Below are 105,303 nucleotides of genomic sequence, written 5' to 3' on the forward strand. Positions count from 1 at the left end.
ACTTTACAAGGGCTTTGCTCTCAAACTGAGTCATGTACCAGATTTCCTCCAGCCTTACAGGCCCAGACCCTGAATTTCCTCTTTAACACAGTACTGTCCATTTGATTCCCATGTTCAAAAATAGAGTTTCATCGGTTTAATTCTTTCCCTCTGAATTTTCTCCAGTCTTTTGCTCTTTGACTCTATGTTTTGATGTTAGATACACAGCGTGCTGCATAGATGGTGATTCAAGAGATCAAAAAGAAGAAATTCAATGCTCGAGCTTATTAGAAAGTCTAATTCATTTTTATTTCCCCCCCCGTTCCCAGATGAGACACAAAGTTCAGTAAAACAAAACAAAAAACAGCTTGACAAGTACATTCCATCTTCAAAAACTGGAACGTGTTTGAGGCAGTGGTTCCAGAAGTGCATTTACGTTACAGGATGAATTCCTTTCGACGCTGAGAAATTGGTTGAACTCATTATATACACACTGCCAGGTAGGACTTGTGTTAACATCAGCGTGAACTCTGCAACTAGGAGAGTATTTGGCATGGTGAGGGAAAGTAAATTGGGGGATATATCAAATCAAATGTTATTCATCACATGCTTCGTAAACAACATGTGTAGAGTAACAGTGAAATGCTTACTTGCTTATTATATAGTGAAGTAAAATAAACCTATGATGACCCTTTCAAAGTCATTGTGGACCTGTGTGTGAATGTGAGTGTGTGTGTGTGTATGTGTAAATAACAATTTATTGATCATCTCTGTCCCAAGATGTTCATACACATACATTTTAATTATAAAAACTTATTCTCATGAGTTTATTATTTTATGAAAACATATGGTGTAACTGTTGCAGAATTTTACATTACAAACACTGGACGTACTCTGCAATTCCATCAGAGAAAACAAAAAAAACCTATGTAGCACCAGTAGGAAATATCATGCAGCAAAAATTGTGTTGCTTTCATTTTGTGAAAAAGACTACTTCAAGATTGTTTTTGATCAAATCCTGTTCATGGAATCCAGTGCAGCCACCTTTCCTTTGGTATAGCTTTTCTTTGGCCATTTTAGTTTGATTTTCTTCCGAATCTCAGAAGAGGAATGCGTTGACAATGAATCAAAGTCCTCCTATGTTCGTATTGCGGCAATGACTCCTTGGTTGACAGGTGCTGTCGGTGAAAAGCAGGGAAGAAGACAAAACATGATTTCAAAAAATAAACCAATTCTCCCTGCATTTTGGAGTTTCCCTTATTTGATCTTGTTCTGAGGGCAGGTCTACCTCGACTGCAGAAATAAATGTGATTGGTTAACGTTAGTCATGAAATGTGACTGGTTAAGTTTAGACACGTAATCCCAATTGGCTAAGGTTAGGGTTAGGTGTTGGGTTAAGTTTATAAAATACATGTTATTGGTAAAGGTTAGGGGTTGTGGTAAGATTCGAAAGAGCAACTTTGCATATAGAACACTTTGTTACGCCCCCATTCTACCACCAACCTACCACCGAGCGAGGCTTTTCTTCTCTTTCCTTTCATTCTCACTCGTCGCTGTGAGTGCCGCTCGGGGTTTGCACGGCTTTCATCCAACCAATCCCATGCCTTTTGCCCTCGAGGCAGAGCTGCCCTCAGGACAAGATTGAAGGAAAACTCCACTGAGCATTTATTTACACATACAGAATATTTGCAATAGCATGTCTGTCCTTGAGAAATTAGTTTTAGGTGGATTGACAGATGGAACATCTCTCAGCAACGGGTATGGCTGAAATAGCCGAATCCACTCATTTGAAGTGGTGTCCACATACTTTTTTATATATAGTGTAGATCTAACTACAAGGAGGTGAGTAGACAGTCAACGGTTAGATTACTAGATAAATACACAGAGTATACGAAACATTACGAACACTTTCCTAAAATGGAGTTGCATTTTGGGTGGTGGACCAGTCTTGATAGACACGTGAAACTGTTGAGTGTGAAAAACCCAGCAGCGTTGCAGTTCTTGACACAAACTGTTGCACCTGGCACCTACTACCACACCCGGTTCAACGGCACTTAAATCTTTTGTCTTTCCCATTCACCCTCTGAATGGCACACATACACAATCCTTATCTCACTTGTTTCAAGGCTTAAAAATCCTTCTTTAACCTATCTCCTCCCCTTCATCTATACTGATTGAAGTGGATTTAACAAGTTCTTAATGTTTGGTATACTCAGTGTTTACAGACCGACGACTAAATAGATGGACATAGACAGTTCGACAGACACCAGCAACTAAATATAATTATTGTACAAATAGACAGACTAGATGAAAGAATGGAAAAATAGATGGACAGGCAATAGCAGAGACAGACAAAGACACACACAGATATGATGACTAGCTAGACCCACCTGCTTTTCCACAGGCCTTCTCACACTCCTCTTGAGTTTCGAAGCGATTCTGGTTGCCGCCACAGCCTCCGTACCAGAAGCGTGAGCAGCTCTTGCTGAGTGCATCGTAGTGCCACTTGAGAACAAACTTTGCGCATGCGCCTTCCTCTTTGGGGAGCTGACAGATTTTCACTCCTGTCAAGGCCGCTGTGAGGGAGACGAGAATAGGCAGGCCAATGAATATGTGTCCGACAGGGTTCGAAAACCAGGGTTAAGCCGTTTAGCCAAAGCCTATGCATTGTGCACATAGCAAAGCAAGGACACCGCAGAACACGTGCTCTGAAAAGGTACACTGTTAGGATATAATACAATGGTGTAGCTAAGGACATGTTTTTGCAGGTGTAGTGTGTACAGAACATGTTTCATGCAGTGGGAATGAAAATCGAATGACATCCAACGTCAATAAACATGTTGTCAGTTTTTGTTTGTGGAGACATGTTGGAATTCATTTCAGGATAACACAAAACAGTGACATCTGTTATCCATTGACGTGACATCTGTTTATGTTGAATATTTGTCCACGTGTTTTTGGGGATGCCTGTATGATCCAATAGTTGTTCCAATAGGGTATTAATTGTAACATAATAGAGGTGAATATGATATACAACTTGAGAGAAAGCACTCCCCACCACAAGCCATTCCTTCTACAAACTCAAGATCTCGAATATAGTTTACAGTACTACAGATCATAACAAGAACTCTCTGCCGCCCATTTAGACCAAGACCTAGGAAAACTAAGTCTGACAGTGAACCACATAATCAGGCTCATTGATGCAAAGTTCACTAGTCCAAAACACAATGAACCCTGCAAAGAATAGCCCTCTTCATTAATTTGCTCCACGCTTATGACTTGGCCCAGTTTCAGGGAAGACTAAAGTTTAACTTTTCCTTTCTCCATGCTTGGCTTTTCACTCATTCCATACTTCATTCAGAGGCAATGGAGGGTTTTTTGCCAGACACAAAGGGGATCTTTGTTTGCAAAGTGAACACAGACCGAGGAAATTGTGTTACGCAATGTATATGACCTGCTACAGTAGAGTTTATATATCAGGGTTTTCCACGGATCTGGGCAAGAGGACCGAATTTAAATCATGTTTCAGTTGAGAGTCAGGGTTGCCTGCCTGAAACCTAGACATGTTGGTTTAGGAGGAAATGCTTTCATGTTTGTCAGCTGAACCGCAAAGCATTTGGATGACGCACTAAACAGCGATCAAAGACGGTCATATGTTCTACAGAGGTAGTTGGAATGGATCAGGCTGTAATGTATTAAGATGAGAGACCACAACTAAATGTGAGGCATGTTTTTTCCACCATAGTCTGAGAATAGTGGTCCTTTGTAGCTCAGTTGCTAGAGCATGGTGCTTGTAATGCCAGGGTAGTGGGTTTGATTCCTGGGACCACCCATGTGTAAATTGTATGCACTCATGACTAAGTTGCATTTGATAAAAGCATCTACTAAATGGCATATACACTGAATGTACAACACATTAGGAATATTGAGTTGCACCCCCTTTTGGCCTCAGAAAAGCCTCAATTCGTCGGGGCATGGACTCTACAAGGTGTCAAAAGCATTCCAAAGAGATGCTGGCCCATGTTGACTCCAATGCTTCCCACAGTTGTGTCAAGTTGGCTGGTTGGATCTCTACTCCGAATAGCTCGTTCCATCTCATTCCACAGATGCTCAATTGGATTGAGATCTGGTGACTGGGAAGGCCACTGCAGTAATCTGAAGTCACTGTCATTTTCGTGGAACCATTCCTGCACAATCCTAGCGTTGTGGCATGGGGCATTATCCTGCTGAAAAAAATCTATTTGTAGATGGATACACTGCTGCCATGAAGGGATGCACCTGGCAATGATGTTCAGATATCCTGTGACATTCAAACGTTGCTCCACTTTTATCAAGGGGCCCAATGTGTGCCATGGAAACATATCCCACACCATCACACCACCAACTTGCAATGTTGACACGCGGAACGATGGATGCATGTACTCGTGTGGTTTTCTCCATACCCTAGTCCTCCCATCAGCATGAAACAGCAGGAACCGGGATTCATCAGACCAGGCAATGTTTTTACAAAACTCCAGTGTCCAGTGTTTTCGTTCCTTAGCCCACTGCAACTGCAATTCCTTGTTTTTTGCTGAAAAAAGTGGAACTATGTAAGGTCGTGGGCTGCCATACTGCTTTTGTGTCAAGGTAATCTTCTAAGGGTCTTTGGGCACCAATGTTGTACTGGACTGTCAGTTGACTAACTGTCTGTTGCTTTGTCAGCCTCTTTTGTCCTCTTTCATCAATGACCCTCTTCGACTACTGGCCTGCCGTTAGCTGGGTGTCCTTTGGGTGGAGGACCATTCTTGATAGCAGATGGGAAACTGTTGAGTGTGAAAAACCCAGCAGAGTTGCAGTTCTTGACACAATCAAACCTGTGCGCCTGGCACCTACTACCATACCCTGTTCAAAGGCACTTAAATCTTGTGTCTTGCCCATTCACCCTCTAAATAGCACACACACAATTCCATGTCTGAATTGTTTCAAGGCTTACAAATCCTTCTTTAACCTGTCTCCTCCCCTTCATCTACACTGATTGAAGTGGATTTAAGAGATGACATCACCATCAAGGGATCATAGCTTTCACCTGGATTTACCTGGTCAGTCTATGTCATGGAAAGAGCTGATGTTACTAATGCTTTGTACACTCAGTGAATATTATATACTGAACAAAAATATAAAAGCAACATGTAAAGTGTTGGTCCCATGAGCTGAAATAAAAGATCCCAGAAATGTTCCCTACTGTACGCACAAAAAGCTTATTGCTCTCCAATTGTGTGCACAAATGTGTTTTGTTTACATCCCTGTTGGTGTTATCTTTGCCAGGATAATGTATCCACCTGACAGGTGTGGCATATCTTAAAGCTGATTAAAAAGCATGATCATAACACAGGTGCAGGGGACAATAAAAGGCCACTCTAAAATGTGCAGTTTTGTCACACAAAACAATGCCACAGATGTCTCAATTCTTCACAGAGCATGCAATTGGCATGACAACTCAAGAATGTCCACCACAGCTGTTGCCAGTTAATGTAATTTTAATTCCCCTACTATAAGCCGCCTCCAACATCGTTTTAGAGAATTTGGCAGTACGTCCAACTGGCCACACAACCACAGACCATGTGTAACCACGCCAGTTCAGGACCACATCCAGCTTTTTCACCTGCAGAATGTTTGAGACCAGGCACCCGGACAGCTGATGAAACTGTGGCTTTGCACAACCAAAGAATTTCTGCACAAACTGTCAGAAACCATCATCTGCATGCTCGTAGTCCTCACTAGGGTCTTGACCTGACTGCAGTTCGGCGTTGTAACCATCTTCAGTGGGCATATGCTCACCTTCGATGGCCACTGGCATGCTGGAGAAGTGTGCTCTTCACAGATGAATCCCGGTTTCAACTGTACCGAGCAGATGGCAGACAGCGTGTATGGTGTCATGTGGGCGAGTGATTTGTGCCCCATGGTGGCGGTGGAGTTATGGTATGGGCAGTCATAAGCTACGGACAATGAACACAATTGCATTTTTTCGATCGCAATTTGAATGCACAGAGATACCGTGACGAGATCCTGAGACCCATTGTCGTACCATTCATCCACCGCCATCACCTTATGTTTCATCATGGTAATGCACAGCCCCATGTCGCTAGGATCTGTACACAATTCCTGGAAGCTGAAAATCTCCCAGTTCTTCCATGGCCTGCATACTCACCAGACATGTCACCCACTGAGCATGTGTGGGATGCTCTGGATCGACGTGTATGACAGTGTGTTCCAGTTCCCGCCAATATCCAGTTCGCACAGCCATTTAATAGGAGTGGGACAACATTCCACAGACCACACTCAACAGCTTGATCAACTCTATGCGAAGAAGATGTGGTGTGCTGCATGGTGGTCACACCACATACTGACTGGTTTTCTGATCCACGCCCCTACCTGTTTTTTTTAAGGTATCTGTGACCAACATAAGCATATCTGTATTCCCAGTCATGTGAAATCCATAGATTAGGGCCTAATTGATTAATTTAAATTGACTGATTTCCATATAAAACCAGTCAGTATGTGGTGTGACCACCATGCAGCACAACACATCTTCTAACTCAGTAAAATCTATGAAATTGTTGCATTTATATTTTTTTCAGTGTATATTAATAGCTTTACTTACCGGGAGCTGGAAGGATCTCAGTCTGAAGCTGTTCCACTTGTTGCTGAGGTTCTGGTGATGTAGAATAGGAAAAAAAACAAGAGTTTCTGAAGTCAACCTTTTACCAACTGATCTAAAACAACCAATAACACTTTAATTGAATGATATAGAGCTGTTTTTACACTGATAGCATGATATAATAGATGTTGTGTACACTCATGATAGGTGACTTTGGTGTATGTCACATGAAATAACACTCAAGTAACAATATACAAAAGTACCACGGTTAGCTTATCAGCTAGCTAACCAGGTAGCATAGCTTATCAGCTAGCTAACCAGGTAACATAATATGCATTTACTTTCAAAAGCATGTCATTAGCTATCAGGACTGCTTAAAACAGCTGTTATCAAGCAAAAGACAGTCTACAATTGGCTACTTAGTTAGTTTGTCAAATTAGACCAGTCAGGTGCAAAGAGCCTCTACAAGCTTTCAGAAAACCTGGCAACAAGGACCACTCACCTGACCTCATGCAGCGTTTCAAGCACTGGGATTCAGTCTCGAACCTATTGCCATTGCCTTCACAACCACCGTACCAGAACTGGGTACAGATCCCATTCTTTCTGTCAAAGAACCACTTAGCCTGATGGTTTTTGCACGCCAATCCAGGGTCAAAGTCAAGAGAGCATGGGTCTGTGAGCTCGTTAGCTAGAACATGCAAAAACAAGATCAGTCACAAGAGGGGTAAGAGAGAAGAGAGAGGTATTAGTATGGTTAAGATGAACATCACCCATCTAAAAGCATATTTGAGTTACTGTGAGCCAGTTGTCAGCCATCACTAAACAGTAAGTAATTAATATGTAATGAAATTGTTAATGGCTAGAAGTGTTTGAAAAGTGAAAGCAGAACATTTGTTAGGAAATGAAATGTATCTCATTGCTGGTAAATGAAACTCGTGAAAATCAATTAGTAGGACGATTGCACATTACAGTGGTTGAACATCTGCAATTAATATTGTGAGTAGTTTTGAACAGTAAATTGTTCATTGTGAGTCGAGTGGAAAAGGTAGGAGTTGTACAGGAGCTTAGGTTTCTATTGGTGAATTGTTGAGATGAAAGAATAATAGCCATATTCAATAAACTGCTCTTCCATTAACGATGTTGCTATCAGAGTTAATATATGTTAATGTTAGTACATTTTAGTAATTTATTAGGTCTGTGGCTGTGCGATCTCCGTGATATGTAGCGAAACCACCATCTGTTCTTAATCCTGTTGAGCCAACTCCACAAGTACCTCTCGGGTAATGCTGAGAAAGTACATGAATTGATCCACACTCTTGGACTCAAGCGTACCTGTCAAAACCACCCTACGATAAAGTCCTTTCTGCTTTGCACGTTACATAGTGCTAGTATAGCATGTTCCTATTGACAATCAGCACAACAGTTTTCAGCTTTGCTAACATAACTGCAAAAGGGTTTTCTAATGATCAATTAGCCTTTTAAAATGATCAACTTGGATTAGCTAACACAATGTGCCATTGTAACACAGGAGTGATGGTTGCTGATAATGGGCCTCTGTACGCCAATGTAGATATTACATAAAAAATCTGCCGTTTCCAACTACAATAGTCATTTACTACATTAACAATGTCTACACTGTATATCTCATCAGGTTGATGTTATTTTAATGGACGAAAAAAAAGGCTTTTCTTTCAAAAACAAGGACATTTCTAAGTGACCCCCAAACTTTTGAATAGTAGTGTATTTATATAATATATACAGTATATATCATATGACATGTACATAGATCATGAATATATACAGTATGTCTATAATCAAAATATCAGCAGTCACTATGACAACTATTGTAGATGACCTCACCTCTTAGCTATTACTACCTTATGTGTCTACCATATGGGAACACTTGCAGTGGCCTCACGCCAAGGCTCAACATGTGAGCAATAAATCTTCATCAATGGAGTTCTTTTCCACAAGACATTTTAGACTTTGTAGGTTTTGCACTGAAAAATAGCCTGCAGATATTGCAGGTTTACAGCTCTGATGGCCCTGCAACCTATTTATTTTAAGACAGTTTTCAGGTCTCTCACTGTAAAAGCTACAGGCACTAAAATAACACTGACGATATTGTCTTGTCAGTGAACAGTTCTGTTGTTTATCAAGTAACATTCTCCTCTGGACTTCTTGGCTCCACACTGAGTTTACACAATTTGATTTCCATGATATAGACTGACCAGGTGAAATCTATGATCCCTTATCGATGTCACCTGTCAAGAACTACAACGCTGCTGGGTTTTTCATGCTCAACAGTTTTCCATGTGTATCAAGAATGGTCCACCACCCAAAGGACATCCAACCAACTTGACATAACTGTGGAAAGCATTGGAATCAACATGGGCCAGCATCCCTGTGGAACGCTTTCGACACCTTGTAGAGTCCATGCCCCGACGAATGGAGGCTGTTCTGAGGGCAAAAGGGGGTGGAACTCAATATTAGGAATGTGTTCCTCATGTTTTGTACATTCCGTGTATATTAAAAGCACATTTGTTATTTTCTTTAAGGCCCACTCTGATATTTACAGACAATACGTCTGTACACACCATATTTTTCATATTTTAAACTAATTATATATGAGTGGGCTTTTAACTTGAAAATGATGGAGCATCATGTGTGATAAAGCTTAATGTGCTTTGAAGAGTGATGCTGCTCAATACTGTTGGATTAATTGTGGTAACAACAATGCGGTCAATGAAAATCCAAACACAATGAATTCTCATTAGAGACCATTAGATAGAAACAAAGGGGAACGCTTCTCAAAAGTAGAGGCGGGCCCTTTTTGAGTTTGAATTGCAAGTTCCCACGGGACAAATCAATTGTCCTCAATGCCTAATAAATCAGCTAACTGTTTAAAGAAAACCTGGTTTAAAACACGCCGACCATCTTTCTCGCTCACACACACACGAATACACACGTGCACACACACACACGACAGGTGTCACTTACCAATCTCTGGTTTGTCCAGTGGTGCAGTGGCTATGATACCAGTCACCTCCATGGGAGCAGCGACCTTATGCTCTGCTGCTGCTTCTGTCCAATCAGACATTACATAACAATGGTCAGTGGATTCAGTTAAAACAATATTTATGGATGTTGTGTGGCTTGTCTGCCAACAGGTGACTTGTTTTGTTTTGTCTTACATTACAAAAAGGAACAAATTCCAATGAAATATATGAACGCCAAGAAGATATTGACGAAACAGGAAAAGCCCCTATAATCATTGCTTGGATGTTCCACAACAATAAACAAAAAGTAATTTCATTATCATAATAACAATGAATCTGAAATTGTATTTTTCCAAATAATAAAGGCCTACTGTACAGTATACACATAACTATCAATCACTCTGGCGAAACTGTGATCATTGACTATGGATTTCAGGTTGACATCACCATTGCAGAGTAAAACAGGTAACCTAAGCACACCAGACAATCACTGTGGTGTGTTCATGGACTTACTGGTGGTAATAATGCCTTTGTGTACGGCCGCAACGTGGCCCTGGGCGGTGTGTGTGGTCACCACGGCGTGGTAGGTCTGGGCGCTCTCCAGGCCGCCTACAGTGAGCACCGTGCCTGTCACATTCCTCCTCAGCACCAGTGTGTGGTCGCGCAGGCGCGTCACCACCACCTCGAAGTAGGCTATGAGCTTGGGGTCCGGGCTGGCCCAGCGCAGGGTCAGGCCACTGGAAGTGGCATTTGCTACGTGCAACTCCTCTTGGTCTAGTGGTCAAACCGGGTGGTATTAACACACAAGCAGACAATAAAATCACAGTCAAAAAACAAAACACACACATTGACAATTGATTAGTCTTTGAACCACCACGGGAAATGGGGATTGATTTATTGAACTGGATGTAAACCCTGCTATTTCATTTTATATTTCATGTCTTACCGTTGTGCTTTCTTGGATGGACTGCCTGGTGATTTTCATGGTGTTTTTGATGTTTCCTACACATAGAGTGGATTATTGACACAGAATATATAAGATTCTACCAGTGGAGGCTCATCAGAGGAGGAAGGGGAGGACCATCCTACTCAGTGAATTTCAGAAAAATTTAATATAAAGAAACCTTAAAAAAGTTATCCTTTTTAGATAAAACTATACGAAATATATGTTGCCAAATACCTGATTAAAACACACTGTTTTGCAATGAATGTCTACAGTAGTCTCAACAGCACCCTCTAGGGTAGCACCATGTTGTAACCGGAGGACAGCTATTTTCCATCCTCCTCTGGCTACATTGACTTCAATACAAAACATATATTGCTCATGCTGCTCACCCCCTTCCACAGACCTATGGTAATTAGACGACTTCCAGATGACATCCTCCAACCAATCAAAGCCTTTGCAGTATGAACTGGCATGTTGTCCATCCAATCAAAGGATCAGAGAGTGAACTTAATACTATGCATGTGTGGTTAAGAAGCTTGGTGAGTTGGTGACATTGTTGGACAGATTGAGAATGAGAGTTGATTTTTGGTGGGATATTATTCAATTCAAATTAGGAGATGGAGGAGGTAGATTATATATTGTTTTCTTGGTTTTAGAACTTTATTTTTGTAACTTTAGTAGCAAGTAGTTAGCTAGCTAGCTACCAGAGTGCAGTTTTCTCTGCCAGAATGGCTAGCTAACGCTAATGACAATGACGTGGATTTCTTATTGAAGAACCCCTTTCGTGCCCAGATCAGTTTTAAGCTTCTGGATAAAACCTGCATCGATCATGTAATGGATGAAGGTCTGCATATTCCAACAGCGCAACACAACAAGAAGGCAAGAAGAAACAGGGATACAGCATTTTGGGGCATGTAAGAGTTGGCCATTGTAAACAATGGCTCGTTGCGGGATGAAGCAAGGGGGCACAATGAGAGGGAAAGTTCCGCTAACAAGGGCAACGATAAGGAGCTTGCAAAGATAATTGCACATTACGATGCTTTACTTGGTGAACATATGGACGTTTCTACTGTCTTCTCTGGATTGTCAAAATCAATTCAGAATGATTTGAAAGCTTCCATTGCATCAACTATTGAAAGTGGCAAATGGATGAGACCACAGACATCAGCTGTCACTCACAGTTAGTTATCATCAAGTATGTGGATGATCAGGGCTTCATTCAGGAACGTTTGTTGGGCTACTTTCAAGTGTCAAGTGGGTGAAATATGCAGTCTGTTTGACTTTGTTAATTCTTAGATGTCTGCGTTTAACTTCATGGAGAACCTTGCTGCCCAAACCTATGATGGCACTACTGTAATGGAATTAACTAATCTTCTATTTGTATTTACTTCTAAGTTCCTCCTGTTCCCTGATTAAGAGGGCATGACCACTCCACCTCCAGTGTCAACTCTTTGATATGAACAGAAGCCATGTCTCATATGCCCTCTCATCCACTGGCACATTCAATGTTTCCATTCCAAGCCCTGTGAGTAGCCCTGTCATTTTTCTCTCATTACTGTACGTAGAGTCAATCACATAGACAAACACATTCACATTATTACACATCAATACGAGACACTTCGGAGGATCGTGTCTGTCTCCTGGTGCACCTGTCTGTCTGTCTCCTGGTGCACCTGTCTGTCTGTCTCCTGGTGCACCTGTCTGTCTGTCTGTCTGTCTGTCTGTCTGTCTGTCTGTCTGTCTGTCTGTCTGTCTGTCTGTCTGTCTGTCTGTCTGTCTGTCTGTCTGTCTGTCTGTCTGTCTGTCTGTCTGTCTGTCTGTCTGTCTGTCTGTCTGTCTGTCTGTCTGTCTGTCTGTCTGTCTGTCTGTACTGACAGACAGACAGACAGACAGACAGACAGACAGACAGACAGACAGACAGACAGACAGACAGACAGACAGACAGACAGACAGACAGACAGACAGACAGACAGACAGACAGACAGACAGACAGACAGACAGACAGACAGACAGACAGACAGACAGACAGACAGACAGACAGACAGACAGACAGACAGACAGACAGACAGACAGACAGACAGACAGACAGACAGACAGACAGACAGACAGACAGACAGACAGACAGACAGACAGACAGACAGACAGACAGACAGACAGACAGACAGACAGACAGACAGACAGACAGACAGACAGACAGACAGACAGACAGACAGACAGACAGACAGACAGACAGACAGACAGACAGACAGACAGACAGACAGACAGACAGACAGACAGACAGACAGACAGACAGTCTGTCTGTTAAACATTTTAAAATATAGAATTTGTTCACCTAATCCCTGTATCCAGCATTTCCACACCTTGGGCAAATTCATGATTCCTGACATCATTCACATCAATGATTTTACTCCTTGCTTGGACAAACTCATTCTTAGCTCTTTTTTCTAACTGTGTTGTGTTATTGTTGTTTGTCTTCTCAGTCAAATCCTGTCCTGCCCTCAGTGGAAGAGTTGAGCTCTTCTCCAACACCACCCATCCGTGACGAGCCTGTCCTGCACTGAAGCCTCTGAACACCTCAACCCCTGTCCTACACTGAAGTCATGCCTCTGAACACCTCAACTCATGCCTCACACCCTCATTCAATCACCTCTGTGATCCCTTCCCAACACTGTAAGGAACCTTCTCATTCCCTTTCCCCATTATATTTTACTACAAATGTCTTTATTAATTGTTTTAGGTTAAAATAATTGGTCTTTGACGATGCCATGGGTCTCCAGCCTCTGACTTCTACCAATACATAAACTATAGTGATTTACATGACAATCATGATGAACAATGTCATAATAGGATACAAATGTATCATGTAACATGATCTGAATACTCACTCTTGGCTGTGGTGTGATTTGGGGAAGGGGAACTTGGGGAATGGCTGGTCACTCTGGTACCAATGACAGTTTTTGGAGACTTCAGGGGACATGTAGAAAGCGTTCTCAACTGCAGACACAAGAGGAAAAGGACAATCTTCACCTATGGTGTCGACCTGACTAAAAGGCCATTACAACGTTTGTAAGTGGTTTCCACAATGTCAACCTGAACGACTGTCAATGTGTCAACCAGTATGTGGATTCAAACTAATTATTGAATTAGCTTTTTCTATGAAAAGCCTGTTATCAGTGAATAAAAGGTGGACATAAGTCTAACAGGTACTCAAAAGACGGCAACAGTGTGAAATAAAGCACTTACTGCTGAGATACTTGGGCAGCAGTCGGCCAAAGTTCTGAATGTGTTTGTCGTAGAAGTGCGAGGTGCTGGTCAGCCTCTTGAAGAAGACGTCGGAGGGCTCACTGGCCATGCGCATCATCACGCGGGCGTCCCCAGCACTCAGCTTCTCGCCAACGCCCAGGATGACCAAGAAATAGCCCTTGCACTTGGCTTCGGTGGCCACGGCAACCAGCCGCTCCTCATCCTCCTCCACTGGGCCTGTCACGAACAATGTCAGCACCTTGAGGTCACGCTGGTGGGGCGCCCTTTCAAACACCTGCTCCACCGTGTGCTCGATGGCTGCCGCCAGTGCCCGCCCACCCTCCAGTTGGGGCGTTTTGTCCAGGAGGAAGTTGCGGATGTCTTGGGCCGAGCGGTGGTCGGTCAGGCCCACGTCCACGCGGATTGGCGAGCCGCTACTGTTGCGCAGGAACTCGTAGGGTGCCTGCTGGATCACAGCCACACGGGCGTGGTGGATGGATGCCATAGGGTCTGACGAGACTTCAAGCTGCTCTACAATGTGCGCAACGTAGCGTTTAATCTCGGTGAAGACAGTGGGGTAGGTGGTCTCGGAGCTGTCCATGATGAAGGCCATGTCAATGTCCACGTCGGTGGTGGAGGACCTCCTGTCTCTCGACTGCTGAGGGGGGACGTAGTCACAAATTTGGTCTGGAGCGCAGGAGTCTGGAGAATAAATGAACACAGAAATTATCTCAGGCGTTTTGGCTTTCATTATGTCTTACTGGGTTTGTTTGGAAAGCTACTTTTGTTTGGTATGCAACTGTCAATGGCACCAAGAGGCAATGTGCATCCAATAAGCTTACAATAGAAGAACTATGATCAGAAAGAAAGTGTGGACAAATCAGTTACACAATCATAAATAAATTCAAAATGTAGAACACAAGAACACAAGAACACACGTCTTGGGTGTTGAATATAAATGTAAATAACAATTCAATGCAGCATTTGTGTGAAGTCAATCTCTGAGGATATGAGATAAGCTCTTACCCAGGCAGATGTGGCAGCTCATGACCTTTTGGATAGCCGAGTTGTACTGTGCACTTCCGGGATTAGGCAGTACGATCACCTGACCCAGTGCTGACCCAGTGTTGTTCATCTGACACACAGGGAGGAGGCAATGGCAATTCAAAAACATGGCCAGGTCAGCTGACAATAAGACATCTCTGTAAATTCATGTTTAAGTGTTGTACACTGCTTTTAGGTACCAGAGCAATAGCTACATTCCAATATCTATACTTTCACATTGCATGCCAATATATTTTTTTCTTCTAAATACTATGGTAGTGTAGATAATGGAGCACAGCCAAAATTATTCCCTACTTTGTATTATGGTATCAGAGCAAAACTTTTACCCTGTGTAAGAGGGGTCTATTTCTGCATCCTTTATATTACCTTCAGGGCTCTGGTGAGCTGGCCATCCTCTTTGTTGACCAGGAACACCGAGGCGATGCCGGAGTCGTAGAGACGGAGGGCCGCGGCGCTGACCGCCCGCTGATCCTTCACTGGCCCGTTGACAAAGAATATGGCCACCTTCCTCATGAGGAAGCCGCTGCGCACCCTCTTGAAGGTGTTCTGCGCCAGGAAGTTCATGGCCGTCTCCAGGCTGCGCTGTTTGCGCGTCTGTAATGCCTGCAAGCCTTCCACGCGCTGCACCAGGGAGCGGCGCTTCAGCGCATCGGCAAAGCGGATCTCGGTGGTCACCTCGTTGTTGTAGAGGGTGAGGGCCACGCGGGCACCGCGTGGGCAATTGCTCTCGGAGATGGTGATGTTGCCGACCAGACGGAGCACGGCGTCACGCATGTTGTTGAATGCCGGCCGACCCACGCCGTCTGAGGCGTCCAGGGCGAAGGCTAGCTCAGTGGGGTAGAGAGGGCACTCCTGTTGACCATAGCAGCAAGCTGAGAATAAAATGAAAAAGAAAACAAGTTTTAGGGCCTTTCGTACTCAAATGTCATTTTTTTTTGAGGGATGTCGTTTATGCAGTGTGTATCTGAGGTGGTTTTACATGACATACGGTTGTGAGTGCCCCGACCGCCCCTTCTAGTGCCAATTAATACATTAAATATGGTATATTACATGGTGATCAGTGTAAGAATTTTATACTTACGACAGTTGTCTCTGATTTTCTTCACAAGGTCACATTGCTAAGGAGAAAACGGACAATTTAAAACCGATGTTAAGACATTGTACAGTACATATTCCACACATGTAAACTTTGGTCAATTTTCCTATACAAAATGTCTTCTGTCTGATAAATGGATTCCTACCACAACGCCAGGTCCTCTCGGTCCTTTCTGGCCCTGTGGGAAGACAAACATTAGAGTTGAACAGATGGACACAGCTGGAAGGAGACAAAACACTAGGCTACTTTCTCAGGCCTGGCACCGCTCCAGATAACAACACCATTATTTGTGTCCATTATATAAACAATGAATGGTTTGTAATGACGTTATATACAATACATATGCTACTTGGCAAACCTCCAAAGACTGTGAATGTTACAAAATTATGTATGGTGATTTTATAATGTGACATTATGTGGGAGGTCATGATATTTAATTTTATGGGTAAATATAGATAGCCTCTTCCTAGAGCTGAATTAAACTGCTAACAATGTCTTAGACTATAAAGTCATGACTATGAATATCTATACAGTTATGGATTATTATGCAGAGCCAAGGAGAGAATATATGGTTTATAAAGTGTTGTGAACACATGCGGCTGGTTTCCTGGATCCAGATTAAGCCTGGATTTAAATGCATTATAAGTGGAGAATCTCAATTGAAAGTGCTTTTTAGTCCAGGACCATGATTAAATATGGGTCTGAGAAAGGGACCCACTGTAAAAGTCAGTGCTTACATAAGGCCCGGGGTATCCAACCTCTCCCTTTTGACCCGGAGTACCGATTTCCCCTGAAACACCCTAGAACAGCAATAAAATAGCATTAAAAGTCAGATTAAAATGTTTATTTTGTATGATTTCATTCCAAATGTATGCATCAATTTACCCATACTGTATGGTACACTCTACCTTGATATTTTTACATTTCTATTTGGTAATTTAGCAGACACTCTTAGCCAGAGTGACTTACAGTCAGTGCATTCAACAAAGGTAGGTAAAACAAACACATATCACAGTGGTTGTTTTAGTTATATTATCAGTTAAGAAACACCCATAGCACACAGCACCCCTCATCCCAGTCTCCCACCCCAGCTAAAGCACTCACCCTCTGGCCACGGTTTCCTATGGGTCCTGGTCCGCCATTGTTTCCTCCATCACCTGCCGCTCCCTGTATGGTGACAGAAACATCAGTGTAGGAACTGTCACATGGAACACTAAGACAGACACCTATCTGAATTTTTTGAAATGCTAATTTTCATTTTTGTTGCAAAACAAATTGGAGAGACTACTCTCTACAGACAGATCATATTTCCACCTGAGATCATTTGAGTGAAACAGTGCGCTTTTCTTCATTTCAGCAATCCTTGAATTGAACTGAGTAAGCTGTGACAGTGATGATGTACTTGACATTACCTTTGGTCCTGGGAATCCTGGGAAGCCCTCATCACCCTGTAAGGAAGACACTTGTCAGTTCATTTGAGCATGGGTTGATGATGGCAATTTAAGATAACATCATGCAAGCTCATTAAAACATAGAACATTGATGTATTGATTGATTGGTTGAATTTGTTGGATATTAGTGATTGCATTAATTATGTAGGTGCAGATGGAACTAGTACAGATGAATATGAGGGACAAACAGACATATTGTATTTTGTCAAATGTACGATTATTTACCTTTCTTCCTTTGGGCCCTGCGATACCAAATCCATCCCGACCATCTTCGCCCTGTAAGAAGAGAACACTGAGCTTACCGCAAAGCGAATGACCCAATCTTAGTTAACAGTACCATGTGTGCTAAACAATGAACAATGTCACTATGTACAAGCTGACCGGGGTTCAAATAGTATTAAAAATCGTTCAAATACTTTAGCTGTGCTTGATTGAGCTTGCCTGGCACAAATGAATGGCCCAATGGTATGGTTCCAAAAGTGCAAACCCCACCCATCTGGCACTCCAGGCAGACACAAGCAAACACTCAATGAAAGCTGTGAAATACTATTTGAACCCAGGTCTAATGTACAGACTGAGATAATAGTTGAGAAGTAGAGCTGTATGCACTGATCTACACTGATCAATACAGTACCAGGACACTATGCACCAGTACCGTGACCTAAGTCACTGCATTGGGACAGATCACGTAAGAACCTAATGAAACGAGACAGAACGTACGAGCCCTTCAGTAAAATGATACCAGTTAAGAGATTAGAGACACATGCTCCAGGTTCTAAGAAGCGAGAGGAGTTCAGAGACGGACATAAATCTTGCTGCTCTTTGAACTGGCCGTGACTATGAGGTCCAGATTGCCATTAGAAGACCCAAGAGACTGGAGCATGTCTAAAGTTGACTACTTGCACATTCCCTCTCATGGATTAGGTTAACAAAACTTAAGCATGGATTTCTGTCTTACCTAGTCCATATACTGATTACAGGGTAAATAAACCAATGTATACATTTGTAATTTGGGTGAACTATCCCTTTAACATTGATGGACACTCCCTACAACCAATGTTTATTCCTTACTTACACGATGCTCAAATCTGTGGTGGGGAGTGTGCAAGCGCACACTTCAGGAGAAGAGTAGAGAATCTGTGTCTCACACTGTCACAAGCCTGGGCTCATATTAACGAAATGTCATAGGGCTACAAGAGAAACAATTCATCTCAGAAATGTATCCACTAAATAGGATAAGAAGGAGAAAAGAAGATTCGAACTCCAATAACATACTGTAAGTTATGATATATTGCACTTGTGTATTTTTATTGTATCATCTCAATGTATGTAGACCTCATGTAGTCTACGATCTGATTAATAGTCAGTCTGTTTGTTAATCTTCCCGAGGTGTCAATTGTGTTGAGCTGACTGAATGTGATGTAATGACTTACAGGCTCACCACGAGGTCCCAGAGGTCCCACGGTGCCTTTTGGTCCGGGCTCTCCTGGCTCACCCTATAACGATACAGATATACAAAGAATGAGAAGCAGAGAGAGGGAAAGAGAGAGAGGAGAGAGAGAGTTAGAGAAAGAGAGAGAAAGAGAGAGAGAAAGCACACTTCGAAAAAACATTCCTTCTGAGTCGCGCAGAGATTTCCTCCAGATTTAATTGCATTCACCCCTGTTACTTGAAGTAAATTTGACACAGGGCCTGGAAGTTTTGTTAGGGATCTATCTCTGTTGACTCTAATAGGCCGTGTATGTGTGTCCAGTAACGGGAGAGTGGGAAGCTTAGGCCATTGTGAATATACTGTAACCTAAACAAGGCTGGGATGACTGTGAGGCATAGGCTAGACTAGAGCGATGCCAATGATGATCAGTTCTGTACCTTGCGACCCAGAGCTCCTCTCCTGCCCTTGTCTCCGGGGGTTCCCTGGGCTCCTCCTGGACCCTGGAATACAAACATAAACAAATCAGAGAAAATCTTCTCACCATTGACACCCATGGCACTGTCAGGTTACATCGATGCTGAAGCAACGCGTGTTGTCGTATGTCATGATTACAAAGCAGATTCACTCCTACAGACACTACATGTGAAATGTGCTCTAAGTGTCAGCATTTTTTTCCTGTATGTCAGCTGGGAGGCACATGCATCCATTTTGCCTGCGTTTCCTATAGAACATGTGCTACTTCTATCCAACCGCACATTGCTTGTGTTTACTGTGATTCCCAATTAGATGCCTTTTCATCAAGTTATATGGCGCTGTGCAGTACATCTCAAAGTCCAAACTTAAATGTCAACAGACATAAAAAACGTCTAATATCAAAGAGGACACAAAACCCTATGGTAATTCATCACTCTGTGGCACAAACAATTAGGTTAAAGATGACTGGTTAGATAGTTTAACTATAACTCGGACCAAAGTTTTAGGGGGTAACATTGGTAATGTTCCTTTGAGAACCCTACATATGTCCAATCTTTTGTTGTTGAGAATTTTTAAGTTCGTCATTTCCACTTTAACACGTCAGACTTAATTTGCCCTAACGACAAATGTATCAACCCCTACAAAAAATTTCCATTAATTATAATCCACATAATACTTCACATTTCCTGTTGCTAAAGGATTATTTTTCTGCTGTAGCAAACTGAGTCAAATTAAGATCCCACATCTATCTGTATGACTTGATACAAAGAAGAGACTGAGGTCTTAACATTGCTGCAGAACCTGCCATCACGGCAATATCAGAAGTGTGCCACATTTAAAATGGTGCTGGTAGTTCACGTACCCTTGGTCCAGGGTTCCCGTCCTCACCTCTGGTTCCAGGTGCACCGATTGGTCCAGCTTGGCCCTGAGTAGGACAAAGCATCACAAACACACGTCTACATCAGAGACTGGTCTCCTGTAGAATCAAAGTGACCAATAGATTTGGTGGATAAAAAATGGTGTTTCGTTTACAAAGTGAGTGTGATTTGAATCTGAAGTTCAACTGCCTGTTGGACTTAGTTCAGCCCCTTAGCTTCAGTATAAACATGGCTACTATGAAAGCCCATGTAATGACTGATACCAAAAAAAGTGTAATGACAGTAATAGATTTTTTGGCAAGGGACGATAAACATGCACAACACAAACTACACAATGTCCTGTCAACAAGTCTAGAAACACAGTGTATGGAGGCACTTACTCTGGATCCTCCGATACCAGGCTCTCCCTGCACACCATCACCTCCGGGTTTGCCAGGGTTTCCCTATGACATAGGAGAAACCCATGTCTCGGTTAAATACGGTATATGATTAGACCTCAGTAAACATGATCAGTTTATTGAGATTAGATGAAGTGAGTTTACTGTAGATAATTGAGTAGCGTATGTAAAGGACAGTCGCTAGCTAGATATGCTAAGTTTGATCATAGAAAGTAATGGAGAGGGGGATGCTAAGTCTGCTAATTATGATGGCCCCACACTACAGTACATGTATGTGTATTATGGGGGTGTCGGGTTCACCTAGGGGTCATGATAAGGGTTGTACCAAAATGTTTGATGTATTAGAATAATTGATTATACTTATGTTGTATTAATAGAAGGGGAGTGGTTATAAAACCCCTCCCCGTTACATTTATAAGGTCTTAGACTACAGATGAACAATATATATACATTATGAGGTTTTAATATTTTTCCAAAGTTGTTTTCTAATTCTCTCTTTCTGCCTCATTATAAAGAGGTCCCTCTGAGAAATTTGTGACTGTGAAGAAGGAGCTCTGCAGGGGAGTGAAGGAGATAAGACTAGTCAAACATTCCACAATAAATCAACTTTGGGGAGTGGACGTTTACTGCTAAGTTTTTAGATGACACTAAAAGCCATTGTTTATATGCCTTGGTAGGCAGGGTTTTGGTCTCAGGAGTAAAAAGGTAATGACGTAGGTATTGACATCACCAGGCTAGACTAACAGTGGCCATGATTTAAGTCTGATGACTGCATGGGAAGTGCTGTCAATATGCAGATAGCAATGGGTAATTTGGTGTGGAAGGGCTGGTTACCCTGATATCAGGCACAGTAATGCAGCCTGGTTATGCAACAATTAGGCCTGCTAATGCAAGGCATCAAGACTGGATATGTTCAGAGGTAAGGTTCAGGGTTCACTTACAGCTTGTCCAGGTGGGCCTCTTCTACCATCAGAACCCTAATACAATCCAAACAGGGAATAAATACATCATACAGACACAGTTATTACTGAGTTACCTCATAATGTGGTGGTGCATAGATAAGTGAACTATTCGGTATAAAGAAATATTAAGCCAAATATCAGATAACACCTTTTTTAGCAATAGAGAAGAAGAGAGATAGTAGTCATACCGTCCTGCCTGGTTCACCGGGGCCTCCCTTCTTACCATCCTCCCCTGACTCTCCCTAGGATTCAAGACAAAGTACATCATCAATGACAATAACAGGAAGTGACACCGGTGAAAGAAACATAGTGACGGCTTAAACAGGAAATGAGGTGTGAAGATGCTCACTCCTACTCACTGTGCAATTGCAAATCAGCACACAAAACATTAAGAATACAAGGAAACTTTATAGTTGATTTCCTATACAAACACTGTAATCCCCACAGGCAGTTAACACACTAGCTTGGTGAGAGGAAGATATTACCACTGGGCCGACATCGCCTGGGTCTCCTTTAGGTCCAGCCACATTGTTATCTTGACCTGTGGTTCCCTAGCAAACACAAAGCAAATGGAATCAGATTCAGAATCAGTTTGGCTGTTAAAGATGTAGTACAAAATACTTTGTTGACTAGTTTGGTTGGTTTCTCTGTTATATCTACCATATGAATCCCAATGATTGGGATTCCTGCTATCATTATAAGGTAACACCAACTGAAGACTGAACCAGTATCAGTTTTTCCATCCCTGAACTAAATAATTCTGTAATGAAAACAAGCACTGATCTGTTGAGCAAGGCACTTAAACCTAATTGCTCATGTAAATCGCTAAATTACTGAAATGTAAAATGTAATCTGGAATAAGGCTGTACTGTATTTCAGATGTTAACAGATTCTTACAGGATCTCCTCTGATTCCTGTATCCCCGATGTCTCCTGCATGTCCTTTAGTTCCTTTGGGTCCCTGAACACAGAAACAAACATTTGTGAGTGGTAAGCACATCCGAATAATTAAAATGAATGAATGCATGGAAAAGTAGCCAAAAAATGATGTTTATGAGGTTGCAATGACCACATGAGGACTCACCATTCTCCCAGGGTTCCCTCTGTCTCCTGGGGGTCCAGCGACTCCACTCTTGCCCTGGTGGAAAGCAGTAAATCAGTCAGCCACACATTCAAGCGTGGTCTAAAAGTTAATCATAAGTCATTATATTCGCCTTTACTACTGTGGGTCTGTCTTGTAAGCGTAAGCATTCAAAGCTAGATTTACTGTACATTTTGTTATGTAAAGTTGTGGATTTAAGGGAGGATTTCAAAAGCACTTCTGACATGAGGCCAATATGTCAAAAGCTGTAACTGTTCACGTAAAGTTCTGTATGACCTTCCAACTTTAGGATACATTTTCAGCACATGCCATAGAAAAACAAATCTTATTGTAAAATAAACTACGCTTTTCTTACCTCTTCTCCGTTTATGCCATCCAGGCCGATCTCTCCATATTCCCCCTGACAGAAGACAAGGGTTATTGAGGGTAAATCTCATCACTAACATTTAAACAAGCTATTATGTGATCAACATATTATCAATTATCATTTGAAGTAAAGTATTGATTTTTCTATTGAAAAAAAACCTCACCTTTTCTCCAGAGTATCCACGACCACCCTGATCAATTGAGAAAAAGGAGATACATTCTTACATATTTTATGCAAAAAATATATTACATTCTGTTTTGATTTCACATCAGTTAACCTATTGATTGATACAGTGGTGCTAAGTGGGTACTGACCTTGATGCCCCTCTGTCCAGGACAGCCCTGGAAACCTTGCGTTCCATTGACACCAGGAGGACCTCTGTCTCCCTGTCACACGAGGAGAAGAGAGAGAGATGTCCTGTTACACAACATTTACACTATATTGAATAGCATTGAGGTTGATGATGGTTGCCGTTCATCACCCTAGGGTGCTACCCATTGGTGGTGCAATGTGTATCAATGTGTTACAGCACTTTGAGTACTGGAAAGGCTCTATATTCTGTAAATCCAACTATTATTCTGTTTAAACTTCAGAGCAGGCGCATAGTGTGGCCTGAGGGTACAGTCTTACTAAAAAAGACAGGAAGAAAGCTGAACAGATATTTGTGAGGTTAAAGTTGTTTCAGATATGAACAGAATTCTGACTTACGGGTCCTCCCTCATCTCCGGGATGTCCTGCTCCGCCTGCTCCACCTGGACCGCCCTGCAAGATAAGAAGCATATTACACATAAATCTGCACTGTATAACTAACTCATCACAATAGTCTTTCACAAGGCATTTATATTTTCCTAGGCATTTTTACACACTTAAGTACAGTCTTCGAAAAAAGGTATATTTAAAACCAATAAGGGTTCTTCTGCTGTTCTTCCATAGGAGAACCCTTTGAAGAACTATTTTTGGTTCCAGGTTGAACCCTTTTGGGTTGAATGTAGAACCCTTTCCACAGAGGGTTCTACATGGAACTCAAAAGAGTTCAACCTGGAACCAAAAATGGTTATCCTATGTGGTCAGCTGAAGAACCCTTTTGGAACCCTTTTTCCTAAGATTGTGCATTAGTATACAGTACTTAAGTTCAAGTAATAATAACAAAGCACGTTAGTAACCTTGGGTCCTCCAAGACCGACTGCTCCTCGGTCTCCCCTTGTGCCGGTGCATTTACATGGCACTGCACAGCACTCCCTCTCAGCAATGTTGTCCTGCAAATTGGAATATGTATAAAGTTGGAATTTAACAAAACATTTTCTGTGTACAGCCAAAATTGGTTGATTATCCACTCAATCCAAAACTGCATATCTGTGACTTGACTACGACTTCAAGTATCTTCCTAATGTTCAATGTGGTCATACTGTACAGTAGATTAGTCCTTAGACTTTCTCCAGGTTCTTTCCTAAAAGCATTTGTGTGGCAAAGTTGGGTTACATGGCTGAGTTGGACTGTATGTTTCAGGTACAAGTACGAGAACATGTAACGATTCTGTAGTGAGTGACAGTGACAGCACTCACAAGTTCCTCCAGAAGCTCGTAGTCCAGGTCCATGACATTGACTCGGAGGGGTCTGGTGTACCTGAAGCCTCGGCCAAACTCCAGCAGCACCGCCTCCTCAAACTTGGGTACCCCTTCCAGACCCACCAGGATGAAGCTGTTCACACCTAGCATGGCACAAAACACATATTTAGTTCTCTTTGTCCAGGATCTTTCTCAGTAGTTTCAACAGCCATAGCAATCCAATAATCCAGCCATAAGACTTATCCTCACCTGAAATCTTAAGTTCTTCAACCCGTCTCTTCATTTCGTTATACTGGCCATCCAGACCGTCAGTCAGATGGATCACAACCTGTGCGTGGTTGGGGGGGAGGCAATCATATAATTTCATTTGACTAATAATGAATGGCATTTATTTCAATAGGTCTGCTTCAATTTTTTGGTTAAGTCAAACTTAACCAAAAAAGATAAATGACGGACTTCAATCTACTCTACTCACACCGTTCCCTGTGGGTGAAGATATTAATTACATTTATAAAAAGAGACAGGCAGACACACCTTGACTGCGTCCGCGGCTCGGCTTTTGAACCTCGAACCGTATGCGGCGATGGTCTTGGCATTGAGGACATAGGGGCCGCGATTGCGCAGGGCCCGGAATGCCTCAAACAGCGTGTCGGCGTTGTCCGTGAACTCCAGGTGGACAGGTTCCGAGGCGGTATCCATGGCCAGGATGCCCACCTGGATCGAGGGGATCTGTCCCGACGAGCAACTGATGCCCGTCATCTTGGTAATCCTCTGGAGGATGGCACCCATCTTGGACTCCAGGATCCTCTGGGCCTGGAAGATGTTCTGCGAGGACACGTCGAATCCCACCAACACCTCCAGGCTGCAGGCTGAGAGAGAGAGAGAGAGAGAGAGAGAGAGAGAGAGAGAGAGAGAGAGAGAGAGAGAGAGAGAGAGAGAGAGAGAGAGAGAGAGAGAGAGAGAGAGAGAGAGAGAGAGAGAGAGAGAGAGAGAGAGAGAGAGAGAGAGAGAGAGAGAGAGAGAGAGAGAGAGAGAGAGAGAGAGAGAGAGAGAGAGAGAGAGAGAGAGAGAGAGAGAGAGAGAGAGAGAGAGAGAGAGAGAGAGAGAGAGAGAGAGAGAGAGAGAGAGAGAGGATATGGGGAGGTTGATTGGTGGTTGGTGTTTGGTGCTTCTCTGTACTATGACTTGTAATGTAGATGTTTACCAGATGTTTACAATCCATATGCGGTCTGCTATTACCTGAGTCATTCTAAAGCATAGCAATTTTTTATCAATGTTCTATATGAAAGTAAAGGATGTAAGCAAAACAAGCATGAGGAAGTGACGTAGATCTGCCAAGATATGTCCTCCTAACACCAACACTAGGGGAAAGATAGGGTAAAATATCTGTGATCCTCACCTTTTGAGGGTTCCTGGCTCACGCCAGTGCACAGCTTGATTCCCTTCACCTCGTCGTCCAATGTTTCCAGGATCTGCTCGTTGAGCTCAGAGAGCTCCATGAACGTGCTCGCCCTGGCCACCGTGGAGGCCTCGCTCGCCAGGTTGTTCAACTCATCCTCAATGTCGCCCACGCCAACGGCGTAGATGCGCACACCGGTGGCCTTCAACCCCAGAGCGGCAGTCTTGCCATCGTCGGATGATTTTCCGCCAGTGACGATCATCAGGATCTGGGGGATGCCCTCATCCTTCCTGCTGCCTTTATCTTTGATGAAGTGGTTCTCCTGCACGTGGCGAATGGCAGCACCTGTGTTGATCCTGCGGCCACCCTTGTACTCTGTGCGACTGAGGGCGCTGATGATGTCGTCCTTGGTCTTGTAGGTGTTGAGGTAGAAGACGTCGGTGACGTCGGTGGCATAGTGGGCCAGGCCAATCTGCAGGTTGTCACGCTCGGTGAAGAAGAGGTCTATAAGGTTCAGGATAAACTCCATCACTTCCTTGAAGTTGTCCTTGCCAAGGTTGATGGAGCCATCCACCAAGAACACGATGTCAGCAGCCTTGGCTTTAGGGAGTCCTGAATCTGAGAGAAAGATAGAAAACAGAGAGAGAGAGAGAGCGACGGAGAGGTATAGAGAGAAAGAGAGGTGCCATGTTGAATCCTATTCACAGTATTTATTTGGCTATTATTCAATATTTATCAGTACATTTCTTACACAGAATAAGGCGAGAATGCATTGCTTTGTGGTTTCACTTACTTGGGTCATCAATTTCTGTAGGGGCCTCCTCGGGGATTGTCCCATTGAGCCTGGCAATGAACCTCTCCTTAATGCTAGGCAAGCCGGGGAAAGTAGGTACCTGAAGAACATCGGCAGAGCTGGTGGCAATCTGGTTGAGCTGCCTGGAGTCTGCTCCGCCAGCCCCAATGCCAATGCAGTTGACCCGAGAGCCTTTGAGCAGAGGGCCATACACAGATACGTCAGTGGGGGACCTTCCACCTGTGAGGACCACCAGATGCTGGGAGGCCTCCGCAAGCCGGACACCTGCCGAGGATTTCAGCTCGTTCCTGATCACATACTCGATGGCTTTGGCCAGATCGGCCGATCTGCCACCCTGCTGGCGTAGTCTTTTGATGGCAGAGAGCACAGCTGGCTTGTTGTTGTGGGAATTGAGAGAGAAATCCGTCTTGACCTTGTCAGAGTATTGGACGACAGCGACCCGAACCTTGTCAGGTTGCACATCCAGCTGCTGAACGATGTTGAGGATGAAGTCACGGATGTGGGCTATGCCACTGGACCCTGTGGTGTCCGATCCGTCTATGAGGAAGATGATGTCCTTCCTCCCCATGTTGAGGTTAGCTGAGAAGTAGAACAGAAAAACAAGTCAAGCAAGTGGGGTTTTACTTTTTATGTTGGCAAAAAAAAATATTTAAAAATGTGAACAAAAGGGAATTGTAACAGTTGAGGCGATATCATACAAAACATAAAAAACAGGTTTCCATTCAACCTTTTTATTCAGGGAAAAGTACATGTTGGATAAAACATGTCACAACAGGCCTGATGGAAACAGCTATTTTGTTGGTAGACTTTCCAAATATTGACAAAACAAAATACGCTAATCAAGGTGGGATCTTTTTGTGTCTGTAAAATTAATTATGTGAGAAAAGGAGGTGGAAGTTGACCTTTACGCGCAAGTATTGATATAATAACCATCATACCAAAAGTAAACTTGGAGTCACGCGATGGTATGTTGTGTAGTCCTTCCACTACGACTCGGGAAATGTAGCATGTAGTTTATTAGGCTACAGATTTTAAAAATGATGATGAACTTCACATGGTAGTGAAAGTACACCGTGATGAGCTTGATGCCCCTTTCCAATAAATATTGAGAGTCTTATTCTGGTGACATGATGATCGAGGATTGGCTGCCATTTGAAAAATAAATCATCTCATCATGTAGGCTATACCCGCACTGTATCTGGGAGCTGTTGGCTAGAGCGCACGTGCCAAGAACAAAGTGGGCACATTCACTATATAATGCATTTTGTTTTGTTACATAACAATACAGCCTAGGATCAAGCCAGGGTCTGTAGTGACGCCTCTAGCACTGAGATGCAGTGCCTTAGACCGCTGCGCCACACTCGGGTGTGAAAATGTTCATATTGTCTTAAGCAGATTTTAGAGAATTCAAATTCAAATCTGTCACCAATTGGATGGAAACTTAGCTACATAAAAAAATATATTTGATGGGTCATAACTATTTAGGAACTGCATTGGGTTAAATAATGTAGAATCTCTTACCAATATCCAAAACAGGAGGAACAAAACTACTGGAGATGTCAGTGGTGGTCATGGTGTTGACTGAAGCAATAAGCTGCTGCTCCACTGTTGGAAGCTGCCCAAAGTTGTTAATGGAGTAGGCGAACTCTGGTTTCAGGGAGATCTGCCTCAGTTCGTCGGGGTTGGCATTCTTTGCCCCGATGGCAAGAGGGGCAACCAGGTTGGTCTTCAGCTGGTTGGCTGGTCCAGAGACGTCGTCGTTGGACTTTCCACCCGTGACTAGAATGAGGAACTGAGGCACACCCTCCTCGATGCGGCTACCGGCTGATCTCTGATAGATGTTCTTGGAGACCCAATCGAGGGCACGGCCAGTGTTTAGACGGTTTCCACCCCTGCTCTGAATCTTCCTCGTGGCCTGGCGGACCTCGTCTTTGGTGGAGTGCTCGTTCAAGAGGAACTCCATATTGGCATCGTCACTGTACTGCACCACTGACACCCTGACCCGATCCAGACCCACGTCCAGCTTTTCCACGACCCTCCCGATCATGTCACGGATGGCGGGGAACTCGCTGCGCACAGCTGTTGTGCCGTCAATGAGGAAAACCACATCCCTCTTTTCTCCGCCAGTGGATACTATGGTTGTGGTGACTGTGGGAGAAGACAGGCACATCAAATGTGTTTGTTAGCAACACAAATTGAGCTGCATTAGGGCATAGATATTAACCAAATTCGTTATGGGGATATTTTATGTTCTAATTGTACTTCATTATAACTATGTTTTCACCTTGCATCGACCCTTTTGACTACTGATCTGTTTGTATGAGTCAAACGATATAATCTAGTTTTAATCTATCATTATTATTAATAATACATTATTAATGATGAACATTTGAGAAACAGTTTTTATTTATATTCAACTAGACTACAGTATCACAGGTGGTGATGCCGATGACTGAAACCCAGTTAACAGTGAATCCGAAGGCAAAACAGCTTGCTCTGTAGTGCTGCTTTGACAAACTCCCCAGTAAAATAACCTGTTGTTTTTCTTTTTACCCCACTGGTAGCTTACATCAATCAAAGCTGTAAACACTACCACATGAGCACATTTAGCAGAATTGTTGTTTTTGGTCTCTGGAGACTGTATTGCCTTCAAGAAATATTATTGTACCAGCACGTTGTTTGGTTGTACTTGTGTGTTAGCTAAGAGATAATTATTTTTGTGCCCCTGCAGTAATTAGTGGATTAGGGTTTCCCATGCAAAAATGTAAAACCTCCTCAGCTGACCACCTTGAAGCAATTATTCGCCTATATTTGCTATACCGGGATAGAAGTCAATAGTATGTGTTATGAAGTTATGAGTGGTGGTAAAAAAAAAAAGAATCACCAAATGGCACAATTTCTGTACTACTCCATGCATGAATTTCACTGTGGCGTTGGCCCCCTCTGTCAGACATGGAAAAACAATACAGCAAAAGACATAAGTAATGCTAAAGTCAGTGTAGGTCCATTTAAACCAGTTAAAATGTAGCATGGGCGGTGGGGTGTAGTACCACTACTATCCACTGGAGGGCAACTAAATTGTATTCATTCGAAGCACAAGACCCAGGCATTTCCAATAATACCTTATACACTCAGATGTAAAGTGTTTGTTTTAATTGGTAAAAAATCTAATATACAATATATATATACAGTGGGGAGAACAAGTATTTGATACACTGACAATTTTGCAGGTTTTCCTACTTACAAAGCATGTAGAGGTCTGTAATTTTTATCATAGGTACACTTCAACTGTGAGAGAAGGAATCTAAAACAAAAATCCAGAAAATCACATTGTATGATTTTTAATTAATTAATTTGCATTTTATTGCATGACATAAGTATTTGATACATCAGAAAAGAAGAACTGAATATTTGGTACAGAAACCTTAGTTTGCAATTACAGAGATCATACGTTTCCTGTAGTTCTTGACCAGGTTTGCACACACTGCAGCAGGGATTTTGGCCCACTCCTCCATACAGACCTTCTCCAGATCCTTCAGGTTTCGGGGCTGTCGCTGGGCAATACGGACTTTCGGCTCCCTCCAAAGATTTTCTATTGGGTTCAGGTCTGGAGACTGGCTAGGCCACTCCAGGACCTTGAGATGCTTCTTACGGAGCCACTCCTTAGTTGCCCTGGCTGTGTGTTTCGGGTCGTTGTCATGCTGGAAGACCCAGCCACGACCCATCTTCAATGCTCTTACTGAGGGAAGGAGGTTGTTGGTCAAGATCTCGCGATACATGGCCCCATCCATCCTCCCTTCAATACGGTGCAGTCGTCCTGTCCCCTTTGCAGAAAAGCATCCCCAAAGAATGATGTTTCCACCTCCATGCTTCACGGTTGGGATGGTGTTCTTGGGGTTGTACTCATCCTTCTATTCCTCCAAACACGGCGAGTGGAGTTTAGAGCAAAAAGCTCTATTTTTGTCTCATCAGACCACATGACCTTCTCCCATTCCTCCTCTGGATCATCCAGATGGTCATTGGCAAACTTCAGACGGGCCTGGACATGCGCTGGCTTGAGCAGGGGGACCTTGCGTGCGCTGCAGGATTTTAATCCATGACGGCGTAGTGTGTTACTAATGGTTTTCTTTGAGACTGTGGTCCCAGCTCTCTTCAGGTCATTGACCAGGTCCTGCCGTGTAGTTCTGGGCTGATCCCTCACATTCCTCATGATCATTGATGCCCCACGAGGTGAGATCTTGCATGGAGCCCCAGACCGAGCGTGATTGACCGTCATCTTGAACTTCTTCCATTTTCTAATAATTGTGCCAACAGTTGTTGCCTTCTCACCAAGCTGCTTGGCTATTGTCCTGTAGCCCATCCCAGCCTTGTACAGGTCTACAATTTATCCCTGATGTCCTTACACAGCTCTCTGGTCTTGGCCATTGTGGAGAGGTTGGAGTCTGTTTGATTGAGTGTGTGGACAGGTGTCTTTTATACAGGTAACGAGTTCAAACAGGTGCAGTTAATACAGGTAATGAGTGGAGAACAGGAGGGCTTCTTAAAGAAAAACTAACAGGTCTGTGAGAGCCGGAATTCTTACTGGTTGGTAGGTGATCAAATACTTATGTCATGCAATAAAATGCAAATTAATTACTTAAAAATCATACAATGTGATTTTCTGGATTTTTGTTTTAGATTCCGTCTCTCACAGTTGAAGTGTACCTATGATAAAAATGACAGACCTCTACATGCTTTGTAAGTAGGAAAACCTGCAAAATCGGCAGTGTATCAAATACTTGTTCTCCCCACTGTATATATATATATTTTTTTTATATACAGCTTAGTCCCCGAAATTGGGCACTAATTCAGTCAAATCAAATCAAATTGTATTGGTCACACGCACTGAATACAACCCGAATAGAACACCTGTGGACTTTACAGTGATATGTTTACTCATGAGGTTTTAAATAGGCCTCTTCTCAAGAAAGTTTGAAAACTTGGCATATAAGTTGGTCTAGGGCACTGCATCGCAGTGCTAGCTGCGCCACCAGAGTCTCTGGGTTCGCGCCCAGGCTGGGCTGGGTTCGCGCCCAGGCTCTGTCGCAGCCGGCCGCAACCGGGAGATCCGTGGGGCGACGCACAATTGGCATAGCGTCGTCCGGGTTAGGAAGGGTTTGGCCGGTAGGGAGGGTTTGGACGGTAGGGATATCCTTGTCTCAGTATGTAAAAATGTAATAAAATGTATGCACTCTACTGTAAGTCGCTCTGGATAAGAGCGTCTGCTAAATGACTAAAATGTAAATATGTAAATGTAAATGATTATGTACAATCCCATCTAGCCTATTCATAGAAGCTAACATCCTTTAGCGACTATTCATGAAGACATCTTCTGACCGCATTGCTTGCAGTACAGTTTCGGAAGCATAAGGAACATATCTTTCATATCATCGAGAAATAGTCTTCAAAAAACAAAATACTAAATCACACTTTTATAGGTTTAGTGTTCCCACACTGCCATGTTACAGCGTTTGTTTACGGAAGACAGATGGAAGACAGAGGCCACCACCTGTGCTAATTAGTTATCTAGCATGCTCAAACACCTGTGTGTAAGTCTAAATGGGGAGGAAGTGTAGCGGAAGTGTAGTTCGTCGGATGGAGAGACACAGCCGTATGGATCTGTGCAAACCTGCTAAAGTAAGTGTATGTTTTTTATTTTAAAGATTATTTCTCACTGATATGAAAGATAAGTTACATATGTTTTAAAAACTATCGCAAGTGATGATTATTGACGTTTCTAAATGAGTGTCGGGATTGTAGCTCACATGGTCCCACCGGTAAGAGGTGCTTATAGCTGAGAACCCTTGGGATAAGGCAGATTGCCTTGGGTCCTTGAGAGCAACAATCAATCATGATGTTTTTTTTTACAATTTGACACATACGCGACCAGGTAATTAGCCAACCACTGGCCACTACTGTGAAATGTTGTCCAAATATTCCATAAAATGTGCTAAAATATTGTGAATGAAATTCATACAGACATTAATCCTATAAAACACATTAATGATAGCAAGAGAGGGCATTACCATCCACAGTTGGGAAAACAGGGCGTAGCCTGGCAATGTCGTCATCGGACAACTCTGTGAGCGTGGAGATCAGCGTGTCCTGGACTGTGTACAGGCCAGGGAGGTCATCCACAGTGTACGCAAAGTTGGGAACATAGGAAACAACCTGAAGCTCCTGAGCGTTTACATCTCTGGTCCCGATGCTGAAGGGCAAAACGCCTGACTTCTTCAGTGATGTCGCAGGTCGACTAATATCATCTGTGGACCTACCGTCGGAGACGACAATCAGGAACTGTGGGACACCCTCCCCCTTCCTGCCGCCACGTCGAACATTCAGCACTTCACTACTGACAAACTCCACTGCCTGACCCAGGTTACGTTCCCGGCCGCCTCGCTGCCTCAGTCCATTGACAGCGTTCATAACCCCTTCCTTGGTTGTGTGGGAGTTCAGGTAGATATCTGCATTGGGGGAGTCGCCATACTGCACCACACCAATCCTGATCTTGTTCTCGCCCACGTTGAGGTTCTTCACGATTGAGCGGATGAACTCCTGGATGATGGGGAACTCCCTCCCGACGCCATCTGAGCCATCAACAAGGAAGACGATATCCTTCTTGGGACCCCGAGACTCAGCTAAAAGGAAGGGAGAACATACATTTTTAATTAACCACTGCTCCTTCTGTAGTAGGTAGGCTAATATATTTCAAAAGCATGTTTCACAACGATGTTCAATATCCTTTTGCAAACAATGATTGAACACTTCAGCTGAAGGACTTTGCTTCTAAGTGTCTTACCTCCCGAGCTAATGAATATGGTAGGATCGGGATACCTGGCTTTGACAAGTCTTGACAAAACAGAGAAGAGCTCTGTCTGGATGTTTTGGAGGTTCCGCATGTTACGGACAGAAAATGTTTCGTTAGGGGAATTTGGGATTGACTGCATCTCCCTGTAGTCAGCATTTCTAAGGCCAATACTGACAGGGACCACACCAATACGCTTTAGCGCGATCGCTGAGAGTTCAACACTATCACTAGACTTCCCACCACTAATCAAAATGAGTATTTGTGGAACACCCTCCATGTGCCTGCTGCCAGAGGAAGCGGTAAAGACATTGTTCCTGACATACTGAAGAGCTGCTCCAGTGTTGAGGGGTCTCCCTCCTTTAAGTGTGATGCCTCTGATTGCATGTATAACCTTGTTTTTGGATGCATAAGTGTTGAAATAGAAATTGACCATTGCATCCTTACTGTACTGTACCACAGAAATTCGGTCTTTGTTCTCATTCACATTGAGCTTCTCAACAGCTCTCAGTATAAAGTCTTGTATAACTGGGAACTCATTTATAATGTCATCAGATCCATCAAACAAGAAGACAACATCCTTCTTGGTTTCTTCAGGTTGAGCTAGAAATTACAATACATATATGCTGTGTTTTGTATAACGACTCATAAAAGCATTTAGACATTTAGTCATGTTTTATTTTCAAATTAACTCATTGACTAACTTTCGATTATTCCATAGTTCTTTGGATGTCACCAAATTGTCTTTCCACTATGAAAAGAATAGACAAGTGACACTTAGAAAAATAAGGTTACTTACCAATACGAGTGGTACGCTTTAAAGTGAACAGTACATCTAATAAGATGTCTGGAAGCTCTCCAAAGTCAGTGATTGGAAAAACAAAATTATGAGCAGCGGTGGGAAGACCAACTGAGTCTGTGCCAATACTGAAGCTCAAAATGCCAAGATCTTTAAGTATCGAGGCCGGCTGCCTAGCACTATCGCTGGACGGTCCTCCTGTGAGCAGTATCAGTACTTGTGGAACACCTTCAAGATGTCGGCTTCCCGAGATGGTGCTAAAGACATTATCCTTAACATACTGTAGAGCTGTCTCAGTGTTGCGCGATCTTCCTCCCTTGTGTCTTAATGTTCGTATCTTGCTGATGACAGTGTCCTTGGATGAGAAGGAACTCAAGTAGAAGTACACTACAGCGTCACTGCTGAACTGGATCACTGCTACCCTGTCTCTGTCTGCGGCAACGTCAAGGTTTTCCACAACTCTTCGTACAAAGTCTCGCATAGCAGGAAACCCACTCCGACTGCTGTCTGAGCCGTCGATGAGGAACACAATATCACGTCGTCCGATCCGCGATTCCACTAGGGAGAATAGTACATGTGGATTGAACAAGATATATCAGTACTAAAGGGGGACAGGGGGTTGACATGCTATAACCATTATGGCATAGCAAAGAAAGAACCAGTGAAACAAAAGAAGAAGAAAAAAATCATTTCCAGCATGGAGTGGTGAGAGTCAAGCGAAGATTGACCCTTTAAAAGATGTGATGCACGAATCTTAAAATACGCAGCATTTTGTTTTAAAATGCAGCAAAAAATTCAAGCAAATAAGAAAGGGGCACAGATGAATTTACCATCACATGCTATACACTGCAGGCGAACAGAGCACATTGTCCTCTGTGTTGAGGACAGTGGCAAATTAAGTCTCTAAATACACCACCAAGATTCTACAATCTTGTCTTCTCTTAGGAAAAGTGATATCATCAAAAGAAAATACACAATTTACGGTTATGAGCCTGCTTTTCCTAAGGAGAAGAAAATGACTCATTGTTCTTACGTTGGAGAACAATGCCAATCAACGGCGGAACAATTACATTATTCACATGGGATTCATGAGTTTCAATAAGTTATTATATGAAAAGTGTTTCTGACATCCCTTACCCAAAATGCCAGAATATTTCACAGTAGTGATTCTCATTGAAGATAAAAGCTGATTCTCCAATCTATAAAGATCAAAGTATTCTGAAAATGTAAATGCCAAAGAAGGATTGAAAGAAAGAGTTTGCAGCTCTTCGATGTCTGTAGCTTTTGAACCGATGGTGATGACCATGATACCCTGTTGTTTCAGAGCATGAGCGGCATTGCTAATTGGGTCTCTGGATCTTCCTCCACTTAAAATGACTAACACCTGTGGAACAGCAAGCAAGCGTCTACTTCCAGCTGAAGCAGTGAAAACATTGTCCTTGATGTACTGGAGGGCGGCCCCGGTGTTGAGAATTGCCCCTCCTTTGTGCTTCAGACTTCTAACAGTGTCTAGAACGTCCTTCTTTGTTGTATAAGTGTTCAGATAGAAGTGGACCTCTGGATCTCTGCTGTACTGGACCACCGAAACTTGATCTTTGGTTTCCTCCACATTGAGTTTGTCCACAACTTTTTGTACAAAATCACGCATCGCTGAGAATCCACTCCTGGTGCCATCAGAACCATCCAGAAGGAATACAATGTCTCTCTTTGGCACTTTATTTCAGGTGGGGAACAGATATTCAATTAATGTAAATATAACTTACGAAGGAATTTTTTATTATTATAATGATTTTATAAGATAACGCATTCATTTACTATATCTCTGGTAAGCAACTGCAGCTGATTGAAGCAAATGCATTCCAGAGAGTTGAAGTAAATTCCATTGCTGCAAAGAAGAGACCCTTAGTAAGACTATGCTGAAAGAATTTGAAGAGAACAATGAAATGAAGAATGAAAAAGTTTTCTAGGAAAAAAGGTCGTAATAATACCAAGCATAAGCATGAATGCAAAGTGGAAGGATTCACTCTGATTATTGAAGAAAAATCTTTGAAAGAAAAATTTAGAAGCAAAAATAAATGAGAGAGCAATATGAAAGAAGGGTTAATCAAGATGTTGTACGATTTGACAAATGAGGTGAGGATGCTATTAAACAATCCATGGTCACCCATTTTTCATTGATGACACTTTAATGAATGAGCAGCTTTAATACTTCTAAAACTGTTAAAATATTTCAACACATTATTTTGTAGAATGTAGCAAATATCTAGCTAGGAAAGAGTAGATGACTATACCAGTAGATCTAATAGATTTTAACATCACAGAGCAATCAACTGGTTAAATAGACTGAGAGAACAAAAAAAATGTTTTACCTATCAAACCAGGACTGGAAACTTGAGCAATTGATGATAAAAGCTCCAGATGCAGTGCTGACAGGTCTGAAAAGTCTCGTGCCATAAGGATGAGCTGTGAATCGGACGTAATTGACTGCATTTCTCTAGTGTCGGCCTGTCTGATGGCAATGCCAACACTCTGAATTCCTTGACCTTTCATATCAAAGGCAGCTTGGCTAACAGCGTCATTTGACTGTCCACCACTCAGCAAAATCAATATCTGAGGGACACCTTCATAACGTCTGCTTCCAGAGGTGTCTCTAAAGATGTTGTCTTTAACGAACTGGAGTGCTGCCCCTGTGTTGAGGGGTCTACCACCTTTGTGCCTCAGACGTCTTATGCTGTCAAGAATGTCCTCCTTTTTGGTGTATGTGTTCAGATAGAAATGTACCTCTTGATTTCTACTATACTGAACCACGGAAATGCGGTCTTTGTTCCCTCCCACATTGAGATTCTCCACTACTTTCAGTACAAAAACACGCATTGCTGAGAATCCATTCCTTGTGCCATCAGAACCATCCAGAAGAAATACAATATCTCTATGTCCCATCATAGTTTCTCCTAATAAAACATGAATAAAGAAGTTATTTCTAAGGATTACATTTGTGCCTAATGAAACAAACCTTGATACACGTGAGATAATAAAATATGTATGAATAGCAATTATGATCTTAAACTAAAGGTTTTAAAAACAAAGAATAACAGTGTAAGGTATTAATAATGTAAAATATGCAGCAAGTGAATTTTGACCATTTTAAACAGATTCCCTAGATTCATATATCAGAAAAAGACATTTGGTATATTTTCCAGAAATATTAAAATTGCAACTATGAATTTGGCTTCATGTTCATTTATTTAATGGATCTTACCCATAAGGCTAATATTGAAAGTTTCAACCCTTGTGAGTAGCTGCTCTTGGATGTTTGGAAGATCACTGAACTCAGACACTGAAAGAGCATAACTTTGATCAAAGGAAATGCGTTGTAACTCATTAATGTCTGAGGCTCGAGATCCAACACTGAATATCACAACTCCTATTTTTTTCAGAGCAGAGGCCGGTGTATCAACATTATCATTGGATTTCCCACCACTCAACAGTATCAACAACTGAGGGACACCCTCATGCCGCCTGCTTCCAGAAGAAGCGGTAAGGACGTTGTCCTTTATGTACTGGAAGGCTGCCCCAGTGTTGAGGGGTCTACCTCCTCTGTGCCTCAGACCTCTGACGATGTCAAGAATGTCGCCCTTCGTGGAGTATGTGTTCAGATAGAAATGAACTTCTTGATCTCTACCGTACTGGACCACAGAAACGCGGTCTTTGTCTCCTCCCACATTGAGTTTCTCTACTACTTTCTGAACAAAATCACGCATTGCTGGGAATCCATTCCTTGTGCCATCAGAACCATCCAGAAGGAATACCACATCCTTTCTGGCGGTGTCATGATCAACTGAGAAAATAAATAGATGATGTCAATCAAACTGATCAAATGTGGTGTTTTTGGCCAAATTATATAGTTGTTTCTAAGACTCAGCGGCCATTTTGCTAACACATCCTGACTCTTCATTCAAAGTGATAACACATACCTAAAACTGTTGGTGATTCTGGAGTAACATCAATAACCACTGCCTCCACCGAGGACAGAAGTTGCTGCTGGATGCTCGGAAGGTCAGTAAAGTCTGAGACAGACAGAGCGTAACTGGGATCATGTGATATCCTCTGCAATTCTCTGCTATCAGAGCTCCTTGTTCCAATTCCAAAGACCAAGACCCCAAGCTCCTTCAGAGCCGAGGCTGGCGTGTCAACATTGTCAACGGACCTTCCACCACTCAACAGAATCAGTAGCTGTGGAACGCCTTCCAAGCGTCTGCTTCCGGAGGAGGCAGTAAAGACATTGTCCCTCACGTACTGGAGAGCTGCTCCAGTGTTGAGAGGTCTCCCGCCTTTGTGTCTCAGACCTCTTACAGTGTTGAGAATCTCTCCCTTTGTTGTGTATGTTTTCAGGTAGAATTGGGTGGCTGGATCTCTACTGTACTGGACCACCGCAACGCGATCTTTGTTCTCATCCACACTGAGTGTTTCCACCACTCTTTGAACAAAGTCACGCATGGCTGGGAATCCACTCCTAGTGCCATCAGATCCATCCAGCAAGAACACAACATCCCTCCTGGGAGCCTGACTCTCAACTAGGGAATGTGAAGGTTCAGATAAAGAGTCATATTACATGTGGCATAGGTAAGGGAAAACAGGACAAAGCTGCTTCTGTCACATGAAAGTCATCCCTTTCACTTATCACAAACAACTATTCAAAGAAAGTGACAATTTGTGCATTGGCCTGAGTTATATCATAGGGAACATTGGTACAGAGGTATGAAATGAAACCACATGAAAGGCCTCAGGGGAATCTACACAAGTGTTCTAAGCTATCAACTACTCTATCCTAATGTAAAAGATGAACTGGAACAGAACAAACCATATTTTTCTTACCTACTATTGTTGGTATTAGTGTTGGTGTCATGGTTGTGTCCTGTATAATGGCAGTGTTCATGGCAGAAAGAAGCTGCTGTTGGATGTTGGGGAGGTCAGTAAATTCAGACACGGAGAGAGCATAACTGGGGTCATAGGATATCTTCTGTAATTCTCTGCTATCAGAGCTCCTTGTTCCAATTCCAAACACCAAGACACCAAGCTCCTTGAGAGCAGAAGCTGGTTTATCTACATTGTCAAAGGACCTTCCACCATTTAGCAGTATCAGAATCTGTGGAACACTTTCAAGGCGCCTACTTCCAGAGGAGGCAGTAAAGACGTAGTCCCTGACATACTGGAGAGCTGCTCCAGTGTTGAGGGGTCTCCCTCCTTTGTGCTTCAGCCCTCTTACGGTGTCAACAACCTCTTGTTTTCTTGTGTAAGTGTTCAGATAGAAGTGGGCCTCTGGTTCTCTGCTATACTGTACCACAGAGACTCGATCTCTGTTCTCCCCTACAGTGAGTTTCTCCACTACTCTTTGAACAAAGTCACGCATTTCTGGGAAGCCATTCCTAGTGCCATCAGAACCATCCAGCAAGAATACTACATCCTTTCTGGCGATGCTTAGGTCCACTAAGAGTATCAGAAACAAAACAGAAAATGTATGTCAACATTGCTTCATCAAACCTGAAATATGTGCTTGTTGCTTTAGTTTTCCTAGATAATGCATCCGGTCTTACCTATGACTGTTGGGGAAATGGGTGTGGCGCCAACGTGTACAGTAATGAGTGAGGAGAAAAACTTATCCTGGACGCTGGGGAGATCAGAGAATTCAGAAACAGACTGGGAATAACTGGGGTTAGAGGCAATCCTTTGAACCTCTTTGCTAGAATTTCTGTTTCCAATGGCAAAGATCAAGACCCCACTCTCTTTCAGGGCAGAAACTGGTATGTCAACATTATCATTGGACCTCCCGCCACTCAGCAGTATCAGCATCTGAGGGACACCCTCTTGGCTTCTGCTTCCCGAGGAGGCAGTAAAGACGTTGTCCCTTACATACTGGAGGGCTGCCCCAGTGTTGAGGGGTCTACCTCCTCTGTGCCTCAGACCTCTGACGATGTCAAGAATGTCGCCCTTTGTGGTGTAAGTGTTCAGATAGAAATTCACTTCTTGATCTCTACCGTACTGGACCACAGAAACGCGGTCTTTGTCTCCTCCCACATTGAGTTTCTCTACTACTCTCTGAACAAAATCACGCATTGCTGGGAATCCATTCCTTGTGCCATCAGAACCATCCAGAAGGAATACCACATCCTTTCTGGCGGTGTCATGATCAACTGAGAAAATAAATAGATGATGTCAATCAAACTGATCAAATGTGGTGTTTTTAGCCAAATGATATAGTCGTTTCTAAGACTCAGCGGCCATTTTGCTAACACATCCTGACTCTTCATTCACAGTGATAACACATACCTAAAACTGTTGGTGATTCTGGAGTAACATCAATAACCACTGCCTCCACCGAGGACAGAAGTTGCTGCTGGATGCTCGGAAGGTCAGTAAAGTCTGAGACAGACAGAGCGTAACTGGGATCATGTGATATCCTCTGCAATTCTCTGCTATCAGAGCTCCTTGTTCCAATTCCAAAGACCAAGACCCCAAGCTCCTTCAGAGCCGAGGCTGGCGTGTCAACATTGTCAACGGACCTTCCACCACTCAACAGAATCAGTAGCTGTGGAACGCCTTCCAAGCGTCTGCTTCCGGAGGAGGCAGTAAAGACATTGTCCCTCACATACTGGAGAGCTGCTCCAGTGTTGAGAGGTCTCCCGCCTTTGTGTCTCAGACCTCTTACAGTGTTGAGAATCTCTCCCTTTGTTGTGTATGTGTTCAGGTAGAATTGGGCGGCTGGATCTCTACTGTACTGGACCACCGCAACGCGATCTTTGTTCTCATCCACACTGAGTGTCTCCACCACTCTTTGAACAAAGTCACGCATGGCTGGGAATCCACTCCTAGTGCCATCAGATCCATCCAGCAAGAACACAACATCCCTCCTGGGAGCCTGACTCTCAACTAGGGAATGTGAAGGTTCAGATAAAGAGTCATATTACATGTGGCATAGGTAAGGGAAAACAGGACAAAGCTGCTTCTGTCACATGAAAGTCATCCCTTTCACTTATCACAAACAACTATTCAAAGAAAGTGACAATTTGTGCATTGGCCTGAGTTATATCATAGGGAACATTGGTACAGAGGTATGAAATGAAACCACATGAAAGGCCTCAGGGGAATCTACACAAGTGTTCTAAGCTATCAACTACTCTATCCTAATGTAAAAGATGAACTGGAACAGAACAAACCATATTTTTCTTACCTACTATTGTTGGTATTAGTGTTGGTGTCATGGTTGTGTCCTGTATAATGGCAGTGTTCATGGCAGAAAGAAGCTGCTGTTGGATGTTGGGGAGGTCAGTAAATTCAGACACGGAGAGAGCATAACTGGGGTCATAGGATATCTTCTGTAATTCTCTGCTATCAGAGCTCCTTGTTCCAATTCCAAACACCAAGACACCAAGCTCCTTGAGAGCAGAAGCTGGTTTATCTACATTGTCAAAGGACCTTCCACCATTTAGCAGTATCAGAATCTGTGGAACACTTTCAAGGCGCCTACTTCCAGAGGAGGCAGTAAAGACGTAGTCCCTGACATACTGGAGAGCTGCTCCAGTGTTGAGGGGTCTCCCTCCTTTGTGCTTCAGCCCTCTTACGGTGTCAACAACCTCTTGTTTTCTTGTGTAAGTGTTCAGATAGAAGTGGGCCTCTGGTTCTCTGCTATACTGTACCACAGAGACTCGATCTCTGTTCTCCCCTACAGTGAGTTTCTCCACTACTCTTTGAACAAAGTCACGCATTTCTGGGAAGCCATTCCTAGTGCCATCAGAACCATCCAGCAAGAATACTACATCCTTTCTGGCGATGCTTAGGTCCACTAAGAGTATCAGAAACAAAACAGAAAATGTATGTCAACATTGCTTCATCAAACCTGAAATATGTGTTTGTTGCTTTAGTTTTCCTAGATAATGCATCCGGTCTTACCTATGACTGTTGGGGAAATGGGTGTGGCGCCAACGTGTACAGTAATGAGTGAGGAGAAAAACTTATCCTGGACGCTGGGGAGATCAGAGAATTCAGAAACAGACTGGGAATAACTGGGGTCAGAGGCAATCCTTTGAACCTCTTTGCTAGAATTTCTGTTTCCAATGGCAAAGATCAAGACCCCACTCTCTTTCAGGGCAGAAACTGGTATGTCAACATTATCATTGGACCTCCCGCCACTCAGCAGTATCAGCATCTGAGGGACACCCTCTTGGCTTCTGCTTCCCGAGGAGGCAGTAAAGACGTTGTCCCTTACATACTGGAGGGCTGCCCCAGTGTTGAGGGGTCTACCTCCTCTGTGCCTCAGACCTCTGACGATGTCAAGAATGTCGCCCTTTGTGGTGTAAGTGTTCAGATAGAAATTCACTTCTTGATCTCTACCGTACTGGACCACAGAAACGCGGTCTTTGTCTCCTCCCACATTGAGTTTCTCTACTACTCTCTGAACAAAATCACGCATTGCTGGGAATCCATTCCTTGTGCCATCAGAACCATCCAGAAGGAATACCACATCCTTTCTGGCGGTGTCATGATCAACTGAGAAAATAAATAGATGATGTCAATCAAACTGATCAAATGTGGTGTTTTTAGCCAAATGATATAGTCGTTTCTAAGACTCAGCGGCCATTTTGCTAACACATCCTGACTCTTCATTCACAGTGATAACACATACCTAAAACTGTTGGTGATTCTGGAGTAACATCAATAACCACTGCCTCCACCGAGGACAGAAGTTGCTGCTGGATGCTCGGAAGGTCAGTAAAGTCTGAGACAGACAGAGCGTAACTGGGATCATGTGATATCCTCTGCAATTCTCTGCTATCAGAGCTCCTTGTTCCAATTCCAAAGACCAAGACCCCAAGCTCCTTCAGAGCCGAGGCTGGCGTGTCAACATTGTCAACGGACCTTCCACCACTCAACAGAATCAGTAGCTGTGGAACGCCTTCCAAGCGTCTGCTTCCGGAGGAGGCAGTAAAGACATTGTCCCTCACATACTGGAGAGCTGCTCCAGTGTTGAGAGGTCTCCCGCCTTTGTGTCTCAGACCTCTTACAGTGTTGAGAATCTCTCCCTTTGTTGTGTATGTGTTCAGGTAGAATTGGGCGGCTGGATCTCTACTGTACTGGACCACCGCAACGCGATCTTTGTTCTCACCCACACTGTGTGTCTCCACCACTCTTTGAACAAAGTCACGCATGGCTGGGAATCCACTCCTAGTGCCATCAGATCCATCCAGCAAGAACACAACATCCCTCCTGGGAGCCTGACTCTCAACTAGGGAATGTGAAGGTTCAGATAAAGAGTCATATTACATGTGGCATAGGTAAGGGAAAACAGGACAAAGCTGCTTCTGTCACATGAAAGTCATCCCTTTCACTTATCACAAACAACTATTCAAAGAAAGTGACAATTTGTGCATTGGCCTGAGTTATATCATAGGGAACATTGGTACAGAGGTATGAAATGAAACCACATGAAAGGCCTCAGGGGAATCTACACAAGTGTTCTAAGCTATCAACTACTCTATCCTAATGTAAAAGATGAACTGGAACAGAACAAACCATATTTTTCTTACCTACTATTGTTGGTATTAGTGTTGGTGTCATGGTTGTGTCCTGTATAATGGCAGTGTTCATGGCAGAAAGAAGCTGCTGTTGGATGTTGGGGAGGTCAGTAAATTCAGACACGGAGAGAGCATAACTGGGGTCATAGGATATCTTCTGTAATTCTCTGCTATCAGAGCTCCTTGTTCCAATTCCAAACACCAAGACACCAAGCTCCTTGAGAGCAGAAGCTGGTTTATCTACATTGTCAAAGGACCTTCCACCATTTAGCAGTATCAGAATCTGTGGAACACTTTCAAGGCGCCTACTTCCAGAGGAGGCAGTAAAGACGTAGTCCCTGACATACTGGAGAGCTGCTCCAGTGTTGAGGGGTCTCCCTCCTTTGTGCTTCAGCCCTCTTACGGTGTCAACAACCTCTTGTTTTCTTGTGTAAGTGTTCAGATAGAAGTGGGCCTCTGGTTCTCTGCTATACTGTACCACAGAGACTCGATCTCTGTTCTCCCCTACAGTGAGTTTCTCCACTACTCTTTGAACAAAGTCACGCATGTCTGGGAAGCCATTCCTAGTGCCATCAGAACCATCCAGCAAGAATACTACATCCTTTCTGGCGATGCTTAGGTCCACTAAGAGTATCAGAAACAAAACAGAAAATGTATGTCAACATTGCTTCATCAAACCTGAAATATGTGTTTGTTGCTTTAGTTTTCCTAGATAATGCATCCGGTCTTACCTATGACTGTTGGGGAAATGGGTGTGGCGCCAACGTGTACAGTAATGAGTGAGGAGAAAAACTTATCCTGGACGCTGGGGAGATCAGAGAATTCAGAAACAGACTGGGAATAACTGGGGTTAGAGGCAATCCTTTGAACCTCTTTGCTAGAATTTCTGTTTCCAATGGCAAAGATCAAGACCCCACTCTCTTTCAGGGCAGAAACTGGTATGTCAACATTATCATTGGACCTCCCGCCACTCAGCAGTATCAGCATCTGAGGGACACCCTCTTGGCTTCTGCTTCCCGAGGAGGCAGTAAAGACGTTGTCCCTTACATACTGGAGGGCTGCCCCAGTGTTGAGGGGTCTACCTCCTCTGTGCCTCAGACCTCTGACGATGTCAAGAATGTCGCCCTTTGTGGTGTAAGTGTTCAGATAGAAATTCACTTCTTGATCTCTACCGTACTGGACCACAGAAACGCGGTCTTTGTCTCCTCCCACATTGAGTTTCTCTACTACTCTCTGAACAAAATCACGCATTGCTGGGAATCCATTCCTTGTGCCATCAGAACCATCCAGAAGGAATACCACATCCTTTCTGGCGGTGTCATGATCAACTGAGAAAATAAATAGATGATGTCAATCAAACTGATCAAATGTGGTGTTTTTAGCCAAATGATATAGTCGTTTCTAAGACTCAGCGGCCATTTTGCTAACACATCCTGACTCTTCATTCACAGTGATAACACATACCTAAAACTGTTGGTGATTCTGGAGTAACATCAATAACCACTGCCTCCACCGAGGACAGAAGTTGCTGCTGGATGCTCGGAAGGTCAGTAAAGTCTGAGACAGACAGAGCGTAACTGGGATCATGTGATATCCTCTGCAATTCTCTGCTATCAGAGCTCCTTGTTCCAATTCCAAAGACCAAGACCCCAAGCTCCTTCAGAGCCGAGGCTGGCGTGTCAACATTGTCAACGGACCTTCCACCACTCAACAGAATCAGTAGCTGTGGAACGCCTTCCAAGCGTCTGCTTCCGGAGGAGGCAGTAAAGACATTGTCCCTCACATACTGGAGAGCTGCTCCAGTGTTGAGAGGTCTCCCGCCTTTGTGTCTCAGACCTCTTACAGTGTTGAGAATCTCTCCCTTTGTTGTGTATGTGTTCAGGTAGAATTGGGCGGCTGGATCTCTACTGTACTGGACCACCGCAACGCGATCTTTGTTCTCATCCACACTGAGTGTCTCCACCACTCTTTGAACAAAGTCACGCATGGCTGGGAATCCACTCCTAGTGCCATCAGATCCATCCAGCAAGAACACAACATCCCTCCTGGGAGCCTGACTCTCAACTAGGGAATGTGAAGGTTCAGATAAAGAGTCATATTACATGTGGCATAGGTAAGGGAAAACAGGACAAAGCTGCTTCTGTCACATGAAAGTCATCCCTTTCACTGATCACAAACAACTATTCAAAGAAAGTGACAATTTGTGCATTGGCCTGAGTTATATCATAGGGAACATTGGTACAGAGGTATGAAATGAAACCACATGAAAGGCCTCAGGGGAATCTACACAAGTGTTCTAAGCTATCAACTACTCTATCCTAATGTAAAAGAGGAATTGGAACAGATCAAAACCATATTTTTCTTACCTACTATTGTTGGTATTAGCGTTGGTGTCATGGTTGTGTCCTGTATAATGGCAGTGTTCATGGCAGAAAGAAGCTGCTGTTGGATGTTGGGGAGGTCAGTAAATTCAGACACGGAGAGAGCATAACTGGGGTCATAGGATATCTTCTGTAATTCTCTGCTATCAGAGCTCCTTGTTCCAATTCCAAACACCAAGACTCCAAGCTCCTTGAGAGCAGAAGCTGGTTTATCTACATTGTCAAAGGACCTTCCACCATTTAGCAGTATCAGAATCTGTGGAACACTTTCAAGGCGCCTACTTCCAGAGGAGGCAGTAAAGACGTAGTCCATGACATACTGGAGAGCTGCTCCAGTGTTGAGGGGTCTCCCTCCTCTGTGCTTCAGCCCTCTTACGGTGTCAACAACCTCTTGTTTTCTTGTGTAAGTGTTCAGATAGAAGTGGGCCTCTGGTTCTCTGCTATACTGTACCACAGAGACTCGATCTCTGTTCTCCCCTACAGTGAGTTTCTCCACTACTCTTTGAACAAAGTCACGCATTTCTGGGAAGCCATTCCTAGTGCCATCAGAACCATCCAGCAAGAATACTATATCCTTTCTGGCGATGCTTAGGTCCACTAAGAGTATCAGAAACAAAACAGAAAATGTATGTCAACATTGCTTCATCAAAGTGTCCTGGCTAAATTCCCAATCTGGCCCTCAACCATCACGGTCACCTAATAATCCCCAGTTTACAATTGGCTCTTTCATCCCCCTCCTCTCCCCTGTAACTATTCCCCAGGTCGTTGCTGCAAATGAGAACGTGTTCTCAGTCAACTTACCTGGTAAAATAACGGTAAAATAAATAAATAAATAAAAAGCTGAAATATGTGTTTGTTGCTTTAGTTTTCCTAGATAATGCATCCGGTCTTACCTATGACTGTTGGGGAAATGGGTGTGGCGCCAACGTGTACAGTAATGAGTGAGGAGAGAAACTTATCCTGGACGCTGGGGAGATCAGAGAATTCAGAAACAGACTGGGAATAACTGGGGTCAGAGGCAATCCTTTGAACCTCTTTGCTAGAATTTCTGTTTCCAATGGCAAAGATCAAGACCCCACTCTCTTTCAGGGCAGAAACTGGTATATCAACATTATCATTGGACCTCCCGCCACTCAGCAGTATCAGCATCTGAGGGACACCCTCTTGGCTTCTGCTTCCCGAGGAGGCAGTAAAGACGTTGTCCCTTACATACTGGAGGGCTGCCCCAGTGTTGAGGGGTCTACCTCCTCTGTGCCTCAGACCTCTGATGATGTCAAGAATGTCACCCTTTGTGGTGTATGTGTTCAGATAGAAATTCACTTCTTGATCTCTACCGTACTGGACCACAGAAACGCGGTCTTTGTCTCCTCCCACATTGAGTTTCTCTACTACTCTCTGAACAAAATCACGCATTGCTGGGAATCCATTCCTTGTGCCATCAGAACCATCCAGAAGGAATACCACATCCTTTCTGGCGGTGTCATGATCAACTGAGAAAATAAATAGATTATGTCAATCAAACTGATCAAATGTGGTGTTTTTGGCCAAATGATATAGTCGTTTCTAAGACTCAGCGGCCATTTTGCTAACACATCCTGACTCTTCATTCACAGTGATAACACATACCTAAAACTGTTGGTGATTCTGGAGTAACATCAATAACCACTGCCTCCACCGAGGACAGAAGTTGCTGCTGGATGCTCGGAAGGTCAGTAAAGTCTGAGACAGACAGAGCGTAACTGGGATCATGTGATATCCTCTGCAATTCTCTGCTATCAGAGCTCCTTGTTCCAATTCCAAAGACCAAAACCCCAAGCTCCTTCAGAGCAGAGGCTGGCGTGTCAACATTGTCAACGGACCTTCCACCACTCAACAGAATCAGTAGCTGTGGAACGCCTTCCAAGCGTCTGCTTCCGGAGGAGGCAGTAAAGACATTGTCCCTCACATACTGGAGAGCTGCTCCAGTGTTGAGAGGTCTCCCGCCTTTGTGTCTCAGACCTCTTACAGTGTTGAGAATCTCTCCCTTTGTTGTGTATGTGTTCAGATAGAATTGGGCGGCTGGATCTCTACTGTACTGGACCACCGCAACGCGATCTTTGTTCTCATCCACACTGAGTGTCTCCACCACTCTTTGAACAAAGTCACGCATGGCTGGGAATCCACTCCTAGTGCCATCAGATCCATCCAGCAAGAACACAACATCCCTCCTGGGAGCCTGACTCTCAACTAGGGAATGTGAAGGTTCAGATAAAGAGTCATATTAAATGTGGCATAGGTAAGGGAAAACAGGACAAAGCTGCTTCTGTCACATGAAAGTCATCCCTTTCACTTATCACAAACAACTATTCAAAGAAAGTGACAATTTGTGCATTGGCCTGAGTTATATCATAGGGAACATTGGTACAGAGGTATGAAATGAAACCACATGAAAGGCCTCAGGGGAATCTACACAAGTGTTCTAAGCTATCAACTACTCTATCCTAATGTAAAAGAGGAATTGGAACAGATCAAAACCATATTTTTCTTACCTACTATTGTTGGTATTAGTGTTGATGTCATGGTTGTGTCCTGTATAATGGCAGTGTTCATGGCAGAAAGAAGCTGCTGTTGGATGTTGGGGAGGTCAGTAAATTCAGACACGGAGAGAGCATAACTGGGGTCATAGGATATCTTCTGTAATTCTCTGCTATCAGAGCTCCTTGTTCCAATTCCAAACACCAAGACACCAAGCTCCTTGAGAGCAGAAGCTGGTTTATCTACATTGTCAAAGGACCTTCCACCATTTAGCAGTATCAGAATCTGTGGAACACTTTCAAGGCGCCTACTTCCAGAGGAGGCAGTAAAGACGTAGTCCCTGACATACTGGAGAGCTGCTCCAGTGTTGAGGGGTCTCCCTCCTTTGTGCTTCAGCCCTCTTACGGTGTCAACAACCTCTTGTTTTCTTGTGTAAGTGTTCAGATAGAAGTGGGCCTCTGGTTCTCTGCTATACTGTACCACAGAGACTCGATCTCTGTTCTCCCCTACAGTGAGTTTCTCCACTACTCTTTGAACAAAGTCACGCATTTCTGGGAAGCCATTCCTAGTGCCATCAGAACCATCCAGCAAGAATACTACATCCTTTCTGGCGATGCTTAGGTCCACTAAGAGTATCAGAAACAAAACAGAAAATGTATGTCAACATTGCTTCATCAAACCTGAAATATGTGTTTGTTGCTTTAGTTTTCCTAGATAATGCATCCGGTCTTACCTATGACTGTTGGGGAAATGGGTGTGGCGCCAACGTGTACAGTAATGAGTGAGGAGAAAAACTTATCCTGGACGCTGGGGAGATCAGAGAATTCAGAAACAGACTGGGAGTAACTGGGGTCAGAGGCAATCCTTTGAACCTCTTTGCTAGAATTTCTGTTTCCAATGGCAAAGATCAAGACCCCACTCTCTTTCAGGGCAGAAACTGGTATATCAACATTATCATTGGACCTCCCGCCACTCAGCAGTATCAGCATCTGAGGGACACCCTCTTGGCTTCTGCTTCCCGAGGAGGCAGTAAAGACGTTGTCCCTTACATACTGGAGGGCTGCCCCAGTGTTGAGGGGTCTACCTCCTCTGTGCCTCAGACCTCTGACGATGTCAAGAATGTCGCCCTTTGTGGTGTAAGTGTTCAGATAGAAATTCACTTCTTGATCTCTACCGTACTGGACCACAGAAACGCGGTCTTTGTCTCCTCCCACATTGAGTTTCTCTACTACTCTCTGAACAAAATCACGCATTGCTGGGAATCCATTCCTTGTGCCATCAGAACCATCCAGAAGGAATACCACATCCTTTCTGGCGGTGTCATGATCAACTGAGAAAATAAATAGATTATGTCAATCAAACTGATCAAATGTGGTGTTTTTGGCCAAATGATATAGTCGTTTCTAAGACTCAGCGGCCATTTTTCTAACACATCCTGACTCTTCATTCACAGTGATAACACATACCTAAAACTGTTGGTGATTCTGGAGTAACATCAATAACCACTGCCTCCACCGAGGACAGAAGTTGCTGTTGGATGCTCGGAAGGTCAGTAAAGTCTGAGACAGACAGAGCGTAACTGGGATCATGTGATATCCTCTGCAATTCTCTGCTATCAGAGCTCCTTGTTCCAATTCCAAAGACCAAAACCCCAAGCTCCTTCAGAGCAGAAGCTGGCGTGTCAACATTGTCAACGGACCTTCCACCACTCAACAGAATCAGTAGCTGTGGAACGCCTTCCAAGCGTCTGCTTCCGGAGGAGGCAGTAAAGACATTGTCCCTCACGTACTGGAGAGCTGCTCCAGTGTTGAGAGGTCTCCCGCCTTTGTGTCTCAGACCTCTTACAGTGTTGAGAATCTCTCCCTTTGTTGTGTATGTGTTCAGATAGAATTGGGCGGCTGGATCTCTACTGTACTGGACCACCGCAACGCGATCTTTGTTCTCATCCACACTGAGTGTCTCCACCACTCTTTGAACAAAGTCACGCATGGCTGGGAATCCACTCCTAGTGCCATCAGATCCATCCAGCAAGAACACAACATCCCTCCTGGGAGCCTGACTCTCAACTAGGGAATGTGAAGGTTCAGATAAAGAGTCATATTACATGTGGCATAGGTAAGGGAAAACAGGACAAAGCTGCTTCTGTCACATGAAAGTCATCCCTTTCACTTATCACAAACAACTATTCAAAGAAAGTGACAATTTGTGCATTGGCCTGAGTTATATCATAGGGAACATTGGTACAGAGGTATGAAATGAAACCACATGAAAGGCCTCAGGGGAATCTACACAAGTGTTCTAAGCTATCAACTACTCTATCCTAATGTAAAAGAGGAATTGGAACAGATCAAAACCATATTTTTCTTACCTACTATTGTTGGTATTAGTGTTGATGTCATGGTTGTGTCCTGTATAATGGCAGTGTTCATGGCAGAAAGAAGCTGCTGTTGGATTTTGGGGAGGTCAGTAAATTCAGACACGGAGAGAGCATAACTGGGGTCATAGGATATCTTCTGTAATTCTCTGCTATCAGAGCTCCTTGTTCCAATTCCAAACACCAAGACACCAAGCTCCTTGAGAGCAGAAGCTGGTTTATCTACATTGTCAAAGGACCTTCCACCATTTAGCAGTATCAGAATCTGTGGAACACTTTCAAGGCGCCTACTTCCAGAGGAGGCAGTAAAGACGTAGTCCCTGACATACTGGAGAGCTGCTCCAGTGTTGAGGGGTCTCCCTCCTTTGTGCTTCAGCCCTCTTACGGTGTCAACAACCTCTTCTTTTCTTGTGTAAGTGTTCAGATAGAAGTGGGCCTCTGGTTCTCTGCTATACTGTACCACAGAGACTCGATCTCTGTTCTCCCCTACAGTGAGTTTCTCCACTACTCTTTGAACAAAGTCACGCATTTCTGGGAAGCCATTCCTAGTGCCATCAGAACCATCCAGCAAGAATACTACATCCTTTCTGGCGATGCTTAGGTCCACTAAGAGTATCAGAAACAAAACAGAAAATGTATGTCAACATTGCTTCATCAAACCTGAAATATGTGTTTGTTGCTTTAGTTTTCCTAGATAATGCATCCGGTCTTACCTATGACTGTTGGGGAAATGGGTGTGGCGCCAACGTGTACAGTAATGAGTGAGGAGAAAAACTTATCCTGGACGCTGGGGAGATCAGAGAATTCAGAAACAGACTGGGAATAACTGGGGTTAGAGGCAATCCTTTGAACCTCTTTGCTAGAATTTCTGTTTCCAATGGCAAAGATCAAGACCCCACTCTCTTTCAGGGCAGAAACTGGTATGTCAACATTATCATTGGACCTCCCGCCACTCAGCAGTATCAGCATCTGAGGGACACCCTCTTGGCTTCTGCTTCCCGAGGAGGCAGTAAAGACGTTGTCCCTTACATACTGGAGGGCTGCCCCAGTGTTGAGGGGTCTACCTCCTCTGTGCCTCAGACCTCTGACGATGTCAAGAATGTCGCCCTTTGTGGTGTAAGTGTTCAGATAGAAATTCACTTCTTGATCTCTACCGTACTGGACCACAGAAACGCGGTCTTTGTCTCCTCCCACATTGAGTTTCTCTACTACTCTCTGAACAAAATCACGCATTGCTGGGAATCCATTCCTTGTGCCATCAGAACCATCCAGAAGGAATACCACATCCTTTCTGGCGGTGTCATGATCAACTGAGAAAATAAATAGATTATGTCAATCAAACTGATCAAATGTGGTGTTTTTGGCCAAATGATATAGTCGTTTCTAAGACTCAGCGGCCATTTTGCTAACACATCCTGACTCTTCATTCACAGTGATAACACATACCTAAAACTGTTGGTGATTCTGGAGTAACATCAATAACCACTGCCTCCACCGAGGATAGAAGTTGCTGCTGGATGCTCGGAAGGTCAGTAAAGTCTGAGACAGACAGAGCGTAACTGGGATCATGTGATATCCTCTGCAATTCTCTGCTATCAGAGCTCCTTGTTCCAATTCCAAAGACCAAAACCCCAAGCTCCTTCAGAGCAGAGGCTGGCGTGTCAACATTGTCAACGGACCTTCCACCACTCAACAGAATCAGTAGCTGTGGAACGCCTTCCAAGCGTCTGCTTCCGGAGGAGGCAGTAAAGACATTGTCCCTCACGTACTGGAGAGCTGCTCCAGTGTTGAGAGGTCTCCCGCCTTTGTGTCTCAGACCTCTTACAGTGTTGAGAATCTCTCCCTTTGTTGTGTATGTGTTCAGGTAGAATTGGGCGGCTGGATCTCTACTGTACTGGACCACCGCAACGCGATCTTTGTTCTCATCCACACTGAGTGTCTCCACCACTCTTTGAACAAAGTCACGCATGGCTGGGAATCCACTCCTAGTGCCATCAGATCCATCCAGCAAGAACACAACATCCCTCCTGGGAGCCTGACTCTCAACTAGGGAATGTGAAGGTTCAGATAAAGAGTCATATTACATGTGGCATAGGTAAGGGAAAACAGGACAAAGCTGCTTCTGTCACATGAAAGTCATCCCTTTCACTTATCACAAACAACTATTCAAAGAAAGTGACAATTTGTGCATTGGCCTGAGTTATATCATAGGGAACATTGGTACAGAGGTATGAAATGAAACCACATGAAAGGCCTCAGGGGAATCTACACAAGTGTTCTAAGCTATCAACTACTCTATCCTAATGTAAAAGAGGAATTGGAACAGATCAAAACCATATTTTTCTTACCTACTATTGTTGGTATTAGCGTTGGTGTCATGGTTGTGTCCTGTATAATGGCAGTGTTCATGGCAGAAAGAAGCTGCTGTTGGATGTTGGGGAGGTCAGTAAATTCAGACACGGAGAGAGCATAACTGGGGTCATAGGATATCTTCTGTAATTCTCTGCTATCAGAGCTCCTTGTTCCAATTCCAAACACCAAGACTCCAAGCTCCTTGAGAGCAGAGGCTGGTTTATCTACATTGTCAAAGGACCTTCCACCATTTAGCAGTATCAGAATCTGTGGAACACTTTCAAGGCGCCTACTTCCAGAGGAGGCAGTAAAGACGTAGTCCATGACATACTGGAGAGCTGCTCCAGTGTTGAGGGGTCTCCCTCCTCTGTGCTTCAGCCCTCTTACGGTGTCAACAACCTCTTGTTTTCTTGTGTAAGTGTTCAGATAGAAGTGGGCCTCTGGTTCTCTGCTATACTGTACCACAGAGACTCGATCTCTGTTCTCCCCTACAGTGAGTTTCTCCACTACTCTTTGAACAAAGTCACGCATTTCTGGGAAGCCATTCCTAGTGCCATCAGAACCATCCAGCAAGAATACTATATCCTTTCTGGCGATGCTTAGGTCCACTAAGAGTATCAGAAACAAAACAGAAAATGTATGTCAACATTGCTTCATCAAAGCTGAAATATGTGTTTGTTGCTTTAGTTTTCCTAGATAATGCATCCGGTCTTACCTATGACTGTTGGGGAAATGGGTGTGGCGCCAACGTGTACAGTAATGAGTGAGGAGAGAAACTTATCCTGGACGCTGGGGAGATCAGAGAATTCAGAAACAGACTGGGAATAACTGGGGTCAGAGGCAATCCTTTGAACCTCTTTGCTAGAATTTCTGTTTCCAATGGCAAAGATCAAGACCCCACTCTCTTTCAGGGCAGAAACTGGTATATCAACATTATCATTGGACCTCCCGCCACTCAGCAGTATCAGCATCTGAGGGACACCCTCTTGGCTTCTGCTTCCCGAGGAGGCAGTAAAGACGTTGTCCCTTACATACTGGAGGGCTGCCCCAGTGTTGAGGGGTCTACCTCCTCTGTGCCTCAGACCTCTGATGATGTCAAGAATGTCACCCTTTGTGGTGTATGTGTTCAGATAGAAATTCACTTCTTGATCTCTACCGTACTGGACCACAGAAACGCGGTCTTTGTCTCCTCCCACATTGAGTTTCTCTACTACTCTCTGAACAAAATCACGCATTGCTGGGAATCCATTCCTTGTGCCATCAGAACCATCCAGAAGGAATACCACATCCTTTCTGGCGGTGTCATGATCAACTGAGAAAATAAATAGATTATGTCAATCAAACTGATCAAATGTGGTGTTTTTGGCCAAATGATATAGTCGTTTCTAAGACTCAGCGGCCATTTTGCTAACACATCCTGACTCTTCATTCACAGTGATAACACATACCTAAAACTGTTGGTGATTCTGGAGTAACATCAATAACCACTGCCTCCACCGAGGACAGAAGTTGCTGCTGGATGCTCGGAAGGTCAGTAAAGTCTGAGACAGACAGAGCGTAACTGGGATCATGTGATATCCTCTGCAATTCTCTGCTATCAGAGCTCCTTGTTCCAATTCCAAAGACCAAAACCCCAAGCTCCTTCAGAGCAGAGGCTGGCGTGTCAACATTGTCAACGGACCTTCCACCACTCAACAGAATCAGTAGCTGTGGAACACCTTCCAAGCGTCTGCTTCCGGAGGAGGCAGTAAAGACATTGTCCCTCACATACTGGAGAGCTGCTCCAGTGTTGAGAGGTCTCCCGCCTTTGTGTCTCAGACCTCTTACAGTGTTGAGAATCTCTCCCTTTGTTGTGTATGTGTTCAGGTAGAATTGGGCGGCTGGATCTCTACTGTACTGGACCACCGCAACGCGATCTTTGTTCTCATCCACACTGAGTGTCTCCACCACTCTTTGAACAAAGTCACGCATGGCTGGGAATCCACTCCTAGTGCCATCAGATCCATCCAGCAAGAACACAACATCCCTCCTGGGAGCCTGACTCTCAACTAGGGAATGTGAAGGTTCAGATAAAGAGTCATATTACATGTGGCATAGGTAAGGGAAAACAGGACAAAGCTGCTTCTGTCACATGAAAGTCATTCCTTTCACTTATCACAAACAACTATTCAAAGAAAGTGACAATGTGTGCATTGGCCTGAGTTATATCATAGGGAACATTGGTACAGAGGTATGAAATGAAACCACATGAAAGGCCTCAGGGGAATCTACACAAGTGTTCTAAGCTATCAACTACTCTATCCTAATGTAAAAGAGGAATTGGAACAGATCAAAACCATATTTTTCTTACCTACTATTGTTGGTATTAGTGTTGATGTCATGGTTGTGTCCTGTATAATGGCAGTGTTCATGGCAGAAAGAAGCTGCTGTTGGATGTTGGAGAGGTCAGTAAATTCAGACACGGAGAGAGCATAACTGGGGTCATAGGATATCTTCTGTAATTCTCTGCTATCAGAGCTCCTTGTTCCAATTCCAAACACCAAGACACCAAGCTCCTTGAGAGCAGAAGCTGGTTTATCTACATTGTCAAAGGACCTTCCACCATTTAGCAGTATCAGAATCTGTGGAACACTTTCAAGGCGCCTACTTCCAGAGGAGGCAGTAAAGACGTAGTCCCTGACATACTGGAGAGCTGCTCCAGTGTTGAGGGGTCTCCCTCCTTTGTGCTTCAGCCCTCTTACGGTGTCAACAACCTCTTGTTTTCTTGTGTAAGTGTTCAGATAGAAGTGGGCCTCTGGTTCTCTGCTATACTGTACCACAGAGACTCGATCTCTGTTCTCCCCTACAGTGAGTTTCTCCACTACTCTTTGAACAAAGTCACGCATTTCTGGGAAGCCATTCCTAGTGCCATCAGAACCATCCAGCAAGAATACTACATCCTTTCTGGCGATGCTTAGGTCCACTAAGAGTATCAGAAACAAAACAGAAAATGTATGTCAACATTGCTTCATCAAACCTGAAATATGTGTTTGTTGCTTTAGTTTTCCTAGATAATGCATCCGGTCTTACCTATGACTGTTGGGGAAATGGGTGTGGCGCCAACGTGTACAGTAATGAGTGAGGAGAAAAACTTATCCTGGACGCTGGGGAGATCAGAGAATTCAGAAACAGACTGGGAGTAACTGGGGTCAGAGGCAATCCTTTGAACCTCTTTGCTAGAATTTCTGTTTCCAATGGCAAAGATCAAGACCCCACTCTCTTTCAGGGCAGAAACTGGTATATCAACATTATCATTGGACCTCCCGCCACTCAGCAGTATCAGCATCTGAGGGACACCCTCTTGGCTTCTGCTTCCCGAGGAGGCAGTAAAGACGTTGTCCCTTACATACTGGAGGGCTGCCCCAGTGTTGAGGGGTCTACCTCCTCTGTGCCTCAGACCTCTGACGATGTCAAGAATGTCGCCCTTTGTGGTGTAAGTGTTCAGATAGAAATTCACTTCTTGATCTCTACCGTACTGGACCACAGAAACGCGGTCTTTGTCTCCTCCCACATTGAGTTTCTCTACTACTCTCTGAACAAAATCACGCATTGCTGGGAATCCATTCCTTGTGCCATCAGAACCATCCAGAAGGAATACCACATCCTTTCTGGCGGTGTCATGATCAACTGAGAAAATAAATAGATTATGTCAATCAAACTGATCAAATGTGGTGTTTTTGGCCAAATGATATAGTCGTTTCTAAGACTCAGCGGCCATTTTGCTAACACATCCTGACTCTTCATTCACAGTGATAACACATACCTAAAACTGTTGGTGATTCTGGAGTAACATCAATAACCACTGCCTCCACCGAGGACAGAAGTTGCTGCTGGATGCTCGGAAGGTCAGTAAAGTCTGAGACAGACAGAGCGTAACTGGGATCATGTGATATCCTCTGCAATTCTCTGCTATCAGAGCTCCTTGTTCCAATTCCAAAGACCAAAACCCCAAGCTCCTTCAGAGCAGAGGCTGGCGTGTCAACATTGTCAACAGACCTTCCACCACTCAACAGAATCAGTAGCTGTGGAACGCCTTCCAAGCGTCTGCTTCCGGAGGAGGCAGTAAAGACATTGTCCCTCACATACTGGAGAGCTGCTCCAGTGTTGAGAGGTCTCCCGCCTTTGTGTCTCAGACCTCTTACAGTGTTGAGAATCTCTCCCTTTGTTGTGTATGTGTTCAGGTAGAATTGGGCGGCTGGATCTCTACTGTACTGGACCACCGCAACGCGATCTTTGTTCTCATCCACACTGAGTGTCTCCACCACTCTTTGAACAAAGTCACGCATGGCTGGGAATCCACTCCTAGTGCCATAAGATCCATCCAGCAAGAACACAACATCCCTCCTGGGAGCCTGACTCTCAACTAGGGAATGTGAAGGTTCAGATAAAGAGTCATATTACATGTGGCATAGGTAAGGGAAAACAGGACAAAGCTGCTTCTGTCACATGAAAGTCATTCCTTTCACTTATCACAAACAACTATTCAAAGAAAGTGACAATGTGTGCATTGGCCTGAGTTATATCATAGGGAACATTGGTACAGAGGTATGAAATGAAACCACATGAAAGGCCACAAGGGAATCTACACAAGTGTTCTAAGCTATCAACTACTCTATCCTAATGTAAAAGATGAACTGGAACAGATCAAACCATATTTTTCTTACCTACTATTGTTGGTATTAGTGTTGGTGTCATGGTTGTGTCCTGTATAATGGCAGTGTTCATGGCAGAAAGAAGCTGCTGTTGGATGTTGGGGAGGTCAGTAAATTCAGACACGGAGAGAGCATAACTGGGGTCATAGGATATCTTCTGTAATTCTCTGCTATCAGAGCTCCTTGTTCCAATTCCAAACACCAAGACACCAAGCTCCTTGAGAGCAGAAGCTGGTTTATCTACATTGTCAAAGGACCTTCCACCATTTAGCAGTATCAGAATCTGTGGCACACTTTCAAGGCGCCTACTTCCAGAGGAGGCAGTAAAGACGTAGTCCCTGACATACTGGAGAGCTGCTCCAGTGTTGAGGGGTCTCCCTCCTTTGTGCTTCAGCCCTCTTACGGTGTCAACAACCTCTTGTTTTCTTTGGTAAGTGTTCAGATAGAAGTGGGCCTCTGGTTCTCTGCTATACTGTACCACAGAGACTCGATCTCTGTTCTCCCCTACAGTGAGTTTCTCCACTACTCTTTGAACAAAGTCACGCATTTCTGGGAAGCCATTCCTAGTGCCATCAGAACCATCCAGCAAGAATACTACATCCTTTCTGGCGATGCTTAGGTCCACTAAGAGTATCAGAAACAAAACAGAAAATGTATGTCAACATTGCTTCATCAAACCTGAAATATGTGTTTGTTGCTTTAGTTTTCCTAGATAATGCATCCGGTCTTACCTATGACTGTTGGGGAAATGGGTGTGGCGCCAACGTGTACAGTAATGAGTGAGGAGAAAAACTTATCCTGGACGCTGGGGAGATCAGAGAATTCAGAAACAGACTGGGAATAACTGGGGTTAGAGGCAATCCTTTGAACCTCTTTGCTAGAATTTCTGTTTCCAATGGCAAAGATCAAGACCCCACTCTCTTTCAGGGCAGAAACTGGTATATCAACATTATCATTGGACCTCCCGCCACTCAGCAGTATCAGCATCTGAGGGACACCCTCTTGGCTTCTGCTTCCCGAGGAGGCAGTAAAGACGTTGTCCCTTACATACTGGAGGGCTGCCCCAGTGTTGAGGGGTCTACCTCCTCTGTGCCTCAGACCTCTGATGATGTCAAGAATGTCGCCCTTTGTGGTGTATGTGTTCAGATAGAAATTCACTTCTTGATCTCTACCGTACTGGACCACAGAAACGCGGTCTTTGTCTCCTCCCACATTGAGTTTCTCTACTACTCTCTGAACAAAATCACGCATTGCTGGGAATCCATTCCTTGTGCCATCAGAACCATCCAGAAGGAATACCACATCCTTTCTGGCGGTGTCATGATCAACTGAGAAAATAAATAGATTATGTCAATCAAACTGATCAAATGTGGTGTTTTTGGCCAAATGATATAGTCGTTTCTAAGACTCAGCGGCCATTTTGCTAACACATCCTGACTCTTCATTCACAGTGATAACACATACCTAAAACTGTTGGTGATTCTGGAGTAACATCAATAACCACTGCCTCCACCGAGGATAGAAGTTGCTGCTGGATGCTCGGAAGGTCAGTAAAGTCTGAGACAGACAGAGCGTAACTGGGATCATGTGATATCCTCTGCAATTCTCTGCTATCAGAGCTCCTTGTTCCAATTCCAAAGACCAAAACCCCAAGCTCCTTCAGAGCAGAGGCTGGCGTGTCAACATTGTCAACGGACCTTCCACCACTCAACAGAATCAGTAGCTGTGGAACGCCTTCCAAGCGTCTGCTTCCGGAGGAGGCAGTAAAGACATTGTCCCTCACGTACTGGAGAGCTGCTCCAGTGTTGAGAGGTCTCCCGCCTTTGTGTCTCAGACCTCTTACAGTGTTGAGAATCTCTCCCTTTGTTGTGTATGTGTTCAGATAGAATTGGGCGGCTGGATCTCTACTGTACTGGACCACCGCAACGCGATCTTTGTTCTCATCCACACTGAGTGTCTCCACCACTCTTTGAACAAAGTCACGCATGGCTGGGAATCCACTCCTAGTGCCATCAGATCCATCCAGCAAGAACACAACATCCCTCCTGGGAGCCTGACTCTCAACTAGGGAATGTGAAGGTTCAGATAAAGAGTCATATTACATGTGGCATAGGTAAGGGAAAACAGGACAAAGCTGCTTCTGTCACATGAAAGTCATCCCTTTCACTTATCACAAACAACTATTCAAAGAAAGTGACAATTTGTGCATTGGCCTGAGTTATATCATAGGGAACATTGGTACAGAGGTATGAAATGAAACCACATGAAAGGCCTCAGGGGAATCTACACAAGTGTTCTAAGCTATCAACTACTCTATCCTAATGTAAAAGAGGAATTGGAACAGATCAAAAACATATTTTTCTTACCTACTATTGTTGGTATTAGTGTTGATGTCATGGTTGTGTCCTGTATAATGGCAGTGTTCATGGCAGAAAGAAGCTGCTGTTGGATTTTGGGGAGGTCAGTAAATTCAGACACGGAGAGAGCATAACTGGGGTCATAGGATATCTTCTGTAATTCTCTGCTATCAGAGCTCCTTGTTCCAATTCCAAACACCAAGACACCAAGCTCCTTGAGAGCAGAAGCTGGTTTATCTACATTGTCAAAGGACCTTCCACCATTTAGCAGTATCAGAATCTGTGGCACACTTTCAAGGCGCCTACTTCCAGAGGAGGCAGTAAAGACGTAGTCCCTGACATACTGGAGAGCTGCTCCAGTGTTGAGGGGTCTCCCTCCTTTGTGCTTCAGCCCTCTTACGGTGTCAACAACCTCTTGTTTTCTTGTGTAAGTGTTCAGATAGAAGTTGGCCTCTGGTTCTCTGCTATACTGTACCACAGAGACTCGATCTCTGTTCTCCCCTACAGTGAGTTTCTCCACTACTCTTTGAACAAAGTCACGCATTTCTGGGAAGCCATTCCTAGTGCCATCAGAACCATCCAGCAAGAATACTACATCCTTTCTGGCGATGCTTAGGTCCACTAAGAGTATCAGAAACAAAACAGAAAATGTATGTCAACATTGCTTCATCAAAGCTGAAATATTTGTTTGTTGCATTAGTTTTCCTAGATAATGCATCCGGTCTTACCTATGACTGTTGGGGAAATGGGTGTGGCGCCAACGTGTACAGTAATGAGTGAGGAGAAAAACTTATCCTGGACGCTGGGCAGATCAGAGAATTCAGAAACAGACTGGGAATAACTGGGGTCAGAGGCAATCCTTTGAACCTCTTTGCTAGAATTTCTGTTTCCAATGGCAAAGATCAAGACCCCACTCTCTTTCAGGGCAGAAACTGGTATATCAACATTATCATTGGACCTCCCGCCACTCAGCAGTATCAGCATCTGAGGGACACCCTCTTGGCTTCTGCTTCCCGAGGAGGCAGTAAAGACGTTGTCCCTTACATACTGGAGGGCTGCCCCAGTGTTGAGGGGTCTACCTCCTCTGTGCCTCAGACCTCTGATGATGTCAAGAATGTCGCCCTTTGTGGTGTATGTGTTCAGATAGAAATTCACGTCTTGATCTCTACCGTACTGGACCACAGAAACGCGGTCTTTGTCTCCTCCCACATTGAGTTTCTCTACTACTCTCTGAACAAAATCACGCATTGCTGGGAATCCATTCCTTGTGCCATCAGAACCATCCAGAAGGAATACCACATCCTTTCTGGCGGTGTCATGATCAACTGAGAAAATAAATAGATTATGTCAATCAAACTGATCAAATGTGGTGTTTTTGGCCAAATGATATAGTCGTTTCTAAGACTCAGCGGCCATTTTGCTAACACATCCTGACTCTTCATTCACAGTGATAACACATACCTAAAACTGTTGGTGATTCTGGAGTAACATCAATAACCACTGCCTCCACCGAGGACAGAAGTTGCTGCTGGATGCTCGGAAGGTCAGTAAAGTCTGAGACAGACAGAGCGTAACTGGGATCATGTGATATCCTCTGCAATTCTCTGCTATCAGAGCTCCTTGTTCCAATTCCAAAGACCAAAATCCCAAGCTCCTTCAGAGCAGAGGCTGGCGTGTCAACATTGTCAACGGACCTTCCACCACTCAACAGAATCAGTAGCTGTGGAACGCCTTCCAAGCGTCTGCTTCCGGAGGAGGCAGTAAAGACATTGTCCCTCACATACTTGAGAGCTGCTCCAGTGTTGAGAGGTCTCCCGCCTTTGTGTCTCAGACCTCTTACAGTGTTGAGAATCTCTCCCTTTGTTGTGTATGTGTTCAGGTAGAATTGGGCGGCTGGATCTCTACTGTACTGGACCACCGCAACGCGATCTTTGTTCCCATCCACACTGAGTGTCTCCACCACTCTTTGAACAAAGTCACGCATGGCTGGGAATCCACTCCTAGTGCCATCAGATCCATCCAGCAAGAACACAACATCCCTCCTGGGAGCCTGACTCTCAACTAGGGAATGTGAAGGTTCAGATAAAGAGTCATATTACATTTGGCATAGGTAAGGGAAAACAGGACAAAGCTGCTTCTGTCACATGAAAGTCATTCCTTTCACTTATCACAAACAACTATTCAAAGAAAGTGACAATGTGTGCATTGGCCTGAGTTATATCATAGGGAACATTGGTACAGAGGTATGAAATGAAACCACATGAAAGGCCTCAGGGGAATCTACACAAGTGTTCTAAGCTATCAACTACTCTATCCTAATGTAAAAGATGAACTGGAACAGATCAAACCATATTTTTCCTACCTACTATTGTTGGTATTAGTGTTGATGTCATGGTTGTGTCCTGTATAATGGCAGTGTTCATGGCAGAAAGAAGCTGCTGTTGGATGTTGGGGAGGTCAGTAAATTCAGACACGGAGAGAGCATAACTGGGGTCATAGGATATCTTCTGTAATTCTCTGCTATCAGAGCTCCTTGTTCCAATTCCAAACACCAAGACACCAAGCTCCTTGAGAGCAGAAGCTGGTTTATCTACATTGTCAAAGGACCTTCCACCATTTAGCAGTATCAGAATCTGTGGCACACTTTCAAGGCGCCTACTTCCAGAGGAGGCAGTAAAGACGTAGTCCCTGACATACTGGAGAGCTGCTCCAGTGTTGAGGGGTCTCCCTCCTTTGTGCTTCAGCCCTCTTACGGTGTCAACAACCTCTTGTTTTCTTGTGTAAGTGTTCAGATAGAAGTTGGCCTCTGGTTCTCTGCTATACTGTACCACAGAGACTCGATCTCTGTTCTCCCCTACAGTGAGTTTCTCCACTACTCTTTGAACAAAGTCACGCATTTCTGGGAAGCCATTCCTAGTGCCATCAGAACCATCCAGCAAGAATACTACATCCTTTCTGGCGATGCTTAGGTCCACTAAGAGTATCAGAAACAAAACAGAAAATGTATGTCAACATTGCTTCATCAAAGCTGAAATATTTGTTTGTTGCATTAGTTTTCCTAGATAATGCATCCGGTCTTACCTATGACTGTTGGGGAAATGGGTGTGGCGCCAACGTGTACAGTAATGAATGAGGAGAAAAACTTATCCTGGACGCTGGGGAGATCAGAGAATTCAGAAACAGACTGGGAATAACTGGGGTCAGAGGCAATCCTTTGAACCTCTTTGCTAGAATTTCTGTTTCCAATGGCAAAGATCAAGACCCCACTCTCTTTCAGGGCAGAAACTGGTATATCAACATTATCATTGGACCTCCCGCCACTCAGCAGTATCAGCATCTGAGGGACACCCTCTTGGCTTCTGCTTCCCGAGGAGGCAGTAAAGACGTTGTCCCTTACATACTGGAGGGCTGCCCCAGTGTTGAGGGGTCTACCTCCTCTGTGCCTCAGACCTCTGACGATGTTAAGAATGTCGCCCTTTGTGGTGTATGTGTTCAGATAGAAATTCACTTCTTGATCTCTACCGTACTGGACCACAGAAACGCGGTCTTTGTCTCCTCCCACATTGAGTTTCTCTACTACTCTCTGAACAAAATCACGCATTGCTGGGAATCCATTCCTTGTGCCATCAGAACCATCCAGAAGGAATACCACATCCTTTCTGGCGGTGTCATGATCAACTGAGAAAATAAATAGATTATGTCAATCAAACTGATCAAATGTGGTGTTTTTGGCCAAATGATATAGTCGTTTCTAAGACTCAGCGGCCATTTTGCTAACACATCCTGACTCTTCATTCACAGTGATAACACATACCTAAAACTGTTGGTGATTCTGGAGTAACATCAATAACCACTGCCTCCACCGAGGATAGAAGTTGCTGCTGGATGCTCGGAAGGTCAGTAAAGTCTGAGACAGACAGAGCGTAACTGGGATCATGTGATATCCTCTGCAATTCTCTGCTATCAGAGCTCCTTGTTCCAATTCCAAAGACCAAAACCCCAAGCTCCTTCAGAGCAGAGGCTGGCGTGTCAACATTGTCAACGGACCTTCCACCACTCAACAGAATCAGTAGCTGTGGAACGCCTTCCAAGCGTCTGCTTCCGGAGGAGGCAGTAAAGACATTGTCCCTCACGTACTGGAGAGCTGCTCCAGTGTTGAGAGGTCTCCCGCCTTTGTGTCTCAGACCTCTTACAGTGTTGAGAATCTCTCCCTTTGTTGTGTATGTGTTCAGGTAGAATTGGGCGGCTGGATCTCTACTGTACTGGACCACCGCAACGCGATCTTTGTTCTCATCCACACTGAGTGTCTCCACCACTCTTTGAACAAAGTCACGCATGGCTGGGAATCCACTCCTAGTGCCATCAGATCCATCCAGCAAGAACACAACATCCCTCCTGGGAGCCTGACTCTCAACTAGGGAATGTGAAGGTTCAGATAAAGAGTCATATTACATGTGGCATAGGTAAGGGAAAACAGGACAAAGCTGCTTCTGTCACATGAAAGTCATTCCTTTCACTTATCACAAACAACTATTCAAAGAAAGTGACAATGTGTGCATTGGCCTGAGTTATATCATAGGGAACATTGGTACAGAGGTATGAAATGAAACCACATGAAAGGCCTCAGGGGAATCTACACAAGTGTTCTAAGCTATCAACTACTCTATCCTAATGTAAAAGATGAACTGGAACAGATCAAACCATATTTTTCCTACCTACTATTGTTGGTATTAGTGTTGATGTCATGGTTGTGTCCTGTATAATGGCAGTGTTCATGGCAGAAAGAAGCTGCTGTTGGATGTTGGGGATGTCAGTAAATTCAGACACGGAGAGAGCATAACTGGGGTCATAGGATATCTTCTGTAATTCTCTGCTATCAGAGCTCCTTGTTCCAATTCCAAACACCAAGACACCAAGCTCCTTGAGAGCAGAAGCTGGTTTATCTACATTGTCAAAGGACCTTCCACCATTTAGCAGTATCAGAATCTGTGGCACACTTTCAAGGCGCCTACTTCCAGAGGAGGCAGTAAAGACGTAGTCCCTGACATACTGGAGAGCTGCTCCAGTGTTGAGGGGTCTCCCTCCTTTGTGCTTCAGCCCTCTTACGGTGTCAACAACCTCTTGTTTTCTTGTGTAAGTGTTCAGATAGAAGTTGGCCTCTGGTTCTCTGCTATACTGTACCACAGAGACTCGATCTCTGTTCTCCCCTACAGTGAGTTTCTCCACTACTCTTTGAACAAAGTCACGCATTTCTGGGAAGCCATTCCTAGTGCCATCAGAACCATCCAGCAAGAATACTACATCCTTTCTGGCGATGCTTAGGTCCACTAAGAGTATCAGAAACAAAACAGAAAATGTATGTCAACATTGCTTCATCAAAGCTGAAATATTTGTTTGTTGCATTAGTTTTCCTAGATAATGCATCCGGTCTTACCTATGACTGTTGGGGAAATGGGTGTGGCGCCAACGTGTACAGTAATGAGTGAGGAGAAAAACTTATCCTGGACGCTGGGGAGATCAGAGAATTCAGAAACAGACTGGGAATAACTGGGGTCAGAGGCAATCCTTTGAACCTCTTTGCTAGAATTTCTGTTTCCAATGGCAAAGATCAAGACCCCACTCTCTTTCAGGGCAGAAACTGGTATATCAACATTATCATTGGACCTCCCGCCACTCAGCAGTATCAGCATCTGAGGGACACCCTCTTGGCTTCTGCTTCCCGAGGAGGCAGTAAAGACGTTGTCCCTTACATACTGGAGGGCTGCCCCAGTGTTGAGGGGTCTACCTCCTCTGTGCCTCAGACCTCTGACGATGTTAAGAATGTCGCCCTTTGTGGTGTATGTGTTCAGATAGAAATTCACTTCTTGATCTCTACCGTACTGGACCACAGAAACGCGGTCTTTGTCTCCTCCCACATTGAGTTTCTCTACTACTCTCTGAACAAAATCACGCATTGCTGGGAATCCATTCCTTGTGCCATCAGAACCATCCAGAAGGAATACCACATCCTTTCTGGCGGTGTCATGATCAACTGAGAAAATAAATAGATTATGTCAATCAAACTGATCAAATGTGGTGTTTTTGGCCAAATGATATAGTCGTTTCTAAGACTCAGCGGCCATTTTGCTAACACATCCTGACTCTTCATTCACAGTGATAACACATACCTAAAACTGTTGGTGATTCTGGAGTAACATCAATAACCACTGCCTCCACCGAGGATAGAAGTTGCTGCTGGATGCTCGGAAGGTCAGTAAAGTCTGAGACAGACAGAGCGTAACTGGGATCATGTGATATCCTCTGCAATTCTCTGCTATCAGAGCTCCTTGTTCCAATTCCAAAGACCAAAACCCCAAGCTCCTTCAGAGCAGAGGCTGGCGTGTCAACATTGTCAACGGACCTTCCACCACTCAACAGAATCAGTAGCTGTGGAACGCCTTCCAAGCGTCTGCTTCCGGAGGAGGCAGTAAAGACATTGTCCCTCACGTACTGGAGAGCTGCTCCAGTGTTGAGAGGTCTCCCGTCTTTGTGTCTCAGACCTCTTACAGTGTTGAGAATCTCTCCCTTTGTTGTGTATGTGTTCAGGTAGAATTGGGCGGCTGGATCTCTACTGTACTGGACCACCGCAACGCGATCTTTGTTCTCATCCACACTGAGTGTCTCCACCACTCTTTGAACAAAGTCACGCATGGCTGGGAATCCACTCCTAGTGCCATCAGATCCATCCAGCAAGAACACAACATCCCTCCTGGGAGCCTGACTCTCAACTAGGGAATGTGAAGGTTCAGATAAAGAGTCATATTACATGTGGCATAGGTAAGGGAAAACAGGACAAAGCTGCTTCTATCACATGAAAGTCATTCCTTTCACTTATCACAAACAACTATTCAAAGAAAGTGACAATGTGTGCATTGGCCTGAGTTATATCATAGGGAACATTGGTACAGAGGTATGAAATGAAACCACATGAAAGGCCTCAGGGGAATCTACACAAGTGTTCTAAGCTATCAACTACTCTATCCTAATGTAAAAGATGAACTGGAACAGATCAAACCATATTTTTCTTACCTACTATTGTTGGTATTAGTGTTGATGTCATGGTTGTGTCCTGTATAATGGCAGTGTTCATGGCAGAAAGAAGCTGCTGTTGGATGTTGGGGAGGTCAGTAAATTCAGACACGGAGAGAGCATAACTGGGGTCATAGGATATCTTCTGTAATTCTCTGCTATCAGAGCTCCTTGTTCCAATTCCAAACACCAAGACACCAAGCTCCTTGAGAGCAGAAGCTGGTGCATCCACATTGTCTCTTGACCGTCCACTACTGAGGAGAATTAGCATTTGTTTCACCCCCTCCAAGTGTCTACTCCCAGAGGATTTTGTGAATACATTTTCTTTCACAAACTTCAGAGCTGCTCCAGTATTAAGGGGTCTTCCCCCTTTGTGCGAGAGTCCCCTCACAGAATTCAACATGTCTTTCTTTCTCAGAAATGAATTCAAATAAAAGTTTGCCACTGCACCGTTACTAAACTGTACCACAGCCACTCTGTCATTCTTTTGTTCCACATTGAGATTTTCAATAATTTTGTGGAGGAACTCCTGAATAGCTGGGAATCCTTTTCTGGTGTTATCTGATCCATCCAGAAGAAACACGATATCCCTCCTATTTCCATCACTTTCCACTGTCCAACACACAATAAAAAAATAGATATATGTAAAAACATATGACCTGTTATGTCAATAAACTATCTTGTTCTTTATTAATAATTCTAATCGGAAATCAACATTTCCAGTATAACAGTTTAATATTTTCTTACCAACTCTAGTTATCTCCTGTGGTCTTACTTGAGCAAGATTTGCCTCCAAACTTTGCTGGATGTTTTGAAGGTTTGCAAAATCAGGGACTGAATAAGAATAATTTGGAAGAGATGCTATTGATTGCATTTCAACCAAATCGGTCGCCCTTGATCCAATAGCAAATGTTACAACCCCCAAAGTCTTGAGGGCCCTGGAAGGACCTCGAGGAGAATCTCTAGATCTGCCACCAGTCAGTAGCACTAGGATCTGTTCAGCACCCTCATGACGTCGACTTGCAGCATTGTTAGTAAAGACATTGTCCTTCACAAACTGGAGGGCTGTGCCAGTATATTGAGGTCTCCCACCCATTGGCCTCAGATTTCTGACTGCTGTAAGCACGTCATCTCTTGTCTTGTGCACATTTAGGTTAAAGTTCACTGCTGCACTGTTGCTGTACTGCAGAACAGCAACTTGATCTTTTCCCTTGTCCACATCAAACTTTTCCACCACTTTCGCAACAAACTCTCGTATATCTGTGAATTGACTCCTTACATCATCAGATCCATCAAGGAGGAAAACAATGTCTCTTTTCACACTGGAGCCTTGAACTAGGATGAAAATTGAACTAAATCAGCACATTGTGCATGGTACATTATACGCATTTCAAGCTACAGTATAAGCTGCATATTTTGAAAATGATTGAAAAATATAACTTCTCTTGTATACATATTTTCAATGAAATTGTTTATTATTGTACTCTTTTTCACTCACCTAAGCCCCATCTTACTGTGTCTTTATGAGAGACAACTGCTGAGAGCAACTGTTGTCTAACAAGAGAAAGGTCAGAAAACTCTCTTAGCAAATATGCATGATTAGGACTGTATGCAATGCTCTGCATCTCCGCTCCATCTGCGTATTTGACCGCAACAGCCAAAAGCACAATTCCAGCCGCCTTCAGACTCTCAGATGGAACCAGAACATCATCTTGTGATTTCCCCCCAGTTAGCAGAATCAGTATCTGAGGGATGCCCTCTTGGCGTCTACTTCCTGAGGAGGTATTAAAGACATTGTTTTGAACATAATCAAGAGCTTCCCCAGTGTTGCGGGACCTTCCTCCTTCAAGATTGATATTGCGTACTTCTGCCATGATATCCATCTTCGATGAGTACGTGTTCAATAGGAAATGAGTGGTAGGTTTGTTACTGTACTGGATCACAGCAACTTGTGCTTTGTCTGGCCCGATGTCAAGATGTTCAACAAATTGGCCAAGAAAATCACAGATTGATTGGACACCTTTTCGCATGTCATCAGATCCATCAAGTAGAAATACAACATCAACCCCATCCACCCTCTGGATATCGGATGTCAACAAAGTGGAATTGTCTGAAATGAGCAAAAATAATAATTGCACAACCAATAGGTCCTTATATACTGCACATCTGTACTGAAATCACATCATTTTGTATTCAATTGTATGACAATGTTGCTCTCTAATAGTAAGATTTGGAATATGACTGTGAATTTGTGATTTTAAAAAGCCTTAAGTGATATAAACTGTTATCTTAATAATCTTACCAATGACAGTTGACATTTCAGGTGTTTCCTGAACTCCATTTATTACAGCTGTCACTGAAGAGTGTATGCGGTCAAGGTTGTTAAAATTGGCAACAGAAAAAGAGTCTCCTGGTTTAAAAGATATCATTTGTAACTCCAACGTATCAGCATTCCTTGTTCCAATGCTAAATGTTCTTACTCCATCCCCTCTCAATGACTGTGCTGGTCCCATTATATCATCGCTAGATCTCCCACCACTGAAGACAAATAGATATTGAGGCACACCCTCAGCACGTCTGCCTCCAGCTGAAGCAGTAAATACGGTGTCTCTCACAAACTGCAGGGCTGTGCCAGTGTTGAGAGGTCTTCCAACTTTGTGCCTCATGGATCTTATTGAATTAAGCACATCATTTTTAGAAGAATATGAGTTCAGATAGAAATTGGGTGTGGCATTCCCACTGTACTGAACAAGGGCCACCCGGTCGCCATTTTCCTCCACATTAAGAATCTCCACTACTTTCTCAGCAAAGCGACGTATCCCCTCAAAACCAGTTTTAGAGTTGTCAGATCCATCAATAAGAAATACAACATCCTTTTTGTCAGATTCTGAAATGAAGGTAAAGAAAAGTTGCAAAGGGAAAGGAAAGGCACTTTTTTTCAGAGCGAGCACAGAAAGCAACTGCAGTGATATCAAGGTCATTGCTAGCATAAAACCATGGTCCAACTGAAATCTCATTAATCGTATTCTCTAAACATGAAATATCTTGGACACAAGTATATTGTTTCTTCAAAAGACACTACACATGACACTACTGCAAAATACAAATGGCCACAGCTTACCAACATGCATGGTAGGAGCAGCTGGCTCTAGTTGATGGGATGCTTCTGTTAACAATGACAACAATTCTTGCTGAATTCTGGGGTCTTCAAAATCAGTAATGGAAAGGGCATAATTGGGTTCATGAGATATTGTTTGCAGTTCAAGTGTGTCTGCATCTCCTGTGCCAATACCGATTGAAATGACTCCCATTTCTTTGAGCTTTGTGACAGGGGTTCTGATATCATCTCTCGATCTTCCACCACTCAGCAGTATCAGTATCTGTGGAACACCTTGCAGGCTTCTACTTCCACTGGAGGCAGTAAAGACATTATCCCTCACATACTGGAGAGCTGCTCCAGTATTTAGAGGACTTCCTCCTTTGTGCCTCAGACCTCTAACAGCATCAAGAACGTCATCTTTTGTCGAATGCATACCCAAGTTGAAATGAACCTCTGCTGTGTCACTGTACTGAACCACAGACACATGGTCTTTGTTCCCATCTACATTGAGTTTCTCCACTACTCTCTGCATAAAGTCTTGAATATCTGGGAATATTCTTCGGGAATCATCAGAACCATCAAGTAAAAATACAATGTCCCTCCTGTTGTCAGTTGTTGCATCTATAACCATTCATAAAATGGGTTAATGGTAAAGAATATCTTTTAAAATATACATATAAGGAATTCAACAAACACCTCTGTGTTTTGTGAAATGAAATACATCAATATTATGCTAACTCAAATGACCAACTACAGCATAACTGTTGCCATGATTGCATTCTTACCTATTAGTGTTGTTGGCAAGTTAGGAGTAGTCATTGCAACTCTCTGAACAGCAGAGAACACTTGCTGTTGAATGTTTGGGAGATCATCGTAATTTGGAGCAGAGAAAGCATAGCTGGGTTTATCTGAAATAGTTTGAAGCTCAAGTGTATCAGCATTCCTCATTCCCACCACTATTGCCATCACATCAATTGCTTTCAAGTTTGTCACTGCATTTCTGACATCATCATTGGACCTTTCCCCACTCAATAAAACCAGAATCTGAGGGATGCCCTCTTGGCGTCTACTTCCGGAGGAGGCAGTAAAGATGTTATCCCTGACATACTGGAGAGCTGCCCCAGTGTTGAGGGTGATCCCTCCTTTGTGCCTCAGGTGTCTTACAGCGTCAACAATGTCTTGCTTTGTTGTGTAAGTGTTCAGATAGAAGTGGGCCTCTGGTTCTTTGCTATACTGCACCACAGAGACTCGATCTCTTGTCTCCTGCACAGTGAGTTTCTCCACTACTCTTTGAACAAAGTCACGCATTGCCTCAAATCCATTTAGAGTTTCATCAGAGCCATCCAGTAAAAATACAACATCACGCTGTTTGGATTCAGTGTTATCTAGAAATGCACATGAATGAAATGAAATTCTCAGCTAAAATGATCAAGAAAGATCATGTGTATATTTGTGACTAGCAAATGATACCAACATTTTTCAAAAGGCATGCATAAAGCAGTATCATGAATGTGCTGAATTTTCAGCAAGAATGTAGTAACCTGAAATGTGACAGATTAAAGTGGTAATGAAGAGAGGTAGAGAAATAACTCCTTACCTACTACAGTTGGTTGATACACTCTTGGCTGACGAGGGACCCTTTTTACAAATGACAAAAGCTGCTGTTGAATGTTTTCAAGGTCATCAAACCGAGGGACAGAAAGGGCATAGGAGGGAATATGTGCTATCATTTGGAGCTCTAGAATGTCTGAATTCCTCGTACCAATACTGAATGGTACAATTCTCTCCTGTTTCAAAGCAGCAGCAGCACCTCCAACATCATCTTGAGATTTGCCACCACTTAGCAGTATCAGTATCTGAGGGACGCCTTCTTGGCTTCTGCTTCCTGAGGAGGCAGTGAAGACGTTGTCCTTTACGTACAGGAGGGCTGCCCCGGTGTTGAGGGGTCTACCCCCTTTGTGAGGTAGGCTTCGAAGAGAACCTAGAACACTTTGTTTTTCGGGATATGTGTTCAGTAAGAAATGGGCCTCTGGATTTCTGCTGTACTGAACCACAGCAACTCGATCTTTGTTCTCTCCAACATTGAGGTTCTCCACCACTCTCTGAACAAATTCACACATGGCTGGAAATGCACTCCTAGTATCATCAGACCCATCCAATAGGAACACTATGTCTCTCTGTGCAGCATCTAATTCAACTAAGAAAACATTGAAGGACCTATTTAATAATAAAACCATTACATATATGCATTAATGCATTCACAAGGGCAGCATATCAATAGAATGTTGTAAAGTAGACCTATACATTGCAAAATGGTCTGAGATATTCTCCATAATATATTTTAACTATGATGACTATCACGTCATTACATAGCTCTATGCAACATGCAAAGAAATAGCGAGTGAAAATAAAGTGAGTTCAAATGGTCTCAAATGTCAAAACATTTAAGAAAGTTTGTAGATAAAGAGCTTGAGTTTTAAACAAAAAATGTGAGATGTGAAATCAAACACTCCTTCCGTGAAGAAAGGGGAAGATTGTATGCATAAGACAGATGAGAATCTAAACTAGCTCTAAACAACTAGACAATGATATACTGTATCATTGGCTCAAAAGAAAGAGCTTAAGCTGAAAGGACCAGAAAAGCATAGTTTCCTGATTTGAAATAATCAAGAATAGAATTACGTTTCTGGAATGTGGAACAAGAAAGAGAGGATTTGGCATTTTTATGCCAATAGAAATGTATTTGATGCAAGTAGAACAGTAACCATCCCAGCACCATCTCTGGTGTTTTGTTTATAAAAGTAGGACTATATAACGTAGCCATTCAAAGATGCTGGCCTCTACTCAAAGCAGGCAATTTGAGGGGATGTAAAACTGATCCAGAGATTTTCTTCAAAGAATGGTGCAGTTACATAAGTAATCAAACCAGTCAAGAACAATATTTGATAGAAGAAAAATGAATGACATCTGGGAAAGTCAACTTAATTGTTGACTCAGAGTCATGGTGGTTCTTACCGACAATAGTGGGCGGCTCAATTTCCATTTTTGACTGGACAAAGGCAAGGATCTCTGGCTGTATGGACAAAAGTTCACCAAAGACTGGCAGGTTGAAAATAAATCTGGAAGAGTAGGCAATGCTCTGCAGCTCCTTTTGCCTGACATTTTTCATCCCAATGGCAAACGAAAGAACCCCAAGGCGTTTGAGATCAGATGCGGCCGCTGTGACGTCATCACTTGACTCTCCACCCATTAACAAAAACAAAATCTGAGGAACCCCTTCCAGATGTCGACTCCCGGACGAAGCAGTGAAAACATTGTCCCTAACATACTGAAGAGCTGCCCCGGTGTTGCGGGGTCTTCCTCCTTTATGCCGTAGGCTTCTAACAGCGTAGATGACAGCCCTTTTTGTTTTGTGAGCTTTCAGGTGGAAGTACTCCGCAGCGTCGTCACTGTATTGCACAACAGCAACTCGAACATTGTCCCCGTCGATGTCAAGTTCATTGGCCATTCTTCGTATAAACTCTCTAATGGCAGGCAATCCATTTCTGGAGTCGTCTGAACCATCAAGGAGAAACACTATATCCCTTTTGCTGCTCACTGTATCCACTAGGTGGTGAAGATAGATAAAAATGGGATACATTGACAAACAATTCTATTATAGAAAAGGAATGTAAAGATGTAAAAAACAACCAAACATTGTTAAGAATGTTTGAAGCTGAATATGTACACAAGGCAGTGGAAAAATATCACTGCCAGAATAAATTAATCCAAGATTATGGTTGTGGTTAGTTGTCTGTATTAATACATATTTGCATGCATATCTGCAAGGGTGAATGAGAAGCTGGAACACAGTAGGCAGGTTTTGGGAGTGCCGTTCTGAGAAAGTATCATCACAAGCAGAACAACATGGAACCATCTTATCAACAAAAATATGTGAAGTTTGGCATAGTGTATCCATACATGGTTGAGGTAAGAGAGGAATAGAGTGAAATAGGGGGAAATTATTTTGGTTTAAGAGAATAAAAAGCCAATAAATGCTCTGAATCAAAGGTTTTCTCAACCATGCAACTAAATACTAGAACGTTTCTACCAAAATGCACAATGTATCGACATTGTAGGAAATACTCTACTGAGACTATGTTTCCCAAAGTCTTAGGCATCCATGTATTTATGATGCTTCAATTTCAACATTGTTCCAAAGATAAAGAATACGGTATGCTTCTTGTATTTAGCATACTCATATTCAAGCTGAAGTTCTTACCTACTAAATCAGGAATTCCATGAGTCACAGGAGCCACAGCTTCTTCTGTGTCTTTTGACAGTCTTTTAAGCGTAGCAACAAGCTGTGGATGGATTGAGGGCAACTCAGAGAACTCAGCGACCTGGAATGTGAAACCAGGATGGAAGGAAATCATTTCCAACTCACGGAAATTGGCATCCCCAACTCCGATCCCTATTGACACAATTTCCAGATCTTTAAGAGCTACAGCAGGGCCCTTAACATCATCTCTGGATTTCTTGCTAGTCAAAAGGATCAGGACCTGGGGCACACCTTCCAGTCGTCTACTGCCAGAGGAGGCAGTAAAGATGTAGTGTCTCACAAACTGGAGAGCTGCCCCAGTATTTAGGCTCCTTCCACCCTTGTGCCTCATATTACTTATGGAGTGAATAACGGCATCCTTTGTTTTGTGCGAGTTCAGATAGAAATGGGCCTCTGGTTTGTCAGAGTACTGAACCAGAGAAACTCTTTCTCTGTTTTCATCCACAGAGAGTTTATCCACTACACTTTGAACAAAGTCTCGCAGTGCTGGGAATCCACTCCTTGTGCCATCAGAACCATCCAGCAGGAATACAATATCTCTTTTCTCAGCATCAGCATGAACCGAGGCTGAGACACAACAATAAGGCACATTTAGAAGAAACAAACAGCACAGCACAAAGAGCCTCATCAAGAGCAAAGACAATGACAGGCGTGTCACACAACATAGAACACGAGAAAAGCTTTTGCTTACCTTCCTCCAGGACGACCTTCAGCTTTTCCTTGGGAAGGCTCACATAGCTATTGAGCGTTTGTTGGACCGTATTGAGCTGGCTGAATTCCTTCACGTTGAAAGCAAAGGCTGGGTTGTGAGAAATAGCCTCGATTTGCTTAGGGTCTGCATCCTTGACACCAACGCCAAACGGTACCACTCCATCGTTCTTTAAAGCACCAGCAGAGTTCTTCACGCTATCCTTAGACTTGCCTCCGATCAAAACAATCAAAAATTGGGGTACATTTTGAGCCGCACGGCTACCATGAACTGGGGACAGGATGGTGTCCTTCATGAATTTCAAAGCCATTCCGGTGTTCAGACTCCGTCCACCGGCCAGTCTTAGATCATTAACGGCCCTTATAACTTCAGCCTTATCCTTATATGTATTCAGGTAGAAATTGGGAGCTGGCCTCTCACTATGCTGGACAACTGAAATCCGGACTCTATCTTGTCCAATATCAAGAGGCTCAATGACTTTAAGGATAAAGTCCCGGATGTAGGGGAAATCTGCTCGGACATTATCAGAGCCGTCAATCAGGAACGCAACATCCCTCTCGCCTCCAACGACTGCTGCAAGAAAAGAGGAAAGGGAACACCACCTTCAGTTTTCTCAGTCAATAGCATTATTATGCAGTTTGTTCTATTTAAAATGTTGTAATATTTAATATCCACTGTTTAACCCAACATGTAGCAAGGAAGCTAAAATACAACATAAAGCTCACCAGGTTCCTCGGTTATTTCTGTTTGTGAAATGTCTGTATCTCCGACCACAGTAGTCAAAGGAGTCATGATCTGTTCAACAACACTTGGCAGGTCAGCAAATCTGCTTTCATGGTAAGCCAAGTTTGGGACGAAAGCGACCGTCTTCAAGTAGGCCTCATCTGCCTGGCCAGCACTGACTGTGAAGGTCAGTACACCTGCCACGGCCACTTTGTCTGCAATCCCTTTAACCTCATCCTGGGATGGGCCTCCAGTGATCAGGAGAAGCACCTGTTGGACACCCTGCCTCTTACGTGACCCAGTCGAGGCCTGGAACATGTTGGTAAGTGCGTAATCCATCGCAGCTCCCGTGTTCAAAGCAGACCCTCCCATTAGCCTGAGCTGACCCAGGCTGGCCAGCACATCTTGCTTTGTGTTGTGCGTGTTCAGATAGAATTCAATCTTTGGGTTCTCTGCAAATTGCATGAGACCGATGCGCACCCTGTCGGGCCGCACGTCCAGCTGGTTTACCACACCGGCAATGAAATCCCGCACGTACGGAAGGTTGGCGCCCCCAATGTAGCTAGAGCCATCCACCATAAAGACGATGTCTCTGACTACTCGCTGGGTCTGCACTGTTGTAATTTCAACCACTGAGGCAAACAGGGGAGAGAAAAAACGTCATTACATATATTCTGATGTTCAAGTCACAAATATTAGATGTCAATGATTTTTAAATGCCTTATGGAGTCTTTGGATAAGAACATTTCACCTTACATGTTAGGGTAAATTACATTTAAGTAGCTAGTATCAATCATAGTAACGATGGGATAGGAGCATTACCAGGCTCTGTGGGTCCCTCAGTCACCACAACCCCCGATAGAGTGGAGAGGGGAGAGACAATCAACCTGGGGTTGCGGAGCAATGCGCGGAAGTCCTTCAGCATGAACACCAAGCTCTCATCAAAGGCAATCTGCTTCAGCTCCTGCTCATCGGCAGTCTTAGAGCCGACAGCCAGGGTCAGAACCCCCATGCGCTGCAGTGCCTCAGCAGCCTGCCCCACTCTGTCGCTGGACTTCTTACTGGCCAACAACAGAACCAGCTGGGGCACGCCCTGCTGAATACGACTCCCCTTGTCAGCCCTCAGCATGTTGGTCCTCACAAAGTCCAGGGCCGCCCCGATGTTCACCACTTGTCCTGGTCTTGGCTTGAGTCTGCCCAGGGCTGCACTCAGGTCTTCCTTGGATCCATATGAGTTCAGCTCTATCTCAAGCCTGGCAGTGTTGCTGAACTGGGCCACACCCACTTGCACTTGATCCGGTCCGATTGGCATGGTGTCAACAAACTTTTTGATAAACTCACGAAGAGAGTTGATCATTGTGGCACCCATAGTGCTGTCAATGAGAAAAATGATATCCCTTTTTCCCACTTCCAAGGCTGAAAGAGAAAACACAGTAACGTGTAAGAATAATCTATGTAAAAGCTAGCTATTATTAGCTAAATAAAGCTACTAAAGCTGTGATAGTCTCTTGATGATCGGTTTAATTGAATCTGTGCTTAGCCTCTTACAAATGTACTTAATTAATAATTAATGCCATATTTAACATGACTGAATGCATTCACAAAGCGTTCCATGTTTAATAAAGACACTAACAAATGTCTTATTATTAGGACAGTTATTCATATTAGTAAAGTTGTAACATCTGAAGAAGTATGAAATGGCATCTGAATTGCTGCAAATTATACAAATACAGCTGTGTGGCATTCTGGGAATTAGAGAATGGTGCCAATTTGGATGGTGTTCAAGATTAATTGCATTTTATGCTACTTGTTTAGGAGAAGGGGGTAACTGTAATTTACTTTAAAAAATGAATAAATTCTACTTTACAATAGGGCCCACCAATGAAATGAGAATCTGATGCAATAAAATGACGTTCCTGCTTCACAGGAAGAGATGAAAAGATGAATAGTAAATCTAGAAAACCGGACACACAGACATCTACATATAAGTAAGACAGAAAGATAACAAAACCTTACCAAACCTACTATATCATGTTGCTTTTCTGTATGTCAGCCTGTGTAATTACAGATGATCTACAAGTGTATTTTGCAAATTGAATAAACTATTTTCAGTATTCAGTTCGTTTTGTTTGTTTTGTAATGCTTGTGCACTTGTTAGGTCTGTTATTTATTCTCAACAAGCTGGTTAATGTTAGAAATCAGGTCAAGATGCTATCTTTTCTTTCTAGTGTTATAACTGTCCTCACAATGCATTGTCCTCACAACATATTTGTGAAATGTTATCCATTTCAATATTAATATTATATTGAACTATTAGATTGAGATCAACACTCAACCCCCAAATTTCAAGCACGTGCTGTCTTACAATTAGATTAAGTGCAATGATTTATTAACGCCTTACTTGAAGAGGGTATACACCAGTCATGATAACTGTTTTAGTGTTGCAGTATTCATAACGACCAAAACATTCATAACACATCTATGCAAGATATGTTTTTAAAACAAAAGTAAATTGCCATTCCAGTACAAAAATATTTTCCCATCAAAATAGATAAATCAATAATGAGAATCAAAGTGTGTCAGGTAGCCTCAAACCAGTAAGTAGAATGTTGATGGTTCAAATACAATGGCTAATAGAATATCTTGTGGAAGTGAGCCAGATGTTTGTAGATGTTATGTTTGCCACATTTGGGACTATTCTCTTGGTTCCATTCTACCAGGATAGCTCAATCAAGCACAACAAAAATATTTGATATATTTAAAGATCCATTATTCAGCTTTATGTAGGACCTGACAGATTTCAGATAGAAATGTGAGTTAATATGTCATTCTCATTGAAAGCAAGATCCGTTTCATGTGCAATATTCTTTACTGACGTTTTTATACACCAGCTTCCAAACAGCTGAAAATATATTTCACAGCGGTTAAGATATGACAATGATTCCCTACACTTATGTTGCCATTTGTGGCCTTGAGCAAAGCAATATCAATGGGCAGCCTAATGCTCTGAGGCTGACCCTGTGCTGCTCTCAGCCTGTTGTGTGTGTGGTGCCAGGGGTTTGGGCACTGCGTCGGTAAGTTGAACAAACTAAAGAGCTATTCTAAGGGACTTTCATTTTGAAAATGTCTCTTGAACAATGATGAATGTGTAATTAAGGTGTTATAAAAGTATCACATATACCCCCTTCAAATTAGGTGTCAGCGATTTATTATTCTTACCTCAAGTATGGAATCAGCTAGAAGACACACTTAATAATTTTTTTCATGAACCCCCCACCCAATCCTACCTTGCATTGAAGTTACCTACCTTCTGTGAATTCATTCTGAATGACAATGTTGCGCTGGGCTACCGCGTTAACATATGGTAGCAACTGGTCACCCATGCTTGCCACTGCCCTGAAATCGGGGGCCGACAGAACAAAGCTCTTGTCTGTGGCGATAGTCTCCAGCTCGGCGGTAGCCTCGCCGCCGACCACCACGCCAAACGTGATAATGCTCGCTGCCTTAAGAGCCCTGTCACCCGCACTGAAATCGTCATTGGACGGCCCGGCACTGATCACCACCAGAGCTTGGGGCACCCCCTCCTCTGCCCTGCCCCCTGATTCCGGAACCAACAGGATCCCAGGTACTTTCTCCAAGGCGGCTCCAAGGTTAGCCTCATCGCCACCTGTGAACCGAAGGGCCTTCACAGCATCCAGGACAGCGGCTTTGGTGTCATAGCTATTTAGAAAGAACTGAATCTCTAGGTCCGCGCTGTACAGAGCCACAGCCACCCGAATTGTGTCCCTGCCCACATCGAGGCCCTCAATGACTTTCATAGCCAAATCGCGCACGCGGGGGAAGTTGGCCGCTCCAACGTTCTCAGATCCGTCAATTAAGAGTACAAGGTCAGCTGACTCGTGTGCTTAAAAGGGAGAGAGAGAGAGAGAGAGAGAGACAAAACAGAAACAAAATGCAACGTGAAGCGTTAAAACAGAGACAGGGAGAGAAAGAGAAAGTGCTGGCTCATCATTGCATGTAACATTCATGATGAACACAATCAATCATTAAAAAAACATCACAAAAGCACATTATACTGCATGTAGGCTGAACCAAGGAGTGATTAGATCTGGAGCTAAAAGGATGATGGATGCAAATTATTCTGAGCATGACCCTGTAGCTTGCTAAAATACCCCACAAATGTATTTTTGTGCTAAATGTGTTATTTATGATTATTTAAAAAAAAATTAAGAGCAGTGTGAAAATGAAGTACACCAACAGAACATTACCAATTTAGCACTGTACTCATAATATACTCATAGTGTTTTTTTTAACATATGTATAACACAATGTATAATATGTATTGTAAAATGTCAGTTTCTCCTTTTATCTGTCTTATATCAGTTTGGGTTCTATGATAATGCACCTAAACATAACCTCCTGCCAACTCCATTGAATTCAGCCACCCCATGCAGACTCATGTTACAGACCTCAGAGATAATGAGTACCAGTCATGACACTGTGGCCCATCCTTGATGCTTAAGAGCCCTTACCGTCAATCAAGAGAATAATTAACTATTCTATAAAAAAAAAAATCTTGTGCTAAGCTGTTATCTTTGAAATCTCTCGATCTAGGCTCTGCTGCAAGTCAAGGATGAGTCCAGGGCAGGTTCATCACTGTTTCAGTTGTAGAATAGTAAGCACATATTTGACAGTTACTGATAAAACATAGCCTAAACACAAACAAACATAAACAAGACACACAAGCAGTGGGTGGGTGGTTAGCCATTGTTAAAAGCTGCGCCGTGTTCCGGGAGGCCATATTGGAACAGCGTGTCACCGCTATTCATTCGCTTTTTCAAAGATCTAAGCTATAAGGCACTGATACATGGATATTTGTTTAAAATCAGACAAAAGCATTTGTGATTTTTTGTCGGGCAAATTTGATGGACTGAAGGTGTTTTGCATATCTGTCTTTATTTGATTATAGAGAAAAAATAGATGATATAATTAAATATCCTGTTACTGTGTCATGTAAATAGATGATAATCCTCCTGTAGCAGTCTGTCATGAACGTAGAATTTTTTGAATATCCTGCTTGTAACTGTTACATAGTCAATGTTGTTGTAGCAAACTAAACTGGAAAAACGAAGAGCGATATGTCTTTACCATATCAAAAAAGCAATGGATATTCCCATTGACTGAGATGGCATGTTCTCAGTTTATGCGCAAGTTTAATACATTTGGTCAATCTGGCTTGGAAGAGGCATAGCAGCCCTCTTCTGATAAGCATTCAGAGTCAATCACATGCAAACCTGGGTGGTGATCTTAAAGTGTTACGGGCAAATAGAATGTGATGAGAAACAGTGATGTTAATGGGTGCCGGACAGTGGATGATAAATGAGGGTTATCGTGTTAAATACCCCTTAATTGTGTTAATACAGGACTCGATCCACACATTTGTAGCTACTTTCTTATCTTATGATAATGTGGGCATTAGTATGGTAGTGACACAGGCCCCCTGTTATTACCTGTCACATCTCGAGGCACTTCTTTGGCTTCGACAGCCATCGGGGCGCCACCGGCCTGAGTGACTGCGCCGCACAAGCCCACCACTAAGTCCTGGATAATACCCCTCAGGGCCTGGAAAGAGTCTACGCTGAATATGTGTACGTCCTGTGGCACACTAGCCATCTCCCTGAGCTCCCAGTCCACAGCGTCCTGCACCCCCACCGCAAACATGCTCACCCCTGCTAGCCGCAGCACCTGCGCCGGCTCAGCCACGTCATCCTGGGAGCGCCCGTCTGTCAGGATCACCACCGCCTGGGCCACACCCACGCCAGCGCGGCTGCCAGCCGCTGCGTTCATGTGGGCCCGGATGAGAAAGTCCAGGCCCAGGCCCGTCCGAGTGCCACCCCCTCGGTAGGCCATGGCCCGGATATGGGCCAGGGCCCCCAGCGGAGATGGGTATGTGCTCAATTGGAACTCAGTTTTGGGCGAGCCGCTGTACTGGACGAGGGCGAACTGAAATCTGCCACCGCCACCCTCGTGCAGTGCTTTAACCACGCTGTACAGAAACTGTCGGACGTGCTCAAAGTTCTCTTGTCCCATGCTCCAGGACGAATCCACAAGAAAGTATATATCGGCAGCCAGGCCTTGTGCGCAATCTTCAAAAGAAGAAACCTGGTTTTGAGGACTCTCACCGTGCCGAGACAGAGGCAAGTCCAGTGGTATGGCTGTAACCACGACCCTGTTACCGTACCGAACAACAGTTCCGCTGGAAACTAGGCCTATTAACCTGTGCTAAAATATTAAGGAAGTACACCTTAGTTCACCTCATCTGCCAACATGCTACCATAAACTAGGCAGAACTGTGAGGCCAGGGCTCCAACATGACACTGGACTTGCGCTCTAAGGCAACAGTGATTCCTGAGTAGACCCCTTTTCTCTTTCATACCATGAAAATCCCTTTGAGTTCCTGCAGGGAACTAGACACATTTGACTTGTTCCCAAACATTTATTGTTTCAAGGAAGGCGGAAACTCAACCCATAAATATCAATACAACTCTAGCTTAACAGCAATATTAGCATTGTCATTCCTACTTGTCGTTAAATGTCTGAAATGTTTTGATAATTGAATTATTTGTGCTGAAACCAACAAGGATAATCCGGTAAAAAGTACCTCCCAAAAATACAAAAATAAGTAGGCCTTCCAGGTGTTACTAAGATTAATGGATATCTGAAGTGTGAAATAAAAAACGATGCTGAGCATGGCTAACAAAACAACATTTTTGAAAAGGGCTTAAGAGAGGGCACCACAAGTGCCTGCAAATTGAATTGAAGACGAAAACAGTGAGTCAAGCTTACCTTCCTGACCCTGGGCATCAAGTTTGGGCAGAAGTCCTGCGAACAGGACACCCAGAAGAGCGCACAGCGGTAACAGCCGGTGTTTCCTCATCTTCTAGCTAGCACCAAAAAGAACACCTGCAAATTAAATAGAACAGAACGTGTTTATGCTCTTTTCAGCATCACAACAGGGCTTCACAAAATGATCTATGGCAGGTATAATTCTGAAAATAATGTCTATGACATCACAGTAGGGAAAGCAATGAAAGACTTGAATGTTGCCATTTTGTGAAGGAGTTCTAAATGGGTCAGTTTCCCTTTAACATTTCCATCATCAAAGCTTTATAACACCAGTATTAATTCATGAAATACAATGCAACAGAATCATCCATCATCATTGTGAAATGGGCATATATTTCAAAATGAAAGGACTTATGAAGGCAAATGACTGAGTTATTTTAATTCTGACAGGGACATTATAAAGCTCCTTGAATACTCTAAATTAAGTTGTGACCTTTGGTCTGGCATAGACCACTAACTCACACACAAACTCTGACACGCACATACCATGCCAAATCAGTTTGACCAAAGAATTAAGGCTTGTCTTTACTGTCCTTGCCATATTAACTTTTGGAAGAAGAACTCAGGGCAATTGGTGTAAACTAGTGTAAACTAGTATTTCAGATGAAATCCATTTCACCAGCAAATCCAATCTTCCAGAATTCTGGAGTAGCTCCAAATATCTGTTTTCCTCCTTGTTTTCGTTCTCCACCCTTTCCCACTGTCATCACATGGTTTGAAGTTACATTCCTAATGTCAACAGCATGTTTAGAGTTATTTTTACTCTTTAACACACCATTGGAGAAAAAAATACCTCATACTACCATCACATGGAGCTATGTGCAGAAATATGTGATCCACTGCTACCACAATGTCAGGTAGGGCTTGCCAAGACTCTAAAATTGGAGTTTTCAATGGCTTTCTCCCTTAACCACATCAACAACAGGCACTTGCCAGCAAATACCTCCAGTTCAGGGTTCAAATCAACAGCCACACTTCGGCTAGCTTATGTCTCTCTCAGAGTGCTGTCATTGGTGTCTAATTTCTCTCTGTCCAAATAAGTAGCAGCATGGGCGATATTGAGCTCGAACTGGAGCTCGAACTTTGACTTGCAGAGCCTAGAATGGCATGATTGAAACCACCTGTTCAAAAAGCCAGTCCACATTAGTAATGATCTACTGTTGTGTTCAGAGGAGAGTTGTTGGACTGGAATGTCCAGTTTCACTTAGGGGTTTGTTTTCTATATTTAGTCAGCTTTCCCCCTTATTTTGATGTTAACTGGATTGGTGTCCCTAAACCGGGACGGTTGTTGCTAAAGTGTTCTAATGTGACTAGAATGACGTTGTAAACAGCCAACTTTCTGGGACATAGACATGTCTTATATAGGCAGACATCTTACATTCTTGTTAATCTAACTGCAGTGTCCAATTTACAGTAGCTATTACAGTGAAAAACACCATGCTATTGTTTGAGGAGAGTGCACAACAACAAAACACTTTAATCACGGCAACTGGTTTGATACATTCATCATAAAATAAAAAATCTGAAATGATATTTGAACTCAGGTCTGCATTCTTGTAGCCCATCATGGAAATGCCATGGCTGAAGGACATATGCCAAATTGGCTGACCTCAGGAATTTTTGGGATCTCTGAGAATGTGTTTACAAACACAGTAATCATATGCCTTGTAGGCTGCTGACCAACCCGAGATTCTCACACACACACACACACACACACACACACACACACACACACACACACACACACACACACACACACACACACACACACACACACACACACACACACACACACACACACACACACACACACACACACACACACACACACACACACACACACACACACACACACACACACACACACACACACACAAGGCTTAAAACCTCATTATTTAAAACCAAACTACCATCAGGTATCATCGGTATTGTCAGTATTCTCGCAGGTTACTAGGGCATTGTGAACTACTGTAGCACAGTGGTCTAAGCAGTGCTCTCTGGCTCTGAGCATCACAAGTTCACTCCCAGTGCTGGGAAGTTGCTTTTCCTTTTGTGGTGAGCGCAGAGAAAGGCATATCACAGTTCAGTGCATTACGGTGAAGAAAAATGTATTGTAGTACAATACAATAGAATATAGTACAGCATAATGTACTGTATTGAACCCTACTTTACTCTACTCCAGCCTTTCTCAAACTTGTTTTGTGCCAGGGACCAGCAAGGCACACCCATCGCATTGATTGTGCGAGTCAAACATGTACTATTCCATTTTTTAAATAATATATATATTGAAAGAATTAAAGATTATTTTTTCATAAAGATTCAGTTGTTGTTATAGTTTTTTTTTACACTGACAGACCATGAGTACAACAGACAGACCGACAGATAGATAGACAATCTAATACATCAAGTAGAAAGTAGGAGTAAACGTTTTTTTTTTTAAGAAAACGTGATTGTCAGTTATTTTTTACCAAAGCGGTCCCCAGAGGATGAAGGTCAGTGTGCCTGTCTCTTGGACACCATCAGGTCAAACCTCGGACAGAAGGAGGAGAGGGACACTCTCAAGGTGTTTTCAACCGCCAGTCTCCTGCAATATTTAGATTTTGTTGCAGCAAGAGAGGAGAAGCTGGTCTCACATAGAGTAAGTAGGTAGATTGAAAGGGTATTAACAACTTCACTGCCATCTTGCGGTGTCGCGGGTAATCTCCGATGCTGAACAGCCAGAATGTGGAAAGCTTGTCTCATTAAAACATGGTCACAGACCATGGTCATAGTTAATCCTCAAGAACCAGCCTGGTCTCATAGACTAAACGTGACATAGTAAATATAAATCCGCATCACTCAAATTAGTATGACACAGTATGTTACGTTTGGTATGGTTACATAAGACAGATGGTTACTTAAGGCAAAAACAAAAGTAGGGTGGTCGGTCAAGGTGGAGGGATGGATCATAACAAACATCTAGCAACCCAAAGGTTGCGAATTTGAATCTCATCACGGACATCTTTAGCATATTAGCTAATTAGCAACCTTAACTACTTTTTAGCTATTTTGCAACAACTTAGAATGTTAGCTAACCCTCCCCATAACCATAACCATTTTAGCTAAGCTTTCCTCTAACCCGAACCCTTTTAGATAACCCTAATCGTAACCCTTTAACCTAACTCCTCAACTAAACCCTAACCCCTAGTCTAGCTAACGTTAGCCAACTAGCTGATGTTCACTACCTAGCTAGAATTTGTAACATATCATACATTTTGCAATTGTGTAACGTATTTTACGTTTTGCAAATCCGTAACACATAATATGAATTATAATTCGTAACATATCACACGGTATGGGTGATGAACATCCACAAATGAATACATATCATATGAAACATAACATATCATACTAAATGGTTTTCTCAGATTAAAATACAGAATAATGCTAAATGCTCTGAGACCAGGTTGCAAGAACAAGATGTGAGTCTCTTCAGTGCTAGTGAATGAATTACAGTTGAAGTCAGAAGTTTACATACACTTAGGTTGGAGTCATTAAAACTCGTTTGTCAACCACTCCACAAATTTCTTGTCAACAAACTATAGTTCGGCAAGTCGGATAGGACATCTACTTCGTGCATGACACAAGTAATTTTTCCAACAATTGTTTACAGACAGATTGTTTCACTTAATTCACTGTATCACAATTCCCGTGGGTCAGAAGTTTACATACACTAAGTTGACTGTGCCTTTAAACAGCTTGGAAAATTCCAGAAAATGATGTCATGGCTTACACACACACGTACTCCGGACTCCAACATTGGTCATCCTAATATTTCTTAATTCCATTCGTTTACTTTTTTAGATTCATATGTATTGTGCATTGTTAGATATTACTGCACTGTTGGAGCTAGGAACAGAAGTTTCACTACACCCACAATAACATCTGCTAAATATGTGTATGCAACCACAAAATGTGATTTCATTTGAGGACCTGATCAGTTCACTAGCATTGACAATATCAACACTGACTGTTAGACTACACTGTCAACTGTGCAGTGGGGTCTGGATAAACAGTAGGCAAAGTTGAGTGTAAACAAGTTGTCCAGATTCTGCCCTCAACGCTCAGTGTTGCATTTTTTTATGAGAGGGTAGTGTTTATGCTTTCCTTATTGCCGGGTATTGTGGATGGCTTAAATTCTAAACTCTGCTGACTTAGGCTTTAGGTCTCTGTGAAAGGGAGTCTTTTAGCCTATTTTACAATTACAATTCATTTAAATGGAATTGTGGATCAGATTTTGTGGGATTGGTTGGAAACTGGGTCCAGAAATTAAGACAGCAACTTTTTTCCATGACCAGTGAGAGCCAGAATGGAAACTGGGTTTTCCAGGACTTTGGCCCAGATTTACTTTGTGTTTCTTCAAAGTGTATTTCAGCCTTTAGCTCACCCTAATTTTAACCTTTTGAAAGAAATAGGTGCTAAACTAGAGGATATATAATCCTGTGTAACAAAAGTAGCCCCACTGTAAGTCTGTCTTCGCATTACCTACTTTGAGTTTCAGGTACTTTATTTGCTCTCCTAGGTGTGCGTAATGATGGTTGCCAGGTGCGCGTTATGTGGGTTGCCAGGACCGGTGGATAGTAGACCAGCGGCCTCGAAAGCTGGAGAAAGGGAATGGGAGTAGGCATGACACTAGTTACTGGTGTCCCCACACATTGACTCTGTACCGGTACCCCCCACCTGTATATAGTCTCGCTGTTATTTTACTTCTACTCTTTAATACTTGTTACTGTATTTCTTATTCTTATCCGTATTTTTTTTAACTGCATTGTTGATTAGGGGTTCGTAAGTAAGCATTCCACGGTAAGGTCTACAACTGTTGTATTCGGCGGATGTGACTAATAAAATTTGATTAGATCACTGTCACCTGCTTTTACATGCAGATGTGCGCAGGTTGTACAGGTGGACATTGATCAACAGGGTTTATGTACTGAGGCGTGAAATCCAGGCATTTCTAACCTAAAAGAAATAAGATCTAGCTCTGCACCTGCATGCAAGATGATGAATGATTCCCGAAACTGGCATATTTCTCCGATATACTTGACCATTTCAACCAACTCAACCTATCTATGCAGGGACATGCAAGTGACATTTTCCCAAAAAACTATAAAATTGGCAATTTCAAGTATAAGTTGTGGCGTCTGGAGAGACCTAGTAGATAGAGGCATGTTCCCCCTATTCTCAACTCTGGCTGACGAGGGTGATGTGTACCTGGATCACATGCGTAAATTGACTGGGTCACATCTGAGACAAACTTTTCCTCAAATTCGAGGATTACTTTCCATTACAATCTGACCCACACCTGAGGAAAGCCGTGGATGCGCACAGTTGAAGTCGGAAGTTTACATACGCCTCAGCCAAATACATTTCAACTCAGTTTTTCACAATTCCTGACATTTAATCCTAGTAAAATGTCCCTGTCTTAAGTCAGGTAGGATCACCACTTTATTTTAAGAATGTGAAATGTCAGAATAATAGTAGAGAGAAGGATTTATTTCAGCTTTTATTTTTTCATCACATTCCCAATGGGTCAGAAGTCTACATATACTCAATTAGTATTTGGTAGCATTGCCTTTCAATTGTTTAACTTGGGTCAAACATGTTGGGGAGCCTTCCACAAGCTTCCCACAATAAGTTGGGTGAATTGTGGCCTATTCCTCCTGACAGAGCTGGTGTAACTGAATCAGGTTTGTAGGCCTCCTTGCTCGCACACACTTTCAGTTCCTCCCACAATACCTTGACTGTGTTGTCCTTAAGCCATTTTGCTACATTTTTGGAAGTATGCTTGGGGTCATTGTCTATTTGGAAGACCCATTTGCGACCCAGCTTTAACTTCCTGGCTGATGTCTTGAGATGTCGCTTCAATATATCCACATAATTTTCTTTCGTCATGATGCCATCTATTTTGTGAAGTGCACCTGCAGCAAAGCACCCCCACAACATGATGCTGCCATCCCCGTGCTTCACAGTTGGGATTTGTGTTCTTCGGCTTGCAAGCCTCCCCCTTTTTCCTCCAAACATAACGATGGTCATTATGGCCAAACAGTTATATTTTTGTTTCATCAGACCAGAGGACATTTCTCCAAAAAGTACGATCTTTGTCCCCATGTGCAGTTGCAAACTGTATTCTGGCTTTTTTATGGCGGTTTTGGAGCAGTGGCTTCTTCCTTGCTGAGCGGCCTCTCAGGTTATGTCGATATAGGACTTGTTTTGCTGTGGATATAGATACTGTTGTACCTATTTCCTCCAGCATCTTCACAAGGTCCTTTGCTGTTGTTCTGGGATTGATTTGCACTTTTCGCACCAAAGTACATTCATCTCTAGGAGACAGAATCAAATCAAATCAAATGTATTTATTTAGCCCTTCTTACATCAGCTGATATTTCAAAGTGCTGTACAGAAACACATCTCCTTCCTGAGCGGTATGATGTCAAGCAAGAGGCACTGAGTTTGAAGGTAGACCTTGAAATACATCCACAGGTACACCTCCAATTGACTCAAATGATGTCAATTAGCCTAACAGAAGCTTCTAAAGCCATGACATAATTTTCTGGAATTTTTCAAGCTGTTTAAGGCACAGTCAACTTAGTGGATGTAAACTTCTGACCCACTGGAATTGTGATACAGTGAAATAATCTGTCTGTGAACAATTGTTGAAAACATTACTTGTGTCATGCACAAAGTAGATGTCCTATCTGACTTGCCAAAACTATAGTTTGTTAACAAGAAATCTGTGGAGTGGTTGAAAAACGAGTTTTAATGACTCCAATATAAGTGTATGTTAACCTCCGACTTCAACTGTATCTACAGTACTAAATCCATGAGTAGGTATATGTTATCGTGTGTGTGTGTTTGTGTGTGTGTATGCATGTGTCTGTGCCAATGTTTGTGTTGCTTCACAGTCCCCGCTGTTCCATAAGGTGTTTTTTTATCTGTTTTTTAAATCTAATTTCACTGCTTGCGTCAGTTACTTGATGTGGAATAGAGTTCTATGTAGTCATGGTTCTATGTAGTACTGTGTGCGTCCCATAGTCGTTCTGGACTTGGGGACTGTGAAGAGACCTCTTGTGGCATGTCTTGTGGGGTACACATGGGTGTCTGAGCTGTGTGCCAGTAGTTTAGACAGACAGTGCATTCAACATGTCAATACCTCTCATAAATAAAAGTAGTGATGAAGTCATCGCTTTATTATATACAGACTTCTCCCCATCTTAGCTACTACTGCATCAATATATTTTGACCATGACAGTTTACAATGTAGGGTTACTCTAAACAGTTTAGTCATCTCAACTTGCTCAATTTCCACATTAATTATTACAAGACGTAGTTGAGGTTTAGGGTTTAGTGAGTGTTTTGTTCCAAATACAATGCTTTTAGTTTTAGAAATATTTAGTGCTAACTTATTCCTTGCCACCCACTCTGAAACTAACTCCAGCTCTTTGTTGAGTGTTGCAGTCATTTCAGTCACTGTAGTAGCTGTCGTGTATAGTATTGAGTCATTCACATACATAGACACTCTGGCTTTACTCAAAGTCAGTGGCATGTCGTTAGTAAAAATGGAAAAAAGCAAGGGGCTTAAACAGCTACCCTGCGGAATTCCTGATTCTAACTGGATTATATTTGAGAGGCTTCCATTAAAGAACACCCTCTGTATTCTGTTAGACAAGTAACTCTTTATCCACATTATAGCAGGGGGTGTAATATACCTCAAGAATACGTAATATAGAAAAGCATATAATAGTAGTATAGAATAGCATACAGTGCACTCGGAAAGTTTTCAAACCCCTTGACTCTTTCCACAATTTTATTCTAAAATTCTAATTCTTTTTTTTTATCCTTCATCAGCCTACACACAATACCCCATTATGAAAAAGTGAAAACAGGTTTAGACATTTTTGCTAATTTATTACAAACAAAAAAAATGAAATTTCACATTTACATAAGTATTCAGAGCCTGTACTCAGTACTTTATTGAAGCACCTACTTAATAAATGTTAGTATACGGCTGTAAAGTAACAAAAAATGGAATTAAGGGTTAAGGGGTCTCAAAACTTTCCGAATGCACTGTACATAGTCAGCAGCCTCTAAGGTGCAAGGTTGAGTACCGGGTGGTAGCCAGTGAGTAACAGTGAGTAAAGTCCAGGGCAGGGTACTGGGCGGAGGCCGGTTTGTGGTGAGTATTTAACAGTCTGATGGCCTTGAGATAGAGGCTGTTTTTCATTTCGATCCAAACAGGATCTAGGAATTTACTGTACTGACCTATAATATGGGTAACAGAAAAGATGAGTGCTTTGTGATTGATGCTTTTTGCCATACATGCCATCTCACAGAAGTCTAATTTGTTATTGTCCGGTACTAGTGATCAGCCAGTACAGTATTCAACTACAATACATACTACAACTACAGTGTGTTCTGAGGCCTCCAGTCAAAGCAGACAAAGTTGTCTAGACAAGGCCAAACCCTTCCAACTGTCTATCCTACTCATCTACTACCTATCTACTACCTATCCACGTCAAATAAAAATACTGAGAAAAAGGCTTATAAGCTGCTAGATGGCTGTGCTCTCCATTCATGTGCTGAAGTCTTTTCAGGGTCACTCGAGAAGTGTGAGAAGTGTCTCTGCCGAGAAGTGTCTCTGCCGAGAAGTGTCTCTGCTGAGAAGTGTCTCTGCCGAGGCAGCTAAACTGACCAACATGTCATCACTATGGCTTTCACTCTGCCTAGCTGCACAAAGAAAAACATGGAGCACACTCATTTCCATATTGCACAGGTCGTCATGAGCCAGAAACACAACAAGCTAAATATAGAGACAAAACAGTGTGGGCTAGAAAAAAACACAATTATTGCCTTCATTCACAAAACTGATGTTTAGGGCAGCTACAACTTTTGGAGCATACTTTTACTTCACAACCACTTTACTGACATAATCAGATTGCTCAAATTAGCTTTCAATTTGAGATAAGTGCACCGTATTGTGGAGAGCAAAAAGTGACCTTTCATGTTTTTCAGGATGAGTCAAACACACCTATTTTTCAGTGGCAATTGACTAGACTATAACTGACTAAATAGACCCAGAAAAAAACTAGAACTAAACAAAAATGATTTTTCATTTAATTTTATTAAAAAGAGTTGAGACTAAATTATCTCTGTGACTAAAATCTGACCATTAAATGGACTGGACAATCATTTTTGGAGAGATTGAGAGCTTTACAGTGATAAGCACAATAAATATTAGCAGCACAGATGCGCCGTGCAGTTCTGTTCAGCAGAGGGAAGGATCCGACACACACAGCCTAGCCTACATCAGCTGGTGAACTGTGGGGGAGCAAGCGATGAGTGTGGGCAGAGAGGTTCCGTTTCAGCTCTGCCTCTGATTATACACATCGTGCACGCAACTCTCTTGCTTCCCCATAGCTATCCAGTCACCACCAGCTTTCTAGTAAGATGTGTCTGCTTAAGAAACACAAGCCGCTTTACAAAAAAACAAAACATTAAAGATGCACTATGCAGAAATCGCTCCCAACATTTCCTTGTTGGATAAAATTCTAATGGTTTGCCTAATTTCAGTTTATGTGAATAACAAGCAGTCATTGTACCATCTAATCCGCTGTGGAATATATTTACCACAAGCAAAAATATTGTCTATTCAATTGTTTGAAGCTGGTGTACAAAATCGAAAGTAAAAGACGCAAAAATGAAACTTCGGAACGGGAAGCATAAAAATCGCACACACAGATCTACTGCTTCATAGACTTGCTTTCAACATGAATGAAAGATCATTAACTCACATTTCTATTGGAATCTGGTCTGGTCACCCAAAAAGTTACATACAGTAATGTAGCTTTAAATTTAATAGTAAAACAACAGTCTAGCTATGTTTTTCTCTCCTTTTTGAATTTGTAATCTCGCTCAACCCTCGCACTTTCCCCATTGTATTTTGTAGCCAGGTTCTGTAGCCAACGTACTAGCCTAGTCTCCATCTTTCCTCAGAGAAAATGTCTTCAATCTAACTATTACCATAAAAAAAAGTTATTACCCATAATACCAGCACTACATTTTTTTTTTTTTATCGTGCATTGGCCGGTCGCATTTTACATTCATAAAGCATATCGCGGACCGTACTAAAACTGGGCTACTTGCGGACCGGCCCGTTAGGCAACACTTTTTTCAATCATGTTACCTCATTAGCTAGCTATAGCTAACAACCTGGGGCTCGTTCAGCAGGATGCAACATTTTGGAATGTTCAGATAGAAATATGTTATGTAGAACAAACATGCATTTCTGACATGTTGAATAAGGAATAATGTTGGCTCTATTCATGGAATTTCTAAAATTAAAGGCCATTTAGTTGACTAAATGGTAACACTATTGTGGAATTCAGAAGGACCATTTCCCATTTTTACAGTCTTTGGTATGATTCCGCTGTGGATCGAACTCCCAACCTTCCAATCTCAGGGCAGACACACCACAATGCCACTGAGTTGGTTCTATACTAAACTGTGACATGGCCTTTAATTTGTTCCAATTACAGGATTAGAAGTTCTCATACCTTTGTTCATGAAACAGGTTGAAAGTAAAACATTCTGTCTGCTAGATTTTCCACAGCAATTGTGAACTATTCCAACCTAATGGCCCAGTTACAGCTGTAGTTAGTCCGAATGTTCTCCTTATATGGGCATTGCAAAGTAGCTTTAGTAGCCATTTGTTTACATGCTCATGTAACTGGTAGGATGTGAACCCCCCAGTCTCCTGCTCCATAACCAAACATCTTAACAATTAGACCCAAAAAATATTCCGTCTTTAGCCGAGGGTGGTTTAAGTCGCAGGCAGGGCTACCTCATCAATAGAACATTTAAACTCCCCTCCGCTACACTTAACCCAGAAATGTTACATTTACTCCGTATTTGAATATACTGTGTGTTATTGTTAAACAATTTTGTTTTCAGGAGATTCATGGCAAGAGGTACTGTACATGGCAGAAATATATTACTTTTAAAAATCAAACAATTATAGGAATTACTTTTTGTAGATTAAAGGTTTGCAAATAGTGGCTCAGGTTGCAGCATTTTAGTAAAATAGCTGATAAGGCTCTCAGGGGCCAATCTGTGGTGGCTCCACATATCTGCCTCTGTGCCAAATATGGTGTGTTAATCTGAAAATATGCCTTCTGAACTGCAAATTATAACACCGTCTATGGCCATTTCATAAGATGACTGCCAAGGACCCCATGGGCCAAATCTCTGGGGGCTCCGTATCTCATTTTTTTCAGGCTATATAAATCTACCTATGTGACACATTTGGTGTATTTATCTCAAAAAAGCCTTCAGAACTCTAAAATTGTATTACCAACAGTGGCCATTTATGGTGTATTAATCTCAAAATATGCCTTCTGAACTGCAAATTGCAACACCGTCTGTGGCCATTTCATAAGATGACTGCCAAGGCCCCCATGGGCCAAATCTCTGGGGGCTCCATATCTAAATATTTTCAGGGTCCATAAATCTACCCAATGGTCAAATTTGGAGCCTTTATCTTAAACAATACATCTGAATACCAAAATATAGTAGCTGTGTTCGAATACCCATACTAATATACTGTATACTACATACTTAATGAGTATATACCACATACTATCATTTTAGTATAATGTAAACAAACAGTATTCTTTCAGTTGAGTGTACTAGCGCTTCGCCTGTCGACCGGAAGTAGATGATGTTGCTATGCAACTTCTTGCTAGCTTGCTAGCATAGCTAACACATTACCAGCTAGACATCTTACAACTTCATTAACAATGTCCATTGAGAACACACCACTTGGCTATGCTAAGAATGACATGAATAATCAAGTCAATAAACGTTGGGTTTATTAGTTAGTTAGATATCATATACAGTAGTTACAATACTGGCAAGTTTGATATATTAATAGCCAACTAACGTTAGGTAGCTAGCTAAAATACCGGTACATACTAGCAACTGCTGTAATGATATGCTATGTAGCCAGCTAGCTAACAATTGTCAGCCAACACAACATGTAACGTAACTTATTTGAAGTCATTACTTTATTATATTCCCAATCTGGCCCTCAAACCATCACGGTCACCTAATAATCCCCAGTTTACAATTGTCTCATTCATCCCCCTCCTCTCCCCTGTAACTATTCCCCAGGCCGTTGCTGCAAATGAGAATGTGTTCTCAGTCAACTTACCTGGTAAAATAACGGATAAATAAAAATAAATAAAATAAATATTGCTCAACATTTATTTTACATTTGTCATAATTAGTTAAAACTTCTTGCAACTATAGGGGGTGCTGTTCCGCATGAGCATTTTTTGGTCTCCAAATTAAACTGCCTCGTGCTCAATTCTTGATCGTACAATATGCATATTATTGTTATTATTGGATAGAAAACACTTTCTAGTTTCTATAGCCGTTGGAATTTTGTCTCTGAGTGGTACAGAACTACTTCTACATCACTTTTCCTGACAGGGAGTCAGATTTCAGAAATGTTTACCCCTGATCTGGGATCGGTTTTAAGGTGCCAGTAGATGCTATAGAGAAACCGACACTGCCTACGTCTTCCTCTGGGTGTCAGTACGTCATCACGTTTTGAATGGATTCGATTGCGCAATCAGAGCCACTATAAAACACGAAAACGTAGAAGTACCGCTCTCTTCCTGCATGCGTCATGCGCAAAATGGACATCAGACCTGCCTCCTTCCAAATCGTTGTTTAGAGAGTGATATTTCTCCGGTCATGTTTTCAGTCGTTATAGTTGTTAAAAACATCATAATGTAGTTAATTTGAACCGTTTTATAGCAATTTATATCCGTTTAGTGCGATTTTGAGGAATTTCTTTGTTGTGCACTCTGAAACTTTGGACACGTTTCGGGGTCCCGTTCGATCGTTAGTGGATATTTCGAAGGACAGAGGACATCTATCGACCAAAAGAAGATTCGACCCAAGAAAGGATTCTTTGCCCAAGATTCTGATGGAAGAACAGCTCACAGTAAGAACAATTTATGATGATAAATCGTGTTTCTGTCGATAAATGTTAAACGTTTATGTCGCCATCTTGTTTGCTATAGCTTCGCTTGGCGCAACCTGTATTGAAAAGTAAGGATAATTTAAAAAATGTAAATCAGCGATTGCATTAAGAAGTAATTTGTCTTTCGATTCCTGTCAACCCTGTATTTTTTAGTCAAGTATATGATTAGCTTTCAATTAAACTAGATCACTCTGAAAGATGACGTCAGACATTTTGAGGCTTGATTTCCTAGTATTTTCATTGTGTAACCACGGTTTTGTATGGCTAAATATGCACATTTTCGAACAAACTGTATATGTATGTTGTAAAATGATGTTACAGGAGTGTCATCAGAAGAATTCTGAGAAGGTTAGTGAAAAAATTAATATATTTTGGCGGTGATTACGTTATAGCGCTCTTTGGCTGGAATCGATGCTCTGGTAACGTTTTCACATGTGGTATGCTAACTTATCGATTTATTGTGTTTTCGCTGTAAAACGCTTAGAAAATCTGAAATATTGTCTGGAATCACAAGATCTGGGTCTTTCCATTGCTATGCTTTGTCTATTCTTATTAAATGTTTTATTAAGAGTAAATAGGTCATACACGTTGCTCTCTATAGTAATTCAAGTCGTCTTGTGATGGTAGGTGCAATTGTAAACTGTGATTTCTACCTGAAATATGCACTTTTTTCTAACAAAACCTATCCTATACCATAAATATGTTATCAGACTGTCATCTGAAGAGGTTTTTTCTTGGTTAGTGGCTATCAATATCTTAGTTTAGCCGAATTGGTGATAGCACCTGAAGTAGTAAGAAACTGATGGAGTTAGAAAAGTGGTGTATTTTGCTAACGTGTTTAGCTAATAGATTTACATATTTTGTCTTCCCTGTAAAACATTTTAAAAATCTGAAATGGTGGCTTTATTCACAAGATCTGTATCTTTCATCTGGTGTCTTGGACTTGTGATTTAATGATATTTAGATGCTACTATCTACTTGTGAAGCTATGCTAGCTATGCTAATCAGTGTGTGGGGGGGTGAGGGGTGATCCCGGACCCGGGGTAGAGGCTCGTTAGAGGTTAAAGCAATGAATTTGTATCCTCTCTCATTGGACTTCAGCTGCATATTTTCCACCATATTCTTCAATCTGAAAATGTTGTGAAGTAATTTTCTGAGGAATTGCATTATTGGCCCTAAAAGCACAGCAATAGTGTCCACTGCTCGTTAACTTCGTATTTTGGTGAATGTAGTATGACATCCGGGATCTTTTGGCATACTAACTATATCCACACTATGACCAACAAGGATACCACATACTCAATATACATCACAAATAGTACAGTTAGTGCAGTTAGTATGAGTATTTGAACACAGCTCTAGTTACTGTCGGCGGCCATTTTGAAAAATTGCGGCCACACCCCCTCTGGGGCCAAATCTGGGGTGGCTCCATGTCTAAATCTTTTCAGGGTACATACATCTACATCTACAATTTGGTGCTTTTCACAAAAAAATATGATCGTTTCAGATTTTTGGAGCTAAGCTCTGGGCTCTATTACACTAAATGGCCATGATCTGTGCAATACAGGGCCTAGCTCCCACATGCTGCTTGTCTCCCACAAATCATGCTGCAAGGTCAGTGTAACGTGGGGTTCACACATTAACACTAAACCAGCAGCTTTCCAAACGTGATCTTACTGTATAGAGCCTATAACTCTAGGAGGGAGCCCCATGCTTAATCAGGGGGCTCTGCTGGCACAACAGAAAATAAAAACAAGAAAAGTTTCAGGTAGAAATTGAGGGTCTAGAATGGACATTGCTATTTTCCAAATGAAATGTCTTCTCTGCATTCTATTTCTCAACATTACCCTCAAACTGTGCCAACTAAGAACACCTGAAGTCTGTCCCCTGTGAATGAGCCAATCGAAGGGGCACACTGGCCAAAAGGCCTCTTCAACCATCTGGCAGGATATGACATACAGTATGTGCTGCAGATGAAGTATCAATTAAAGTTAAAAGAGGACAGGCGCCAGGCATGCAGGAAGGCGAGTTTCACACAGATGGTCCCTGTTAGCCTGTCTGACACCTAGCAGATGTGTATCCTAATACTTCAGGCTGGCTGACTTTGACCCCTTACACCAGCCATTGCTATTGTACAAACTAGGTTTGTACGAGAAATCGTACAAAGTATGATAGAAAGAAACAGTTCCATCATGTTCAAGTAGGTGATCATCACCAAGAAACTCCATGTTCTTTGCACATTGCCAAAATCTGGGCTCATATTCCCAAACGTGTGAGTAGGAGAGCTAATCTAGAACAAGTTATGTTTTATGGAGATCATCCGAGATGAACACACCTACTCAGAGATGCTTTGTGAATACAGGCCTTGGCAAATGTTTTCTCAAGACTTTGTGATGACTGCAACGTTTACATGACAGTGACACGCCCTTCTACAAGACATAAAAGCACAGGACATGATCTAAAAACTAAATATAGTTTCAAAGAGTTCCAAAGCGTTGATGGAACAACTAATTAGCCACACATGGATCTAGACATGAACCATTCAGATGAGTTATGGGATCAGTTGTAGTGAATCGTGAAGTCATGAAACATGGAGAAAATGCTCACTCCAAAAGAAATTATCCTTGGGGACAAACTCTTTCATATGTGCCTTAAAAATGGCTCCAAAACCCCCCAAATGTCTGTGCTGCAGCGTGGAAAAAAACCTAAGACTTTGTTGGAGAGCACAGAGGAGCAATAAAGTATAGCTAGGCTGATTTACAAAGCAACTCCTTCAAAAATATTTTCCTAATGCTGCTCTGCCAGTGTTTAATGATAAGAGCTTCTCCAAAAGCCTGGCTGTGGGAGTACAACTGTGTAGGGAGTACATTTTCGGGAGTGAAATGGAAAAGATTAAGCAATTACAAAAACATACCAAAGACGAACTTCACTGACTTCACTTTTGAAATACAGCATTGCGTTTTTTTCTTCGCGCCTCTGCTTAAATACATTTTCAACAATATCTTGCTTTTTAAATCATAGAAATGGTCACATCAAACAGCCCTGGTGCAGTAGCGCATAACACAACTGTGTATGACTATTTTCAATGTAACTCAATTCTGCATTCACTTGGGGGACGGGAAAAATATATATTTTCTGACCATATCCCTCAGCAAGTCATAAAACACTGTGATGAAGGCAGAGCTGAATTCCAGTGTCTACACTTGGACAGCCATGGATGTGAGGGTAAAGATTAATGATGTACACCTGGTTTTCCCCGACTCTAGATTTCATATGGAAGGACCAAACTCCCCCAGGTTTCTCAGTCCATCTGGCTGGTAGTGTGGAAAACACTCTTTCTTCACACTTTCCACTATCCCATTCGTTACAGAGGGTGCGGTTTGGAGCTGGAGCTGAAAACATCTCTACACTCAACCGCCACCGATCGGTGGTGTTGAATCGCCAATGTGGGGACACAATCTATTCCAGTAATAGATTGTGAAATGTGTTCCAGGCGTTTCTATGTCAAGCCAGTTCTATCAGTCTAGAATACAGTGTATTTATTTATACTAACAGCTATTGGAGGACACTTATGTTACGCTAAATGGACAAATGCTAAAATAATATGCATATTAAAAGAAGCAAACAATGAACAAGTGACTCTGGGACACTTTTGACGTGAACTTCTTGGAGAACACATTTAATTCAGTGCTGCTATTTTGATATGCCTGTTTACACAGGGCTCCAATAAAGCCTTAAATGAACACTACATTGGAATTAGGTCAAACACTTCTCAAGTACACCACACGTCCGTGGAGGAGAGCGTGACTGCCCAACTTTGTGGAATGCAGTCCCTTATATGTTCACAACTCTGATAAATTATCTGCACTTGGATTTCATCTTGATGCTGGTATTTCAGGGGGTTTCCAAAGTGAGCAACAACAAAAAACACATTTGAAACAAGCACTCAATGTCGAGTTGCAGAGATTGTGCATTTTAGCAGTTCTGGACCGGTTCAAAACCGACATTTTGGTGTACAAAGCAATCTGTGAACGTTGTAGGGTCCTGAGCCTTATAGTGCCAGAAAGATCCATCTGGCTGCTCTCCACTACTACTCTCTCAGCGGAGCAGACTTGAAGTGTCAGGTTTAAGACCACACATTTGCATAGGGAGTGCCATATTTTCTGGCCTATCCAGACAAATAATTGTTTTTCTCTTCCTGTGAGTGATGGAGAGACAGCTTGGGAGACAGCATATGAAAGGTCTCTGTCTAGCAAATCCTGGGATATTCACATCTGGTTCTAGAGCTCTCAACATGAAAAGATACTCAATAATTTCATAGAATTTAAACAAGTTAACTTTCCCATGGTCACAGATGGACAAAGCTTCAGCTTAAAGCTGAAGTTCTAACGAGTCTGCGCACATTTGAAATGTGTCTCTGTGCCACTCAGTGGGCGTTTGGAAGAAAAATATCTGTCAGTTATATGAAATGGTGCCAATATTGTACTAAGTATGATCATATTTATTTTACAGCTAGAAGAAAGGTGAAATCTTATAGTAAATCGTTTATAATTGGAATGTTACTATATTTAGAAAGCATTTCAGTCATTTCAAGACCAATTGATCCACTTTTGATGAATAGAAAAAGAAATCTAATGATTTTAAAATTTTCATCATATTTGTACTATAAACTTCAGCTTGTGTACTCAAAAGTGACCACACCTCTAATTTAAATATATATTTTTAAATACCAGAAAGGTGAATTCCAGATTTTTCTAAAACTATTCAACATTACCAGTTATTGCAGTTATTGTTTATGGCCAGCTCATGAACAATAATTATAATTTGTTTGGGTATGTCTATTTAGGCAGAAATCTACATTTCGCCCTATCATTAAAGGGAAACTCCAACACTTTTCAACCTCATGTTCATTATATATAGCACAACACCAATGTCAACATATGTGAAAATGGCGAATTTCAAAGTTTTGTAGAAAAAATATATAAAATTAAAAAGTTCTACCCAATGAGATTCGCGGTGATGTGGAGACCAAGAAAATACCCCCCCTTGGGCTGTAAAGATTGAAAATCACCGTTTTTACTTTTAATTCTACCCTATGATGTCTCAAAAAATGTTTGGACCTTATCTTTTTAACTATAGATCATAGAAAAGCTCTGTTTCCACATATGCAGACACTGGTTTGGTGCAGGAGATGATGAATATGAGGTTGAAAAGTGACGGAATTGCCCTTTAAGCACTCCTCATTTGCCCCACTGTAACTGCAGCTCACCTCGAAACCTTCCACTCTTCAACCACTCTAAGTGTAGGTATCACTCTGCCTTCAAACACATGGTGTCTGATATTTATGCAAGATGTGCTTGCATGCTCACATGTTATAATGAGGCAACCTACCATGGCCAGTTTCAGGCAAACACAAGTTCAAACTTATCACTTACCCTGAGCTGAAATAGCTGTATTCCACAGCCTTTGGTAAAAACAAAAATCTGCAAAATGACAAAGGTCTTTAGGTCATTATCCTCCTGGTATTTCCTCTCTGTGCAGCTGGCTTGTCCAGCTCCCCCGAAGGAAGGCGGATGAGCGTGGTGGAGATGGGGCTGATAGACCGCAGAGGAGCCTTGGTTATCGGCACACACTGAAACTCAGCACTTCAGAAACAGACGGACACCCTCCCGATCACACTGCAGAGGAACTGTGGCACTGACTCTAAGGTTGAGATGGAACAAACTCCCAACCTCCTGGAGCACTGCCACCTCTCTTTTCCTCCTCCCACTTTCTCCAAAGAGGGAACAAATGAAAAGATTGAGGAGGGGTAGGGGAGAGAAAAAAGGAGTCTTCAACAAGAACCAGATGCACAGCCCTGTTTGATCTAGATGTGATGTCACAAACCTAGAGCAGGATTCTCCCCTCCCCTCCTTCCCTTTCTTCCTCCAATGCTGCAGGGCCCTTTTGGTTAACCTGGCAACCTGGAGATCTGGATATTTGTTTCAAAAGGACAAAAACAACAACACAAAAACAGCATCATTAAGTTATAACTCTACTCTTTTGTTTTTGCTCTTGATGTCAAGTTTGCAAGCAGTTGAAGTAACTGGCATGTGGTGGTAATGTGACGCACCCCTGGCGATTCCCTCTCATTTAGCCATGCTCAATGGAATGACAGGGCTCTTTGAAACTTGGGACAGAGGCTTACCTCTGGGTCTTGGTTCAGCTGGTTCTCTCTCTGTAACAGAGAGAGGGTGAGAGGGATAGGCAGAGAGAAGAAGAGAGAATAAACAGGTCCCGTGCTGTGAAAATCATTCCAGGGCCATTGACTGTGCACAACGTCTCAGAAAGTGGATGGATGATTTGTTGGTCTGCCAAGACCTTGGTTTGGGGCCCCTACAAATGAGATGATTACACTTGCTTAGTGTCAAGATGTTCTTCAGGAATGTGCAAGACAGTGTTGAGCACTAATAAAGTAGTTTGGCACCAGATGGAAATGTAATACCGCTGCTAGTGAAAGTCTGCTAAAACAACCACACAATGCCATGGACCTAATTAAAATACAGTCATATACTGGTGCAAAAGTCCCTGATAATGTTTGTAAAGTTTTTGTTGCAACTTCTTGAAACAACAGTACAGACCCTCCAGGGCCCCATTTTGACAATGCGTTCTCCCAGTCACCGCACTGTTAAATTAACATTTGTTCTTCACATTCGTTTAAACATTGCTGCAAAGTTCTACAAGCTATAAGCTAAGAAAAATAAGAAATTCCCTACTCCAGCAGGCAAAATCAGGCACATATCGTCATGTAACTTTCTGTTTGTTAACTGGTTTTCTGTTTTTCTGGTTGAGAGGACATCACCAAATTACCAACCCGATAAAGATGTAATTTTCTGGTTGCTAAAAAGACATTTACAAAACGTATTTACAACCAGTATAAAACCTGACCATGATGTCATGAGATCGTTACAATCTGTTTTGCCTGCTGGGACTATGCTAACTGCCTGGAAACCTTCATAGTCTGTCTACTCTAGAGTGCTCCATGATGTGTCTGGGTCCAAGTGCTGTGCTGCAGCCTGTTTGTAAGGTTTTACTAGCACCCCCCAATATGTCCTGCATTGCGTTACACTGTTATGATGGTGCTAGGCAACAGCTTCCCAGAAATGTTGTCGTATCCCACTGAGTTACAAGCTGTGTTAAATTCAGACACAACATGCATATTTTAGTGTGCTATCCAGCTAGCTAAAATGAAAATGTTACAATAATGAGGGGTGGCTACATTTTTTAAAAATTATTTCAACTTTTTTGTTGATTATAAAGTGTGAAAGTGCAGTTCAATGTGTTAACTGTCCATGCCTTTCCATGTATGCTGTAAAATAGGCCTAGTTGAAAGTCGGTGTTTAATGAAATTCTTCCTGGTTCATCATCTATCACAGCCAATGTTGTCACCATATATTGCATTGCCGACAACCAACCCCCCATATTAAGATAGAAAATACTAATGTGAAGTTCGACTGTGGCCTAATTGTCCCTCTGCATAAAGACCAAAAAGTCTCGGAGCAAAAGGAAACATGTCTACATATTTTCCCCTTCACGGTTCCGATGTGGCAAGCGCTAATGATTGTTGCACACCATTAATGTCTCCCTCACAACTTTAAGCAACTGACCAACATGTCAAGGCAGAGCTCAGCTGAGATCTGTGCTAAGAATCTCATTCAACGCATGCCAACTAGGTGACTTAATTTGGGTGGATAAAAGCATTCTGAGGGTATTCTCATGGTGCTTTTCAGCTCGTTGCAGTCTATAATGAGAGCCAGCTTTCAGATGTAATACTAACAAGCAGGTAGCTGACACAATGCAGACTATGGGACTGATTATTTTCAACTCCACATAGGACGAGGATGCCATTTTCTTCAGCATCCAGAGGATTCTCATCCTGATGATTCTATGGGTGTGGTTCAAATGGTGTTCAGTGCCTATATGGAAATTATGAATATGGAAATGTTGTCCTTATTCCTAGTCAAGCCGCAAAGATATGCTCAGTGTGCTAGTTTATTTTCTATTCATAAGCAACAGAATACTGTCTCTGTCGTAACCAAAGTATTCACGCTAGTCTTCCTGGTGGTGCCTCTCCTTGCCTTCCCCCATAAACGCATTATCAAAAGGAACAAACAGTTCAAGGACCACCATTTGGCTTTCAACGGGAAATGTATGTGCCAGTTCTACCAACATGTGTATTGCCCCGTTGGAGTGTAAACTAATAAAAAGGTGGACATGGGGGTGTCTCAGCGCGCTCACAGCATGTCTGAAATATCTTGGCTGCTGGAGAACGTATTAAGTACAGCAGTTATGATGGACAGAAGGCTCTGCAAATTGACACATTTAAAGTGTCCAACTTGGTTCCATCCTTTCTCTTCAAAGCTCTGTTTTTTATCTCATGCTGTGCTTATCATAAGGTGTTAACTTCTGATCGTAAAGAACACATCTTTATAAGCCAGTGTTAAAAATGAATACTCTGATAAATTAGGCTATCCAATACACCACTCAGCTACAGTGCCCTCCGTAATTGTCTTCTTTTGGCTCTATACTTCAAATGTTTGGATTTGAAATCAAACAATGAATATGAGGTAAAAGTGCAAACTCTCAGCTTTAATTTTCGGGTATTTTCATTCATATCGGGTGAGCTGTTTAGAAATTACATCACTTTGTGTACATAGTCCCCCAAT

At 42.8% G+C, this 105,303-nt stretch overlaps 7 protein-coding genes across 16 annotated transcripts; all 7 read right to left on the minus strand.

Moving 5' to 3' along the window:
• Positions 1–257: 257 nt before the first annotated feature.
• On the minus strand, positions 258–102,304 carry LOC139538301 (collagen alpha-3(VI) chain-like). 5 transcript variants are annotated; one of them, XM_071340162.1, is made up of 45 exons: positions 102,034–102,304; positions 83,455–83,571; positions 79,916–80,512; positions 77,431–78,024; positions 76,611–77,240; positions 75,868–76,458; positions 32,872–33,483; positions 28,328–28,954; positions 26,786–27,385; positions 25,993–26,610; positions 25,128–25,462; positions 24,843–24,921; positions 24,591–24,736; positions 24,192–24,284; positions 23,737–23,790; positions 23,343–23,414; positions 23,192–23,218; positions 23,017–23,061; positions 22,644–22,697; positions 22,458–22,520; positions 22,046–22,111; positions 21,749–21,802; positions 21,540–21,575; positions 20,581–20,643; positions 20,185–20,247; positions 19,286–19,348; positions 18,850–18,912; positions 17,642–17,692; positions 17,378–17,413; positions 17,070–17,132; positions 16,703–16,765; positions 16,111–16,143; positions 15,951–15,987; positions 15,236–15,741; positions 14,831–14,939; positions 13,805–14,506; positions 13,447–13,555; positions 10,562–10,617; positions 10,129–10,389; positions 9,617–9,700; positions 7,119–7,304; positions 6,620–6,670; positions 2,370–2,555; positions 1,487–1,603; positions 258–1,157 (listed from the first exon to the last, which is right to left on the minus strand). In XM_071340162.1, exons 2-45 carry the CDS (start codon positions 83,543–83,545, stop codon positions 1,117–1,119), a joined length of 9,027 nt encoding a protein of 3,008 aa, XP_071196263.1. In that variant the 5' UTR covers positions 83,546–83,571; positions 102,034–102,304; the 3' UTR covers positions 258–1,116. The 5 variants fall into 5 exon arrangements, with proteins under 5 accessions (XP_071196263.1, XP_071196266.1, XP_071196265.1 ...); XM_071340165.1 differs by lacking the exon at positions 7,119–7,304; XM_071340164.1 differs by lacking the exon at positions 1,487–1,603.
• Positions 36,595–48,642, minus strand: LOC139538302 (collagen alpha-3(VI) chain-like). Of its 2 annotated transcripts, XM_071340168.1 has the most exons (13): positions 48,026–48,642; positions 45,483–47,889; positions 44,750–45,346; positions 44,031–44,642; positions 43,130–43,729; positions 42,397–42,993; positions 41,678–42,289; positions 40,777–41,376; positions 40,044–40,640; positions 39,325–39,936; positions 38,424–39,023; positions 37,709–38,287; positions 36,595–37,400 (listed from the first exon to the last, which is right to left on the minus strand). In XM_071340168.1, exons 2-13 carry the CDS (start codon positions 46,003–46,005, stop codon positions 36,784–36,786), a joined length of 7,146 nt encoding a protein of 2,381 aa, XP_071196269.1. In that variant the 5' UTR covers positions 46,006–47,889; positions 48,026–48,642; the 3' UTR covers positions 36,595–36,783. The 2 variants fall into 2 exon arrangements, with proteins under 2 accessions (XP_071196269.1, XP_071196270.1); XM_071340169.1 differs by having other exon boundaries at positions 45,483–48,642.
• LOC139538293 (collagen alpha-3(VI) chain-like) lies at positions 48,693–53,624 on the minus strand. Its single transcript, XM_071340145.1, has 5 exons — positions 52,001–53,624; positions 51,282–51,893; positions 50,380–50,979; positions 49,647–50,243; positions 48,693–49,539 (listed from the first exon to the last, which is right to left on the minus strand). Exons 1-5 carry the CDS (start codon positions 52,518–52,520, stop codon positions 48,875–48,877), a joined length of 2,994 nt encoding a protein of 997 aa, XP_071196246.1. The 5' UTR covers positions 52,521–53,624; the 3' UTR covers positions 48,693–48,874.
• LOC139538294 (collagen alpha-3(VI) chain-like) lies at positions 53,986–58,003 on the minus strand. The gene is made up of 5 exons (XM_071340146.1): positions 57,442–58,003; positions 56,709–57,305; positions 55,990–56,601; positions 55,088–55,687; positions 53,986–54,951 (listed from the first exon to the last, which is right to left on the minus strand). The coding sequence occupies exons 1-5, from the start codon at positions 57,962–57,964 to the stop codon at positions 54,332–54,334; spliced, it is 2,952 nt and encodes a 983-aa protein (XP_071196247.1). The 5' UTR covers positions 57,965–58,003; the 3' UTR covers positions 53,986–54,331.
• LOC139538296 (collagen alpha-3(VI) chain-like) lies at positions 58,010–62,764 on the minus strand. Of its 5 annotated transcripts, none has more exons than XM_071340147.1 (4): positions 62,149–62,764; positions 60,697–62,012; positions 59,062–60,394; positions 58,010–58,954 (listed from the first exon to the last, which is right to left on the minus strand). In XM_071340147.1, the coding sequence occupies exons 2-3, from the start codon at positions 61,229–61,231 to the stop codon at positions 59,772–59,774; spliced, it is 1,158 nt and encodes a 385-aa protein (XP_071196248.1). In that variant the 5' UTR covers positions 61,232–62,012; positions 62,149–62,764; the 3' UTR covers positions 58,010–58,954; positions 59,062–59,771. The 5 variants fall into 3 exon arrangements, with proteins under 5 accessions (XP_071196248.1, XP_071196250.1, XP_071196253.1 ...); XM_071340148.1 differs by having other exon boundaries at positions 58,010–60,394; XM_071340150.1 differs by lacking the exons at positions 60,697–62,012; positions 62,149–62,764 and having other exon boundaries at positions 59,062–60,687.
• On the minus strand, positions 62,920–74,363 carry LOC139539139 (collagen alpha-3(VI) chain-like). The gene is made up of 8 exons (XM_071341952.1): positions 74,185–74,363; positions 71,964–72,143; positions 71,291–71,412; positions 66,840–67,478; positions 66,122–66,727; positions 65,403–66,014; positions 64,502–65,125; positions 62,920–64,374 (listed from the first exon to the last, which is right to left on the minus strand). Exons 1-8 carry the CDS (start codon positions 74,361–74,363, stop codon positions 63,746–63,748), a joined length of 3,591 nt encoding a protein of 1,196 aa, XP_071198053.1. The 3' UTR covers positions 62,920–63,745.
• LOC139538303 (collagen alpha-3(VI) chain-like) lies at positions 80,521–83,446 on the minus strand. The gene has a single exon (XM_071340170.1). It carries the CDS (start codon positions 82,696–82,698, stop codon positions 82,084–82,086), a length of 615 nt encoding a protein of 204 aa, XP_071196271.1. The 5' UTR covers positions 82,699–83,446; the 3' UTR covers positions 80,521–82,083.
• Positions 102,305–105,303: the final 2,999 nt, after the last annotated feature.

This window comes from Salvelinus alpinus, chromosome 14 (assembly GCF_045679555.1).
Source record: "Salvelinus alpinus chromosome 14, SLU_Salpinus.1, whole genome shotgun sequence".
Lineage (NCBI taxonomy): Eukaryota > Metazoa > Chordata > Actinopteri > Salmoniformes > Salmonidae > Salvelinus > Salvelinus alpinus.

Excerpts from the sequence above, each read along its gene's own strand:
- LOC139538302 (XM_071340168.1), bottom strand. The coding sequence starts at position 46,005 with ATGCGTGACTTTGTTCAAAGAGTGGTGGAGACACTCAGTGTGGATGAG. Across the intron at positions 44,643-44,749 it reads CATTTCCCCAACAGTCATAG|TGGACCTAAGCATCGCCAGA; the intron begins GTAAGACCGGAT and ends TGATACTCTTAG. Across the intron at positions 39,024-39,324 it reads ACTAATACCAACAATAGTAG|TTGAGAGTCAGGCTCCCAGG; the intron begins GTAAGAAAAATA and ends CACATTCCCTAG.
- LOC139538293 (XM_071340145.1), bottom strand. The coding sequence starts at position 52,520 with ATGCGTGATTTTGTTCAGAGAGTAGTAGAGAAACTCAATGTGGGAGGA. Across the intron at positions 50,980-51,281 it reads ACTAATACCAACAATAGTAG|TTGAGAGTCAGGCTCCCAGG; the intron begins GTAAGAAAAATA and ends CACATTCCCTAG. Across the intron at positions 50,244-50,379 it reads AGAATCACCAACAGTTTTAG|TTGATCATGACACCGCCAGA; the intron begins GTATGTGTTATC and ends TTATTTTCTCAG.
- LOC139538294 (XM_071340146.1), bottom strand. The coding sequence starts at position 57,964 with ATGCGTGACTTTGTTCAAAGAGTGGTGGAGACACTCAGTGTGGATGAG. Across the intron at positions 57,306-57,441 it reads AGAATCACCAACAGTTTTAG|TTGATCATGACACCGCCAGA; the intron begins GTATGTGTTATC and ends TTATTTTCTCAG. Across the intron at positions 56,602-56,708 it reads CATTTCCCCAACAGTCATAG|TGGACCTAAGCATCGCCAGA; the intron begins GTAAGACCGGAT and ends TGATACTCTTAG.
- LOC139538296 (XM_071340147.1), bottom strand. The coding sequence starts at position 61,231 with ATGCGTGACTTTGTTCAAAGAGTAGTGGAGAAACTCACTGTAGGGGAG. Across the intron at positions 60,395-60,696 it reads ACTAATACCAACAATAGTAG|TTGAGAGTCAGGCTCCCAGG; the intron begins GTAAGAAAAATA and ends CACATTCCCTAG.
- LOC139539139 (XM_071341952.1), bottom strand. The coding sequence starts at position 74,363 with ATGGCCAATGAACTTGACATCGACGGGGACAATGTTCGAGTTGCTGTT. Across the intron at positions 71,413-71,963 it reads AACACTGGGGCAGCTCTCCA|AATATTCCCAGATATTCAAG; the intron begins GTATGTCAGGGA and ends TGATTCCCGAAG. Across the intron at positions 67,479-71,290 it reads AGAGGTTCATTTCAACTTGG|TATCTGAACCTTCACATTCC; the intron begins GTATGCATTCGA and ends AATATGACTCTT.
- LOC139538303 (XM_071340170.1), bottom strand. The coding sequence starts at position 82,698 with ATGGGACAAGAGAACTTTGAGCACGTCCGACAGTTTCTGTACAGCGTG.
- LOC139538301 (XM_071340162.1), bottom strand. The coding sequence starts at position 83,545 with ATGAGGAAACACCGGCTGTTACCGCTGTGCGCTCTTCTGGGTGTCCTG. Across the intron at positions 21,576-21,748 it reads CCGGTGAACCAGGCAGGACG|GGTTCTGATGGTAGAAGAGG; the intron begins GTATGACTACTA and ends GGATTGTATTAG. Across the intron at positions 14,507-14,830 it reads GAGCTGCCACATCTGCCTGG|ACTCCTGCGCTCCAGACCAA; the intron begins GTAAGAGCTTAT and ends TTTATTCTCCAG.